The following is a 140802-nucleotide window of genomic DNA, read 5'->3' as shown; positions in this document are numbered from 1 at the left end:
AGGTGTAATTGTGTGTTTCATCATTGGGGATCCTCAAGTACCCCTATGTCTCCTTTCTCCCTGGTTTTATTATGATAGAATATAATAAATTAAATTGTAAATATCATAGTATTTTTTTTCCTTCCAAAATTGCCATGTTTAACAAGAACGTCCAAGCTTTTAATTTTTGTTTGAGTGGCGTTAATAAAAATCTAAATAGAGGGAAATTTATACGCTTTGGAAAGGGGGAAAAAGGTAAAATGGCGCTAAATGCAAAAATACAACAGTTCAATAGGTTCCTTTGCAAGGTTTTCCTGGGACTATACATTTTTTTATGTGAAAGTAAACAAGGATGACAACGTCCATAAAAGCGAAGCTCTGAAATGGAAGTACAAACGAACATTAACACTTGTAGATTGTCAGAACTGAATTAGCAGAATATTAATGCATCAGTACAAACATTATTGTAAGTAAATTTGTTGCAAAACTGCATAAATAGATGATACTATTTGATACTATGTTGAAAATGAACATACGGACATTCTGGTATTGATTATAGAGTTGCTACACTTTCTAACTTGTACCTAACTACTACAGGAATTATCATGCAAAGTTTGGAATCGATAGGAAAATTCTAACCTGTTTAAATTAACGAAAAGAGCTAACTCTGACGGACGGACGGACGTACGGACGGACCGACCCTAATTATAGAAAAGCTTCGCTTTTAAAAATTGCCAGATACGTAAAATCTTAATTAGGATTATTGGGTATTTCAGGGGTTTTGGGTGTCTGGCAAGGGGTACAATTTTACACACTTAAAAAGAAAAATGGGTGTACAACTCCCCCCTCCCCCAAGGACGTTCTTGATGTTTAGGTAAAATCAAATTATTTGTTGTTTTAAACAAATGTCAAATTTAATAAAAACTAAAGAAATACAGTGTTTCAAGTATAATTCTATTTGATTATAACAAGGATGATAACTTAAGTAAAAGCGAAGCCTTTTCATCTACTATTGTTAAAAAAATAATATTAAGATTCAAATGTATTGATGTACATCCCAAAATGAAAATAAACAAAATATTCCCTACATTAATTCAATTACATTTATTAAGAATCGTCTGTAGGACAATATTTGTAAGTGTACTAGAGTGGATTTATTATTACTTGGATCTTTATCATGTACTCTAATAAAGTGTAACTTGTAGCTGGATAAAATAACAATCCCTTCCCCTCCCATCCACCTCCCCTTGCCCATCCCCTACCCTTCTACTGCATGAACTAACTAACCAAGTAGTGATGTCTATGTTAGCAACCTAACTTGGCGCCAATTTTTCCCCTGTCCACGTAATTTTTATAACCGTTTGTACCAGACAAAAATTTATATTCAGACCTGATATCACAAATAAGATTATTCATTTAGTTGCATCTTAAAATTGTTTTTATCACAGCTCAATTTCAGGTTACCATAGTAAGAATTTGTACTGTAACAAGTTGAAATAAATAAGGAACCGGCTTTTGTTTCTTAAAAATCAGGGAGGGAGGGGACATTGGCTATGAAGTATACAGGTACCCAAAATACGCTCATTTATTCTTTGACAAAAAAACCTTGGGCTTTCTTTATTAAATCTCCATTTGTTGATACTGACAAACTTTTTTGTGCAATTAAACGAACAGCACGGGTAATTTTTAAGATCATAATTGTATTGTCTATCAATTTGATTTTTATCCCTTAAAATCTGTGATTATAATGCATTCTGTAGTCTGATTGGTAGTATTCAAGTAGTAATTTATTCTTATTAGTAGCGAAGCTACTCTATATTTAACTTGTGAGTTTCTCAACTGCTCTGCTGTTATTTTTTTAGAGAAGATACCTTTTACCAGAAAGATCCAGTATACAACTATCTTTGGCTGTTGGTCAGTCGGTCAAGCTACAAAAGTCAATTTTTGAAAGAGGTTTTGTAATTTTCTATCATATCCTTTTTTCTTTTTCTTTCTATGAGCACAGTGCAATTGTTCTATAACTCCCTTTGTCCGTTTGTAAATCTATGATTGTTTTAGTGCTTCTCTACTAATTGATGTTTTCATCCTTGTATAAATATCAAACACTGGACACCCAGAGAAAAGGGAATGATATTTTGACAAACAATTCTAATTGAAAATTTCCCTTCTTACCCATCCCTCTTCAGTTAAATAAAACAATTGAAAAGGTTTCGTGATTTCTTTGTAGAATTTATTGTTAGAAAAGCTACCCCTGTGCACACCTTTGTCTGGAAGTCTTTTATAATAATGGATGTGGAAAATATGTGGATATTATGACAGAGGAAAAAATGTTATCAATTTAAGTTGCAATATCCACCCGCCATTGTTGGTCGGACCGATTATTCAGTAGGAGGGGAGGGGATGGGATAAATGAGGGGCAGATCGTTTATTTTTAGCCCGCTACAGAGTTCACTTTATTGTAGAACATGAAAATCTGGAGTACGATCCAAGTAATAATAAATCCATTGTTTTTATTAATTGATTTGTTCTTGATTTTAGGCCTAAAACAGGTCAGTTGAATTTGAATTGCCGAAAGTGTACACAGTTTCCTCGGTGTTTCCTCATCATATTACAATATTTACTCAATATCTCAAATCAAAAATTGAAAAATTAAAATTTTGAATTTATAATGTATAAATCGTTTATACATTCAAATTTAGATTTTTTTGGAAGTTTGAAGTTTTTTAGCTAGAAGTTAATATTGAGATATGATGAGGAAACACCGAGGAAACTGTGTACACATTTGGCAATCTAAATTCAACTGACCCTAAAACATTTATAAGCCATTTCTTATTAATGATGTCATGCACCTAACATAACAGTATCAGGTACAATGGACTTACTTAACTAGGCATATAGAAATATCATGGATCTGAAGGGATAACACAATAGACAAACCAAAGAACCAAAAAGAGATCTTTTCCCAATGGGGCTCCCTAACCTTCACTTAAACTAACCTAACCTAAATTAAGAATAAAAAATTTGAGAAAATCTTTGCTACTAAAAAGTTAACATTTCAAACAATATTAAAAAGTAAAAAGAATTTCTACTTGTACAACAATTGTTTTAATAAAAAACTTTCCTTTTGATATTCTTAATGAGAAAACTTGAAAATTTGATCAAAGAAATATTCTAAAAGTCATCAAAGTAAAAAAAGAAATTACTTTTTTAAAAAAGCGAGGAAATAAAAAAAAGTTTTTTTCTAGCAAAGCCTCTTTATAATAGAGATGTGTCTGTATTTCAATTCGCATAACTGTCATGGTTATATCCTCTTATATAAAGTAGTAAGGTTTTTTGTCTGTAGCTTAAAATTTCTATAACTAATAAACCCATTGAGTCCTCCATTAAAGTGAAACTTCTTAATATGTTTTTAGATTGGAGTCTTTCGTTGGATTTAAGCTATTTTTCTCCCCTTCCTTATCCCTTCAAATACAGAGCCCTTAGATGCTAGGGGTGCGTCCGCTAGTCAATAATACAAAGTAGTACGATGTCTGTCTGTCTGTCTGTCCGTCCGTCTGAAGCTTAAGATCTCGGTAACCACTGAACCGATCGGATTCTACTCTTGAGGGTATAAGCTATTTTCTTGGGGGGTGGGACACCCCTAACCCCCCAAAAAACAAAAAAAAATCCCCCCCTTATTTTTTATTTTGCTCTGCTACAGGCTGCCGCAGGCTGCATTTTTTTTTTTTTTTTTTTTTTGTAACCTTTGTGGAAAGTTTCCTCACTTTTTTTACCATCTCTTGGGGCAAAGCCCCTAGAGGCTAGGGGCGAAGCCGCTAGTATTCTTTTATAAAAGTACCGACGAATCTGACTAACCGCAGGACCATTTCTCATATGTTTCTCCTTTAACAGTGAAGCTTCTCATAAGTCCTTGGAAGGTTTATAACTAATTTTGGGGAGGGTAACTCCACCATCCCGAATGCAATCGCCTTTGGATAAATACCCTTTTCCCTGTAATTAAAATATAAATACTAAAATGAAAAGTAAGGAAGGGGGGTTGGCTCCCCCAACCTCTAACATCCTCTAACATACTCTAAACGAAACTTGTAGCTGGCTAAATTATTGATCACCCCTATCCACTCCACTTACCCCATCCCCTCCCATCTTACTGGATCAACGAACTGACCAATAAATTATGTCCATGTTATCAACCTAAATTGACGACAATTTTTCCCCTGTCACAATATCCATGTATATTCTATATCCATTGTCAGCCAAGACCAATTTTGCAACGGCCAACCCAGGTTATACAAGTACCTAACTATACAGGAAATTATGTAAATATGCGAATAATATAATTTTTTTGGTATGCTTATGTTAAAAAACATATCTATCTATCTATTTATCTACTTTTGTTCTATTTACATAGTTGACATAAACCAATAAAATAACATATGAATTGAACAGAAATAAAAACTACAAGTTGCACGACTTGTTTTGATCCGTATCATAAACAGCTTTCCGCGGATATAATATCTACGATTATAAGATTAAAACCAGTTTTTTAGCCTCGAGGTGCCAAAGGCACAGGCCAAAAAACTTGTTTAAATCTTATGATTGTATGTTTTTTATTTTCGTAGAAGAATGGATATAATACGATGCTATGCATTTTTTTCTCAGTATGGCTGAGAACCGGTTCTAATCCACCAGATATTAATCGGTTTCGAAGTGATATTGGAATATTCCTAGCTCTCTCCTAACTCAATAATAAAGAAAACTAAATAACAAAACAATTATTTGTTAATATGTTCTATTATTTTGTGATGAAGCTACTCTATAATTCTTATTAAGTCTACTTGTCAATTATATCGTACGGGCGAGGCAGCTGCCAGGTAAAACAAAGCATAAGTAAGGTGAGCAAATCTCTTTCTTTCTTTAGTTTTTTTTTTCTAAGGGGTTTTATTTTGGTGTAGATTGTAGGGTTGGGCCGGATATCCGGCCAGATACCGGATAATGAAACTATCCGGATACCGGATAAACGGCTGATTTTTAATGCCGGATATCCGGTAATTTGCCTGATGTCGAAAATTGGCCAGATATCCGGCTGGAAACTGATTTCCGGCATTAGAAATCAGCCGGATATTCGGTATCCGGCCCAACCATAGTATATAGACTCACAGATATCCTGTCACTTTAATTTATAATAAAGTTGTCATCCTTGTCTTTTTATCTATTCTTAAGAAAAGATTATAAATATCTTTATTAATTATCTTTTTTTCATTAACATGAGTACTAAAGTAGTTATTTCAAGTGTTTCTTAAGAACTATCTTCTTCTTTTTTTAAAGCGAAGCTTTTCTATAATTAGGGTCGGTCCGTCCGTCCGTACGTCCGTCCATACGTCTGAGCTTTTCTCGTTAATTTAAGCATGTTAGAATTGTTATCTCGATTCCAAACTTTGCATGGTGATTCCTGTAGTAGTTAGAAATGATTTAGAAAGCGTAGCAACTCTATAATCATTACCAGAATGTCCTTACGTCCATTTAAACATGTTGATTTTTTACTTTTTTTAACTCCAAATTTTTATGTAATCTAATTATCCAATAATTATCAATTTTTGGTATACTGATTCCTGGGACAACAAAGTACAATATTATAAGCAAAGCAACTCTATAATCAAGTCCTAAAAATGTATGTATGTCCATAAACTTTATCCTGTATCAAGAAGTTTTTAAAAAAAATTTACTCACAATTTTGCTTTGACTCTCATTCATTTATATTCTGATTATTTAGTTCTGACACTATACAAGTGTTAATGTCCCTTTGTCCTACCGTTTTAGAGCTTCGCTTTTATGGATGTTGTCATCTTTTTTATATTTATTTTTGAAGCTTCTCTGTAATTCAATCTTTTTTTGGTGGTAAAGTAAAAGGTAAATCTTTTATTTATATTCAACCTTTATTTGCCCTTTAGAAATTTTCATAAATTTCATTGGTTTCGTCATCCAAGATAGATATACCTTTATACTTTTTTTTGGGTATTTTATTTTTAGTTCGTAAAGACTTGTAAATAAGACAAACAAGTTTATTTTTATTCTTACGGAGTTTTGCCTGCCAAGCAAGGGTTAAGGAAAGGTAGAATAATGTTATTTTGCAGTACTTATTTGTTAGAGAGAGAATGCAATGGGCTGTTTATTACACTAGTCCCCAAAGTTTTACAATAATGTTATCTTATTCGTTGGCTAAACATCTTTGGAGACTTTAAAAGGATTTTTATTAGCTGGTTCATAAAGTTGTGTGTCCAAACGTTTCAACCACTATTTGCAATCTACAGCAGAGGTAATTTTGTGTATTAACATTTGGGATGAACATCAATTTATCAGTTATTGTCCTATCCCTGTAGAATTAGATCCCTTACTTATTTAAAATGAAAGGATCCTGTAGATTGAAAGTTCACGCAAGTTTAAAAAGTTCCCCCCCCCCCCCCCCCATAGATATATATGGCGCGTAATTCAGAAAATATTTTCAAGAAAAGACAGTGATAGATGAGATATATGTGAATTTTAAAATGGGCTTTGAGTAATAGACCGACAGGTAAACGTACATTTTATTGTAGCTTTGCTCCAATATAGAATTCCTTAATTCCTGATCAAGAGTAGCAGATGCAAGTTATCTCCCCAGCAAAAGTTTTGGGCAAACAAAAATTTTGTATAAGAAAGTTTGTATTTGGCCAGTGGCTGTATCATTCTTATATTAATTCATTCATAGTGTTTAGGATAGTTGCAACAATGGATTTATTATTGCTAGGATATTTCACTGGATTCTCATACTCCAATAAAGGCAAACACATAATACACATAATATTCTACATTCATTGTTACAACAATATTCTATACCAGCGGCTACGCCCCTAGAGGCATCTAGTGGCGTTTTAGATGTTTTTATTTGTTAAAGTCTCTACGTTACTTCTTTATGTTACGATAATTCTCTTTATGTTACGTTGAAGTCTCCCATATATTTTAAATTTTTTTGATTTTTTTGTCATTTCTCTTGGGAGGGTGGTTGTACCCTCCCCAAACCTTCCCGGGACATATGAGAATCTACCCTCTTAAGGAGAACTCGATCAGTTCAGCGGTTAGCGAGATCCTTTGGTACAGACACACAGATACACAGACACACAAACAAACAGACAAACATCCTTTTACTTTAGTATAAGGATTCAAGTTATAATATACTTGTGGAATTAGCGTAAATGACAGCGTTGCTGCTTGTCGTTTGGGAGATGTCGGGAGTCTAGACTATACTACAGCGTCATACTAGGGACGTTAAAATGGTACCTGCTGTTGCTAAGTCCAGCACGTGACACCAATAGTCAGATTAAAGGAAGTGTTAAGTCTTTAAACAGGCGTAACTCATTCCCATGCACAGAAGAATATTATTTTTAAGAGCAATGCTTTACGGTCCTTGGAAGATCGCTTGAAAGTGGATTATAAAGTAGCTTTGCTAAAAAAAAGTAGTAAAAATGACAATAGTTACAAAGACATTAATTAAAAATGTAAACAAAACCATAAATTGACATTTTCCTAAAACATTTTCATCGTGCATCTATGGTTGAGACTATAACTCCATTCATAACAGCCATGGAAAGAATAAACAAACTTATAAGAGCCCGGTTCTAAAATCATTTATTACTATGACAGCACATCAATAGTCATGCATATTAGGACGAAGCCCATTTTGTTCCGAATTTGTATCACTTTTGAAAAGTGCGACTCCAGTTACGTCATATTTTTCTTTCCCGAAAAAGGGAAGGGGGAAAGAAAAAAAGGGAAGGGGGGAAGAAAAAAGAGATGAGAGAAAAGGTGGTTTTCCCCATCTCTTTTGAAGAGATTTTCTTCCCCCCTTCCTTTTTTCGGGTAAGAAAAATATGACGTAACTGGAGTCGCACTTTTCAAAAGTGATACAAATTCGGAACAAAATGGGCTTCGTCGCATATTAGTTACCAGAGACTGGTTCTAAAGACTATATTATCATTTATAACAGCCATGGAAAGAATAAACAAACTTGTAAGAGTCCGGTTTTAAAGTCCTAAATTGGTTTGACAGCACATTGTAATGCTTTAACAGTAGTAAGTTACTAGTTCTAAATTCCTATGGTCCTGAATCTAAAGAATCTGGTCCTAAAGTCCTAAATTAGTATGACAGCACATTATAATGCTTTAGCAGTAATAGAGTACAAGTTCTAAAATCCTAGAGTAGTACATCAACACTTTAGCAGCCTTTGTTGATAATATCATAATATTAAATAGTTTTGCTATCTAGTAACCGCCATTTTAGAGATCCTAACAGCCATTAAACTAATGATATACATATTCCATTTCAATTTCTTAAAAATAGTGATTAATACCCTGAATTCCAGCAAGTTTACAAAAGTTTTAAAAGTACAAGGGTAAATAACTAGTAAAATGGCACTTCTATACAAAATTAATTATGATTTTGGATCATTTAGATTACCCATCTGACACGATTTATCGTCAAATCCAAAAAGGAATATTCTCCTATCGGTGGAATCAGACATTATTTCTCTTGGAGTAATCTCTACTAGAAAAGCCTAAAAAAAAGTAAAGTATATGTACTGTTCAAAATCAGATCCCGAGTTTGCTCATTGTTCTCTACTCTTGGAGTTGAAAATAGTTTAGCACATGTTTAGATAAAGAGTATTTGTTTTCTTAAAACTTGTTATTCCTACTAGGTAAACAGGAAAATGTTTGTTGTGTAAGTCACATCAGCCGCTCTTAGCCGCTACAGGCGGCTTCTTTTTCTTATTTGTTAGCATAAACTAATATAATCTTAATTGTTATAGGATGACTATGCATAAGATAAGTTAACTGGTGCGTTCCCGTAAATTGCATATTGAGCACTAATTTGTCATAATATTTTTAAAGTAAATTTTAAATATATCACATGAATTTCCCTAGGCCTAACCAGGGGCGTCCAAGCTTTTTTTTTTTGGGGGGGGGGGTAATTTTTTTTTTTTTTTTTTTTTTTGGGGGGGGGGGTAATTCGTTTTTTTTTTGGGGGGGGGGGGGGGTGTAAAATGGCTCCCCCCAAAATTTTTTCTCCCAGGGGTAAAATTTGCTTTGGGGGGGGGGAGGGTAATTACCCCCCTTGAAATCTGTTGGCAAGGGTAAATTTTGTTTACCCCCCCCCCAAAATTTACCCCTGGGGTAAAATCTTTTTTTGGGGGGTAATTTAAATATTTAGTATTAAAAATGCGGAGGGGGGGGGGTAAATGAAAAAAAATTTGGGGGTGCCGTACACCCCCAAATTAGTTTTTTTTTTGGGGGGTAATCCCCGCTTTAGGGGGCCCTTGGAGTCTAAGGGCCTAACCCCTGCTTTAGGCCCTAACCATGGGGGGTCTCTATTCTATTTTAAAATAAAAACTTGGGGGGGTGTTGCAAACAGCCTAAAGTGCCTCCCAAAAATGATAGGCCAGTATACATTGTAATTGACCAATGGTAAAACTTATTTGTCATTTTATTGTATGACGTCATTTTTGGCGGCACTTTACGCTGTCTCGGAGGATGTTGTTTGTGTTGGACTAGGCAATTCAAGGAAATCCTCCATGTTGCTTAGATTTAGAATACCCCAGGTACATGATACTTCTGGTTTTAAGCCAGCGAAATACATTTAAACATGAAAGTACAAACTTGTATAAGATGTAAATAAAAACCAAGAAAGCTGTCAACTGCTAAATTTAGCGACTGACTATCCCTAATACATATGTACATGCCTTATGTGTTTGTATGATGTACAATAGTAGTTTAAGTCAGGTAGACAGGGATCATTGGACTGTAAATTACATTGGTACCCAAAGTTTTCTAAACATTTTATCTCATTTGGTGGCTTAAAAACTTTGAGTACTTACATTAAAATGTAATTGCTCGGCTCCGAACGAAAAATGTCTTAACTTTTCAATTTATCAGTTTATTTCACAGAAAGGGTAATATCATTTTTGATACATACATCAATTTTTCGTACATTGTCTTATCCCTTACAATTCCTGACTATAAGAATTCCTGATATTTTATTCTAAACAATATACTACAAGATTTATAGAGAGGACACAATCGAACTTTACTATTTTGGAAAACACTAGTGGTTGTGTCTTTAGCATCTGATCTAGATCTTTATTTGCAGGGTGAGAGATGGGGCAGTAAAATAGCCTAATACCATTTTTGGACTTGAGAAATAAAATATCCAAAACCACTCTCTGGATATGCTGTAAAGCTTCCTTGAAATAGAAAATTAATCGGTTCAGTAGTTAACGATTTTTAAAAAACAAAAAAAACTTTACTACTTTTTTAAAAATGGGGTTACATGTATATATTTTTTGTTTCTTAATTTTTCTGTATTAATTTTTTATTTTATCTTTGAGGGAATAAACCATGACTTATACTGCTGCGCTACTGATCACAGAGAGAGGGGACAATGGGCTTTTTAGTTCACTAGTCCCCAAAGTTTTGCAATAACGTTTTCTTATTTGTTGGCTAAAAACTTTTGGGACTTTTAATGATTTTAATTTGTTGGTTCATTAAGATGAGTGTCAAAACGTTTCAACAACTAATTGTAATCTTCATAATGGATTTTTTTGTTTATAATCATTGGGGATGTAGGAATGTACATTGTCTTATCCCTTTAGATCCCTGAGTTGTAATCAGTTATTTTTTTGTATCATTATTGGGGATGTACATCAACTTATCGGCCATTGTCTTATACCTTTAGATCCCTGGTTAATGATTGAAATTATTGTCCCTGTTATCTAACCAACATGATATATTTAAAAACTTAAAAAAAACAATGCACCATAAATCAATCTTCTGCTTGACACAACATCCTCACAGGAATCTTAAGGAATAAGACAATGACTACAGCTGTGATTTTTTCCCTTTAATTATAACACACTAAAATTGCTAAAATCGAAATATATCTTTTTGTCTTAGAAAATTGAAAATCGCTTCAAAACCATTCCATCTTTTAAATAAATCAAATAAGATGAAAATAAAGTATAAAATAATTTTTTCTCGTATTCATTCGAATCCGGTGGATAGGAACCGGTTCTCATCCATACGAAAAAACTATGTCTAGCATCGTATTATATCCAGCTTTCTACGAACATAAAAATGTACAATCATAAGATTAAAACCAGTTTTTTTAGCCCGTGCCTTCGGCAACTCGGGGCTAAAAAACTGGTTTTAATCTTATAATTGTATATTCTATATCCGCGGAAAGCCGTTTAAAATACGATGAAAGAAATAACTATTCTTTGTGTCAATTGTTATTTTAAGCTAGGTTAGGTTACAGGGTAATCCTATAGGGTTAATATACCGAAGTTAATGGTCAGAGTTGAAATAAAGAAATAAATAACACTATCCCTCATTTTCAGAAAAAAATGTAGGAAGCTAAGCTGTATACAACAGATCTACCTTGTATAAAAACAACAATGTTTAAATGTTTGGTTGAATAAGAGAAAGATCAAACAGTGTTTTCAATGAAAATTTCCATGTAAAAGAAATTTAATTTCAAACCATTCTATTAGAAAGCCTCAACTATGAGGATATCTAAATAAGTGTCAGAAATGATAATCTTTAAATAAAAGTAACTTGATACCTGTCTGTATGTCTGTTTATATGTCTGTGTATATGTCTGTATGTCCTTGTATCTGTCTGTATGTCTGTGTATATGGCTGTATGTCTGTGTATCTGTCTGTATGTCTGTATTTTTGTGTATATGTCTGTATGTCTGTGTATATGTCTGTATGTCTATGTATATGTCTGTATGTCTGTGTATATGTCTGTATGTCTATGTATATGTCTGTATGTATGTCTGAATGTCTGTATGTCTGTGTGGAGATGTCTGTATATCTGTCTGAATGTCTGTATTTTTGTGTATCTGTCTGTATATCTGTGTGTATGTCTGTATGTCTGTTTATATGTCTGTGTATATGGCTGTGTATATGTCTGTATGTCTGTGTATCTGTCTGTATGTCTGTGTATATGGCTGTATGTCTGTGTATATGGCTGTATGTCTATGTATATGTCTGTGTATATGGCTTTATGTCTGTGTATATGTCTGTATGTCTGTGTCTATATCTGTATGTCTGTGTCTTAGTATATTATGATATTTAGACAAATATTTTGATTTTTAAAATATCCTTTCATTCCTAAATGCCTGCTTGCAGTTGAATAAAATTTAAATTATATAATTCATTCTTGAATTACTAAGCTTAGCATTAGAATTTTTTTATACCTTTTATAAATTTAAAAAAATTTTATTTCTTTTAAAAGCTATTTCTATTAGTATATAATAAAGATTCTTTATTATCTATCTTTCCAAATATAATCTATATATTTATCAATCTATCTATCTATCTATCTATCTATCTATCTATCTATATGGGTAATAATGAACTCATCAAACTCAATAAACTCAGGGAGTAAGGGAGGGGACAATGGGCAATTAATTCAATCTAAGAGTTATCAAAGAAAGGCCATGAAATCCAGAACAATCCAGAAAATAGGGAGGAAAATGTAAAGTGATTATTAACTAAATTTTTAAACTGTAAACTAAGAAAAAAGTTCCAAGAAAAAAAGCAATCAATTGAAAATTACATTACCAGTATATCAGACTGAGGTAATCATTCTGTAATTAATTACTAAAAAAGTATCCCTGGAACTCTCCAGATGACAAGGAAAGGGAAAAGAAAGGTGGGGGCAAGGGATGTGAACAGGGGGAAAAGGGGAAGGCAGGCGTGTAGGATGGTATTCTAGCCCATAATAATAGATTTCCATAGCATCATGTAAATCGAAATCACAACTTGTTTTTTGAAGAATTATATTGAGGTATTATGGTGTGATTTTTATATTACAAGATTATTGGACCCGGCAACTGCTACTGGCTTGGCAAGATGACCCAATACGCCTGCCTGCCCCTTTTTATCCTGTTTATTTCCTTGTCCCCACTTTCGTTCTCCCTTTCCCTATCGTCTGCTTTAAAAAAGGGAGGTGGGAGAGAGGGGAGTGAAATAGAGTATGGGAAGGGGGCTGTGTATTCTTACCTTTTTTATTTTAACGAGTCGTGGCATTTCATGCGCAAGTACCCAAACTCAGCCAGAAACTGCTAAATTCTTGCACATTCCCTTTAAGCCAGTACCCAAAGTCTGAGACTCCTAAAAATTGAATATTCGATCCATTGTCCCCTCCCTTACTCCCTGCAATAAACTTATTCTGCTTCTCATCAGAATATTATTGTGTGTGTGTGTGTGTGTGTGTGTGTGTGTGTGGTGTAAATATATGTTTTTCAGTTGTTGGTTAAAAAACAAAAATAAAAAAAGATAACAATAAAAGCAGGAAAAGTACCCAAAAAGAAATCAAATTTAAAGCATTGTTATTTATCTAATAGCGTTATCATATTTAATATGCATATTGGTTGGTTTTGGCGAATCTTCAAAGGAAATTACAATGCCCATTTCGTGTAATACCTGAGAGAAAACAACAATTTCTTTTCAAGAAAAAAATTCAATTTAAAAAAGATTGTTTAAATAGTACTAGCGGATTCGCCCCTAGCATCTAGGGCTAGAAAATGGCAAAAAGTGGCCTAAAACCATCCCAAGACATAAATCCGGAAATAAAATAGCCTAAAACCACCATAGGACATATTTGAAGATTCCTTGGAAAGGAGAACTAAATCGGTGTGGCGGTTAATGAGATCCTTCGTTACAGAGAAAAAAGCTTATTACTAGGATAACATATAGAATTTAAAGAAAATATTTAAAATCAATTTATTAAAAGCGAAGCTTTTCTATAATTAAGGTCGGTCCGTACGTCCGTACGCCACAGTTAGCTCTTTCCGTTAATTTCAACAAGTTAGAATTGTCCTATCGATTTCAACCTTTGCATGGTGATTCCTGTAATAGTTAAGTACGATTTAGAAAGCGATTCCAGAATGTCCTTACGTACATTTTAAACATGTTGATTTTTAACTTTTTTTAACATCAAATTTGATATCCGATTTATCTGATTTTTAGAATAATGATTCCTAGGAAAAAAAAGTTCAATGTTACAAGCGAAGCATTTCTGATTGTTTAGTTCTGACACTCTACAAGAGTTTATGTTCGTTCGTCCTACCGTTTGAGAGCTTCGCTTTTATGGATGTTGACATCCTTGTTTTAATGAAAACCCTGTATATGAGTTTATAATTTTGTTTGTATGTTTGATTGTGTTATTGGGCAAATCACATATAACAACACGGAACAACTCACCACCTCCCCTTTATGAAACATATTTCAATTGCTTTCTTGAAGGTTTGGTTAGGTAAAGTGAAAAGCGAAAAGTGTGACGTCATAAAAATATATCTAAAAAGGAAGGGTGAGAGGAGAAGGAGGAAAGGAAACCCCTAGAAAAGAGATGGATATTGGACGTATTTTTATGACGTCACACATGACACATTGGCAAATTAAGGGCAAGAAATATTTCTAGCTTGAAACAAGATGTGAAAATATTACGAACAAGGAGATTCGTTCCACAAGCAGCCAAGAAAAATAATAATTATTTATCGCATCGTTTCATGGGTAGTTTTCCGCGGATATTAAAATGAAAAATTATAAGATTTTAATCTATGGTTCGCTTGTGATATAGGGGATACTATCTGTTTATTATTAGGTTGAAATTCAAACTTCAAAATCAAATCAACATACAATGTCAATATAAACTCAGAAATTCATTCAAATTTAGAATTATAAAAAATATGATTGGATGTTTTTCACTCTCATTTAGATTGCCTTTAAAATGATGACGTCATACAATACAAATGACCAATGATGGCCAATACACAAAATAAATCACCAATGCCAGGTCAGTATACATTTTAGTTGACCTATAGTAGGTCATTATGACGTTTTTTTTATAGGCAGTATAAAGAGCTTTTATTCATTTTAAAACACTTTATGCTGTTAGGTCAGATGCATATAAATTATTTTTTTTTCTAATTTAAATGATTTGTAAATTTCATATGTACAAAACCCTATAATCTGGCACAGAATATTATATACACGTTCTCTCATTAGCTGACATAAAAAACTGTTATCAAATCTTTATCAAAACTAATTCACCACCAAAATTGTATTCTACAGAATGGTATGTTGGTAAGCAATATTTCCAAAAATCTATGAATTTTAAAGGCTGCTTGCTGCCAAACGGCCTACAAATAATCTGGAATAGCCAAGATCCATGTATGCACAGGAAAAGCTTCATTGAAGAAAAAACGCGTAAAATAGGTCTTTTTCGCGCATTTCTCTGCACTGCGAGATAATTATGCATTATTGATTTATTGCTATTCCAGATTATTTGTAGGCCTTCTTATGCTGCTTAAAACAGTGTGCAGGCATGATCTGTACGTTCAGCCGTTTGGCAGCTAGCAGCTTTTAAAATTCATAGATTTTTGAAAATATTGCTTACCAGCAATATTTTACCGTGAACTGCAGTAGATCCAAATGTTTTACTTTTAGATGCTTAGAGGAAAATAGATAATATAAATTGATAGCAGTTTGAACTTAACAAAGCATTTAATATGAAATTTTATTTGTAAATAATTTAATTGTAGACATTTGACTGTTAATTATGAGAGTACCCAAAGTTTTTAAACACGTTAAACCAGGGGCGTCCAAATTTTTTTTTATTTTGGGGGATAAAATTTATATTTTTTTTTTTGGGGGGGGGGGGGGTAATTACCCCCACTGAAATCTGTTGGCAGTTGTAAATTTCTCCCTCCCTAAAAAAATTTACCCCCGGAGTAAAATTTATCCCCCCCTTGGACGTCCTTGCGTTAAACATTTGTTATCTTTGAGTACTTTTATTAATTCTTCATTGGTCAAACAAGACGGGTCAAGCTAAGAAGTGCCATTGGATTGGAAGGACTGGAAGGACTGAGAGAGCAGTGAATAAAATTTTCAACCAATATTTAATATTTAGAAGAAGTATTTTGTAAATGTTTCTTATTTTGTTGTCCATTGTATTATCCCTAAAGATCCAATAAGATAAAAAATATGATTTATTTACAGAAAAATTTTTCTAAATTTCCACGAATTATATATTTAGGGAAGCTTCCATGGAGGCCTAGATTGTTTTCGGAGTATATGAAAATCTCGGGCCCCTTAAACATTGTAAATCGATATACTTCTTATTTTCAGGGTAGCTTCTTACTAATTTAAAGCAGGTTTTATGCTATTTATTAAAGCCCAACCCGTCAATTTTGATACATCCACAGAAGGGCAACTATTAAAATAACATAAGGGAGGTAGGGGACATTTATCCCCAAAGTTTTATAATTATGTTTACCTATTCGTTGGCTCAACAACTTTAAGGACTATATTGAATTTTGATTGGTTGGATTATTATGTTGAGTGACCAAACGTTTCAACCACTTATATTAATCAACAAATGAGGTGGAGATCCATTTATCTATCATTGTCTTATCCCTTGAGATACCTGCTAAAAGACACAGTACACATTTAATTAATGGATAATTCAGAGTAATTTGCAAATTACTGCAATAATTAGTAGACCATACTTCATAGGACACTCATTAGCAACTCATATTCTGAATGTAGAAACGTCCTATTGTTTTAAACCCTGAAAAGATAAATCAAATATTTAGAATTTTTTTTTTACATAACAGAATTATTATATTTTTATGAAACGTTTATTTCCAAAACGACTATGCATATGTAGTAGACTAAGACTGTTGTGATTTTTTTTTTCAAGTTAAAATTTTTTTTTTAAGTTAATCTATAGTAGAGTCTCTTTAAGTTCTTGTATATCTTAATTCCTACATATGGACGAAGATATCATGAAAAACATAGATAGATAATTGCTCTAGATGTATATTATTTCTCTCGCACTATATTCTTAAACCTCAAGAGGGTTTACACTTAATTCTAGCCCCCCCCCTCAACCCCCCCCCCAGATTTCTCTTAATTCATATCCCCCCCCCCTTACGCAACCACAGAGCGACACCTCAGAATAATAAAGCGCTCATTTTCCTAATTACTGTGGAAAGAGATAAACAGAGAAAACCATCTATTCCCCCCCTCACCCCCCCCCACACCCTCACCCTCCCTGCCAACAACTTGCAAACCATAACTGTCTTATCCCCTTCCCTGTATTACATTATCACCTCCCCCCCCCCCAAATTTTATCTTTAATTGCAAAAAGGATAGAGTTTAACTTAAAGTCAAGAAAATAAAACATTATGATAACCCGTTTTACCCCATCCCTTATCCTCTACCCCACTTTTGCTTTCATTACAAAATTCTTCCATCCTAACTTAACAACGCTACTCAATAATTATAGCTCACCAAATTTACACATAAGGTGACGTTAACATGGGAAATACATATAATTAATTATGAAAATAATATATCCAAGTGCGTCTGTCGATAAAAAGAGAAAGACGCAATAAATCATTTAGCTCTTTATTTTTAATTTTTTAAGTTTAAAAATATTGTACTCGGCTATTCCTTGGCCGATTTAGGCTTTTAATCATATCCTGGCCGAGACAAATTTAGACCGTTGACTAATCAAAAATCGGTTCAGTTAGAGGGATACCCAACGTCTCAATTTATTGCTACCAAAAGTCTTATAACTACGTTGCAATTATATAAAAACCCGTAAATTGAGTTTAATCAAAGGAGTATACTACACATTTCAATCACGCCCCCATCCCGTGATACAGCGTGGCATTAATTTGTCATCGACCGCAAAAAGGGCAGTTTGTATATACGTATATTTTAGCAAAAAAATATATTAGCATTCGAGAAATATCTATTTCGAATGAAAGTAGGGTTATATTTAAAGATTTGATCTGCTTCTTAAATCAAATATCAATCTAATTATATAAAGCAGCAGCTTTTTTTTGTCTGTTGCGAAGGATCTCTATAACCGTTGAACTCATATGGTACTCCTTAATAGGTACTGGGATGGTTTTAGGCAATTTCATCCATATCTCTTTGAATATAGAGCCCCTAGACGCTTTGGGCGAAGCCGCTAGTTTTATTATATAAAGTAATAATGTTTTTGTCTTTAGATTAAAATTTCGATAACTAATTTACCGATTGAGTTCTCCCTTTTATGTAAACTTTACTACATGGGACCTGGGGTGAATTTAGGCAATATAATTTTCATATTTGATTCTTGTAATGGTTTTAGACTAGTGGCGAGTATTTTACAAAGTAGTAGTTACCATCGAACATATATGTACTTAATTGTGTTCTAATGTGCAAAATAAAAAATTGATAACTTAAAAATCATTTATATAAATATGAAGAAAAAAATACATAAACTAAAGAGACAGTGTCTTTTTAACTAAATATGTATTAATGGTTATTGTCGAAGAAAAAATGACATCTTACAATACAAATAACCAATGATAGGCTAGTATACATTTTACCATTGGTCAAATACAAAGTATACTGGCCTATCATTGGTCATTTTTATTGTATGACGTCCTTTTTTATTGATTACTATGCGCTGCTTCGTTTTAGTCCCAATTTTATGATTATATAAAATTTTATATGTGAACTATTACAAAAATCTAGCAACTTTGTAGGAACACCGCGAGAGTTGAAAAGCTCGGAATTGTGGACTGCTGACTGGCGGTAGGATGGTCTGTCTCTGGCGGGCGGAGGACATACACTTGTAGCCTGTAGGTACACCTTACACTCAGTGAAGCAACAGTCTGTATATCTTACATACATCTGGGAGAGAGAGGGAGAGAGAGAGAGAGAGAGAGAGAGAGAGAGAGATTTAAGATGAGAGAAAGAGAGGAAGTATGTGTAGGTTATCCTTGAAAATAGCAAAATTTTTATATATAATATCAACACAAGATTGCTATCATAATTTTATGTTATTGTGTTTTTTTTATACAATTAAGCCAGTTATTACCCTTTTTATTTAATGAAATATAGTCGATATTTTAATTTTAGAAATGGCACGTCGACAATCTGTGTCAGACATGATCACTTTTATTCATTGCCATTAAGTCGAATTAAACAATTGAAAATGTATGTGGTTCCCATAATAGAGTATTTTTTACAGGGCTCAAATAGAGATGACGGTAACTGAACAAAGTGTCTCAAAAATCAGCCATAACGTCATAAAAAATGAGGGAGATGAGAGGAGAAGTGGGAAAGAGCACCCCTAAATAGAGATAAATAATCACTCATTTCTATGACGTCACATGGCTGATGTTTGAGACACTTTGTCCTTGTTAAATAGTAGCTGCGATTGGCTAAACAATAAATATGTCTTTTAGCTGTATTTTGAAATAACTGTCAGAGGTATTTCGGAGAAAAGATAGAGAGAAAGTGGTTTGGGGGAGGGGTAGGAAGGGGGGGGGGTTGTTTGGAATTACTGTGGAGGTCATTCCCAGAGTGATAAGGTGTGAGTAAGTGAGTGAGTGAGTAAGATACACACAACCTCAGTTTTATTATACCAGTCTTAACCTAACCTAACCTTTAACATTTTTTTTAATAGTATCTTGATTTTGTGTAAAATTGTACTATTTGTTTAAAAGATGTCTAAATATAAGCTGATTTTGATAAATTCAATTAAAAATGTAGAATGCTTAGTAATAGAATTTAATTTAAAATTTGAAGAAAAAAACATTCTCATTTCTTGGCTTAAGATGTTAGGTATTGAAAACTTGTGATTGGTTGGTAAAAAATAACAGTATCCACTTATAATATACCGAAGGGATTATTATGTTTATCATTATTTCCAAATTATTCCTTGCAATTTGTTTTTTAAACTTTCCTTCTGTTGTGACTTTTTGCAAATTTGAAAAGCATATTTTGTATGTTCATCTTAAAAAGAAACAATTCTACTTTTAAAATTTTATGAATTATTGGTACAATGGAAAAGATATTATAAAAATATCATTTAACTTTTGATAGATGCTTTTAAGTAATTCAATTTTTAAAATCATTTGTGTCATTTTTAAGATTATTTAAATTTCTTGAAAAATGGCAATTTGTAAATTGTTGAATTTAATCATCAATAGAAATAGACATTATCTTTTAGATTTTGAACCTAAAAGAGTTCTAAAAAAGTAATCCTATTATATAAAGTAGTAAGCGTTTTTTGTCTGTCCCGAAGGATCTCGCTAACCGCTGAACCGATATTGTTCTCCTTTACAGTGAAGCTTCTTATAGGTCCTGGGAAGGTTTTAAACTATTTTCGAAAGGGTGTCTTCACCCCCCTCTCCCACAAATCTTTTTTTATAACTCTTTTGAAACTAAAATTTAAAATAGAATGAGGCCGACTTTTCCTTCTCCTACAAATGCAGTGCCCCTAGAGGCTTCTAGGGGGCGTAGCCGCTAGTTAATAAATATAAAGTAGCTTTAGTTATATTAAATTGGAAAATGGTAATACAAATTTTGATTTAATTTCTGTTTTGATTTATTATTTTTTTAACAGAGATATCAAAGGATATTGATTATTGTACATCCCCAATGATAATTTACATAATTATTCCTTCTTTTGATTAAAATTGGTTTAAAGTTAGGACATTGCCAGGTTGAGCTAACCAAGATATTAAAAAGTAGCCAACGAATAACGAATGAAAAATATTTTTCGAATCCGGTGGATAGAAACCGGTTCTCATCCATACGAAAAAAACTATGTCTAGCATCGTATTATATCTACGAATATAAAAATGGACAATCATAAAATTAATCTTATAATTGTACATTCTATGTCCGCGGAAAGCTGTTTATAATACGATGCGAGAAATAACTATTAAAACTTTGGTAGACATCTAAGAATCAGTTGAACATCCCCTAAACCCACTTTTCTTGATTTTAAAGATATCATATTGTTGTTAAGTATCCACATAGTATTATTTATTAGGGAGGTAGGGGACATTGGCTTGTTTATTACACTAGTCCCAAGATTTTTAAAATAATGTTTTCTTAACAACTTTAGAGACTTGAATTTTGATTGGTTGGTTCATTAAGTTGAGCGTTCAAACGTTTGAACATCTAGGTGTAATTTACAGAAGGCGAAATTTTGTGTATCATCTTTGGGGATGTACATCAACGTATCATTCATTGTCTTATCCATTTAGATCCTTGCTTATCTGTAACTGAAAGATAAAATATTACCTATGACAGAAAATACTCAGATATAAAAATATTTATGTAATTATACAATATTTCTTTTCTTCCCTTCTACATATTTCTGACAATTATTAGTAGCGAAGCTACTTTTTAACACAATGTCTGTCCATTAGTCCGTAACGCTGAATTTTTGTGTTAAGACTCATCTGACCTATTAACATTTGTGTAATAACTCATTCGTCCATTGAAGATATAAATATCTCCTTTCTATGCTGCTATTAAGTTTGGCATGGTACATTGATTTCAATTTTACATATTAGTCAACAACGAATCTTGTATCCGCTAGATAAGAACCGGTTCTCATCCACACTGAAAAATCATGTATTGAATCGTATTACAGACAATTTTTCACGAATTCTAAAATAAAAATCATAAGATTATTAACAGATCTGTTAGACCGGGCCTTTTGACCCTCGGGACTAATGAAATTGTAATTAATCTTATAATTTTACATTTTACGATCCGCGGAAAGTTGTCTATATTACGATGCACTAAATAACTATCAAAGTTTTATAAAATTCATCAAAATTCAGTTGAAGACTAGTAACTTTTTATTCCATTAACTTGAAAACTATTTTTTTTAAAATCATTCATAATTTTGACAAAATATTTAAAATTTATATTTTTATGCTGTAATAGTTAATGGCAAAATAGTTTATCTCCATAAAAAAAATTTCCTTCTATGATCTTATTATTTTAGTAATACAGAATTCTGTATTGTTATTTATATCAGAGAGGGAGGGGATTTTTGGGCTCTTTATTACACTAGTCCCCAAAGTTTTATGATAACATTTTCTTATTCGTTGTCTTAACATTGAGTGTCCACACGTTTTAACCACTAATTGTAATCTACAGAATGGGTAGTTTTGTGTTTAATCATCGGGGATGAACATCAATTTATCGACCATTGTCTTATCCCTGTAGATTCTTGTATTTATTTAACCTTGTAGTGTAATGTTATTTCATGCTTAGTAATCTTTTTCTACCAAAAATAAATCTGTAAGAAGTATTTAGATTTTTTTGTTACACAAAATATTTTATTTGCTACATATACTTTGATAAATACTAGGATCTACGTCCCCTAAAGGCCTCTAGGGACACTTTAGGGGTGGGGGATGGGTAAAGTTAAATAAAATTTGTTGGTGTTTTTTTTTTTTGGGGGGGGGGGGTGGTTAGTCGACCAACCCCATTCTTAATATTAGCATAAAAAAGAAAAAGACAAACAGACATCGTTCTACTTTGTATTATAGATATACCCAGAACTCTAAGCTTTATAAACATGTTCTCATATTCGTTGGCTAAAAACTTGATAATTGATAGGCACTAACGTTCCAACTATTGAACAATCTTTGTCTGAAAGTCCTATATGTGCATGGTGATGAGTTACGCCTGTTTAAGGCTAAGGCATTCCCTCTACTTTTACTATAAATGTCACATAATTAGGTACACGTTTTGATGACTTGTAATAAGATGTCGTTTTCCCGGTTGTACGCGGTCATGCGTCATGTAGGAAGGGTTACACAAATTTCAGATCTATATAGTGTAGGGAGTTAAATAATCTTGCAAGCATCACTTTTATCTTATACAGAGAAAAATAGTAAATCGAATAGCGAAGAATTATATATGAAATTTGGATCATCCTTTCAACATGGCGCATGACCGCGTACGGCGCAAGAAACAGTATTTTATTACTAGTCATCACACGTTTTAACATCTTTAGTAATGACGCGGTTGGTTTGGTCCAGTTATGGAACTGCTTATATAGACTTTATATACTTACTGGTTAAGGGGGGGGGGGGGGGGGGAATTGAAGGATCAAAATAAGTAATTCTTCCAAATAATATTTCCTAAAGATAAACTTGTTATTTTTCCTCGACCATGAACTTTGAAAAGTAAAACTAAAAGTTGAAAATATTGTCAAAATGTTCAAAATTTGCATTTTCTTGCCTTTTTTTTTTGAAAATAAGTTTTTATTTTTCTTTGCCTTACTTTAGGTAATTGACAAGATGAAAGGAATTTCTTCTTGTCAGAGCTGCATGGATAGGTCAATTGGGGGAATTAATGAACTTCCCCCAATTTAAAAAATATATACTGTGTTCAGCCAGGGATCTAAAATACCTTTTCTATTTGTTACAACTAGTGGTTGAAACGTGTGGACACTGAACCTTATTAACCAACCAATGAAAATTAGATAAAAGTCCCCAATGTTATTAAGTCAACGATTATGGAAACGTTATTATAAAACTTTGGGGACTAGTGCGATGGACAATTTATGAGAATTTTTTATCTCCCATTGTCCTATCTGTATATCCCTGTATGTTCTTTCCATCTTGAAGGATATTTCATAATTATATTAAATTTTTTTTTTGAAATTGCGAAGCATACTTTGAAGTGATTGTGTGGTTTTACGTCATAAATGAGATTTCAATTAACTCAATTAGTATTATCTAATGATATTCATTTATTATTTGTGGAAAATTATCTGTAATACGATGCTATACACATCTGATTTTAAGCCATACTGGAAAACTAAATTATGAAGCAAGATTTTAAAATAAACATGTTTCTTTTTTATGTTTTCTTAATTATGTTTCTCGTATTCATTCGAATCCGGTGGATAGGAACCGGTTCTCATTCATACGAAAAAACTATGTCTAGCTTCGTATTATATTCAGTTTTCTACGAATATAGAAATGTACAATCATAAGATTAAAACCAGTTTTTTTAGCCCGTGCCTTCGGCATCTCGGGGCTAAAAAACTGGTTTCAATCTTATAATTGTACATTCTATTTCCGCGGAAAGCCGTTTATAATATGATGAAAGAAATAACTATACTTTTATCTAAAAGAACATTTATGTATGTGTGTGTTTTAGCCCTTAAATGCAAGGGGCGGAGTCATTATTTTTTTTTACAGCAAGGCCAGTGGTCCAACACCCTTGGTTTGGAATGTACGTTGTTTTACCCTGGTAATTCCTTTAATTTTCAATTCGACATGTCCGTCCGTCCGTCCGTTTGGCCGTCTTTAATTCTTGTTGAGTATATAAATGAACAGACAAGCCAATTTAGGAAATTGTTTTGCTACGTTTTTGCTACTTCCATGATACAAGTAATAAGTACAGGAGGGAGATACATTCTCAATAATTTTTAAGCCTCGGTCCGTCTGTCCGTCCGTAACGGTTAGCTCTTTTCGTTAATTTAGACATGTTAGAATTGCCCTATATATTTCTAACTTTACATGATGTTGCATAACAGATAGATATGATTTAGGAAGCGTAGCAACTTATGTAATACTGATTCCTATTCTAACAAGGTACAATGTTTTAAGCAAAGTGCAAGTCCTAAAAATGTATGTATGTCCTTAAACAGTATCCTGTATTCAAGCAGTTTAGCAACAAATTGTTAGTTTGAGTTTGTCCTACCGTTTCAAAGCTCCGCTTTTATGGATGTTGTCATCCTTGTTTTAAAAAACATTCCATCCTAAATAAACTATTTCCTTAACCAAGTATTTTAATCATTAATACGACAAAATTTATTGCTTCTCTGTATTTAGATGATATATTCTATAAATTACAAATTCTGTAGATAAAAAATTATTGGTTGAAACCCATTAATCAAGATTTTGGTACTATTATTTACAGTCCAATGTCCCCTCCCTCCTTGTGTTCAATTTTTTATTTATGAGAAAACCTATCCCCCTCCTTGGAGATAGATGGTTGTAATGTTAGAGCTATGAAGTTGTGTCTAATCTAATTTGAAAGATACTTTTTACTTTCTCTCTCTCTCTCATATAGTTTCTTCTTATTTTCAATTTTACTTATCTAGAACTTTCAAAATATTTTGACATAGATTAATACAGTGGCGTCAAGAGGGGGGGAGGGGTGTATCCATCCTTCTGTCAAAATTAAATGAGGTATCCACAACCTACACCCCCATTGAAATGGGTCTATACCCCTCTGATAACACCCCTATTGCAGCCAAAGGGGGTGTCATGGAAAAAAAGTCACACACCCCTTAAACTTAAAATTTTCAAATTCAGCGAAACTTTTTTTTACTTCATCAAAGGGAAGTATTTCAATCACAATGACACTAAAAATACACCCATCTGAAGCTCACAACCACCTACACTACAAGATATAAGTTTTCCGGAATTTTAATTTAGGGAGTAGATTTGAAATCTGCATCAAATTTTAAGGATTTTTTATAAAATTCGTTTTTTGTAAAATTCTTTATCTAAAAGCGGAAATACATTTTAAGTTAATTAATTTTGACCAATATTATAGTTGGATTTTAAACTACCTGCGCTCTAATTGGTTGAATGATGTACGACATCCAATCAGAGCGCAGATTTTTTAAATCCACCAATCACAGATGCCAAAATTAATTAACTTAATTTGTATTTCCGCTTTTAGATAAAGAATTATACAGAAAACGAATTTTATAAAAAATCCTTAAAATTTGATTCAGATTTCAAATCTACTCCCTACATTACAATTCCGGAAAACTTATATCTCTTAACCTACACCCCCCATGATTTTAGATCAAGGGGGATGTCTATATTCTGTCCACACCACTGGTTTACGCCTGGTCTCTAACTTCAAAAGCCTTGAAAACCCTAAAGAAAATAACTAATCGCGACATTAGGCGGTTTATTACACTAGCCCCCTAAGTTTTAGAATAACGTTTTTCTTATTCATCGGCTCAACAACTTTGGATACTTTTAATGATTTTAATTTGTTGGTTCATTAAGCTGAGTGTCAAAACGTTTCAACCACTAACTGTAATCTTCAAAATGTTTTTTTTTGTGTTTATAATCATTGGGGTGTACATTGTCCTATCCTTTTAGATCTCTGATATGTAATTATTTAAAAAAAAACAAATATTTCTAATCTAGGTTAAAATTTTAAATAATTCCCTTTTATAATTAATTTGCATTTTGGTGTTTAAATGCAAAATGTTTACAACACAAAATATAAAGGTTTATATAATTTAAATTAAATCCGATTTAGCCTTTATAGTGAGACAGGTGAACTATTTCCCTTTGCTTTTATTCAAAATTAAAATATTTTTTTATCTAACAGATGATTTTTTTCCTACTAGTTTTCGACCCTTCAAACATACGGTTCTTTTAAAAACAGTATAAAAAATATAATATAATATTTAACATTTTTCTTTTAAGAGCAAGTTTCTTTGATTTCCAAACATTATGTAGACTGTTAAAAGCAACCCTAGCTTTATCAATCTAATTTGATAAAAGCTTTTGAGCTATCTTACTGCTGATAACACTCACCAAATAGGTGAATTTGTTGCTTTGTTTTCAATTGATCAGTATTTATTGTTATTAATTGGTGATTTCAGTTTTCTGGGCATTAACAAAGAATCCGATTTGACCTGCACATTGTAGGGGGACAAAGTGTTTCAAAAATCAGCCATGTGACGTCGTAAAAATGAGGGAGATGAGAGGAGAAGTGGGAATGAAAAACCCCTAAAAAAGAGATGGGTAATTCCTCATTTTTATGAAGTCACATGACTGATTTTTTAAGACACTTTGTTCCATACTGCATATTTAACTAGTCTAAACTTATCAGGCTCTTATCTTCGCTAATTAATTGCAAAGTTATTCAATGGTACCTTTTGTAACTACTAATAAAAAGAAAAATTTTCTTCAGTTAACCTATCATAAACTCCAAGTTTTGAAAATAATAGTTATTTATTGCATCGCATCGTATTAAAGACAGCTCTCCGCAGATGTTAAATAAAAAACAGTTTTGTTAGTTGACTGGTTTAAATAATTCTTTTTAATATTCGTTGAAAATTGTCTGTAATACGAAACTATACATGTTTTTCAGTATGGCTGAGAACCAGTTGTAATCCATCAGATATAATTTGGTTTAGAAGCCATACCGGAGAACAGATTTTGTTTGTTTGTCCGACTGAAAGTTATTTACAATGACAATTGGTAAATAGACAGGCAGACAGACCTAATCAAAATATTATGGCGTTTATTTTTGCACCAAATTGTATCAAAACAATTATAGGAAATTGTAGAAAAGTTGCAGTATCCTTTATTTTGAAAGTCATTCAAATCACCCCCCCCCCTCCCCTCCTAGAGGCCCAAGGGCAGCTCCATCCTAGCCGAGCGTTATGCCTTAGGTAGCTTTGATAAAGAAAGTATTTTCAAAACATTGATGATTCCTTATTAAAAATAACATGATGTCGTTTGTTTGTGTGTATCGAAGTAGCTAATGACATATTTGTTTCTCGTATTCATTCGAATCCGGTGGATAGGAACCGGTTCTCATCCATACGAAAAAACTATGTCTAGCATCGTATAATATCCAGCTTTTTACGAATATAAAAATGTACAATCATAAGGTTAAAACCAGTTTTTTTAGCCGATGCCTTCGGCACCTCGGGGCTAAAAAACTGGTTTTAATCTTATAATTGTACATTATATATCCGCGGAAAGCCGTTTATAATACGATGCGAGAAATAACTATTCTCGTTTATTTCTTATGGGTCCTAGGAAGGTTAATAACATTTTTATCGTAGGGTACCTGAGTCTACCCTCCCTTTCCAAAAATCGCTTTGAAGCAGCTAGTATTAAAAGCATATTAAGGAGTTATTCTATAAAATTAAAATATTAGTTAAGGAGGTTGAGTCAAAGATAAGTTATTGCGAAAAAGATTTTGCCAATAAAATTTGCAGGTCACACAGATTTCATTACAGGATAAATTATAGGTTGATTTCGAGTAATTGTTATGGCCATTAAAATAATACAGATTTGCAAGAAGTATGTAGTGGGACAAAATGGCTAAAAATCAGCCATGTGACATCATAAAAATGATGGATTATCCATATCTTTTTAAGGGACTTTCTTTCTCACTTCTCCTCTCATCTCCCTCATTTTTATGACGTCACATGGATAATTTTTGAGTCACTTTGTTCCACTACAGAAGTATTCTAAAACTGAATTTTGGAAATTTATGTAAAAAGTTTAAAAATGAAGGATTACAACATTAGAAAATTTATTTCCCTCCGATCCAAAAAGATTTATTGAAATACCTGTCTACCCTATCCTATTTTTTTTATACCAGCAGCTACGGCTTTAGAGGTCTCTAGGAGGACTTTAGGAAGGGATGGGGTAGGAGGGAAGTCGACCCTTCACTTTACACTTTAGGGAAAAACAAAAATAATTTTTTTGGGGGGTGAATATTTTTTTCCATGGGCTATTTCTCTTAGGTAGGTGATGGCATACTCGACCAAAATCATTATAAACCTTTAAAGAACATTTGAGACGCTTCGCTGTAAATAATATTGGTCCAGCATATAGCGATATCCTTCAGTACACACAAACAGACAAACTCTTAGAATTCCTGTTACCTTTATAAAATGATAGAAAAAAGTATTTATTAACAGCTAGAAATTATGGTTTCATACTATTATTTCAAAACAAATTATAATTTGTTTTTAGTTTGTAATAAATTATTTTCCTTTCATTAATATTTCTAAAGCTATATTTTTAATAATTCTGATTCGTTCTCAGGGAAAAAGCTCCGTACGTAGATTAGTAGAAATCAATAAAATATTTTCTCGTATTTGGTGGATAAGAACTGGTTCTCATCCATACGAAAAAACTATGTCTAACATCGTATTATATCCGGCTTTCCACGGATATAGAATGTACAATTGTAAGATTAAAACCAGTTTTTTAGCCCCGAGGTGCCGAATTCGCGGGCTAAAAAAACTGGTTTTAATCTTATGCTTGTACATTTTTATATTCGTAGAAAGCTGGATATAATACGATGCTAGACATAGTTTTTTCGTATGGATGAGAACCGGTTCCTATCCACCGGATTCGAATGAATACGAGAAAATATTTTAAATCTTAGATACATTATTTACCCTAAAACATTTAGATAGTTGAAGAAACTTTTCCCCCCAGTATGGCTGTGAAACCGATTAATATCCGCTGGATTAGAACCAGTTCTCAGCCATACTGAAAAATCCTGGTTAGCATCGTATTACCAGTGTTGAATACCAGTGTTACCAGTGTTACTATCTGCGGAAAGCTGTCTATAATACGATACGATAAATAGTTATTCTAAAAAAATGTTTTGTTCTTTGAAAAAGCAAATTTATCTTTATCTGAACCATGCATGAATATTGTATGTTTTGTCCTAATAACATTCTCTTTAGCTTCAAGAATAATTCTGAGCTACAAAAGGCAGAAACTAGTCTATTTCGTCTTCTTTGATCCCTGAACCACCAAACTAAATTATGAATGAGTTTGAGTAATTATGTTTTACATATATATATATCTATATATTACAGTGTCCCGTCCTAGAAAAATTTTGTTAAAAATTCGGCCCCCAACCAAAATATGGTTGATTTATGCAAAAAATGACCCATGCAAAATATTTTTTCTGTAATGCAAAAATTGCGACCGTACAAGCACTTTGAAACTTTAAGGTCCTCCTGATGGTGGCCAAAATTTAATGCATCATAACTATGGCTTCATAGTGCTCCCAGGAAAGGCCTTGAAGAATAGAATCAGGAACTTTTGTCCGTTTCAAAATATCTCATTTCTAGCCTGAATAATTTCCAAAAAATTCTGCAAATTGGACAATTCTCAATAAACTCTAAAAAATGGTGGTTATTTAATAATTTCTAAGGCTAGAAACAAGATATTTTGAAAACGGACAAAGTTTCCTGATTCTACTCCTCAATTCCTTTTCCTGGGAGGACTATGAAGCCATAGTTCTGATGCAATGAATTTTTGACCTCCATAAAGGGCCTCAAAATTTCAAATTTTTCTAATCCGGGACACTGTAATACACTCATAGAGTTTTGCTAATATACATTTACATGGTAGGTACTAATATAGGAATAGAAAGAGATAAGACAATGGCCGATGAATTAATGTACATCCCAAAATTATAATGCTCAAAATTATCCCTATTGTAGATTGCAAATAGTGGTTAAAACGTTTAGTAACTCAGCTTAATAAAACAGCGGATAAAAATTCTATAAAATTTCCCAAAGTTGATAAGCCAAAGATTAAGATACTTTATTATAAAACTTTGGGGACTAGTGTAATAAACAGCCTTATGTCCTCTCCTTCCCTGGTACTAATTACTTTTACCTCTTTTTACCTTCCATTATATGGGTAGTTTCAGTTTAAATATTTATAAACATTTGTTTGTCTAACATATTCAGTCCCAATGTGTAAGCAGTAACAATAGTCTGAAAATATTTAAGTTTGTATATCTATAATATACAAAGTAGCTTGATGTCTGTCCGTCCGTCCGTTTGTCCGTCTGTCCGTCCGTCTGAAGCCTAATTTCTTGGTATCTATTGAACCGATTGGATTCTACTGTTCAGGAAATATATCTACTAATCCTGTGTTGGTTTTAAGCTATTTTCTTGGGGGGTGGGACACCCTTAACCCTCCCAAAAAAAAAACAAAAAAATCCCTCAAATTTTTTTAGGTACTTCTTTGGGCAAAGCCACTAGTCTTCTATAAAGTACTGCAAGTAAAACTTTAGTTTTTTTGTTTGTTTGCATTTTTAATTTCTAAAATTAACAAAAGAAGATAAAATTTAGTAACTTCCTCCAAGATTAAAAAAAATATGTTGCTTTGCAGTTTGAAAGGGAAAGGTTTAAAAAAGTGTTTGTTGCTAATTATCATTCAATGGTTAGAACCCTTCATTCAGTTTTCTTCCTAGCCAAACAAATAAACCCTGAGATTATCTTCAAGAAATTAAATCAAAAGAATGCCAACATCCATAACAGAGAAGCTATAAAATTAGATGGTTAGAATTAACATAAACACAAAACAGCGTACAAAGCCTCCAAAAAATGACGTCATACATTACAAATTACCAATGATAGGCCAGTATAAATTGAAATTGACTAATGGTAAAATTTATATTGGCCTCTCATTAGTCACTTGTATTGTATGACGTCATTTTTTGGCGGCACTTTACGCTGTTTCCATAAACTCTTGTAGAGTGTCAGAACTTACCAAGAAGAATTTTGATTTCATTAAAGTCTAAACAAAATTGTTTACAAAACAAACAATAAACACTTGTAGAGTGTCAGAACTTGATAAGTAGAAAATTTATTTTATTAAAGTCTTAACAAACTGTTAACAAATTTTTTGTAAAACTGCATAATTACAAGATAGTTTTTAGGACTTATACTTTTTCGTTAGTTGTTATTGTTTTCTGGTAACGAAGATACAGTTACTTTGCTTTCTAAATTGCACCTTACTGTTATATGAATCAGTATGCAATATATAGGAAAATTCTAATATTCTTAAATAAACAATGATAACTAACCGTTACATACGGAAATACGCACGGACAGACTCTTATTCTGAAAAAGGTTCGCTTTAAACAAAAGAATGGATAAATAAGGCGCCAGCAAGTGAGAAGTTTATGTGATGCAGTTTTGAGATAAGTGCAGCAAATAATTGGCAAGTGTATTAAATATATAAACCTTGGTAAACAACTAAGTAGATACTCTTTACAGTTTCAATAATACAGGTTATATGCATAGAGGATCAGACTACTAAGTAGATACTCTTTACAGTTTCAATAATACAGGTTATGTGCATAGAGGATCAGACAACTAAGTAGATGCTCTTTACAGTTTCACTAATACAGGTTATGTGCATAGAGAATCAGACATAAAGTAAAAACTCTTTACAGTTTCATTAATACAGGTTATATGCATAGAGGATCAGACAACTAAGTAGATACTCTTTACAGTTTCATTAATACAGGTTATATGCATAGAGAATCAGACATAAAGTAAAAACTCTTTACAGTTTCATTAATACAGGTTATATGCATAGAGGATCAGACAACTAAGTTGATTCTCTTTACAGTTTCACTAATACAGGTTATATGCATAGAGGATCAGACAACTAAGTAGATACTTTTTACAGTTTCAATAATACAGGTTATATGCATAGAGGATCAAACAACTAAGTAGATACTCTTTACAGTTTCAATAATACAGGTTATATGCATAGAGGATCAGACAACTAAGTAGATACTCTTTACAGTTTCATTAATACAGGTTATATGTATAGAGGATCAGACAACTAAAAAGATACTCTTTACAGCTTCCATAATACAGGTTATATGCATAGAGGATCAAACAACTAAGTAGATACTCTTTACAGCTTCCATAATACAGGTTATATGCATAGAGGATCAGACAACTAAGTAGATACTCTTTACAGCTTCAATAATACAGGTTATATACATAGAGGATCAGACAACTACGTAGATACTCTTTACAGTTTCATTAATACAGGTTATATGCATAAAGGATCAGACAACTAAGTAGATACTCTTTACAGTTTCACTAATACAGGTTTTAGGCATAGAGGATCAAACAACTAAGTAGATACTCTTTACAATTTCACTAATACAGGTTATATGCATAGAGGATCAGACAACTAAGTAGATACTCTTTGCAGTTTCACTACTACAGGTTATATGCATAGAGGATCAGACAACTAAGTAGATACTCTTTACAGTTTCACTAATACAGGATATATGCATAGAGGATCAGACAACTAAGTAGATACTCTTTACAGTTTCACTAATACAGGTTTTAGGCATAGAGGATCAAACAACTAAGTAGATACTCTTTACAATTTCACTAATACAGGTTAGATGCATAGAGGATCAGACAACTAAGTAGATACTCTTTGCAGTTTCACTACTACAGGTTATATGCATAGAGGATCAGACAACTAAGTAGATACTCTTTACAGTTTCACTAATACAGGTTATATGCATAGAGGATAAGACAACTAAGTAGATACTCTTTACAGTTTCACTAATACAGGTTATATGCATAGAGGATCAGACAACTAAGTAGATACTCTTTACAGCTCAATAATACAGGTTATATGCATAGAGGATCAGACAACTAAGTAGATACTCTTTACAGTTTCACTAATACAGGTTATATGCATAGAGGATCAGACAACTAAGTAGATACTCTTTACAGTTTCACTAATACAGGTTATATGCATAGAGGATCAGACAACTAAGTAGATACTCTTTACAGCTCAATAATACAGGTTATATGCATAGAGGATCAGACAACTAAGTAGATACTCTTTACAGTTTCACTAATACAGGTTATATGCATAGAGGATCAGACAACTAAGTAGATACTCATTACAGATTCACTAAGGGGTATTCATAGAAAATTTAATGTTTTTTTTCAAAATGAGATTTTTCAAAAATTGAAATTAGGAGGTTGTTTAGGAGGTAAATCTTTTAATAAAAGCACAGCAGTAATAGATATAAGATGTCTTGAATCAACCAAATTTTGACTCTCTAATATCCCTTCTATCTTTATTGGAAAATATTGCATTTAGCTATAAATAAGTTTTCCTGAAGAAGTTCATTACTCTGCGGGCCTGTAACTATCAGATGACTTTACCCAGCAGGAGTCTACTTTACCTAACCATTAATATAATTGAGGAAACAAAATCTCTTTTGATGCAATATATTTAATTTGATATTCTTAATATTCATATTCTTCAGAGGAACTAAAAACTCTCAATGTACTTGTATTAGATTGAAATTTTGTTCTTCTGTTCATTCAAACTTTGGGCAATTTATAAAAATTATTATAACAGCACTAAAGCAGACATTTTTTTACTGGAATCAAATGTGTTATTATTGTATATTACAACATTGGAACCTCTTTTATTCTCTTATACATTGAGAATTTAAGTGGAACATGAATATTGAATGTAGGCTAATGTGTGGTTCACAAGATAGAGCACAGAATAATTTATAGAAAGGTTATACTGTAATATAGATAAGAGAGATATTATATTGAATGATACATTTTTGTGCTCGTTAAATAAGAAAAATTGGTGGCTACGCCCCTAGTGTCCGCTAAAGGACTCTTGACGGGGGGGGGGGGGGGGGGGGGAAGTCAACCTGCACCTTTCAAATGCAGTTTTGAAAAGAAAAAAATAATTAAAAAATGTTTGTGAGGGCGGGTCATTTTTTTTCTAGGGGCGATTTTTCTTAGCAGGGTTGTGGTACCCTCCCCCAAAATAGTTATAAACCTTTACAGGACGAGAAGCTAACCTGTAAAGGAGAACAATAACAGTTTAGTGGTTGGTGAGATCATTTGGTACACACATTTTTATAAGGATAATACACATGAAAGAGAAAAAATAAACGGAAATTTCAAGTTTACTACAGGATCAATAACATTTTTTGGTAAACAGATTACAGGAAAAATAAATTTAAAATTATTTTGTTTTATCTTTGCTACACTATAAAAATTATAAAAAATTTTTGTTAATAAATAGTTAAACAGGAGAAAGCTAATATAATCAAGATATGAGCATTACGTATTGAATTATCAATCTACAAGCTATTTTATGACATGTAAAAGAAAAATCCAATAAAAATTGTCATTTTATCTGCCAATATTCAGTAAATGTATGTGTTTTTAGACTTTAAAACAGTAGTAGAACCCCTAAATTCAATTCATAGCTTAAATTAACAAAGCCAAAATTAAACTTGATGAATTAATTGAGTCAAATACTATGGAAAATAAAATAAAATTTTGAAAATTTTTTATCTTTGAAATATTTGGCCATAACTCTAAATTTTCAAACTCTTTACTATAATCGAAATGTAAAAAAATAAATGGAAGGTTTTTTTGCAGTCTCCTCCCTCCCCTTGAAGTACCATGCTAAAAATATAGAAATGGCTTTGTTAATGTTGCATAAAACAGCTCAATATCTCAGAAAGAGAGAAGGGGACTATGGGCTTTTTATTATACCAGTCCCCAAAGTCTAATAATAACGTTTTCTTTTTTGTTGGTGTAACAACTTTGGGGACTTTTTAATTGTTACTTAGTTAAGTTGGGTGTTCAAAGGTTTTAATCACTAATTTTAATCTACATAAAGGGTAATTTTATGTATCTGAACAAGGGATGTACATCAATTTAACGGCAAATGTCTTATCCCTTTAGATCCCTATCCATTTCTACATCTTCTTTAACTTTATCCAGACTCAACTTGAATAATCTGACAAATGCCCATTTTATATGGAACCATTTTTATAAGTCAAGACCAAAATTTATTACACAAATTTGGTTCTACAACTGTCACATTCTCTAGAAACACAATACATTTTTGACTGAGGGAAAGCTTAAACAAGGCTGTTATGAGTTATTATCAAAGAACCGGCTTCTATAATCTTTTACTTTTTAGGGGAAAGAAGGAAATGATACATTTCAAATATTATTTTTACAATTTCATTTTAGTTTTGGCTAGGACATTTTATCTAGGGTAAATAAATTTAAAACTTTAATAAAAACTTTTAAAAATACAAAAAACTTAACCTTTATTAAGAAACCCAAACATGAAAAAATTGGATTTATCAATTGATGAGTATGTTTAATATTTATTCTCAGATGTTACAAAAGAAAGATGCGGATTTTTATGCAGATTTTGCTATTGAATAGGCAAATTGAAAAGCTTGAAATCTATTTTATTTTGTAATTAATGTAACGCAAGATTTGCAATTGAGAGTTCCCTTTCTAATTCTATATTATTTATTTTCTAATCTGCGGACAACTGTGCTTGTTCTTGTACTTTATATATTTTACGCATTTTTTTGTATTTTCCCTGTTTTCATTGCAGGGTAGTTAATATGCTTACTGGTCAGATAATTAATTAGGTTTAATTCATTAATTTCATGGACAGGCAGACATAATAAGGAAAACAAGGACGATTCTGGACATTTGGAGGGAATGTTCCATTGGGACTCGTCAATAAGCTTTCATACCACAATAAATGAACACATAAATGAGACAAAAATCTAAGTTAAGTAATTTTCAAATTTATTAAATCAATTTTAACTAGTAACCCTTTTTCAAGGGGGGGGGTGGATTTATGCCCCCTCCTTTCTTGCAAAGTATAAGTTAAATTGCAGAAAAGATTTTTTTTGGAATAACTATATATGATTCAAAGAAAAGACAGCAAGGATGGAATTGAAACATCAATATCATCTTAAATAAAAAGGTAAAAGTCAAATAGTTAGGGGTTACAAGTTGGAGATCTGATTTAAATTTTATGGAAAATAATAAACTAATGGTGAATATAAAGAAATGCCTTCTGTAAGTAAGGCATTTTCAAAAATATTACACCCTTCAAAACAAAACAAAAACACTTGTGTTTATTCAATCTTAATCTTATTATTGGTTAGACATGCCAGAGTTTTATAGTTCTAGAAAAAAAGAAGGGGGTGAAAAAGATTTATTCTCTAATCTCTTGATATTGGCTAGGGTGGTAGTTAATTGAAAATAATTAAGAAGGATAGGGCTAAGCTAGGAAGTATTTTAGGTTGATTTATCAAATTTACAGCTAAATTTTTCATTGTTAGACATATTTTCTTTTATATTAATTTTATAAAAATTTTTAAAATTTTTATAAAAATATTAAATCTTTTAAATTAATTACATTTCTATTCTTATCTGTTAATCTCCTAAGAGTGGATTTAAGTTTCACAAAATTAATATCTAAATTTTTCTTTGTTTACGATTACATAAAATTAAGACCTATAATATTTGTATTAGTAGTATTAAAACTCATCTATTATTAACCTTTACTTTTTAGTGCTAATATTTAGGTTTTTACCTCATATCTATTTTCAGTTTTAAAATTACTTAAATGTTTCTAACATTTAGAAAATATATTGCACAGCTATTCTAACTTCTTTCTTCAATAGATTATATCATTTGGATTTAACCTAATTATCCTTAAATAATAGAAAAAGGTTGTTCATTTCATAATTAATAATTGATTTATGTTATTTATTCTTTTTTTCAGACAAAATGACAATGATAAAGAAGACAAATGAATTAATTAATGAAAGAATCATTTGTTTACATTGATATAGCAATGTTAATCAACAAAATTATAATTAGTGATAATTGTTTTGTTTAAGCAGACTCTGTCAAGAATTAACAAGATCATGAGAGTGTCTGTCAGTCTGTCTGTAATCATCTTTATTCTTCTACCTGTCACAAAGTAAGATTTTTATAGTGCACAACTTTAATAAATAGCTTGCATAAATACATAAGATTTAAAATAGCATAGAAGAAATATAGCATAATTTTTTTTTGAAAATAAAATATTGTATTTTTTGGTTAGTTTTTCAAATTAAATTAATTTTCTTTTAGTTCTTTTAGTTTTAGTATAAAATCCAGGATTAAGGAACCAAGATTATATCAAGTAATTCTAAACTCCTTTCCAAAATTGCTTTCCTAATCACTTCCTTTTGGTTACAGTGAAGTCATTAAAAAGTTTTTTTTTATTTCAAGTTGATAAAATTGCTGAATTATTGACTTTGTAATATAATCTATTAATCAGCTTATGGGAAGACAAAAAAATGAAGTTTTTGTTGGGAATCTGATATATTGATTCCGAGATAGCTTTTACTGATAAACATGTAAAGTTGGTTCCATAAGTATCACAAGTGACAATACAACAACAATCTTATAATATTTGATGTATTTTTTCCCAAATGAAATATAGATTTTTGAAATTAAAAGCAAATCTAAATTTTGCCAATTTAAATTACGTTTATTTTGAATTAAATACAATTTCATATTTTGAAAACAATTAGAGTTTGATATTCTGTATAAGATGCAAACAAACAAAGTTGATAAATTTCATGTAGAAGATAGTGGAAGGATTAAAAGTATTATTTTTCTGTCTCAGGAGATTCTGAGTCCTAAAAGCTGAAGTAAATTCTTGGTTTAGAAATTGATCTTGGTATTCTTAAAGTTTTAAATTTGTAATTCTTAGAATACCACATAAGTGTGTGGTTTCTGTAAATTATTGTACACTTTGTACATATAGGTTCTCATATATTTTTAAAATTTTTAATAATCCATTTTAATCACTTAGTTTTCATACTTTTTATTAATCAAGGTGCTACACAAAATAATTACTCTTAGGTATTGTACCTACCTATCATAACCTCACACGAGTGAGGCTACTGTCCATGACACTTTTACTTCTGGTCCAACAACCTAGGATAAATAAAACCCAACAGACAACCAACCCTTTTAATTGCGCAACCTTTGTCTGGAAGTCATAACTTTGTATGGTAATAAGTTGCCCACTCTAGGACATCAGATCAAATAATTTCCAACAGACAGACAACACTTTGATTGTGCAACCCTTGTCTTGAAGTCCTATAACAAATACTAAACTTTAGCTTTTGATAAATGTAATTTTTCTAACCACTTATTAAGAAAGAACTGAAGATTTCTTGACCAGAGGAAAAATAAAAGAGCAGAAGAGAGAAGAAAATAAACTTAATTTATTTTTTTAATGGAAACATTTTTAAAATTTGTATTCTTTTGTGAAAAAAAAAATTAAAACAATTTTCCGATTTTTTTACATGCTATATTAAGTTTTAGTCAGATCCTTAACTTTCATTTAAAACAGCAAAATAGAATAGGTCAATGAGAATGAATTAATTTTCCTTTAACATCGAAGTACTATGTTCTGTCAATTCTATCTATAATACAAAGTAGCTTGATGTCTGTCCGTCTGACCGTCTGTCCGTCTGTCTGTCCCTTAAGATCTCGGTAACCACTGAACCGATCGAATTCTACTCTTCAGGGTATATACCTACTGGTCCTTTGGTGGTTTTAGGCTATTTTCTTGGGGAGTGGGACACCCCCAACCCCCCCAAAAACAAAAAAAAAAACCCCATTTTTTTTTTTTTTTTAACAGAAAGTAGTGGGGATACCTTAGTGGGGGTACCTAATTTTTTTTTAATTACCTCTTGGTGCAAAGCCCCTAGAGGCTAGGGGCGAATTATATTCCTTTAAAAATCTGCATCCATTTTTGAAGTATTGTTAAGTAACTTAAACATATGGGATATAAATTTTTTTTTCTTTCATTGATCTATCCCTGAATTACTGACATCTTGTGATGATGTGCTGTAAATGTTTACATTCAAATCCCCCCCCCCCCCCCCAAACTCCTGGTCTCCCGCTGTATTATACATCCAACTTGAAAGGCTTCATGCATAAAAATTATTCATAAGCTTCACATTTTCCTACGAAAATTTTCTCTATACACATAATGGTTCGACCCTTTCAGGCTATACTAAATAAAGTAGCCCTCCATAAATAAGCGCTGGAAAGTGTCATATGTGACGTCATCAAAATACGTCACACATGAACCACATACTAAAGACTTTCTAACTTAATACTTACTCCCACTCTTAGTAAGATAAGAATAAATGCATTGGCCAATGAAAAACCGCAAATCATTACTATGAAGAGTTATGGCTTCCAGATAAAGGTTGTACAATCAACGGTTGGTTGTCTGTTGGATGATCCTTAACCTGAAACCCTCGATGCTTGGACAAAAAAGGAGACATTGATTTCCATATTTATCATTGGTTGTTGGACACAATATCGTTAAATTATTACCATCTTTAGTATGACTCATTATGATTTTACACCCTAAATAAGTTAAAAATAGGTAAGGCTACATTTCTGACAGCTAAAAAAGGATAAAACGAAAAAATTGTCCTATGCAAGAAAATGTATTTCTGAAGAAAAAATGATGAAGATAGAATACTTACAGCACATATATAACATACCTTCACATTCGTATATATTCATTTTTATTACAGCATATTTTATTTGTAGCAAAGCTATTCTATAATAAATTTTGTTGTATGCTTGTTTTTTAAACATTATAGGTAATTAGTTTAGGTGCTTGATTCTAAATTTAAAAAAATTTATTTCAAAGTTTATTTTTATTTTAGCTAAATCTCAACAAAATTTTTTCCTATCTTGTTACAGACTTGTAAGCTCGAAAAGACTCCCTCAAGCCTCGAAACTGTCGCTTAGTGACAGGTAGATAGTCAACATGCATGTATTACAATAATTTTTTTTATTAGGGGGTGTTTGAAATGATAAGGTATGTTTTAGATATTCTAATCTACTGTTTTCTTTGGTATACCCAGGGAATGAGGGAACATGGCCATAGGACTGTAATTTGTACTAGTCCCAAAAGTTTTATTTTCTTATTTCACTGGATTGAAACAATTTTTTTATAAAGAGTACATACTAGCAGTGTTAAAAGTCGATAGCTTTATTTTAAATTATGTTTATTAATTTATTATTTTCATTGAAGGCTCGGCATATGCATTAAATTTAACCTCGTCTGTGTTGCAAAAAAATAAAATTTTGAAAAGATGGATTGTCTGTTTAGTTAAAGGTTTAGACGAACAGCTTGATTTTTAAAGTTATAATATGACGATTTCATTGAGGCTGACTGGCGGCTGCTGGGCCCTACTTTAATCATATTTCAATGACGTTTTCCTCATTTACCTATACAAAAATAAGATCATAAAAGAAAATAGTTGATTAGCTGCTTTATTATTCCAAACACTATCCTAATATCTATATATTAAAAAAAAACTTTATATACAGCAAAAGCAACATTAGATTTTATAAATAGAATAATAGTCTAAGTTTCGTGCTTTCAGTATTGTACAGTTTATATTATTATTTTAATTATCAGAGAATCTTCTCTATAATTAGAATATGTCTTGTGTAAGTTTTGTGCTTATTATGCATGAAAGAATCATCAGATTAGGATTAAACTCTGTAGATAATATTACTTTGAAGTTAGAGACCATTTAAGACTTTTTAGGTCTTTTGTATTATTGTTATTTTTTTTGTAGGTTCTATTTTCCATTTTTAAAAGCGAAGCTTTCCTACATTTTGATTTATCTGTCCGTCCGCAATTGACCTATTAATTTGTAACTTGGAATGATGATTTCTGTAACTTTTAGGTACACTTTAGAAAACCACTCTATAATCGTTACCTGAATGTCCGGACGTCTATTTAGACATAATATTTTTAAATTCTTTTAACAATAATTTTTTAAAAAAATATCTGTTTGATTTTAAAATTTAAGTGGGGCAAAAGTTTTTTAAAGAATTCACCTCAGTTTTGTTTGTAATACTGATTCCTAAGACAACAAATTATAAAGCCATAAGCGAAACATCTCTATATTCAAGTCCCAAAAAATGTATTTAAGCAGTTTTTCAACAAATTTTGTTTTGACTTTTATTCATTTATATTCTAAATATTCAGCTCTGACACACTACAAGTGTTAATATTCGCTTGTCCTACCGTTTCAGAGCGTCGCTTTTATGGATGTTGTCATCCTTGTTTTTCTATTATTAGGATGTAAATGACATATTAATAAATAATTTCAGTGAAGACTTTGAGATCAGCTTAGATAAATAGAGTGGACAATATACCTTTATCTATAAATCTAAATCTTGACTTAACTATCAATATTTTTTACTACTTATAACTTTGGATCTACTGCAGTTCACGGTAAAATATTGCTGGTAACGAATATTTCCAAAAATCTATGAATTTTAAAGGCTGCCAAACGGCAGAACGTACAGATCATGCCCGCACACTGTTTTAAGCAGCATAAGAAGGCCTACAAATAATCTGGATTAGCCATAAATCAGTAATGCCTAATTATCTCGCAGTGCAGAGAAATGCGCGAAAAAGGCATATTTTACACGTTTTTAGTCCAAAAGTTTGGATACTTCAAGTTTGTACCAACTAAACAAGATTGAATATAAGATTTAAAAAAAACTTTGGGGTGCCATTTACTTTATATTCCAACCTATATAATTGTGTAGATTGGGGGTGTAGATTCTTTATCTCAAGTCGTCTCTTTATAACTTTTATGTATTTTTAATTTAAAAGGAGCATAATTGTTTTTTCTCATATTCATTCGAATCCGGTGGATAGAAACCGGTTCTCATCCATACGAAAAAACTATGTCTAGCATCGTATTATATCCATCTTTCTATGAATATAAATATGTACAATTATAAGATTAAAACCAGTTTTTTAGCCCCGAGGTGCCGCGGAAAGCTGTTTATAATACAATGCGAGAAATAACTATTCTCAACTCAAATCCCTTTTTAAATAAATTTTTTTGCAGAAACTACTTGGTATTATCTGTATACTATTATTTGTATTATACTTGGCCCAAAATAATGAAATTTTTCCAATAAATTCGTTTGAGGTCCGTTAGCGATTATAGCATTTTTCAACAAATCTTTATAATTGTAAATAGCCCGCGTTATTTACCAATGACATGTCAAGGTCCTCACTGTATTTATGTTTCTGCAAATCTAGCAGTTATTAAGGCTAAATCATTAATTAATGAGGGAGCAGCTACTCTGTAGTAATCTTTTTTAGATATCCTTGAATAGATCTGTCACGCCTAGACGGTAAATCAGACACAATATTCTGTTCAAGTTAAAAAAGGAATTTCTAGTAGAGGAAGATTTTTGTATATATTTGAGGAACATATGATTTTTTGGATGTTTTATGCTCCCTGAAAAATTAAATAAAGATTATTATCTATCAATTACGGGGAGACTAATTGATGCAGAGGGATAAAGTAACTAAAAAATCAGCCATGTAACGTGATAAAAATAAAGGATTATCCATCTCTTTTTTAGGTTGTTTTTCCACTTCTCCTCGAATCTTCCTCATTTTTGTGACGTCACATGGCTGATTTTTAAGTCACTTTGTCCCTCTATCTTATTGACAAAACGTTTTTTGTTTTGAAGTCAATTACCCTTACATTATTATTATTTTTTTTAAATTGGCGGGGGGTTTAGTGCTCGATATGCACTTTAAAAGAGTATCAACCTTATAACATTTTTTTTATGAAGGAAATATTTTGGACTTTTTGATTATTGTTTGCAATGCATAATTTATATTCTCTCCCATTATATACATAAAAATATATAATTATATGTATAATCCCATTAGCCAGAATATTACATCTAATTAAGTTGGAAATAACACACTTATGTTCGTTCAGCTAGTATGAGGCAAATATTATCTAAATATAAAGTACAACAAGGATGACAACATCCATTAAAGCGAAGCTCTGAAACTGTAGTATAAACGGACATTAACACTTGTTCAGCAACGTTAGCATACTCAACTTAATTAATCAGCCAATCAAAATTCAATAAAAGTCCCCAAAATTGTTGTTAGGAAAACGTTGTCATAAAACTTTAGGCATTTTTGTCTAATTTATTTTCATTTAAAATTTACTTCAATATATTTATAGCATGCTTTTTCTTCGTCTGGTGCTTACATATCGTTTTGTAATGTGCTTCTCATTATTCAAAGCTATCAAACGATTTACTTTGTACAGATGTTTAAGAGCGTTATTCCTTCTGGATTTTCTTGTAGTCAAATGACTTTAACTTTTAACAAGCTGTTTTTTCATGCTGACACGACTGATAAAAACTTTTTTTGACTAATGGAAAAGATTTCAAACTAAACTCCTAATATAACAAGAAATATTTTAACAAGAATGACATTTGTTTAGAGGAGGGAATCCAGACGCCAAGCGGTTGTATGATGACCTTCTCTCCAACTATAACAAGCTGGTTAGACCCGTCTCAAATATTACAGAAGCTGTTACAGTTCACCTGAAGCTCAAGCTGTCACAGCTGATTGCTGTGGTAAGTATATAGATAGATAAAAAGCTTAATAGACAGTCTCAAACATTACTGAAGCTGTCACATTTAACCTGAAGCTCGAGCTGTCACAGCTGATTGCTGTGGTAGGTATACAGATAGATAAAAAGCTAAATAGACAGTCTCAAACATTACTAAAGCTGTAACAGTTCCCCTGAAGCTAATACTGTCACAGCTAATTGCTGTGGTAAGTAAATAGATAGATAACAAGCTAGATTGACCTGTAATATAGACCTTTATCATAAGATAAGTTGCCACAGTTCATCTGAAGCTCAAGCTGTTACAGCTGATTGCTTTAGTCAGTGGATATGGATTTATGGGTTGATAGATAGTAAGCTTTATGGATTGATTTATGTATAATGTAGCTCAGATATGTGTACTAATTATTATACTAATAAATGAACTGAATAAAACTGAAAAGCATGAAATTCGGCCTGTATGAAAACAATGTGTGAATACACATTACTGCATACTTCCTATTTAAATTTGCCATTTAGGAAGAAAATTTTCAAATAAGATAACCATATCAATAATATTTGACTATATTTAAAAATGTATAATATTTATATAATTGATTTATAATTGTTATTTTTTTATGTATCTAAACTAACCATTTGACTACTTTTATGTTTTAGAACCTGAAAAGTCAGATAATGACAACAAACCTGTGGGTGGAACAATTCTGGAGTGATTACAAGCTTCAGTGGGACCCGAATGAATATGGTGGGGTTACCATGCTTCATGTTCCCAGTGATCATATCTGGAGACCAGATATTGTACTCTATAACAAGTAAGTTTCACAGAATGGTGTAGAACTAATTTATTTATGATATATGATGAATCAATTTATCAATCCATTTATTTATCAATTCATCATTCAATTTCATAATCAATTTCACAATAATTTTAGCAATCAACTTATAAACCATTTTCTTAATACATTCAACAATCTATCAATCAATTAATAAATCATTATATTAATTGATTTATCAATTAATTTATCAATCAATAAAATTTTAACAATTTTGAATAATTAACTTTAGACTTCACTTAATAATTGATTGTTGATAATAAACGATTGATATTTAATTTGAAAAGGACAAATTGATTACCAAATTTTCTTCAAAGACAAAAAAAAATATTTAGAATGGAATCATAGTTTTAAAAATGAATATATTTTTAAAAATCTTTGTCCAATATCTAAATTAATTTTCTGTAGAATTTAATCAGTTTAGATCAAAAATGCAAATTTATAGAAATTTTGTATTTTACATCTCAAAATTTAAGTATTAATTTAAAATTTAATCAAATGGATCAAAATAGATTTAAATTTTACAGAAATTTAATCTGAATTATCAAACATGTACAATCAAAATAAGTAGTAGCGCTGCTTCTGTTAATATTTCCTTATAAGGCATTTAGTGAAGTAATCCAAGACTATTTCACAAATAATTATACTTACAAATTTATTTTTGCATCCAGAAGAAAACGGCAAAACAAAAATCCAATTCTTGTATAAGGTTATTGGATAGGTGACGCTTGAACCACCTTGAACATATTCTGCAAGTGAATTGAAGTGTAATGCGCTCAATCACTCAATATTGAATAACTCTTTTATTGCAAGACCTTTGTCTAGAAGTCCTAACTGTGCATGGTAATGAGTTTTGCCTTTTTTTGGGGTCCAAGGCATTCCCCCTAATCTAACTATTTAATCTACAAAATATTTTTTTTCAGTGCTGATGGTAATTTTGAAGTAACTTTAGCAACAAAAGCAACTCTACACTCAACAGGTTTAGGTAAGGATTTTATTTTCAGTATGCCTCCAATCCGATCAATATCCACTGAATTAGAACCGGTTCTCAGCCTTACTGAAAAAATCATGTATAGCATTATTACAGGCAATTTCTCACGAATATTAAAGAAAAATCCTAAAATTAATTTTAGTTTTTTTTTATCTTTTTTTATCTTATTCTTTTTTCATTTTTATATCTGCGTAAAGCTGTCTATAATACTATGCAATTAATGGATATTCCAATGATTTTCCATGGCTGGTTACTCTTTTAAAAGTAGGATGTCTTTTGCTGTAGACAATTTTTGCTAGGAAAAAGTTAGAACCATCACTAAATAGGAGTAAAAATCTCGCATGAACAGAGTATCACTTAAACCGCATTGGTATTGCTTTTGAAAAACATCATTAGGGGTTTTCCCATAAAGAGCCTAGTCGAACACAGAAACCCTTTCTTTCCTATTTTTTAAATGAATGAAAAGTATGTGGGAGTGGCGAAGTAGATTTTTTTATTCTTTTCATATGTTCGTTCAACCCCTGCAGAGGCCCTAACCCTTTGGGGCTCCCGTGTACTCAATGTAACCTGACCTAACCTAACAATAAGAGACACAAACAAACGAAAAACTAACCCATCCTCCTCTTTTTTAAAATTTATTTTTAAATAAGGGAAAGGGAGTTTCTATGCTCGTTGGGCATCTTCCGGGAAACTTACTATTAACTGAAAATTTTCCTTTTTTCCACCAATTTATATTTAGTTAATAGTTAAACTCTTAGTAGATATTATTTTATTTTTTGTATGAGACTAAACATCATAATGTAAACTCTAAATTGTCGATAGATAGCAGCAATTTAGAGTATTGTATGTGCTATCTCCTAAGCTAGGGGGTACTTGGCAGCACCAAATAAACATTATTATTATAAACTTTAGTATAAATTTACAATCTTGAAAAAAATTTCAGCTCAGTGTGATTGGACCAAATTTAAATTTTTCTCTCATATGTTAACTAAAGTTTTAACGATAAAAGTGTCAATCATTCCTAAACTTTTCAACTTTTCTATCCAGTTTATTGAAAAACAAGGATGCCAACATCCATAAAAGCTCTAAAACTCTAGGACAAACGAACATTAACATAACTAAGTGTCATAACTTAATAATCGGAAAACTAATTTATAAACAAAATTGTGTACACATATTTTTTCAATTAAACAAATAAAGGATACCGTTTAAGGATATTCTTAAATTTTAGGGACTTGATTATAGAGATGCTTCGGCCTCTTTGGACTAACTAAATTGGTTTTAATTTTTCATTTTAATATCAACGGAAAGCTGTCTAAAATACGATGCGATAAATAACTATTACACATTTTCAGTTGAATGGAAGCCACCAGCTATTTACCACTCCTCCTGTGAAATGGACGTGGAATATTTTCCATTTGACGAACAGACCTGTGTTATGAAGTTTGGCAGCTGGACTTATGACGGGTTCCAGGTATAAAATTAGATAGATAGATATATGGTTAGATAGATAGGTATATGGTTAGATAGATAGATATATGGTTAGATAGATAGATATATGGTTAGATAGATAGATATATGGTTAGATAGATAGATATATGGTTAGATAGATAGATATATGGTTAGATAGATATATATATGGTTAGATAGATATATTAGATACATATATAGTATATTTCACGATTAAAAGTATGTTATGAAAAGAAATATAAATAAATCTTTTCCAAGAATAATCTCAGCCTATCAAAGTTAGTGAATTCTAAGTTTTACATTTTTAGCTGTTAAAATTTTTATAGCACTTAAGCTCTTAGAAAAACAAGGATGACAACATTAATAAAATCGGAGCTGTGAAATGGAAGGACAATCGAACATTAACACTTGTAGAGTGTTAGAACTGAATAAATTGAATATTAATTCACATGTACGTCTAAACAAAATTGTAAGTAAATTTGTTGCAAAACTGATTAAATACATGTTACTGTTTAAGGACATACTGACGGTTTTAGGTCTGGATTATAGAGATGCTTCGCTTGTAACACTATACCTTGTTGTAATAGGAATCAGTATTAAAAAATTCAGATGAAATTTTAACATACAAAAATTTGTTGTAAAAAAAGTAAAAAAAGTCGTACCTAACTGTTATAGGAATTAGTATGTAAAGTTTGAAATCGATAGGACAATTCTAGCCTGTTTAAATGAACGAAAAATGCAAATGTGTAATGGACGGACGGACGTACGGACAGACTCTAATTATAGAAAAGCTTCGCTTTTTAAAAAGTTATTCTGTAAAAAAAAGTTGAGTTGAACTCTATTTATGTTAGGAGCTGAGGTAATAAAAAGTAGGAAGGGTTGGGGTTGCTTTCCCAAGGGATCTTAAGGTACAGACAGGGAACGATGAATTGATGAACACAACCCGACTATGATAAACAAAATTACTCCTTTTAAAGATTAAATTGGAAAAGCTTTGACACTCTTGGTTTTTAAAACCCAATTTACGAATGTGAATTTATGAGTTTTAAAACTTATATCCCAATGTATCCTCCCTCCGTGCATCTACCAGATCTTAGTCTGTTTACGGAATTTAGGAAAAAGACATTCTTTTTTAAAAACGAAGCTTTTCTATAATTAGGGTTTGTCCGAATGTCCGTCCGTCCGTGACGGATAGCTTTTTTAGGTTAATCTAGGCATGTTAGAATGGTCCTATCGATTTTAAATTTTGCATGGTAATCCCTGATATAGTTAGGTACAATTTAGAAAGCGTAGCAACTCTATAATCGTTACCAAAATGTCCGTACGTCCATTTTCAACATGTTTATTTTCACTTTTTTAACAACAAATTTTTATATGATCTAATTATCCGAATGATCTGGTTTTTTGGTATACTGATTCCTGGGACAACAAAGTACAATATTATTAGCGAAGCAAATCTATAATCAAGTTCTAAAAATGTAAATTTATCCTAAAACAGTATCCTGCATCTAGCAATTTTTCAACAAATTTACTTACAATTTTGCTTTGACTGTTATACATTTATTTTCCGATTATTCAGTTCTAACACTCTACTAGTGTTAATGCCCTTTTGTCCTACTGTTTCAGAGCGTCGCTTTTATTGATGATGTCATCCTTGTTTTTACTAATTTTACCAAAGATTATATTTCAATATTGTGAATGTTTGAGATAGGAAAAGAAATTTCCAATTGATTTAACATATTCACAAAATTTTCCTCAGAGATTATAAACTTTTTTCGAAGGAAGCCGGATAAATGGATAAAAAAAAATGCTGTCAAAAAAAGATAAAAATGCAAACTGATTTTAATGAACGTGTGGAAATTCTAGTAACGATAACAGAGTTGCTACGCTTTTTAATTCGTACCTAACAGTTATATAACTCATCATACAAAATCATACTTTTCTAACATGCCTAAATTAACGAAAAAAGCCTACCGTTACGGACTTACCTACGTACGGACGGACCAACCCTAACTATAGAAAAGCTTTAAAGAAAGATTTGATTAAAAAATATATGTTTCTTTATTCTTGTCCCATTGTACATAAAAGCAAAGCTCTGAAACAGTAGGACAAACGAACATTAACACTTGTAGAGTGTTAGAACTGAATTATAAGAATATTAAGTTATAAAAGTCAAAACAAAATTGTAAGTAAATTTGTTGTAAAATTGAAATAATTTAAATTGTGTACTCAGTTACTAATTTATTTACCCGTGCTCCCTTTTTTCAAGTTTAATCTTTGAGTAAAAAGTATAAAATTGTGTTGAAAATTAGTTGGTAAATCCTCTTTTTTTCAGCCTGCCAAGCTTTTAAAGTATATCAAACTATGTGTGTATACACTTTTAATTATACAAACACCAGATTACTTTTTAGTAAGGCGAAGCTCTTGTATAATTTTAGTATGTTTGTACGTTCGTCCGTGACGAAGCCCAATCTGTCCCACTGTAAGGAAGACGATTCCCTTTTCTCCCATCTCTTTTAAAGAGATTTTCTTCCCCCCTTCCCTTTTTCTTTTCCCTTTATATGACATCATATAGGAATCGTCTTCCTCACAGTGGGACAGATTGGGCTTCGTCCCGTCCGTCCGTAACGTGTTATCGTTAATTTAGGCATTTTAGAATTGTACTATTAATTTAAAACTTTGCATGATGATTTTTTATAACAATTATGTATGATTTAGAAACTTTATAATCGCTACAAGAAAGTCCATACGTCCTTTCAAAACACTTTGAATTTTATTTCCTTTTCATCTGATTTTTGAAATAACGTTTATTAGGACAAGTTACAGTATTATAATCGAACCAACTCTATAATCAGATCATAAAATGAAAGTACATATATCCTTAAACATTATCTTGTATTTAACCAATTTTGCAACAAATTCACGTACAATTTTATTAAATTAAATAAAAAATTTTTTGACACTCTACAAGTGTTGGTGTTCATTTGTCCTACAGTCTTCCTTTGGAGCTTCGCTTTTATGGATGTTTTTATCCTTGTTAAAAATTTATATGGCAAGGGTCTTTTTCCCCATTAGGGGGTGTTTCTCTAGACTCCAGAAGTTTAACAGTAAAGTAAGACTATTTCGGTTAAGCAATTATCGAGATTCTTAGCTACAGACAAACATCCTATAAATGCTATATGAGGATTAAATTATAAAAAACCTTCGCCATTCTTGGACGTAATCGTTCCTGTTCAAAAATAAATCTCTGCTATTGCTTCTCTTAATATTTTCAACTCTTTTTTTGACGAGAAAAGTTTCCAGATTTTCATGGATAATAAACTTTTGTAAATAAGAAGTACAAAACTTGAAAATTGTTCTTATAACTACCAGGTATAACAAGGATGACAACATTCATACAAGCAAAGTACTGAAATGGGAGGACATTAACACTTGTATAGTGTCAGAACTGAATAATAATGATATAAATGTATAAGAGTTGAAGCAAATTGTGAGTAAATTTGTTGAAAAACTGATTAATACAGGATTATGTTTATGGACATACTTACATTTTTAGGACCGACCCTAATTATAGAAAAGCTTTGCTTTTAAAAGTTTGTGCCTTTTAATATTTTAAATTTAATCTTTATACTTTTAACTTTAAGTTTTTATGTTTCAACCCACGACAATAGCGTAAGACGTAGCGCATCCCCTCATTATTGGAGAGGTTATTGGTTCGAATCTCAGCCCAAACCGCGTCATAACTAAAGATGTACAAGTTGTAACCGCGTAATAACTAAAGATGTGTTACAATGTCAGATGCGTGAAATATACAGTAAGATAAGGAGGGTTGCATTGGCCCAAAACATGTGCAGAGGGTCATGGTAAATTATTCTAATTATGTACTTTCTGCTCTGGTAAAAATGAGAAAATACTAATAATCTAATGTAATAAATAACCATATTAACAAGGATGACCATGTCTTTAAATATCCAGCTAGCAACGCAGCAATCATATAATCCTTATCTGTCTGTCTCTGTGAGTGTATGTGTAAAGCAAAAGATCTTGCTAACCGGTGAACTTATATGTTGGTTTTTCTTTACAGAGAAGCATCTTAAAGCCCCAGGAAAGGTTTTGGGGGAGGGTACCAGACCACCACCCTATCAAGAAACATAATACATACAAAAAATGAATTCACTCCCCCCCCCCCATTTTTTTATAATTACATAAAATTCTATAGCAGGTTAAGCAGATAAAGCTGTGCCATAATGCCTAGGGAAAATGCCCTGGTCAAAAAAAGACATAACTCATATTCATGCACAGTTAGACAAAGGTCATTTGATTAAAGTGTTGTTTGTTTGCAATAGTTAGGATGACAATATGATGTTTGAATCCAAAGATAGGGTTCTAAAGGGATGAGAAAATGGCCGATAAATTTATGTACATCTTTAATACCGATACACAAAATTACCCTTCTGTAGCGTAGAATCAGCATGTTACGTCATAAAAACGAGGGATTATCCATCTCTTTTTCAGGGGTTTCCTTCCCACTCCCCTTTCATCATCCCTCATTTTTATGACGTCATTGAGGGACTTTCTTCGTTTTTTTTATACCTTAGTTATAGAGGATCTGCGCTGCTTAAATTACTCAGAAGAACTTATTACTTTTTTCTTTCGCTCCAGACACAGTGCATGGTAATCTATCAAGTCAGACATATACACAAATTAAGGCTATAATAGTTTCCAGGACAAACGCTGGAGTGGACAAACGTCGGAGTGACAAACGTCGGAGTGGACAAATGTGAGTACGCTATTAGGTCAATTAAGTATTTCTATACAGGTTAGGTTAGGTTAAGATATCAATATACAAATAAGCCTTTCTGCGCATGGTTAGAAATTAAAAAATAAAAGATAGTTTAAAATAGGTTAGGTTAGGTTAAGTGTCCACTCCGACGTTTGTCACTTCTCACCCTATATCAATATTATATATGTACATATAAAAATCATTAACAGAGATAAATATTTTTTGAACAAAATGCCTGCCTTGCCTTCTAGAAATCGAATATCTTTATAATAAAGTAATAGGATGACTGTCTGTACCGTAGGATCTCGCCGAAACTATATGGTTCTAGTTTATATTGTAGCTTCTCATAGGTCCTGGGAAGGTTTATAACTATTATTACCGCCACCCTCCCAAGAGAAATAACCAATCCAATCTACTGGCAAAACAAATATTTTTGGTATACAGCTGATCTTAACATAGATTGAAAAGAAAACATTTTAGATGCCCCTAGAGGCTTGATTATTATTAAGAATATACATATCTTAACCTGTAAAGATATGAATATACACATATGTTATGGATCACTTAATCATTTATGAATATAATATATATACAAGTATGAATACAACTTTGCTCGGCAGTGGTTTCCTAATTTATTGGCAGCAAAAAGTGAAAGAAAGGGAACAAATTGACAAAAATGCTTTCAAAACAATTCAAGAAAAAGTTTTTTCAGATGTTTTTTTCTATAAGTGCTTTTTCCTTGAAAGGTGTACATAAGGATATAATGAAGAACCATTTAATTTTAGTAGCGAAGCTACTCTATAATTTTAATTGTTTGTCAGTCCGTATGTATGTACATATATGTCTCTCCGTCTGAAACGTTATGGGTTATACATGTTTTTTCTTATTTCTAAATAGCTGCGAGTGCTGAGCCCTGGCATGAAATCAAATAATTAACTTATCAATCCATAGGTATACACTCCTAGGAATATAAAAAGTAATTTATGTAATATACATAATAGCTATATCCTACTATATAAAGCAGTAAGTTTGTTTATGTTTGTAGCTTAAGATTTCGCTAACTACTGAACCAATTGAGTTTTCCATTTTATGAATGGTTTAAGGCTATTTAATATTTACAGACTAGTTTGTCATATTACTAACTACTGTAAAGGACTGACGGACGGACAGACAGTTATTGTTAGAAAGCTTCTCTACTAAAATTTGCATATTTCCTCCCTAATTATGCACTATATGTAAAGAGTATTAAAACAAATATGTTAGCTTGACCTTGCTTATTGGCTAATTCCTCAGGAAAAAGAGTACAAAACATGGAATATCATCCTATAAAATAATTGTGTTTTTTTATTATAAACAAACTTGTGTTTGTCTTTCCGTCCTTCTGTCGGCAAGACTGTTTTTTATTGGTTCTCTCACTTTATGAATTAACTAGCGGCTACGCCCCTAGAGGCCTCTAGGGGGCACTTGAGGAGGAGAGAGTCGAATTTAATAACCCAATTTCTTATTTTAGATTTTAAAAGAAAAATTGAAATTTTTTTTATTTTTTTTTGGGGGGGGGGGTGCTTCCCCTCATTTTTAATTTTAGTAAAAAAAACTTTAAAATTTTTATTTCAGGGGAGGATTTTTCATTTTTTGGGGGGGTTGGGTGAGTCCCACCCCCCAAGAAAATAGTTATAAACCTTCACAGGACCTATGAGAAGCTACCCTGTTAAGGAGAACCCGATCGGTTCAGCGGTTAGCGAGATCCTTCGGTACAGACACACAGACAGACAAACACACAGACAAACAGACATCCTGTTACTTTAGTATAAGGATAATTTTTTTTCTTTCCTTCTCATTTCTTCTTTCCTTTTCTTTTCTTCTTTTCCTTCCCTTTTCTTCTTTTCCCTTTTCTTTTAATCCTTTTTAACCTACCTTTCTATCTCATCCCTTTTTTTCTTTTCCCTTTTATTCTCTTCCCTTTTTCTTCTATTTTCTTCTCTTCTCTTCCCTTTTCTTCTCTTCACTTTTCTTCTGTTTCCTTTTCTTATCTTCCCTTTTCTTCTCTTTATTTTTCTTCTCTTCCCTTTTCTTCTGTTCCATTTTCTTCTCTTCATTTTTCTTCCCATTTCTTCTTTTTCATTTTCTTTCTTCTCTTCACTTTACTCCCTTTTCCTCTTCTTTCCTTCTCCTTTCTTCACTTCCCTTTTCTTCCCTTCTCTTCCCTTTCCTTCACTTCATTTTTCTTCTCTTTCCTTTTCCCTTTTTCTCTTCTCTTCCCTTTTCTTCCCTTTCCTTCTCATCCCTTCTCTCAATTTCTTTGTTATCTCTCCTTTCTCTCTTTCTTTCTCTCCCACACTCTTGTATTTCCATAAATTTACTTATCATTGCAGAAAGCAGTGCAACTATTGGACGTTATCGCCCTAGTTAAGAAAAGGCTGAAGTATTAGGCCTTTTCATTTTTAAGGAAGCTTTTATCAGCTATCTTCTAGAAGTATATCGACCTATATATTTGAGAAAATTATATTTTAAAAAATAAAGTCAGTAGGCCCATAACATATGGATAAATTCCTGTGCTATTTGTAAACTTTTGTTATTAGAACCTTTGTTCCTATATGTGTATGGTGTGAGTAAGTAATACAACAAGAAATGGCTGAAATAATAGGCCTTTTCATTTTTAAGGAAGCTTTTAATGGCTATCATCTAGAAGTATTCGACCTATATATTTAAGAAAATTGTATTTTTTCTAAAATAAAGCTGTTAGACCCATAGCAAGTGGATGAATTCCTGTGCTATTTGTAAACTTTTGTTATTAGAACCTTTGTTCCTATATGTGTATTGTGTGAGTAAGTAATACAACAAGAATGTTAATATGATACACATCTATTTATCATTATCTGTAAACAAACCTTTGCATTGCTAGGGAACTGTTTTCAAAAATTAAATTTAATATTCTAAGGTTGAAGATTAAACATACAAAAGACGGTAAAATACTAGAAACAGTAGGAACAGCCTTAGCTTTTATACAGGCGTAAATGATTACAATTATAAATATATATGAAAAGCAAAAAAGTTGGCAAAGGAAGGGTAGATTTTTCTTTTTTCTTCTATGGGGGAGAGGGGGGTATAATTAAACTTTGATGATGGGCTTTAATTTTACACGGGTAGATACCCCTTAATTTTCTTATGAGGGGGGGTGGATGATATATTTTTAGGGAGTTAAAACCCCCTTCCTGAAACTTTTAGTGGCGCATTTAGGAGTGTAGTATTTTATATATTTTCCAATTTGTTAGGGGTTCACTACCACTTTAACCCCCACTCCATTGTACACTCATAAAACTATGACATAAAAAGAACTTTTTTGAAAATTAATCCTTATCCAAGCCTGATTATTCTTTCTTGCAATTTGGCAGGAAGGAATGGATAAATACCTAATCGTCCTATCATTTATTGGATACTCAATATATTCATAATAATAATCATGTATGTTATGCATAAATAACTATATATCATTATTTAATAAAAAGGAAAATTATTAGCTTATTACATGTCTATATTATTGACTATACATTTAGTCACAGTTCCATGGAAGTAGAGTTTAAATCATAGAAATTACCTATTTTAATCTCAAGTTACAAATGTTCTAAGAAAGCTAAGATAATTGGTGTTAATTTTATGATTTTTATTTTATTATTTGTGAAAAATTGTCTATGTTATATGATTTTTCCGTTTGGGTGAGAATCAGTTCTAATCCAGCAGATATTAATCGGTTTCGAAGCTATAATTGAAAAGATTTCTACAAATTGAGCTTACTCAATTGAAGATGAAAATAACAAGCAATCTGTTTTGCTGTTTTAATATCTTAACTAAAGTTAGAATTTGATAATTTTTTTGTTTAGGTTGACTTACGTCACAAACAAGAGAATGATACATCAGATGTTGGGATAGATAGATATCATGGCATTGATCTCACAGAGTTCTACATGTCTGTAGAATGGGATATTCTTGAGGTACGTTGTGTTATTTTTTATTTAGTACCTACTGTATAATTTAAAACTAGAATTTAGATATTTAATTGAAAATATGTTATTGATTTTACTGTTTTAGATTATATCTTTTAAAATTCAATGTTTATCAATAAGTTGTCAGGTTAAGATGTTTTTAATATTGTTTTATAACAAACATATTTAAAGAAGTACCTACTGGCTTATCCTTATAAAAAAGTGTGTACAAAAAAGTCTCACTAACACAGTGTACCTTCTCATAGGTCATGGAAAGGTTATAACTACTTTGGTGGAGGGTACCACTAAGCTCCCAAGAGAAATCACCTTTAGGAAAAATGCCTCCCACCAAAAAATTAATTCCCCTTCCCCCTGACCCCAAGTACCCTTAAAGGCCTCAAGGGGCATAGGGGCTAAGATGATAATTAAGAAATGATGAAGAATTAACATCAATGCACAAGAAATTCTAAGTTTTATGGCAAGTTCCATGATATATATATTGAATAGGTTACTGACTCATTGGATAATTGGTAAACATAATTTTAGGTACCTGCAATCAGAAATGTAAAGTATTACACCTGCTGTGATGAACCATATCTGGACATAACATTCAACATAACAATGAGAAGAAAGGAAAACAACCACTCAACTTCTTCAAGCATTTATAAACACCTTTTTGATCCAGAATTAATTAGATACTTAAGCAAAAAATGATATGAAAAATGGTTTGCAATCTTAAATCAATTTTAAATTTATTTATTTTGTGTAACCCTTTTTTATCTCTTTTTTTTATTCTCACCTCTAATCTGTTTTTATCCTTTCTTCACCTATCCCTCTTACTTCTCTACATATTACATATGAAAACCTAGATGTAGTTCTTAATTAATGACTAAATATACAACTAATTCAAGAAATATTTCAATACTCTAAGTTTAACAGTGTAAAAACAAAGTTTTTTTTTAAATTTTAATTTTCCCCTGAAGAACCTCACTCATTCCCCTACCTGTCCTGCCCAATTTTCAAGACCTTACATTCAACTTTTCTGATTTATGAATTATTCATGTAGTAAGCATGTTAATGTAGGCCAGCTTCATTTCAAATTTCATTGCCTCTGATCTTGTGTAAATATATTTAAACATGCATAAATATGTTGAGTGAGGGTTTGAATGTTTTGTTAGACTCTGTTCTACACTGTGAATTTGATTATCCCCTGTATGGGAATATCTTTCCTCACAATTCTTGTCTTTTATCTTCCTTCTGATAGTGGAGAAAAGGTAGGCGGCTTTTTATGGGTTATGCTAGCTAGCAAGCTTTTTTTTATGTTCTAGAATATTGTAAATGGGTTCAATAATTTTTTTTCATAGGCCATGGCTTACCTATGAAATTTTAAAAAGTGTTAACCATTATGATAATTATTTTCTTTAAATGAATACCCTTTAGAATTAGATTGAATGTATATAATTAGAAAGTAGTTAGAATGTGTAAAGCTTAGTGAATGTTGCAAAATTCATATTTGAATTCATTAGAAATCAATATTCATTAATATTTAATCATATTTTTAATACCTTTTTTTGCAAATGAAAAATTCCTACACTAAACTATAAAATTTGTATAACTTGATATATTTTTATTTTATTTTTAAAATTCCTTAAATTTTGTGATGTTATCATAAAATACAAATATAGAACCACAAGACAATAAACTAGTGATATCTAGAATTCTAAATGTTTAAGTTGTCAAATATTGTCAGAGATATTAGAGATGGACACTGTCTCAAGGGACAATTTTCATCTTCCTTTCAAAATAAGTTTAAGGAATTTTCTTGACAATTATTATATCTTGTACTTAAAGCAAAAAACACAAACCAGTTAATTTTTTGACTGTTTCACAAAAAAATCAAAACTTTTTTAGAAATTATGCATGATGTTACTTTTATTTTAAAAATTGCTTTGTCCATATGCTTACATACTTGACAATAACTGTACATAAATATGTTGAGTGAGGGTTGAATATTTTGTTAGACTCTGTTCTACACTGTGAATTTGATTATCCCATGTATGGGAATATCTTTCCTCACAGTACTTGTATTTTATCTACCCTCGGATAGCGGACAAAAGGTAAGAAAATTAGGGTTGGGCCGGATATCCGGCCGGATACCGGATATTGAAACTATCCGGCCGGATATCTGGACACACCGGATATCCGGATTCCGGATATTGAAACTATCCAGCCGGATATCCGGCCACACCGGATATCCGGATACCGGATATTGAAACTATCTGGCCGGATATCCGGCCACACCGGATATCCGGCCCAACCCTAAAGAAAATACAATTAGCTTTAGATTTTACATATTTAAACCATTACCATAGAATTAGACAACATACAACATCCTCATTTATATTACCATGTTTTCTGTCAAGATAAAAAATATTTATTTTCTAGCATCAACAAAATTAATTCAAAAAGCCTCATTTTTTTATAGATTTTTTTTTAAAAGGGACGTCCAAGTAAAATATATGTATTTACCTCACAAACAAATTTTGAAAACCCTGTTTTTTGCCCCCCCCCCCCCCCCCCTCCTTCAAATAATAACTTAAATGTTCTTGGTTTCTGAGTGTGTAGTAAAAACCAAAAATAAAAAGCTCAATTCTTCTAATTTAAACCATTATTAATTTATTTTCTTAACTTTTCCTACATATTATTAAACCTAACAAAGTCAATTCCTAAACACATTTTTTTGTTGTGATTTTTATATCTATTTGCTGCGGTTTTAAGGGCAGAAATCCTTATATTAAAGTAACAGGATGTTTGTCTGTCTGTGTGTACCGAAGGATCTCGCTAACCGCTAAACCGATCGGGTTCTCCTTAACAGGGTAGATTCTCATATGTCCTGGGAAGGTTTTTAACTATTTTGGGGGAGGGTACTACCACCCTCCCAAAAGAAATGACAAAAAAATTGAAAATTTTCTTAAAATCTGGGAGACTTCAACGTCAAATAAGGTGGTATCGTACATAAAAAATTAACTTTAACAAACAAAAACATTTAAAGTGCCACTAGAGGCCTCTAGGGGCATAGCCGCTAGTAATAAATAAACAATTACGATAACCTCAAATAGAAGCGAAGCTGTTTCTTACAGATAACCATTAAGAGTACTATAGAAATATGAAAGGGAAAGCAGAAATTTGTTTAAAAGTTGTAAAAAAAATTTTATAAGCAGACAGAAGGACAAAGATTTATATAGTAGAATCGCAACTGAAAACATTTAATTGATGGTTTAATTAATTATAAAGTTATTAAAGCAAAATACAAATACATTTTGTTTGAGCTCAACATTTACTAATTAGATTATTCAAGTAAGGTGGAATAGTTATTTATCGCATCGTATTATAGATGGCTTTCCGAGGAAATTAAAATTAAAAAATATGAGATAAATCCCTTCCCTTTTTTTTAATAAACGAACTGACCAATACATTAAAGGGTAAATAACAACCTAAATTGACGACAATTTTCCCCTGTCTTATAATATCCACATATATTCTACATCCATTGTTATATATTGGATTTTATTTTGTGTTGGACACTTTCTCCCATGAGACAATTCATCTCTCATATTGTAAACTTTAAATGGCTGGCTTGTCCATATAATTTTTGAAATTTTTTTTACAGAAACTTTATAAAGTACTAATTCTAGTTGCTTAAAATGCATAACGAGCACAAAACCCAATTTCAAAAAAAAATAGTTTATTTTTAACCCCTGCGGCGTGGCGTAACCCTGCGAGGCAATCCAATATATCCTAACTATAATGAGTTATAAAGTGTAAAACAAACACACATTGTAACATTGTAACTACTACCACTTTGCCCTAAAATCTCACTATCATAATTATCACCAAGTATTTTTGATTTATTGTAATAAATTATTGTTTTTACCTGAAATCAAATAATCATTCAAATATGAAATATATAATTTGCTAATAGCTTTGCAAAACTTATATAGAAAATAAACTTCAATATTTGGAGATTTTCTTTTATTGTTTGTTGGTAGCGGTATAACCCCCCCCCCCCCCCATCTAGCAACAAATATTTATAATTTAAACTTTAATTATTCTCCCCCCCCCCCCATTAATAAAATCCTTTTTTTTTTGGGGGGGGGGGAGGTTGTTAAGGCAGTTCCTTGCTTAATTAAAAAATGTGAGAAAGGATGTTAAATACAAATTGCAATTAAATGATTAAAAATATCTTCTCCTTAAAACCCACTTGAACACATAAGAAAATGCACTGTTTAGGAAAATCATATTAGTCCAGCGTTTTATTTATATCTTTTACAGTTAGGGAGTTGAATCCATTTTTATGGAAGCAGAAATATAATCTATGATTATAGTTTGGACCCTCTAAAACTGTAATCTACCTTTCCACTTTCCTCTCTCTTGGTGAAGATATCTTCAACGCCGATACGATTTTTGAAATGTAAGATTCCACTTTCCCCTCTCTTGGTGAAGATATCTTCAACGCCGATACGATTTTTGAAATTTAAGATTCCACTTTTGCCTCTCTTGGTGAAGATATCTTTAACAAGAGAGACAAAAGTGGAATCTTATATTTCAAAAATCGTATCGGCGTTGAAGATATCTTCACCAAGAGAGGGGAAAGTGGAAGCGTAGATTACAGTTTTAGAGGGTCCAAACCATAATCATAGATTATATTTCTGCTTCTATAAAAATGGATTCAACTCCCTAACTGTTTTAGTAAAGAAAGATAGAAAGGCCTTTCAAATAAGAATAACTGGTTTATTCAGGAAGGAAATTGGGCTGTTTATTAAACCAGTCCCCAAAGTTTCTTGTTAACATTTTCTTATTCATTGGCTTAAAAACTTTTAGGACTTTCATGAATTTTGATTTTGGTTGGTTCATTAAGTTAAGTGTCTTAACGATTCAACCACTAATTGTAATCTACAAAAGGGGTAATATTGTGTATCAACATTGGGGATGTACTTTAATTTATAGGCCATTGTCTTATACTTTTGATACCTTGGTTTATTATAATGCCCGATTGTAAAATTTGAAGTTTATTCCCAAAATTGCCAGAACCAGCAGTTTCAACACAAATTTAGATGCGCAATAATTCTATGCTGTGCAATCATTTCCTCATTAGAATTACATCCGAGTAGTGTTTCCAAATTGCTAGGGTGGGGGGGGGGGTCGTCTATTGGACTGTAAATTACACTGGTATTCAAAATGTTTTTTAACATGATTTCTTATTCGTTCGCTCAAAATATTTGGTTACATTTTTGGATTATAATTGGTTGGTTTAAGACCTTTTATTTTAATCTACGGGGCAGTTTTGTTTATTTTAATTGGGGTTGGCAATCAATTTATCGTCCTTTGTCTTATCACCTGATATTCCGGTAAAAAAGCTCCAATCCCATAAAGTAGTAAGGTTTTTTCTTTGTTTATTTTGTTAAGATCTAACTAAAAAACGTTCGAGTTCTCCATTATATGGAAGTTGCACATAGGCACTTCGATAATTTAGACTGTTTTATAGTTGTTTAATTGTTTTTTTTTAGCCTTTTTTCTGCATCAAATGCACCCTAGATGCTAGTAGGAAATAAATTATAGAAGCTGTTTCATACTTTGAAGAGTAGCTTTAGCTATTTTAATGCTATGTGCAGCATTTAATGCACACCAACCAATTTTATATATGCTATGAATTATTAATAACTTCAAACTATTTGCCGATTCTGAAAGAATTGGCGGGCGTACAAAACAGCCACTATTCAAAAAATTGGGTTGCAATAATCTAAAAAATAGGAATTAAAATTATTTAGTATTGTATTAACTGATTCTATCTGTAATAAAAAACAGCTTTTAACCCGTAGTTTTAGAGTTTAATAGTAATAATAGAAAAGACAATAATAATTTAAGAATTAGAAAATTGTATAATAACAAAAACAAAATTTTAAGTGTAGCTAAAATTATAAGATTGTTACCTACCTAACTGTTATAAGAATCATCATGCAAAGTTTGAAATCGATAGAACAATTCTGACATGTCTAAATGAATGAAAAATCTAACTGTTATGGACGTACTTACGGACCGACCCTAAAAATAAAAAAGCATTGAATTTACAACAAAAAACTCGTTAATTAAGAAAAAGAAAAGAAAGTTTGAGGAATACAGAAATAATATTTGAAAATATAGGAAATTGTTTTTAGAATTTCGGATATTGTTTTATATTTTCTGGGCTATTTATTGCTATATCCTTTTACAAATTATTTTAAATTTACATATTGCAATAAAGTTAGTTTTATGAAAAATAATTTTCATGTATTTTATAACTTCAGTAAATTCATAAATTTTGATTTAAAATGAACTTTATGAGGTTATTTTTGATTTTTTTTCCCAAAGACAATTCAGAGAAGTTCTTTATAGTGCCTATAAAAAGGAGATAAATTAAACAAATTTTGGCTGAAGTATCTCGAATATTTTTTAAATTATCCCCTTTTTATATAGACAATATAAAGAGCTTCCGTTACAGAAGGAAAAACGAACAAACCTAATTATTTTTCTCGTATTCATTCGAATCCGGTGGATAGGAACCGGTTCTCATCCATACGAAAAAAACTATGTCTAGCATCGTATTATATCCAGTTTTCTACGAATATAGAAATGTACAATACGATGAAAGAAATAACTATTATCAACCTACGACAAGAAAGTGGTGTCAATAATCCTCTTGAAATATAAATTAGGAACTCTTGTCCTCATTTTTTTGCATCCAAAATTGTATGCATGCTATTGCCTCATAAAAAGTATTTATAAACAAGGAGGGAGGGAACACTTGGCTGTTTATTGTACACAGATTTATAATAACATTTTCTTATTCGTTGGCTCAAAAACTTTGGGGACTTTTATTAAATATCTATAGGTTGACTTATTAAGTTAGTTATCCAAACGTTTCAACCACTTATTGTAATCTACAGAGGGGATAAAATCATTGGGGGTGTCTTTGCGAATCTGCCATTGTCTTACCCCTGATTCTTTGATAATTTTCAAAAGCGAAGCTTTTCTATAATTAGGGTCGGTCCATCCGTCTGTACGTCCGTAACGGATAGATTTTTCCTTAATTTAGGCATGTTAGAATTGTCCTATCGATTTCAAATTTTGCATGGTGATTCCTTTAATAGCTTTAGAAAGCGTAGTAACTCTATAATCATCACCAAAATGTCCGTACGTCCATTTTAAACATGTTGATTTTTTTACTTTTTTAACAACAAATTTTTATGTGATCTAATCATCCGATTGATCTGATTTTTGATATATTGATTCCTGGGAGAACAAAGTATAATGTTATAAGCGAAGCAACTCTATAATCAAGTCCTAGAAATGTAAGTATGTCCATAAACATTATCCCGAATCAAGCAGTTTTTCAACAAATTTACTTACAATTTTGCTTTGACTCTTATACAATTATATTATGATTATTCAGTTCTGACACTATACAAGTGTTAATGTCCGTTTGTCCTACCGTTTCAGTGCTTGGTTTTTATGGATGTTGTCATTCTTGTTTTTTATTGTTTCAGGTCTCCCTCTCCATCTCCATATTGTTGTCACTGACTGTGTTCTTCTTGCTGCTAGCTGAAATTATTCCCCCCACCTCTCTGGTTGTTCCACTGCTGGGAAAATTTGTACTCTTCACCATGATCTTAGATACATTTAGGTAAGCATTAGGGTTGGGCCGGATATTGAAAATAGTCTGATACCCGGCAAATTACCGGATATCCGGCCGGATTACCGGACATCCGGCATTATAAATTAGGCAGATAACCGGATATCCGGCATTAAAAATTAGCCAGTTATCCGGTATCCGGATAGTTTCATTATCCTGTATCCGGTCGGATATTGAAAATGGCTGGATATACGGCCCAACCCCAGTAAGCATAATCTACTTGATAAAATTCAGGAAGGAATATTTTATCGAGAGAAAATATATTTTGCCTATGACTTTAAAAATAATATTACTTTTTATGTCATAAGCGGATGATTTATTTTAACCCCCATTCAATTGCTTGGATTTACTTATCCTTGTTAAATGTATAAGTATAGATGCATAACCCAGACAACTATCTGGATCAAGTGCTGGGGAAATTTTTCGTCTGCTAGCAATCTGCTATCTGCTCTTTTGAAGCGACTTGGCTGTGCCAATTTTAGAAGAAGTCGGCACAGGGTCCACGGGGTGGGGACATATAGTTATTTAATCCCTGTCCCCCTATCATTTTAATCTAATGTTTTTATTTTCAGTATATGTGTTACAGTAGTTGTATTAAATGTTCATTTTCGAACCCCTCAAACACACACCATGGCACCTTGGTTCAGAAGGTAACACACATTCTGCTAATTAAGATCTCTGAAAAGGCTTAATATAAGAATAGTTATTTCGTATCGTATTATAAACAGCTTTTCGTGGATATAAAATGTACAATTATATGATTAAAACCAGTTTTTTTTAGCCCCGAGATGCTTTTGATATTTTTATATTCGTAGAAAACTTGATATAATACGATGCTAAACATGATTTTTTCGTATGGATGAGAACCGGTTCTAATCCACCGGATATTAATCGGTTTCGATTAAATACGAGATTTGTTATTTGTTCCTTCCTATGTTTTATGCATAGTTTTGGTAGCTGTCTATAGTGACCTAGCAAAATGGGGATAGATGTTACCGCGTTTGGCTTACGTGTTCTATTGACATCATAGTAGAGGAAAAGACAAAAGTAAGAAACCTAGTAAGAGATGGTGTATAGGGTAATTTATGACGTCAATAGAATAGGCACGTCAAAAGTGGTGACATCCATCCCTATTTTGCTAGGGCACTATAGACAGCTTCATTGTTTTGAAAAGAAATAAAAATAAAACAAAAATAAACTTTCTATTAATTATATATTTTTTCAGGGTGTTTATTCACATATTGCCGCGCCTGCTAAACATCAAGAGACCAAGATATGAAATGGATAGACATAGGTATGAATTTTATGGATTTTGCCATCCTTGTTTTTGTTATATTTTTTCTTATTCTATACTCATGATTCGCCCCTTTTTTCAGAAGTGGTGACCCTACCCTCGTAGATGGCCAGTAATCTTAAGCTTCGTTCTACTTTTTACTTTGCCCCCCTAGCGTTTAGGGTTTCTGTTTAGCCTGTAAATAGCCTAAGACCATTCACAATTTTTTTTTATATAGAAAAAATAATCTAAACCTAATAGAACTTATAGTTGTAATTATTTAAGTCATTTTTGTACGACTTTAATCTTTTTTTGAGTTAAAAACTTTCGAGAAAAAAGAACAATTTGGTTATTTTGTCTTTTTTAGAATGGACAATGATAGTTCCGAGAAGTTCCTAGTACAAACATGCAATGGATTAGAGGTAATTTTAATTTAAATTTTATACTGATTCCTATTACAACAAGGTACAATGTTATAAACGAAGCATCTCTATAATCAAATCCTAAAAATATAAGTATGTCCTTAAACACTATAATGTATTTAATAATTTCTGCAACAAATTTACTTACAATTTTGTTTGGACTTATGCATAAATATTCTGCTTATTCAGTACTGACACTCTACAAGTGTTAATGTTAGTTTGTCCTTCTATTTGAGAGCTCCACTTTTATGGATGTTGTCATCCTCTTTTCTTTAATTTTAAGTAGGTTTGTAAAATTGTTGACTTACCACTTTTCGGAATACTTTTGTAGTTTTGGATGCATTCGCTCTTGTTCAAGAATATGTATATCTCTATTATACCAAAGAATACATCAAGTAGAACAAACGAACATTAACACTTGTGGAGTGTTATGTAAATTGTTTCAAAAATAGTTAAATACTTAATTCGGGCTACTTACATTTTAGACCTTGATTGTTGAGATACCTCGCGTATAACATTGTGCCTTATTGTATTAAGAATCAAAATAATATCATAATAATATAAAATAAAAGTTATCAAAAAGTTTTAAAAATCAACATGTTTTAAATGTATCTACGAATTTTCTGGAAATGATTATAGAGTTGCTACGCTTTTTAAATTGCTAACAGTTACAAAAATTATAATGCTAAATTTTAAATTCTTCAGAGCTAGATCTTTAAATCATTTCAATGGTGCGCTAAATCACCCCGCGCAGAATTTCAGCCAATCACAGCGGCGCATTTTACGAAATGGGACGCTGTGATCAAAAAAACTTTTCAGGACCTATGGGATCTACTCTGTAAAGGAGTACCATATCGGTTAAGCGGTTAGTGAGATACTTATTACACAGACAGACACAGATCCCGTTAATTTTATATAAAGATTAAGACTATAAACAAGCAAGATAATATAAGCATTATAAAACACACTAAACTTGTATCAATTATCTTTTCATTATAACTACTTTGATCATTTAATTGAGTATATGTATATTAATGATAAGTGATTCATTCATGAAAAAAAATGGTTTTATAATTGTGTGTTCAAGTAGAATATGTCTGTTCATAATAAGCGCAGAAATAATTTTTTTTTTATGAATATTAAACAATGAAAGGAAAAAATTAATAATAGCAAAAAAAATGAATTAAAAACAATGATGACAACATCCAACAAGTAGCAAAGCACAAAAATTCATAAATGAGTAAAAATAGGAGGGAAAATTTTAAAATATCCAAAAACCTACTAAAAGGCAAGTAGTTTAAGTATTCTATCTTGTAGCAGCCGAAAACACACTTCCCCCTTAGCGTCACGGACGGACGGACAGACATATCGAATTATAGAGTAGCTTTGCTACTAAAAATATCCTTGATAATGTTAGTTGGACGTACAGTACAATCCCTTGTCATATAGAAGCAGTGTTACTAAAAAATCAAATTTAAATTTATATTGAAAATTTTCTTAAATTAATTTACAGAAACTAGCTTGCAAGGTTTTATATATCAACACAATAGCTTATAAAAAAATACGGTTTATTTATTAAATTCTGCTTATAATAAATAAAAAGGGTCTCTGTCTGTCTATGTGTGTGTACCGAAGGATCTCGCTAACCAATGAACCTAAATGGTTCTCATTAGGTCCTGGGAAGGTTTATAATTATTTTAGGGATGATACCACCACCCTCCCAAGAGAAATCGTCACTAGAAAAAATTACCCTTCCAAAAAACTTTTTAAAAATATTTTTTTAAATTTTTTTCAACCTACCAACTCATCCTTAGAGGCCTCTAGGAGCATAGCCGCTAGTGTTAAATAAAACTTTACATATTTTATGGATTTTATAGTTGAGATCTTCTTAATACTACTTGATATAAGGGAATGAACCTGATAACAAAAGTTAAATTAATTTCTTTCATTTGTTGGTTTAAAAACTATGAATACTTTTTTAAAATAAATCTTCAAAATAGGTAATTTTGTGAAACATCATTGAGGATGTGTCTTTTTATCGTTTATTGTCCTATACCTTAAGATTCCTATACATTGTAAACTTAGTTGAAATTTCTTTGTACTAATACTTAGTTTTTGGGTTCATATCTTTTACAGTTAGGTACGTGATTGAACCATAGTGAATTAGGAAAGCTAATAAACTACTACCGTAAATATATTTTAGTATTGTAAAATACTTTTAAATACAATTGTTTCTCTTTCACAAAGGCTCTATTTTCTTATAAAAGCGAGAAGTTTGTAAACATTTTACTCATCCCACTAAATCGTTACAATTTTCATGAGAAATACGCATTTTATAAGGCATACAAAACGCTCTAATTTTCGTTCTATTTAACGTAATTTTGTAATTTTTTTTGCTGGTTATTTCATTTTACATATACTTTTATCATTTTATCAAAAAAAAATTTATCTTTTTTCATCATTTTTTGGAGAAATTAATGTTTAAACTAGAGGTATCTTTAAACGCAAAATTGACGCACTTAGAATTAATAATGCGTATTGAGTACAAAGGGGGGATAATTTCAAGACATGCATGTTCCAAAGATATCTTTTTTTCCATAAAATTTTAATGTTTAGTCCACCGGAGATTACCCTGAAAATCATATATCAATTTAGGAAGATAATTTTTGTAGAATAGTTACTGAATTTACAACTTTATGTACTCTAAAAGTATAGTTAAGATCAAAGGCGTGCAAAAGGTTGGTATAGGGGTTGTTTACACCACCCTTGTAAAATAAAGGGGGATGGATACACCTCCCTAGGTGTCCACCCATGTCCACCCTCTTGACAAGAGCCTACACCCTCAGATACACCCCTCTATAAATTCCAAGGGGTATAAAGGAAATAAATTTACACCCCTTAAAATAAAGTGGGGTTGGGGGTGTTTAAGGAGGGTGTATTTAAGCAAGTCACTGATTCAGATAATTCTATGCTATCTATTTTTAGGTAAATTAATAACCAGACTTTACTAAAAAATCTTGCAATATTCTGTACAACTGTACTGTACAACTTTTAATTAGTAAATTGAGACATGAGGAAACTCTCATACATATGTAGGGGGGTGGGGGAGTTAATGCAACCATCCCATAATCAATTAATCAAAATTTTGTTATGAAAATTGGCATGTGTAATCCTTGGTAGGTCTTTTTTTCAAAATTTAACAAAAAGATAAACTTAAGGGGGGAGGGGGGGTTAAGGCAACCATCATGTAATCAATGCACAAATGGCACCTAGAATTCGAATTTCATTACAAAACTTGGCATGAGTAATCCTTGGTAGATCTTTTTTCCCAAAATGGAACAAAAATTTGGAAAAGTTTGCTCAGCTGTTTAGCCATTTTTGTGCTATTTTCAGGGCAAATCCAGCAATAATTACGTAGGAATCATCCATTATGGATAGGTTTTAAGGGGTGTTGAGCTGAAAAATACTACCAAAAATAGTGGCAGCTGGGTAATGGCTTATAACGATATAAAAAATTGAATATTTCCATGGAATTAAACTTTTCTTAATTAACATTATAACACTATTGTCATGGACAAGGACATATTACTAAAAACACTTTTTTAATTTCTAGATTTCGCTGTCATAACAGCTGAAAACTGCCAAAAATGGCTGAGAACAGCTGTCAACAGCCAAAAGTATATATTGTAGATTAAATCATCCCACCATGAAAAAATTTTGAAAAAATTTTTGCCCCCAGTAAAAATGTGGTTGATTTAAGCAAAAAAATGACCCATGCTACATATTTTTTTCTGTGATGCAATAATTGTGACCTCACGAGCACTTCAAAGTTTTTGAAATCTACAATTTTAAAGATTTTTACAAAATTTCAATTCTAGTATGTCAATATAAACCTGAAATTTACCAAAAAAATGGAGCAGTCTCAATAATAACATATGAAGGTGTAGCAAGAAATCTGCAAAGTCAAATTCCATCTTTGCAGTTTTTCTTACCTAACTTAAAAAAAAATTTTAATTTTGTTTTTCTTTTAGATGCAGTAACTACTGGACCAGGTAGTTTAAAAATTTTAGCTCAATATATATCAATTTTGCCCACCTTCCAGCACCAAACCCCCCTTTATTGATAAGAAGACCATAAATTTTCTTTTATTAATTTTTAAAATACCACAAAAAAAATTCATTTGGCAGCTTGCTAATGGCCGCAGCTCAGCTGGGAGCGGCCAAGAGTAGAATGAGTAGATAGGGCGTGTGACATGTCTCTAGGTAGGTTTTTAACAGTCTGTGTAACAGCCCCAGCTGCCAAATGGATAGACCCCCACTATTTATAGTAGTATTTTTGAGCTCAGTACCAATAAAAACCTACCCCGAGACATGTCACAAGCCCTATATACTCTTCATACTCTTAGCCACTCCCAGCCATTTTCAGCCAGTTCTAGCAGCTGGTACAAGAAATTTTAAAAATGGATATTTAAAGCAAAAATATGTTTCAAAAAGTTGATTCCTATGCAATTAATGATAGTTTTGCCCTGAATATAGCCCAAAAATGGCTAAATGACTGAGCCGCCAGCTGTTAGCCGTCACTTTTGCAACTTTTTGTTCCATTTTGGGAAAATAGAAGTACCAAGGATTACTCATGCCAAGTTTTGTAACAAAATTCGAATTCTAAGTGCAATTTGTGCATTGATTACGAGATGGTTGCATTAAGCCCCCCCCCCCCCCTCAAACTTTAGTTAATTCCTTTAATGATCTTGATAGATATATGTTTATTACTTTTTAATATATTTTACAATAGTTTTTAAAGTTAATGTTGGGAGGGAGATATATCCCAATCCTCTTTTTATAAAAAAAATTTTAAATGTAATAAATTTCTTATGTAAAGTAGGTTTTGTAAAATCTTAATAAAATCACCCTTTATTTTAGTTAAAGGGGGCTGTTAAAAGTCATAAGTGGGGTGTCAAAAAATTTAGTTGTTAATAATTTAATGGAATATAACCTGATATTATAAATTTGAAACATATTTTTGATGTACAAAGAGAATAAAAAAATATGTATTACACTTTTCTTCATAGAAGAAATTGAATCATTTTTATTTGTTTTTTTTTCAACACAAGGTTATTTGTGTATCTCTTGGTACAAGATACCACCAGATTATTAGTTAAAGGGAGTGTGAACGTAAAACTTTCTCATCTGATTATCAAATCTTGACATTTTCTAAGCACATTTCACTACACTGATCAACCAAAAACGTCCTATTGACAAAAATATCCAGGAATAATTCCTTGATTTTATGGTATTTTGGGAGGGAAAAAGGAAAAAACAGGGAAAATCTGAACGTTTTTGTTTCTTATAATGTTTGTAGGGATATTTAACTTGTCATATATAGTTGAAACAATTTACTTACTGTTAAGGATTTATTTTATGATAAAAAATTGCCAATTAGTTTTTTTTATAACATAGTAATTAGGTAATACAGACCTATTTTAAATTTGTATTATTGACAAAAAAATACCTCACTGTCTACAAAGGGTTGAATCTCATAGGTTATTTAAAATAAAAATATCCTATTTTATTGTGTTGGACAATAAATAACCCACTTTGGAGAATTAGTTTACACTTTTATCAAACTGTTTATAAAGAAATATTGCGTCTTTATTATTTACAAATTTGTAATTAAAGGTGGGCAAGAGATGGGCCATTTAAAGTTAATTGGATACTAATAAAAAAACCTGTTTCCAGCTTTGTTATTGTATTTGGTTTTCAATAAAAAATATTGCTTATTTTATCAATTTCTAAGTAACTATACATTGGTTTAAAGCAGGGATTATGTTAAAAGTCAGCTTAACCGTTAGGAAAAGTCAAGAACTATGTGAAAAGTTTAATTTTAGCTATAATGGGAGAAAAAAGCAATTTAATGCACATTTTATATAATACGGAAAATTTCTTCCTTTCCCTTTACCTTATAAAAATCGTCGAAAAAAGCCGTTTTTTAAGCAAACAAAAGCGCGTTTTGCTCTATCTGTGAGATATTATGAATGAGATAATGTTAAGATTTGATATTAAGATGAGAAAAATTTACATTCACAGTCCCTTTAAATCTAATTTTTTATAAATTAAGTGAATAAGTCTGTTAGACCAAGGGTAGAAACTCAGAAGTTAGACAGACAGATGGGCAAGAAGAATTATCAAAGTTTTACTAAAATAGACAATTAATTAGATAAAATCCAATAGAGAACCTGTGAATGATCAGACAGACAGAGGGACAGACAGACAGACAGACAGAGGGACAGGTAAATAGTAACAGAGAGTCTTTGAGGCATTAACAAATTACAATTAGGCTATGCTAGATGATTCATTGAAATCCAAAAGAGAGGCAGTTAGATAGATAGATAGACAAGTGGTGGGACAGACAGATAAAAGGACAGACAGACAGAGGGACAGACAGACAAATGGGTATTGCCTAAAACAGTTTGGCTGCTATATGAATCATTAAAACCCACCGTAGGAAAGAAATTTACATTAGTTTCTTATTTCGATACTCAATGCCCCCCCCCTCCCCCACTCAAAGGGGTTTATTATTTCTTAATATCAATAAGTGACTTCTCAGCTTAATAAAATTGAATGTACTTTTTATTTCATCAATTTATCTTAAATAGAATGAAAGTTATAATCATTTTATTGTCTACAAGATATATCCTTTGAGTAAAAATCAACATAATTGTCAGTAAAAACGTCATATTTATGCATATTTACACAGTAAATAAATTTTAAAATTGTATTTTACTGTAATGAATAACTTAAGGGGGTTGTATGAAATATCAAAAACCTAAAAAAACCTAATTTGGTTAAATTAGTCCAAGTAATGATTGATTTAGTACAGTACGTATGAATAAGTTGTCAATTTCCTACCAGAGTCCTTGTGCTTTGTATTTTAAATCACCTAATCAACATGTACTAATAAAACCTTCGAGCGTGGCTCAGCACAGTTTCGAATATTGGCCTGACAACGAGTAATAACTAAAGACGGTAAAATGCTTCCTACAGCTGCTATGTCAGGTGCGCGACATAAATAGTTAGATTAGGGGGAATGCATTGGCGCTTAATCAGGCACAACTTAAACACATGCACAGTTAGGACTTCTAAGGTTGTGCAATCAAAGGGTAGGTTGCATAGACGTCCAAGGGGGGGGGGTAATGGGGCGATCACCCCCCCCCATTTAAAATTTACCCCTACACTGGCAGTGCCATAGGCAACCCCAATCATTTAGAAAGGGGGTATTTACCCCCCCCCAAACAATTTTGGGGAGTAAATACCCCCTCCAAAATAAGAATCTCTAATAAAAAATTTTTTTGTGCGCTTTGCGCGCATTTTTAATACTAAATATTTAATAAAATTTAAATTACTCCCCCCAAAAATTTTACCCCTGGGGTAAATTTTGAGGGGGGGGAAACTAAATTTACCTCCCCCCCCCAACAGACTTAAGAGGGCTAATAACCCCCCCAAATCAAATTTTACCCCTGGGGTAAAAATTTTGGGGGGGGGGTAAAAAAAAAAAATTTTACCCCATCCCCCCCTTAGAATTTCCCCCCCCCCCCAAAAAAAAAAACCTTGGACGTCTATGGTTGGTTGTCTGTTATCTGTTGGATGTTACTTAACCTAATATCGTTGGGTTTTAAAGTATTGTAGTCCATTACAAGCGGATGGTGCTCTGGATTCTCTAGATGATCTCTTAAAAATCGAAGGAGAATCTCGCCCTTACGAGGAAAGAATAGAATAGAATAGAATAGAATTTATTAACTAATGCAATACATTTCAATTGTTAAATATACATATAAAATCATATTTTAAAAATTGCATAGCAAGGAGTAATTAAGCCTTGGAGTAGGCCATAAATTTACCCCTTTAATTGATTTCATTTATTATTTTATTTATAGCGAGAATTACAAAAACTATTTATTATATAAAGATATTTACACAAATTTAATAGATCAATAAATAAGTGGGTTGACTAAATAACTATTTACAGTTACAGAAGTTGGTACAGATTTTATTTCTTACAGGAAAAGCATTTTCTTTTGTTGCAATGAAATGATTTATAATTTTAAAAATAATCTTTTTTAATCATGGACAATGATTTCTTTACAGAGTCTGAAAGCCTTATTTCATTTCTCAAGTTATTCCAAAGTTTTGGAAATGACACTGCTGGAAAATATTCAAGATGTTTTGTTTTAGGTATACTTATCAGTAACTTTTTGATCTCTGAGAAGAAAGAACTTTAAACATGTTATCAAAGCTTTCTGGGAGTTTCTTATGAAAAAATTTACTTATAAAATTTAAAATGTTTAAATTTACCAAATCATCAAATTTAAAGATTTTAGATGGTCCAAACAAAATTTCAGTGTGTGCATTATAATTAGTACCTACAATAATCCTTATTGCCCTTTTTTGTTGTTTTCTTATTTGATATTTTAATGTTAAGCTCTACTAATACACAATAATCCATACGTGTATCCTGTAATATTTTATGAGGTTCTATCAATTTTACAGCCCATTAACTGTGTACTATAAAATTACATTGTAATATTTGTAAGGTGTGAAAAAAGGTGATAAAAATATGTTTTGTCGCCTCTTAGGATAGGAATACTTTTTATAAAAAATATATATTTAAATTCGTAAAAGCTCAATTAATTAAAAATAACAGGATGTTTATGTTTCTGTGTGTGTGTCTGCAGTGAAGAATCTCGAAAATCGCAAAACCAATATTTTTCTTCTTTACAGTGAAAAATGACCTCCCCAAAAATTGTGTTAAAGTTTTTACTGCTGCTATGTTAGATGTCAAATATTAATAGATAAAGAAGGGGAGGGGGATGCCTTTTGATAAAAAAAGGCACAACTTATTACATTAGAGTAAAACACTAAGACCGGGAGAAAGGGTTAAATAACTGTATCTCACCATCGCAACCGTCTTGTGCAACCTTCCTATTGGGTCATTGAAAATGGTTTCGCTTATATTAACACAGCCATGTAGCATAAAATAATTTAGAAGCAGACGTAAGTGGTCTTTGAAAATGAGGGGAGGTAGTTGTCTGTATATACATCTATACTATAGATCTGTTCTTATTACCCTGCACAGTTTATTAGTTTGAGTAGGGGGAATGCCTTGGGCAAAAACAGGCGTAACTCGTTACGATACACATTTAGGACTTCTAGACAAAGTTGGTGCAATCAAAGAGTTGATTTTCTGTTGGGTGTTGCTTAACCTACTACCCACCCCAGGGTAATTTGGACAGAAAAGGAGAGATAGGAACCTCTTGGTTAGCCTAGGTTGTTGTCGCCCGAACAAGTTAATTGACGAGGTACATGCACACATAAACTCAGCTACATTGTCTTGAAGAATATCCTTACCTATCCTAAATGAGATTAAAAATATGAGCTCTAAAAATAATCTAATAGAATCTGTAATTAAATGTCAATTATTTTTGGAAAAACAAGATAAATGAATATTTTTAGTAGCAAAGCATTGTCATAATTTTTTGCCAAAAGAAGGTACATTTAAAACATGATGAATTTTCGACTTTTTACCACAATGGTTATTTATCATTTTCGTCTGATTATTGAATTGATGATTCTTAGAACGATTAGGCAATCTAGGTTAAGCAAAGTGTCTCTTTAATTAAGTCTGAAAATGTAAGAAAATCCGTTAAAGACTTTTTAATATCATATTGAATGCACAGTGAGGGGGAGAAAGTCGTTAAAAAATCAGACACGTGTTGTCTTAAAAATTTGTGAGATGAGAGGAGAAGTGGGAAAGAAAACCCATAAAAAAGAGATGAATAATCACTCATTTTTATGACGTCACGTGGCTAATTTTTGAGTGACTTTCTCCCCCTACATGCATAGAAACTTTATACCAAAGTTTGTTAAATTTGTTTCGCTTATTTGCCAAGGATCTAAAGAAATAAGACAATGACCGATAAATTGATGTATATCCCCAATGATGATACACAAAGTTACCCCTGTTGTATATTACAATAAGGCATAGAAAAGTTTTTACAGTCAATATAATGAACCAACCACTCAAAATTCTATAAAGGTCCTCTAAAAGTTATTAGGCCAACGAACATGAAAACTTTATGATAAAACTTTGGGGACTAGTGTAAAAAGTAGCCTATTGCCCCCTCCCTCCTTATCCCTAGCTAGCTGCGTTATTTATCATTCGATTATCCTTGTTTATATGTTTTTTATATGATATTGTTATTTTTTAAGGTGAAAGAATCACATTATTCTCTAAAACCAGATCACCACAGATACAATACTTATTCATCTTATTCTGAGAGGTAAGAAATATTATTCTTTATATATTAATAATAAATACAGGGTGTCACAAATAAATGTATAAAATAATATAAACTATAACACCACAGATACAATACTTATTCTTCTTATTCTGAGAGGTAGAAGATATTATTTTCTATATATTAATAATAAATACAGGGTGTCACAAACAAATTGGATATAGGCTATAAAAACATAAAATCTACACCAGTTTTATGGGCCCTGATTAATTTGTTGAAAATTGTCAACCCAACACCTCAATACACTACATAATTTTTCACCATCGCCTAGAACCGGTTCTAATCCAGCGGATATCAATCGGTTTCGAAGCAGTTATTTATCGCATCGTATTATTGAAAGCTTTCAGCGGTGGTTGAATGAAAAAATATATAATTGATACATTTTTGTTGGCCTGTATTATCCGTGGAAAATTTTCTCTAAAACAATACGGCACATGATATTAATCTTGAGGAAAAATAAGCATACTGAAATGGATATATTATTTATTGGATCTTACATCAGATTTCCATGTTTTTAATAAAGTAAAATACACAGCGGACTAAAAAAACGATTCCCCTCCCTTCCTACTGAAGGAACGAACTGACTAATAAATTATTTCCACATAAGCAATTTAAATTGACGACAATTTCCCCCCTGTCATAATATCCACTTATATTCTAGATCCATTAAAACTGTACAAAGATAATCATATTATTTATTCATCTTTATATTGTAAAGTACAGAGGTTATACAGTTAGGGAGTTGAATCCATTTTTATAAAAGCAGAAATATAATCTATGATTATGGTTTGGACCCTCTAAAACTGCAATCTACCCTTCCACTTTCCCCTCTCTTGGTGAAGATATCTTCAACGCCGATACGATTTTTGAAATATAAGATTCCACTTTTGTCTCTCTTGTTGAAGATATCTTCACCAAGAGAGGCAAAAGTGGAATCTTAAATTTCAAAAATCGTATCGGCGTTGAAGATATCTTCACCAAGAGAGGGGAAAGTGGAATCTTACATTTCAAAAATCGTATCGGCGTTGAAGATATCTTCACCAAGAGAAGGGAAAGTAGAATCTTACATTTCAAAAATCGTATCGGCGTTGAAGATATCTTCACCAAGAGAGGGGAAAGTGGAAAGGTAGATTACAGTTTTAGAGGGTCAAAACCATAATCATAGATTATATTTCTGCTTCTATAAAAATGGATTCAACTCCCTAACTGTTATATTTCTATTATCATCACATAATAATAAATAGATATTAAATTTCCTTAAGGAGGGAGGGGACATTGGACTGTAAATTACACTGGTTCCCAACTTTTATAACCGTAGAATCTTATTAATTGGCTCAAACACTTTGGGTATTTAAGAATTTAAATTGGTTGCGTAGTTTCTAGTAGTGTCGAAACTTTTCAATTTATGATTTTAATTTTGTTTATCATCATTTGTGATGAACATAATTTTTCGTTCATTGTCGTATCCCGTAAGATACCTGTATTTCCAATATTTATGAAAATTGCATACGCTGGTGACACCTCTATTTATTTATTAATTATAACAACAATTTTGTTAATATATTACGGTGTAATAGAATTAATACATTTTGTATTATTTTTAGATTAATGCATTTTAGATTTAGTAAGATTGTTCGTATTTTATGTACATTCTTGGTGCTTTTCGTAACCCCTGGGGGGTCCCAAACCCTACCCTATACCCAATATAACCTAACCTAATTTGAAACACAAACACCACCATCCTTTATTTCAAAATAAAAAAGGGGTGATTCTATGCTCTTTAGGTATTTCAAGGGAAACTGCCACAGTTTTTTAACAGTTAGGGAGTTGAATCCATTTTTATAGAAGCAGAAATATAATCTATGATTATGGTTTGGACCCTCTAAAACTGTAATCTACCCTTCCACTTTCCCCTCTCTTGGTGAAGATATCTTCAACGCCGATACGATTTTTGAAATATAAGATTCCACTTTTGTCTCTCTTGTTGAAGATATCTTCACCAAGAGAGGCAAAAGTGGAATCTTAAATTTCAAAAATCGTATCGGCGTTGAAGATATCTTCACCAAGAGAGGGGAAAGTGGAATCTTACATTTCAAAAATCGTATCGGCGTTGATGATATCTTCACCAAGAGAAGGGAAAGTAGAATCTTACATTTCAAAAATCGTATCGGCGTTGAAGATATCTTCACCAAGAGAGGGGAAAGTGGAAAGGTAGATTACAGTTTTAGAGAGTCCTAACCATAATCATATATTATATTTCTGCTTCTATAAAAATGGATTCAACTCCCTAACTGTTTAATACACAAAAATATAGCATAAAGCTTGCCAAAACATAAACAAATAATTAATCGGCATTTTTTTTATGTAGATAGTTTTATTTTGAATTCTAGTAGTTATGTCACCTAAAAGGGGGCTTGGTTGCCCACATCTTTTAATGCAGGCTTTCATTTTGGAGGGGGGTCCATAATACCGTGATTCTGACAAACAATTCTAAGTACAAATTTCCCCCCTTCCCGTATTTTTACCCCCCCCCTCTCTTATTACCCACATCCCTTTAGTTACATAACAAAGTTTGCGCCAGCAAAATATTTAATTTTGGGCAATTTCAAATGAAATTAATCGGCTGAATAGCAGCCCCTGTTATGATACATTCATATTAACGGTCTGTCAGAGTGAAAGTTCCTTCTAATGCAAGTTACAGAAAAGATACTGAAATAGATATACTTCTAGATCAAAATGTAAATATTCTAAAGGGATAAGACAATGGCCTATGAGTTTATGTACATCCCCAATGATGATACACAAAATTAGTGGTTGTAACTTTTGATCACTCAACTAAATGAACCAAATAATCAAATTCTATAAAAGACCCCAAGTTTGTCAAGCCAACGAAGAAGAAAACGTTGTTATTAGCCTTGGGGACTAGTGTAATAGGGTAATGTTAATGTTAATGTCGTGTGGGTGAGTTGCACCTGGACTGAACAGTCAACTTGTCAACTCAAGGCCAGACTCTTGGTCCTTCACCTCATACCCGTGGTACAGTACATCACAGACAACCAACCCTTTGATTGCACGATCTTTGTCTGGAGATCCTAACTGTGCATGGTAATGAGTTGCGCCTGTTTGGGGCCAAGGCATTCCCCCTACTCTAACTCTTTGATGTCCTGTGCCGAACAGAGCAGGTAGGTGCCATTTTTAACGTCTTTGGTATGACGCGGATTCGAGTTGCATTCTTCCCATCAATTTCCTTGGCACTTTAATTAGGACTTGTGGGTAATTTACACTTCAACCTTATGGGTGGAGAGTTAAGGTTTCGTGATTTTTCGGTCACGGTATTATTGCGACAATTAATGCAACCCAAGCATGAACATGACGCTGTATCAGCAATGACTGAAGCCACATCAAATCCTAGGGACTTTTCAATGCAACCTAGGATCCAAGCATGACTCCAAGTCGTTGAACTAACAAACGCCACTAATACACTAGTGAGCTACTACACAATGCTAGTCCACAAGGACTTTTCAATCAATCTATGACCTTACAGCGTTTTCGATCACTAGTGCACCATGCCAAGGACCACCCATGCATACCTGATTTAGGGCTAAGGCTTCCCCCCTACTCTTACTCCAAATCTCTAACGCCTGAAAGAGCAGCAGTAGGTACTAATTTTTACATCTTTAGTATTGATGCGGTCTGGGGACTCGAACCCGACACCTCCCCAACAGATAAGCGGACGTTAAACCACTAAGCCATATCTGCGGGTTAGTGTAATAGGGTAACCACGGGATTGAACCCACACGGGATTGAACCCAACGGGATTGAACCCACGGAATTGAACCCACACGGGATTGAACCCAACGGGATTGAACCCAACGGGATTGAACCCAACGGGATTGAACCCACACGGGATTGAACCCACGGGATTGAACCCATGGAATTGAACCCGCACGGGATTGAACCAAATGGAATTGAACCCACAAAGGTGTAGGTTTCCCCCAATTTTTTTTTCTTCAATTTTTTGGGGGGTTTAAGTCTCCTCTTCCAATTTTTTTTTTTCTTAAATTTTTGGGTGGTGTAAGTCTTCCCCCAAATTATTTATTTTTTCTTTTCTAATTTTTTGGGGGTTGTAAGTCTCCCCCTCCATTTTTTTGTTCAATTTTTTGGCGGGTTTAAGTCTCTGCACCCAATTTTTTTTTTTTTGGGGGGGGGTGTAAGTCTCCCCCTCCAATTTTTTCATTTTTTAAAAATTTTTTGAGGGGTTTAAACTCCCCTCCCAAATTATTTTTTTCTTGATTTTTTGGGGGTTGAGAAAAAAAAATTGGGTGGGGGAGGCTCTCAACCCCCAAAAATTAAAAAAAAAAATTGGAAGAGGAGACTTAAACCCCCAAAAAAATTGAAGAAAAAAAATTGGGGGAAACCTACACCTTTGTGGGTTCAATCCCGTGCGGGTTCAATTCCGTGGGTTCAATCCCGTGGGTTCAATCCCGTGTGGGTTCAATCCCGTTGGGTTCAATCCCATTGGGTTCAATCCCGTGTGGGTTCAATTCCGTGGGTTCAATCCCGTTGGGTTCAATCCCTTTTGGGTTCAATCCCGATGGAACCGTGTAATAGACATCCTAATTTACTCTCCCTCCCTGAAATATTAGTCTATTGTTGTCGTGTCCATATTTTTAGATTAATCTATTATTGATACAAATTGCGTTATTACTTGTACTTACATAGTACAAATAAATTTGCTTTATATATGGATTTATTATTATTTGATCTGACACTAAATTATAATGTACTCTAATAAAGTGAACCTTGTAGCTGGCTAAAATACGTTCTTCCCTCTTCATCCCCTTTTACCCCATTCTCTTCCCTTCTACTGTATGAACGAACTGACCAACTTGCAATATCCTTGTGAGCAACCTTCATTGACGACAAGTTTTAAAAGTACCAACAAAAACTGATTCTGAAAATGGGATAAATATTTTTTTAAAAGCTTTTTTATTTTAAATACTATTAGCTGGACAAAATTGGGCCTCGTAACTTATAATGATCTCAAAATATTAAAAATAATTTTACCTGAGAGGGAGGGTTCATGGGACTGTTTATCACACTAGTCCCCAAAGTTTTATAATAACTTTTTAGTCGTTGGCCTAACAACCTAAAGGACATTTATTGAATTTTGATTGGTTGAGTTTTTATAATTTCCAACCACTAATGTAATCTACAGAAAGGGTAACTTTGTGTATTATTATAGGGAATATACATCAATTTATCGGCCATTGCCTTATCCCTTTTGATCCTTTTAATTTTACAGAATATACCTTACTTGAATATTAATAACGCAACATTGCTGGTAGCTAAATCTAATTAATTATTACTACATCTATTACTCTATGTACTTTTGTACTGTGAAGATAATTAAAGTCCCTTCTTAGATTATGACGTAATATGATAGAATAACCAATGAGAGGCCAGCATAAAAATTACCATTGGTATATTACAGTGTATGCTGGCGTCTCATAGGCTATTCTATCGTATGACGTCATAATCTGTGGAGGGACTTTAAATCATCTTCGCTAAAATCCGGTGTAAAGATTGATCGACTAAAATTTAATTTTAAATGTACATTCAAAAGATTTTTCAAATTTTTTGTTTTACTTTTAAGAATTAAGTTTTTTTCTTGGGAAATTGTCTTTGATCCAATTACTTAAATTATAGAATGAAGGGGATAAAATAATCAAAGAGATTGGATCAGTATTCCAGCATTTCTTCAAGACAAAAACATTCATTTCGATAAAAGACTAAAAGACATAAGACCTAAAGTACTAATACCTAATGACACAAAAGCTAAAGACCTAAAAGTCAAAAGACTAAAAGACATTTTTGTGTTAGTGTGTTACCTAAAGTTAGGTTAGGGTATAATGGGCACAGGGTAGCCCTGCAGAGTTAGGTAACCGAAAGTATAGGCCATGCAGGGGTTGGCATAAGTTTTATTCCAACGCCCTAAATATCCATTTTTAATCGAATATATGTCTAATAAATCTTATTATTATTATTCCCCATCCATGAATTGTATGAGATGAAATGTAAAGTCACGTCTCTTCAGCGGTTTCCTTAGTCCCTTGATCTGTATTTTATTACAATAGCAGGACCTCAGTAATTCAAAGTAGTAAGGGTTTCTCTAGAATTTCAGGTCCTAATACGTTGTACTTTTGAGGTAAGCTTTATAAATTTATTCTGGTTATAGACATTTTTTATTTAACCTTAAAATTAAAATAATAGTACATGGTAGATATAGGTTTCTTTAGGTAATAATAATTTTTAGATATTAAGCTTTTTCCAGTTTCAGCCAGTTCAATTTGAATTCAGCATGTAACTCATTACCGCTTAATATAACATTTTTGATATCCATATTTTCAAAGATATACCTGCGCTTTGTTATAGAACCATATAATTTGACTTTAAACCCCTACCCAGTGTTTTAAATTAAAATTCTACTCTTTTCTTGCTCGCGGGAAATAATAGTACACACATAACTATAATTTATCTGAAAACAGCAAAATAAACAGTTGCTTAATAAGATGCTGGACCAATTTACTATTGACAATTTTAAGGGTAGCTATTTTTTTTATTTAAAGTGTAAGTATGTATATTTGATAAGGAGCCCAGTAAGATTTCTAAAAGCTAAATTATAATATCAAAAGCAGTAAGGTTTTTTGTTTGTTTGTAGCTTAAGTTTTCGATTACAAGTAAACCGATAAAGTTTTCTTTTTTGAGAATGTTTGCTAATTACATTTAGATTGAGGTTTTGGGCGACTTTATTACCTTCTCTACCCAAATCTAATAAAATGTCCCTTTCCCTAGATGCTAGAGGAGCAGGCAAATGTTTTACAATGCAAAAGCGTGAAAACATATGAAATAAATTTCCAAACATAACATACTGTGTTGATATTATTATAATTTACATATTTTAAAGCGGGTCTTATCTACAGTTACAACTCTATGTAAAACACTCAAAGTGGTGGGGAATGACTAAAACCTAAACCCATTCTTAGACTTAAATCTAAAAGTAAAATATCCTAAAACCATCCTAAGCCTTACATATAGCTCAAATTAAGAAAGCCTAAGACAATCCTAGCTTTCCAAAACGGAGAAACCTAAGCTACAGAAAAAAACCTTACTACTTTATGCAATATAATAATCAATTATTATGTAAAGTTAAAGTTTAAAGTTTCATTAAAATGTGTAGATACTAGTTTTTAAAAGCGAAGCTTTTCTATAATTAGGGTCGGTCCGTCCGTACGTCCGTCCGAGATAGATAGCTTTTATTCGTTAATTTAGGCATGTTAGAATTGTCCTATCGATTTCAAACTTTGCATGATTATTTCTATAGTAGTTGGGTACGATTTAGAAAGCATAGCAACTCTATAATCATTACCAGAATGTCCGTACGTCCATTTTAAACATGTTGATTTTTCTACTTTTTTAACAACAAATTTTCAAGTGTTTTAATTATCCGTTTGATCTGATTTTTGGTATATTGATTCCTGGGACAACAAAGAAGAATATTATAAGCGAAGCAACTCTATAATCAAGTCTTAAAATGTAAGTATGTCCATAAACATTATCCTGTTTTTGAGCAGCTTTTCAACAAATTTAACTACAATTTTGATTCAACATTTATACATTTATGTTCCGATTTTTCAGTTCAGATACTATACAAGTGTTAATGTCCGTTTGTCCTACCGTTTCAGTGCTTCGCTTTTATGGATGTTGTCATCCTTGTTTATATAAAAAGTGTTATAAAAGCTTTGAAGTTAATTTTGATAAATGAATACAAAGTATTAAAAAAGAGACAATAAAATAATTATAAATTATTCATGTCAGTTCATACAGGGCTAAATTATCATAATAAATAATTATAATTCTGCTTACGTCATCAGTTTTCATTATTAATTTACATATTTTCATTAATTCTTAATACAGAATATATTAGGGTTAATCAAAATAATTCTGTATATTTTAATGTATTTTTAGTTTTATTCACCTTAATTTTGTATCAATTAATATATGAATACACTCAAGGGCTTTGTTTAAGTCTAAGTAACAATAATTACATAGTTTTTTAGTAGCGAAGCTACTTTTTATATTAATTTGTAAGTAAGTCCGTATATCAATCTATCCCTCTACCTATCTAACCCTCTATCTATGTATCCAGGTATAGTTATGGTCATCAGCGGCACTGCCAGCAACAGGTGTCTCCTATCTATCTCTCTATATATGTATCCAGGTATAGTTCTGGTCACCAGCAGCACAACCACCAACAGGTGTCTCCGCTGTATATCTATCTTAATATCTATCTATTCCACTATCTATCTATATATGTATCCAGGTATAGTTCGGTCACCAGCAGCAAGGCGACCAACAGGTGTCTCCTATCTATCTCTCACTCTATCTATCTATATATGTATCCAGGTATAGTTCTGGTCACCAGCAGCACAGCCATCAGCAGGTGTCACCGCTGCCCATCAATGGAGGCTGTAAAATCCACGGCCACAACAATTCCTCACATCATCAACATCATCAGCAACCGCCACCGCAGCCACAACACTCCCAGCACAACTTTATACCAGAGGCGGATATTTCTATGTTAAAAGAGGTAAGACATTCATTGGTCAATTACTTTGTGTACTGGCCTATCATTGGTCATTTGTATCGTATGACGTTATAATTTATTGGACACTTGTTTCGTGTCTGACCCCTACGGGATTCTAAACTTGAACCCAATTTAACCTAACAAAACAAACAAACACACAAAAAAAACTATCTCGTCATATTTTCAATTTATTTGTAAGTAAAGTGAAGTGGGGTTTTTATGCTTAACTAGAGATCATGCGGGAAACCGACGAAAAAATTTAAATGGCATCCAAAGGAAAACTATTATTCCTCAAAAATCCAGTTTCTTTTTTATCAACATTCCAATTTTGAGTTTACTTCTAACTATTGTAAATTTTGAGGCTTAAAAGCCTAGTAATATGCAATTTTGTGTGTGTATGTGTGTGTGTGTGTGTGTGTTTGTGTGTGTATGTGTGTGTGTAAGTGTGTGAGAGTTAGAGTGTAGTTGACGGAATGTAAGCAAAATATGCAAAGTGCTTTGCTAAGTAATATATGGACCTGTTGATTTTAAATCTAGAAATATCTGTTTAAGGGATGACACACAATTACACTACACAAAGATTTTGAGCCATCGAATGAGAGAATATGAACCGGGTCTCAGCCATACAAAAAAATTGATAAGACAATTTTCCACGAATAATAAAACAATAATCATAAAATTAATATCATTTTTAATACCAGGTTTAAATCTTAAAATTTTTAATTTTAATTTTCGCAGAAAGCTGTCTATAATATAATGAAATAAAGAAATATTATTAGTTATAAAGTTAAGGTGGAAAATAAAAATATATTCAAATCTTTTGTAGCATGAACGACAGACCGACGGATCATGACAGTTGTATACTGAATGCTTTTTGACAAGGGCTATCTTCACAAAAAAAATAACAGTCTATCTTATAAGACAGTTGAAAAAATCACTTTAACACGTAGCGTTACTGACAGACGAACAGACAGACTAAGTATATTATAGAGTATTTTCGCTATTAGAACTGGTTTGTTTGTTTGTTGTTAGATATATAGTTTTGTTTACCACTAAGGCAAAATCTCAAATTTCCTTATCCCGGCCAATGTTTATTTTACGGTGTTTCTACAGTTCTACAAAACTTTTTAAAACGATAGAACGGTTTGAATTAATTTTTAATACCAAAGCTACTCTATAAAGATTAGTGTCTGTCTGTCTGTAACGTTAGTTTTGCCCAATTTTAGTCCTTTAACATATAATTATTTGAAAATAAAAGGCGCAAATAAAAACAGTTGAAGTAACTTTTATTGTCTTGAGTTGAGAATTTTGGTCCAACCCAAGGACGAGCAGATGCACTCAGGGATCTAAAGGGATAAGACAATGGCTTAAAAATTAATGTGTATCTAAAATGATGCTACATGAAATTATCCCTTCTGTAGATTACAATTAATGGTAAAAAAGCTTGGACACTGAACTTAATGAACCACCTAATCAAAAGTCAATTAAAGTCCCGAAAGCTGGTAAGCCAACGAACAAAAAAAGCGTTAGTTTTTAACTTTGGGGACTAGTTAAATAAACAGCCCATTTTACCCTTCCTGTTACAGTCGCTTGTTGTTTTATAGGATATCCTCTTGTTGTGTTGCCTGGTTCAGATGAAAAGTAAACTTTCTTCGCAAATAATTTTATGCTTTGAGATTCTAGTTTTAAATACTTTTAGCTGCTTCGCCCCTTAAGTCTCTATTGGAGGGCAAAGGATGTAAGGAAGATAGCCTAAAACTAATCATAGACATTTAGAAAGCTTATCTGAAAAAAGTACAGTCAATTCGGAACATCAGTTTCCGAGATCTTTAGCTTGAAACAAGTATATTTGGCTTCCCATAAAAGCTTACCTCAATCAGACCTGCCAAATTCGAAATGTTTTGCTTCGGGCAAAAGACCTTACATCTTGTTAACACAGCTATGATATCATTTCTTTTCTGGACACCTATATATTTCTTTCCTTTCTTAATGCTGGATATAAAAAATACATACTTTAATTAAGACCAGCTACTACAATCCTCTATATGTTCTTAAAATGTTTTCGTTTAAAAAATCCTAGTTGAGAAGTAATTTGACCTTGTTAAGATCAGCTGCATTTCTTCATGTTTTTTTACTCCACTGGGGCTGCCTAATTGGGCATTTTAAATATTTTTGGTTGGTTCAGGAAATTTCTCTTGGGATCGTGGTTGTACATTGTGAAGGAGAACCGTATCGGTTCATTGATAAGCAAGATCCTTTAGAACAGACAGACAGACTTACTTCAAAGTAAAAATTTATGTTTTACCGTCGGAGGTAAAATTTTCTAAATGTAAATTCCCAATAATCTTTGCAAATGTGTAAATTTATTGAAAAGTTTAGTCACAAAGTTTTCTCTAATTCAAAGAGATAGGAGAACCTTATTTAAAGGACACTATGTTACATATTTTTTATATCATTTTTTCAAAGGAATTGATATTTAATTTATATAAAATAGTTTAAAATCATGGAGTATATCTTTCAAGAGTTGGATTATAAATATGTTGAACTTGTATAAAAATAGTTTAAAATCATGGAGTATATCTTCAAAGAGTAGGATTATCAAGATTATAAATTTGTATAAAATAGTTTAAAATCATGGAGTATATCTTTAAAGAGTAGGATTATGAAGGTTATAAATTTGTATAAAATAGTTTGAAATTATAGAGTTTATTTTAAAAGAGTAGTATTATCAAGATTTTAAATTTGTATAAAATAGTTTAAAATCATGGAGTATATCTTTAAAGAGTAGGATTATCAAGATGTTAAATTTGTATATAAATAGTTTAAAATCATGGAGTATATCTTTAAAGAGTAGGATTATCAAGATGTTAAATTTGTATAAAATAGTTTGGCAACTTGTTTGCACAAATGCATTTTATAGGTGTGATTTTAAAATTGCAGATTATTGAATTTGCAAATGAATTATACAAATAAAAGAAAAGTTGATTGAATAATATTAAAAAATTAATTACTAGAAAAATTTAAGTTTGACCAAACATTTTGAAATAGAGTCTTTATGGATAGAAATATAATTTAAAGCAATAAAAATTAAATCTATGAGTAAATTAAAGGCAGGTTAAAATGGGGCAGATTTAAAAAAAATTTAAACTTAACATACAAAAAAATTATATGGTGCTAAAAATGGTAATAAAACCCTATCTTTTTAGTATAGAAATAAAATGCTGCTCTTAAAAATTGGCTGTTTTAACAAAATTAGTGGTTTTCCAAAAATGCTCTCATCCCCTGTGGGGTTTGTTTATAGTTTATGTAATTGGGGCCTATCCATGCAGCCCACAAACACAGTGGATAAAAATTCATAAATTTGGAAGTAATAGGAGATCTATTTTTCCAAGAAGGGAAGAGACATTGAACTGTAAATTATACTGGTCCACGAAGATTTATGATATGCACTTTCATTTGTTGGCTTAAAATGTAATAATTTTAATCTACAATAAGGTTAATATTTTTCTACATCTTCCTATTATTTAAATTGTAATCTTATTATAAAAAGTAGTAAGGTTTTATGTTTGTCCGTTAACCTTGCTAACCACTAAACCGAATGATGCAGGCTCATAACGGTTCAGGGATAATTTTAGTCTATATTTGGCAATCTTTGCAATCACTAAAAGTAATCAAAAAATGATTAAATAGCATTTCAAAATTTTATCATAATTTTAGAAATACTATTTAATTCCAGCATTTTATCATTGTTGTACTGATCAACGTTTACTAAAGTTAATATGACTGTTGCATTTCTTTCCTTGTCATCAATTTTTTAAAACTAAATCTCATTTGAATATATGAATTACTAGCGGCTGTGCCACAAGCTTCAAGAGGCTTAGTATTTGAAGGAATATGAAAAGAGAGAAAAATAGCATAAAAACGTCCCAAGGCTTAAATCTAAGAATTAAATAGCCAAAGACCATCCCGGGAGCTATGTAAAGCTTCACTTAAATGGAAAAATCAATCAGACCAATAGTTATTGAAAACTAAAGTTTCAGACAAAAAAAACTTACTACTTATATATAATAGGATCAAGACATCAAGTGGTAGGCCTGTATGTCCTGAATTACTGGAGGCCCTGGATGTCTAGCTAACTATTATCTATCTATCTAGGAGGAAAGAGAGAAGACATCAAGTGGTAGGCCTGTATGTCCTGAATTACTGAAGGCCCTGGATGTCTAGCTAACTATTATCTATCTATCTAGGAGGAAAGAGAGAAGACATCAAGTGGTAGGCCTGTATGTCCTGAATTACTGAAGGCCCTGGATGGAATACTATTCATTGCTCAACAAAAGAAACGATCAGAGGAATCAATAAAGGTAAATATAGGGAGAGATACACAGGCATTGAGGTATAGTAAGTTGATGTTAAAATCATATGTTTACCAAAAACATTTTTTAAGCCGCTAGATGGGGTTAGTTATGTTTTTTTTGGTTTTGGCTGTTTACCAAAAATATCTTAGAGGCGATTTTTTATGTTTTTGGATTTCTTTAAACCTTCCAAGTTGCTACACTGTAAAGGAGAACCATATCGGTTCAGCGGTTAGCGAGATCCTTCGGTACAAACATACATACAGACAACAAATAGACAAATGTCCTGTTAATTTATTAAAAGGATTATCACGTGGGGGGGGGGGGGGCTTAGTGGTCGATTTTAGATAACAAATAACTTTCTACCTTCTGAAATGTTTAAAAACGAAAATAAGTTTCATCTTTACAGGACAACTCTATCATACAGAAAGTATGAAATGTATTATTAATTCTGTTATATCAAGAAGCAAAGTTTTTTTGTTTGTCGGTTAAGATCTCAATAAACACTGAACCGAGAAAATCTAGAAAATTATAGGTTTTCTGCTATGGTTTTAGTCTATTTTTCTTCATTCCATCTTTTAATACAAGGCTCCTAAAAACTACGAGTGAAGCCACTAGGAAATCTATATAAGTTTAAATCTGTAATAATAGCTCTTGGTTTGTCAAATTTCCTCTCCCTATTTCCCAATAGATTCTAATAAAGATAAATATTCAGAGAATAAAAGCTGACACAATGGATTTAATATTACTTGGATCTTACACCAGATTTTTATCTAATAAAGTGAAGCACGCAGCGAGGCAAAATAACGATTACCCCCGTCCATCATCTTTACCCCAATCCCTCCCCTGCTAGGATGAACGAACTGACCAATAAATGAGCTCCACGATAGTAAGCCTAATTGATGACAATTTTCCTCTGTCATAATATCCATGTATATTCTATATATCCATTGTTGAAACACTTCAGGACTTAGTGAGAAAGGAGAACTTTTAAAATATAACCAGTTGTATGATACTTAGTTATGTAATATTGGATTACTAGCGGCAGCGCCCATAGAATCTAAGGTCCCTTTATTAGAAGGAGAAGGGAATAGCCTGAAACCATTCCGTGACCTATGCAAAGCTCTAAAAAAAGAATTGGTTCAGTAGTTAACGAGATCTTAACGAAAAACAAAAACAAAAACCTAACAAATTTATAAATAAAACTAGCGGCTACGCCCCTAGAGGCCTCTAGTGGCACTTAAATGTTTTTTTTTATATTTAAAATATGTCTATGTTGCGTTTGACGTTTATGTTTCGTTGGAATCTCTTTGTTAAATCGAGAACGTAATTTTTTTTTGATTTTTTGTGATTTCTTTTAAGAGGGTGGCGGTACCCTCCCCCAAAATAGTTATAAACCTTCCCGGGACCTATGAGAATCTACCCTGTTAAGGAGAACCCGATCGGTTCAGCGGTTAGCGAGATCCTTCGTTACAAACATACAGACAAACAGAAAAACATCCTGTTACTTTATTATAAGGATATAATGTCAGACTATTGACATTTAAAATGAATTAGCCTAAAACCATCCCGGGACCTAAATGATGCTTTTCCTTTTATGGATGGAGATCTCAATCAGTTAAATGTTTGTCGAGAACTTAACAGACAAACCCATTCCATTAGTACTAAGTTGTTAAATCCAGGGATAGTTAAATCTAAAAAAGATGACAACATCATTAAATAGCGAGGCTAATAATACATTATCCACTGAAATTATATGAACATCCAAACAGAGAGACGTACAGAGTCAAGTAAGTTATTGGTTACAGGCGGTTTTGCCCCTAGAGGCCTGTAGCGGAACGTAATATATTTTCTTTTAAATCTATGTAAGATTCAGCTGTGTACCAAAAAAGTCAAAACGGCTGCTAGATGGCGTTTGTTATATTTTTTGTCTTTTTTTTTGGCGATTTCTCTTGGGAGTGTGGTGGTACCCTCCTCAAAATAGCTATAAACCTGACCATTTTGTAAAAGATCGGTTAAGTGGTCAGCAAGATCCTACGGTACACACAAACATACAGACAGACAGACAGCGATCCTGTTACTTTATTTTAAGGATATGAATCTTTACATGAAATTGAAACCTCTATCATAGTGGTCTTAGACATACGGATATTTTAAAATTATATGAGAGATTTGTAAATTGTTTTGGTATGAAGATTTAAATAACATAGGGAAGAAAGATCAAAAAGATTTAATTTTCAAAAGAAAGGGAGAGAGGAAGCGAAAAGGAAAAAGAGAAAAAAGGGAGAGAAGAGAGAGAGACGAGAGAGAGAGAGGAAGACAGAGAAAGAGAGAATAAAGAATAAAAAGAGAGAGAGAGAGAGAGAGAGAGAGAGAGAGAGAGAGAGAGAGTGAGAGAGGGGGAGAGAGAAAGAGAGAGTGAGAGAAGAAAAGAAGAGAAAGTGATAAAGAGAGGTTAAATGTAAGAAACGTAATATATGAAAATTGAGTCATTTTTATAGAGAATATGTTTCATTGGCCTATCATTGGTCATTTGTATTGTATAACGTCACTTTTTAGTCACTCTATAGAGCTTTTGGTGGAAAAGTTTGGACACTTCTAGTTTGTTCAATGTAATTAACTTTTAATAAAAGTCCCCAAAGTTTTTAGGGCAATCAATGAGAGAACATATTGAAAAAACTTTGGGGACTAGTCATAAGGAAAAAGGATAAGAGCATGAATACCCTTTCCCCTTTTCATGGTAAAATACTACTTCCCCATCCCTAAATTTTTGAAGAAAATTTAGCAGACGAAATGATAAAACATCAACTGGCTTTTTGTATGTCAATCATAAATAATAATGTGAATAAAATGAAAAGCGATATTTAACAAACAGCCGGTAGATGCAAGAATCAGCTGAATTTTATTTACAATAAAAGTTCCCCACTTTTTAGAAATTGAAGGGTTAATCTTTTATGAAAAAATTTTTTTTAATAAAAATTAGATTATATGTAATTTTTAATTAAAACATTACATGTTTATATTTTATAACAAAATTTTATTTTTTATTCAAATATTATATTCTAATTATTAAAACTTTACATATTAATTTTGCATTCCTCCCATTTGAAATAGCAATAAAATTTAGTGCGGCAACAGCGCTGATCAGGCCCCTAGGCCCACTGCCTATTTTCGTCTTCTAGTTGCTTCGATTCCTCTCTTTTATTTTTTTCTCTATGGGACTAGTATAGTATAATATCCCCCTTTATTTTGTATATGACAGTCTATTCCGACACCTTTACTAGACGCGAGGTTTTATAAATTCCTTGTGATTGTATTCGACACCAAATAATCTTATTTGTGTGTGTGTGTGTCTGTGTGTGTGTGTGTGTGTAGGAGGGTGTATTTGTTTGTGTGTGTGTGTGTTTGTATGGGGTGTGTATTTGATTTTGTGTGTGTGAGATACATATAATATAAAAGAAATATTTCAGCAAAAGATTTGAGTCGTAGTATTTATTTGACACAATATTATTACAAAATATATGAAAAGGTCCAGTGAATTTTTGTTGTTTTATTAATCCAGCCGTTTATGAGATCTTTCGGGATAAACAAACATAAATAACAGGAATCTTAAGTAATATGACAATGGTCGATAAATTTATCTACATCACCAATAATGATACACAAAATTACCCTTTTATAGATAACAATTAGGGGATGCAACGTATGGACGCTCAAATTAATGAAACAACCTACCTAAATTCAATTAAAGTTCCCAAAGTAGTTAAGCAAAAAAAAAGAAACGTTATTACAAAACTTTGGGGACAAATGTAAGCAACTTTACAAAGTGTCTCAAAAATCAGCCATGGGATGTCATAAAAATAAGGGAGATGAGAGGAAAGAAAACCCCTTAAAAAGAGATGGATAATCCCTTATTTTTATGACGTCATATGGCTGATTTTTGAGACACTTTGTAAAGTTAACTAATGTAATAAACAGCCCAATGTCCCTTTCTGCAAATATATAGTTTGAATTATTAATTATCAAATGCTTTGTTGAGTTCAAACTGACTCAAATTAAGTCTTTATCTACAAGTCGAACAGAGCTGGATCTTTAAATCATTTTAGTGGTGAGCCAGATCAGGGTGAGCCAACTTTCCACCAATTAGAGCACAGAATTTTATGAAATGCCACGCTGTAATGGGCTGAAATTCGGCTCACCCAGATGTGGCTAACCACTAAAATGATTTAAAGATCCAGCTCAGAATACATAAGTTCGGGAGTAATTTCGGATTTTTCGAGAATTTCAAAACCTATTTATAAGAATATAAATTTTAGCTTTCTAGGATATTTTTAAAATAAACTAAAACCTCAGTTTTACTAGATTGTGTCATCCTTTTTTTACTTAACTATCTTCCAGGGGGTGTCCCATATTCCGAAGGGTTTAAAATCCCCCCCCCCCCCTTATCCCGTATCTGTTATAAGGAAACTATAAGACACACTTAAAAGCTTAGTTGTTTTTTTAAATTCAGGAATACTACCTAGTATTTAAAAACTGCGACAACTGCAAAAATAAACGCGAAAAATAAAATTAAATTAATGCTTGATTGAAATTTGTTGTAAAATATTAATTTACATGATTAAACCTTGGTTAGGGATAGGAAAACCAAAAAAAAAATATTTCATGAATTTTGGATTTTTTTTCATTTATTTTCTATCACAAAAATACGCTTGATAATGAAGACTTTTTACTTTGAAATACTAAGAAGTATTTTAAAGTAGTATAGTAGTTAAGCAGTAGTTACTAATTGAAATGTTATGGTTAAGATAGATTTATAACTGTTGAAATTGTATTTTTTTGTAGTTAAAGTTTAAACAATTTTGTTGAATTATTTATTGTTGAATTACCCTATCCCCTTCTTGGTGAAATGCATTAGTGTCTGAGTAGGATTTTGTGGCCAGATAAACTAAAGTGGATTTAAATACCTTTTACATTTTAAATGGGGCTTATCTTAATCCCACCCCTCCATCGAAAAAATCCATTTGAAATAGACAATAGTTTAATAATTATATTAAAGTATCAGGTCATTTATCATTAAATTCTGATAACTATAAGTTGGATAAAATAGCTTTCAAAAAAGTTCTAATAAAAAAACACACTGTATTATATAAAATAATTTGTTTTTTTTTGTCTGAAGCTAGATATCTCGGAAATGTTGATCCGAATATATTGCAAAGAAGCTTAATACATGTATTGGTGGTTTTAGGCTTTTTAACCTGACTATTACAGGTTAGGAGGCTAAGTAACTATTTTTTAAAAATGTTATCTTTATTCTTTTTTAGGTAATTGAAGACTGGAAGTACGTAGCGATGGTTATGGACAGATTATTTTTGTGGATATTCACAGTAGCGGTGCTAGTGGGTACTGCTGGTATCATATTACAGGTATTTTTATAGATATTCACAGTAGCGGTGCTAGTGGGTACTGCTGGTATCATATTACAGGTATTTTTATAGATATTCACAGTAGCGGTGCTCGTGGGTACTGCTGGTATCATATTACAGGTATTTTTTATAGATATTCACAGTAGCGGTGCTAGTGGGTACTGTTGGTATCATATTACAGGTATTTTTATAGATATTCACAGTAGCGGTGCTAGTGGGTACTTCTGGTATCATATTACAGGTATTTTTATAGATACTCACAGTAGTTGTGTTGGTTGGTACTGCTGGTATCATATTACAGGTATTTCTATAGATACTCACAGTAGCTGTGCTAGTGGGTACTTCTGGTATCATATTACAGGTATTTTTATAGATACTCACAGTAGTTGTGCTAGTGGGTACTACTGGTATCATATTACATGTATTTTTATAGATACTCACAGTAGTTGTGCTAGTGGGTACTACTGGTATCATATTACATGTATTTTAATAGATACTCACAGTAGTTGTGCTAGTGGGTACTACTGGTATCATATTACAGGTATTTTTATAGATACTCACAGTAGTTGTGCTAGTGGGTACTACTGGTATCATATTACATGTATTTTAATAGATACTCACAGTAGTTGTGCTAGTGGGTACTGCTGGTATCATATTACAGGTATTTTACCTTTTAAAACACCTAGCCTTCTCAACAGTTAGCGAGATCCTCCGGTACAGGCAGACCAAGATCCTGTTACTTTTATATAAGGATACAAAATCTATTTAATTTCTTCCTTCTTCATGTGTATATATTAAAGCATGCCATAAATAATAAAATCGGCGATTTTTTGCAAGCAACAAGTTGCTTTGCAAAATGCATTGCTTCTCACACACACAAACATACACACACACACATCATTGCATTAAGCCCTTATTCAACATGTTAAAAGAACTTTACTGGCTACTAAGATTTTGTACATTTTAATTTGGAAAACTACTTTAAATTATAATGGGATTAAGAATAAAAAATAAGGATGGCAACATCCCTAAAACTGAAGCTTAAGAATCAAGATGAACATTGACAAAAATATTGTAGTTAAAAAGTTAAAAGTCATTTTAGAGATGCTTCGCCTTTTTCATGTTGCCCATCTTCAACTTTTATACTAATTTTGATAACAGTCAAATCAATCAATGAAAAAATTTAAATCCGAACCGTTCCTTCTTGAGAGAAAATGCGGGAAAATGTAGTATGGCCATATTTACTACAATATTGTATTACTTAATTGACATACATTATTCAGAAATTATTAAAGATTTTATAAAAAAATTTTTTTTTTTTGATGTTGGTAACCAATAATCTATTAGAAACCATCAGGCTATTCTAACATGCCTAAAACAACGATCATATGTAATCATTACAAATGGATGTACCAACAATAATTATAGAAAAGCATCCCTTATAAAAAATGTACAATAAAATCCAAGTGTTGAACATCAGATTATAACACGTTTCATGATAAAGTCCCAACAGAGTTGTTAATATAAAATAGCAGATGCAAAAATATGTAATAAATGTATTTTATTTTAGGGAAAAAAAGTATTGCTTTTTAACCTACTAACCATTAACAGAAGTTGATAATCAATATCTAGTTTTCATCATTGATGTAGAGTATTTTGTATAAGAAAACAAAACATGTAAAATTATGCCTTAAAACCGGTTTTTACTAAGTAACTTTTTTAAAGAGTAATGGATAATGACCAATTTTAAGGGCGTGAATACATTTATAAAATTTAAACTGTGTGGCTTGTGTTAATAGTAGAATATAGTTTCAAATTTTGATGGAGTTACAATCGACAATAGGGGGGGGCTAGTGCTGGTCGCGGCTTATTACTAAAACAAGGATGACAACATCCATAAAAAAGCAAAGCGTAACAAATTAGAAAGTTATGCAAACGAACAATAAATGAGTAACGTCATTAAACATAAATTCCAAGTTTGAACAAAAATCTACCACCAAATTACTTAAATACAGGATGCATAATACTACGCTGTCTAAATTGTACCCAACTGTTACAGGAATCAACATGTCGGACGTACCGACCCTTATAGTGAAAAGCTTTGCTTTAAAAAAGTACAACACGACTGTTTCGCCATTCTATTTACATTATTATTGTAGTTTTAACCTATACAGGGTTAACAACATCCATAAGTAGCGAAGTTTTGGAACATAAAAGTAAGAAAAACAGCCGTACATATCGAATAAAAGCCGAGAAAAACAAGCCCCCCCCCCCCCCCCGTAGCTGTCAGAGGAATATTTTGAATTATAGAGTAGCTTCCTAACTAAAATGTTAGACAATATTTTGAATATTAGAAAAATTATTTTTGGTTGTTTTGAAGTAGTATCGCCGCAGGGAATCTAATTTAAATGATTCTTAACTTCATTTCCTAAAAGGAAGCAGGCCAAATATTTCTTTAATATACTATCATTTCTATCTATCTATCTATCTATCTATCTATCTATCTATCTATCTATCTATCTATCTATCTATCTATCTATCTATCTATCTATCTATCTATCTATCTATCTATCTATCTATCTATCTATCTATCTATCTATCTATCTATCTATCTATCTATCTATCTATCTATCTATCTATCTATCTATCTATCTATCTATCTATCTATCTATCTATCTATCTATCTATCTATCTATCTATCTATCTATCTATCTATCTATCTATCTATCTATCTATCTATCTATCTATCTATCTATCTATCTATCTATCTATCTATCTATCTATCTATCTATCAATCTATCTATCTATCTATCTATCTATCTATCTATCTATCTATCTATCTATCTATCTATCTATCTATCTATCTATCTATCTATCTATCTATCTATCTAGGCCCCAACCCTGTATGATGATAGAAGTCCAATAGATTCTCAGCTGTCCCAAATTCCTCGACCCATGGCGGGCAGAAATCTAGGTAGTATTATATAAAAGCTTCAATACTCTTTAAATATCTGATTAAAATCCTCAGGATTAGAACCGGTTTTCAGAGATACTGAAAAATCGTGTTTTGCATAGTATTACAGACAATTTTCCATAATTAATGAAATGAAAATCATAGATCTGGTTTTGATTGAATTTTTCAATTTAGTTAGGGAAAACTGTTACACCTCATTTATTTTTAAATAAATTTAGATAAAGGGACGTTTGGATGGCAATGATAAAATAGGAAGGAATTAACTGATAAATTTTGTAAATTTGCGAAGGTTCAAAGCAAAGCTCAACTAATTATATAGCAGCTTTTAAAGTAAAAATTTCTTATATATCAAAATGGTTTGATTACAAAATTTTGATTAGAAATTAAAAATTTATTAAATATATTCATAATTTTTTAAAAATAGACTTCAAATATCTTTTGATAAATAAGATAGTTCCTTCATTTTTGTTTATTGAATGAGTTTTTTGGTATGGCTTCGAAACCGATTATCCTCTGGATTAGAACCAGTTCTCAGCCATACTGTAAAATCATGTATAGCATTGTATTACAGACAATTTTTCCCCGAATATTAATATATAAAAATAATACCAGTCTTGTTAGACCCGAGGAGTCGTAGGATTTTATTTTTCATTTAAATATCCGTGGAAAGCTGTTTCAATACAATGCGATAAATAACTATTATCATGAGATTCGATAGACTTACGGACATTTCATACGTATATAAAAACAAGGATGACAACATCCATAAAAGCGAAGCTCTCAAACGATATGACAGACGAACATTTACTTTTGTTGAGTGTCAGAACTGAATATACAAAATATGAAAATATAAGGTTTGACAAAATTATACGTAAATTTGTTGCAAAACTTCTTAAATACAGAATTCTGTTTAATGACATACTGACATTTTAATACTTGATTATAGAGATGCTTCGCTCATAATATTGAAGGAATCAGTAATCAAAAAATCAGATCAATCGGATGTTTTTATCACATAAAAAATTGTTATTAAAAAAGTAAAAAAAAAACATGTTTAAAATGGACGTATGGACATTCTGGTAATGATTATAGAGTTGCTATGCTTTCTAAATCGTACCTAACTACTACAGGAATCACCATGCAAAGTTTGAAATCGGACGGACGGACGGACCGACCCTAATTATAGAAAAGCTTCGCTTTTAAAAATCATTCAAAGCGAGTGACAATCAATCTTATTTTATTTTTACACAATGAAAAACAAACTTAGGAAAAAATTCATTTATTATCAATATTCAGTCAGGGATCTAAAGGGATAAGACAATGGACGATAAATTGATGTACATAACCAATGATGATAGACGAAATTACCCCTTCTGTAGATTACAATTAGTGATTGAAACGTTTGGATACTTAAGTTAATAAACCAACCAACCAAAATTCTCAAAAGTCCCCAAAGTTCTTAAGTCAACGAATAAGAAAACTTTATTTTAAAACTTTGGGGACTAGTGTAAAAAACCGCCTATTGTCCCCTCCCTTCCTGATATTCAGTGCAGTGTAAAAAAAAACATTCATACCCTTCAATACAATTTTTTCCCCTTGGAGAAAGAAATTTGCAATTGAGACTATAGTTTAAAGAAATTATTTTTTTAAAATTATTCTTGATTTCAGTTGTTTTTGGCATGGAGGAAGAGGACATTGATATGTTTATTACACTAGTCCCCAAAGTTTTATAATAATATTTTCTTATTTGTTAATTTAACAACCTTGGGGACTTTCATTAAATTTTGATTGGTTAGTCGAGTGTCCAAACTTTTCATCTATTAATTGTGATCAACAGAAGGGGTAATTTTTGTGTCATCATTGTGGATGTACATCAATTTAACGGTCATTGTCTTATCCCTTTAGATCACTGTGTTTTTGGGGCTGCTTTTGTAGTAAAAAAGACAAGTTTATAGCATATACAGGGTGAGTCAGAAAAAACTGAGTTTTTCGATTTTCAGAAACAACCAGTAGGAATACAGAAAAAATAATTATATGTCCTTGTTCTCTGTACAAAAGCACATCAAACTTGGAAAAGGTGTTTTTCATTATCTCTAAAAATGCGGCCTCTATGATAGTTGTATGGTGTCAAAAAATGCCTTGTGTGAAAAATGTTGATCAAGAAAAATTAAAATAACTCATCTTTTTTGTAAAAAAAAATCTTAAAATTTCAATATTTATTTAGAAAAAGGTCTAAAAAAAGTACTTTAATGAGTTTTAAAGGTGAAATTCTTTTTGGCTCCTCACAAAAGCATTTTTAGAATACTGCAATTTGTCATTTTTTCATATTTCTTGATTGTGGTGCATGTGGTTTAAAAGAATCTTCTATAATAATGTAGCTTATAGTAAAAAGAAAAAAAAACCCTTTTTATTTGACAAAAAAATCTCTTAAGATAAAAAAGTTATCAAGGTTTGAATTTTTAAAATAAAAATGCCTTTTAGAACCCTACCCTATTTAAATGAAGTTATTATGATGGATTATAACAGTATAAGTATAATTTGTCAAAAGGGGCGGAGATTTTGGAGATGAAATCCAGTCTTGCACCAAATATAGAGGAAATTCAGGGGGAGGGGGGAGGAATTTAGGTAACAAGATGAAATATTTCCGGTCATGAGCTGGTTTTCCGGTCATGGGGTATTAAATCTTAACAATAGATTACAACAAAACATTTGATTTATAATGTGATAATTTGATTTAAATAAATTGTATTTTTAAGATGTTAAATATTTACAATCTGTTGAATAAAAATTTTAATAACCAAAAAATATGTTTGTTTATCTTTTTAGAATGGTAGACATTTTTTATTATAAATAAATCTACCTAAAAAGTACAAAATAATGGCCGATAAAGTCATCACACACACTTTTTGAAATCTTTATGCTCTAAAAAGCGCCGTTGTTTTCAGATATATTCAAAAACACCTTTCCTAAGTTTAATGTATATTTTTATAGAGAACAAGAACCTATAATTGTTTTTTTCCATATTCCTACTGGTTGTATCAGAAAATCGGAAAACTCAGTTTTTTATGACTCACCCTGTATATAATATATATATATTAACTTCTATTTAATTTGTGTTTGATGTTTCTAAATACTTAAAATTGCAGACAACCAAGCTTTTTAACCCTTTTCTGAAGGTCCCTCCAAGAATTTTCCGCGGTTAAAAAGTCAAGACATTCCACTTTGTTTTTGTTTTTATAAATTTATATCACTCCACCAAGAAGTTTATTTGAAGTTTTAGTAATTTTTTAACTAATACAAATTATATTTTGTATTCATAATTATAGTACATGAGTTTCAAACCGATTGATATCCGCCATACTGAAAAATAATGTATAGCATCGTATTAAAGACAATTATCAGAAATATTTCAAAAAAAGTCTTAAGATTAAAATCAGTTTTATTTGCCTTATGGGCTAACAAAAACGGTTCAAATCTGAAAATTCTTCATTTTAATATGTACGGAAAACTGTCTTTAATACGATGAATTACTTAAAAACTTTTATAGATTTTTTTCACTCTATATACGTATCAGTTTTTCATGTTTACTTTACAATGAAAAATGTTGTAATATATTCTTCTTTTCAGGGGAGTACAGTGACTAATGATATCAGAGGACTATATACACACACATACACACACAACAAATCAATATTTTTCAACAACCAAGGCTACATATGCAAGGGGTCTTCAAGGTTACGTAAATGCAGTTATTAAAGAACATATTTGCGAAACAGCATATCGTGTCAAAAAAATGACGTCATACAGACCAATGATAGGCCAGTATACATTGTAATTGATCAATGGTAAATTGTATACTAGCTTATCATTGGTAATTTGCATTATATGACGTCATTTTTTATTGGACACTATACACTGTTTCCATATTTTTGCAAAAATCAAATAATTTTTTTTATGGTGTAACCTTAATTTCTTAACCTCGAATTAAATAATATAAATTAGTAATGGAATTAAAGATTGTAAATACTAAATCTATTCTATGTATAAATATCTATTTTTAGTAAAATAATACAAATTTAAGCAATACTCATTATAGGGACAATAATTTAGTAAATATAGACAAATATTAATTATCTATAATACAAAGTAGCTTGATGTCTAACTGTCTGTTTGTCTGTCCGTCCGTCTGTCCCTTAAGATCTCGGTAACCATTGAACTGATCGGATTCTACTCTGCAGAGAATATACCTACTGGTCCTGTGGTGGTTTTAGGCCTTTTTCCTGGGGGGTAGGACACCCAAACCCCCCAAAAAAAATCCCCCCCTTAATTTTTTCTTTTTTTTCTTGCGTAGGTACCTATTTTTCCCAAATTTTTTTTCTTATGGGGAAGTTAGTTCACATAAAACTACTGGCGGGCTGCACCAGTAGTACTTAATTTTTTTTAATACCTCTTGGGGTAAAGCCCCTAGAAGCTAGGGGCGAAGCCGCTAGTCTATAATACAAAGTAGAACGATGTCTGTCTGTCCGTCTGTCCGTCTGTCCGTCTGTCTGTCTGTCCCTTAAGATCTCAGTAACCACTGAACCGATCGGATTCTACTCTTCAGGGTATCTACCTATTGGTCCTGTGGTGGTTTTAAGCTATTTTCTTGGGGGGTGGGACACCCCAAACCCCCCCAAAAACCAAAAAATCCCCCCCCCATTTTTTTTTTTTATTTTTTTTTGTTGAAGGAGATTTCCATGGTCCTTTACAATTTTCGCCATAATTTTTTTTTATCACCTCTTGGGGCAAAGCCCCTAGAGGCTAGGAGCGAAGCCGCTAGTGTATATATAAAGTAGTATAGTTTTTTGATCTGTAGCCTATAATTTCGATAACTACCCAACCGATTGAGTTCTCCTTACAGGGTTGACTTACACAGAACCTGGAATGGTCTTAGTCCATTTTATTTTAAAATCAAAGTCTTGGGATGGTTTTAAGCTATTTTTATAGTTCCTTTCTGTCGTTCTAAGTCTCTAGATGCTAGGGGCGTAGCCGCTAGTTACTTAGAAAAAGTGTTTTCGCTCAATTAAAAAATTCTTTTCTACACCCTTATAATTGTTTAATCAAATCCTAATCTGCTGTGCTGTAATAGTTATAGTATTAAAGACAGCTTTCCGCGGATATTAAATCCAAAATTAAGGATCAAAACCGAATTTGTTAGTCCCGAGGGGCCGTAGGCCCGGGCTAACAAAACTAGTATTACTTATTTTAATATTCGTAGAAATTTGTCTATAACACGATACGATACATGATTTATCAGTATGGCTAAGAACCGGTTATAATCCTGTGGATATTAATCGGTTTTAAAGCCATACTGGAAAACGTATTATAAAATTACTTGTCCCTTATAAAAAAAATGTTATAAAAAGTACAATAGTGTTTCTAAATTAATTTTTGGTTGTAATATTAATTTTTTAAAGTGGGTAAAATCTTTCATTTTGCCATTGAACACCTAAACCATATATTTTAGTTTAAAGAAAATAAACATATGATGCAATTGTCTTATCCCTTTAGATCCCTGAATTATTATAAAAATTTAAGGGCCTGGGGGTTGAGTGGGATAGGGAGTTCCAATGGCAAAATAATTGATTGTTCCAAACCGTGTGATCTTATTATAATTAATAAATATATATACATTATACATTTTTTTACGTTTTGAACAGTAAAAAACACTTACAGGTTTTTTATCAAATAACCTTTTTTCAATCTTTTCCCTAAAAATAGAAAATAAAATATTGCTAAATGTCTTTCATAATATAAACAAGGTTGATTATTTTAATAGATAGCGCAGCTAACTTATATGATACTAGCGACTACGCCCCTAGAGGCCTCTAGGGGTACTTGAGGAGGGAGGAGCTGAATTCTGTAACCCAACTAAGATTTTAAAATAACTTTTTTTTGGTTGGGGGGAATTTCTAGGGACGATTTCTCTTGGGAGGGTGGTGGTACCCTCCCCTAAATTAGTTATAAACCTTCAATTAACCTATGAAAAGCAACCCTGTAAAGGAGAAATATACCGATTCAGTGGTTAGTGAGATCCTTTGGTACAGACAAACATCCTGTTACTTTATTCTAAGGATATATCCTATTATATAAATTAGTAAGGTTTTTTTTTCTCTGTAGCTTAAGATATACCATAACTTAACCGATTGAATACTCCAATTTAGAAAAGCTTCAAAAAGTTCCCGGGATGGTTTTAGGCTTTATTTTATATTCTGTTATTGGTATGGGTTAAGGCTATTTTTCTACCCAACCTTCCCATTTGAATACGGAGCCCATATATGATATATAGACTAGAGGCGCAGCAACTTGTTTATAGATAAAAGAAAAGTAAACTCTTATTAAGGAAGCCCATACAAAATCTTGTTTTATATTCAGTAAATGTGTTGTTTAAAGCCATGGATCTAAAGGTATAAGACAATGTCCGATAAATTGATGTACATCCCAAATAATGATACACAGAAGTAACCATTCTGTAGATTACAATTAGTGGTTGAAATGTTTGAATACCAACCATCAAAGTTATATTAAAGTCCCAAAAGTTATTATACCAGCAAATAAGAAAATGTTATTAAAAAACTTTGTGGACCAGTAAAATAAAAAGCCTAATGTCCTCTCCCTCCTGGGTTTGAAGCACAATAGAGAAGCTACACTTACAGAAATATGAAGATAAAAAAACATATATTCATAGAATCTTCAAAGAAAATTTTCCCCCAATAAAAATAAAATTTAGTTTAACCTTATTTCTATAAATAAATAAATTGAAATAGAATATAATTTTATATTATGCAGAGAGGTATAGAGGTACAAATATAAAAGGAATGTCGAATCCGAAGAAAAATATTTTGCAAAATTTCTCAATGAAAGTTATTTTTTGCACCGTATTATAGACAGCTTTCCGCGGAATTTAAAATGAAAAACAGTTTTGGTAGCCCTAAAAGGCCCAAGGCCTCAGCCAACAAAACTGATGTTATTATTTTTTAATTTTGATTTTTGTGGAAAATTATTTGTAATACGATGTTATACATGATTTTTCATTAAGGCTGGGAACAGGTTCTAATCCAGCGAATACTAATCGGTTTCGAAGTTATACTGGAAAAGCAATTTCAAATTTTTCTTCATATGCATTTTCTCTTAAAGTATCATTTAAACTAAATCTGTAGATAAATGTTGAGGCAGCTTTGTAAGCCCCCCTGACCCCACATGAAAAAAAATAAATATCTTTTTTCTCGATTATGCCTACAGAATCGATATATTAATACTTGGATGTTGCACCAGATTTTCATAAGGTGATGCTTGCAGCTGATTAAAACAACAATACCCCCCATCAACAACCTTTACCCCATCCTATCCCTTCCAGAATGAACGAACTAACCAATATATGAGGCCACCACCAAACTAAATTTCCTTCTTTCATTATATCCACGTATATCCTATTTCAATTCCTATAATCCTGATAAAAAAAATTCAGCTTATTGAACAAGAAAAGGTTTTTAAACTGTTTGAAGTTAGATCTGCCTGGGATGGTGGGGATATTGGACTGTAATGATAATGATGTCCAATGTATTAAATAAGTTCCCTCATTCGTTGGATTGAAAACGGCTTTTTAAAATATTTTTTTTAATTGGGCAGTGTCCAAAGTTTTGCACCAAAAATTATTAAAAGAAATAACGACCTAACTAATTATCTATCTAATATATATTTTATCGTGTTTTTTTACCAGTTTTATTCAAAATCACCAACATTATACAATATTTATTATTTTATATTATATGTTTGTCTTAAAATAAACAAGAAATAAAAAGATCATGGATAATTTTCTGTTTATTTTTAAACCTAAGTTTTTGTATAATTAGGGTTGGCCCATTCATACGTCCGTCCGTCCGTACGTCTGGAACGGATAGCTTTTTCGTTAATTTAGGCATATTAGAATTGTCCTATCGAATCTATAATCGTTACCATACGTCCAGTTTAAACATGTTGATTTTTAACTTTTTTATCATTAAATTGTTTTATTAAAATTATCCGATTGATCTGATTTTTGGAATACTGATTCTTAGGACAACAAAGTACAATGTTATAAACGATCTCTATAATTAAGTCCTAAAACGTAAGTATGTCCTGTATTTATTCTGTATTTAAGCACTTTCTCAACAACTTTACTTTTTATTCGACAATTATACATTTAAATGTTCTGATTTTTCAGTTCTGACAATCTACAACTATTAATATTCGTTTGTCCTACCGTTTCAGTGCTTCGCTTTTATGGATTTTGTCATCCTTGTTAATTTGGAAGCTACTTTACCAGTAAACTGCATGAACTGGTGTGTCTGTCGGTAATTCAATTAAGGCGGTTATTACATTATAATATGTAGCTATACAAGGTAATGTCGAAGATATATATAGGGCCTACCATTGGTCAATTAATATGTATACTTTCCTGCCATTGGAAATTTTTACTAGTACCTTCGCCCCTAGCCTCTAGGGTTTTGCCCCAAGAGGTAATGAACTGGGTTTTATTAATTAAGAAAAAAGAAACAAAAATTAGCCACCAAAAAAAGTAGGCACCTAGGAAAAATTGGACGCAATTTCTTTTTTTGTCGAAGATATATATAGGGCCTATCATTGGTCAATTAATATGTATACTGGCCTGCCATTGGTATTTTTTTACTAGTGACTTCGTCCCTGACCTCTAGGTAAAAAAAAGTAGGCACCTAGAAGAAAAAATTAGACGCAATTTTTTTTTACGGGGGGGGGGAGTATCTTACCACCCAAGATATTAGCCTAAAACCACCACTGGACCAGTAGGTATATTCCCTGAAGAGTAGAATCCGATCAGTTCAGTGGTTACCGAGTGACAGACGAACGACGGACGGATGGACAGACGGATAGACATAAGCTACTTTGTATTATAGATATTTACGTAAGGGCATATTTTTTCATTTCGTTTGCTTTATGAGTCAGCTTTAAATTGTCGCAAAGCTTTTCCTGGGTAAATTATTTTGTATAAAAATATCTTCCCTCGTATAATGTTTAAGAATATGTTAAAATATATGAATAGTTGAATTTCTAAGGATAAAGTTAACTTTTTAAAATCATTTTGTAGAATTTTTTCGTCGCCCGTATTTTGTTAATAACAAAAAATAATAAATTTGACAAAAATGGGGTCAGCTGTACCTTCTAGATATATTATGCAGGGAGTAAAGGAGGGTAAAATGGGCAATTAATTCAATTTAAGAGTTTTTGATGAAAGGCCATGAAATCCAGATTTATCCAGAAAATTTGAGGAAAATTGTAAAGTGTATGTTCTTTAAATTTAGAAAACTGTAAAATAAAAAAAAAGTTCTGAGAAAAAAAAGCATTTATTTAAAAATTAGATTACCAGTACATCAGACTGATGTAACCATTCTGTAATTAATTACTTGAAAAACCATCCCTGGAACTTGTTTACCCCACATTCCTTAATTTTAAATGCCACTATATACAAGAACTAAATTTAAGGGTTCTTAGTAGGGTTAGGCCGGATATCCGGTGAGGCCGGATATCCGTCCGGATACCGGATTTTGAAACTATCCAGCCGGATATCTGGCAATATAATATTTTATATTTTACAACAAATATTTCAGCTTTTTTTCTTATAAATGGCTGTAATTTTCTTATTATTGAAGCTATAAGAACAATTTTTTTGAATATGTTTATCTGTATGTAAATTTTATATTAGAAATCTCAAAACATAAATTTTGTTGGCAGGAAAACAGCAACGGATTTTATGAAATTGTAATATATCATGAAGACATATAAAAAGCCTAAATTTAAAATTTGAGGTGTCTAAGTCAAAAATTTACTTTTTACCTGTATGACCTTGCTAGGTTTGCTGGCATCCTGTGCCCGCCAGAAAGGAGGTATTCAAAAAATTCCAACTCTCAGTTATGTGTCATACCCATATTTCGAAAGTCATTTAGTTATAGCCCTCTACCTTTTATACAGAGAAAATGCCCGGGGGGGGGGGGGGCATGCGTTCAATGACACCTCCCCGCCCATCCTCCAACAGGGGTTAATATTACAGATTGAGGGTAGTAATAGTTTATTAGATTAATTGCTTAGAAGAAAGCTAATTCAATAGTTACATAAATTTTAAGTTTTAACCTGAATCCTTATAATAAAGTAACAGGATGTCTATAAGTTTGTCTGTCTGTCTGTACTGAAGGATCTCGCTAACCGCTGAACCAATCGGGTTCTCCTTTACAGGGTAACTTCTCATAGGCCCTGGGAAGGTTTATAACTATTTTGGGTGAGGGTACCACCACTCTCCCAAGAAAAATTGTCCCTAGAAAAAAATACCCAGCCCCCCCCCAAAAAAAAAAATATTTTTATTTAATTTTTCAACTAAATATAAAAATAAGTCAGCCCCCCCAAAATTCAACTCCCCTCCGCCCTCAAGTGCCCCTAGAGGCCTCTAAGGGCGTAGCCGCCAGTTTTATTATATAAATATTATATATGATATTTTTTGGAGATAAAAAATTGTTAAAACCAGCCATCTGCTATAAATTAAGTTCATTGATACTTGTCTGCTATTCTCAAAACTAATTCAGCGAGTTAGCGGCAATGATGCACTATTACCCAAAGTCAGGCAAAGCCTGCTAAATTCTTGCACATTCCCTTTAAGCCAGTACCCATCGTCTGTGACTCCTAAAAATGGAATATTCGATCGATTGTCCTCTCCCTTACTCCCTGTATATTATGTATATTCTAACCAGAATAAAATGCATGCAGTTTAAATTATTATCATCTTTTATTTGATTATCCTGCGACAAACATCAAATTCGTAACAATTTAAATTGTAAACTGTATCAGATTAAATTCAAACCAAACAAAACAATTTTAAGGTAGGGGACAATAGGCTGATTATTACACTAGTCCCCAAAGTCTTATAATACCGTTTTCTTATTCGTTTGCCTAACAGCATTGGGAACTTTGAATTTTGACTGGTTGGTTCATTGAGTTGAGTTTCCAAACGTTACAACCACTAATTATAATCTACAGAAGTGGTGAATTTGTTTATTGTTTTGGAGATTTACATCAATTTAACGGCCATTGTCTTATCCCTTTATATCCCTGTTCAAAATTGTGATTCGTCAACAGAAGCGTAAATATAAGTGGCTGTACATAACAGTGTATTCAACCTCCTTCATTAGCAAAAACTTTTGCGTGCCCGCTTTCCGTCGGGGACATGTCGGTTTAGAATCTTGATGAAACCACGTCATACAAGAAATGTTAAAAATGCTGCTCTGTGACACTATCATTTAATTATGGGAAATCCTTGAACCGTCAACAGATGGACCTCATTACAATACAAATTAAGGACTTTCTGACAAAGGTTGCTATCCTCAGATGCTAGAGCAAAACACGTTCAAACTAAATGAACGGTGCTCGAAGGTCATTGAACAGTCGCTTGATGTCAAAGTGGTCAAAGAATATACGTGGATGATATAACAGGAGAAAAATTGTCGTCAATTTAGGTTGCAATTTTCCCCCGTTTTTATTTGTGGTGCCAGGAAAGAGGATTGGGTTAAGGGAGGGAATGGGGAAGATCAGTATTTTAGCCAGCCACAGAATTCACTTTATCATAGAACATGAAAAACTGGCGTAAGATCCTTGTTATAATACATCTATAGACCCTGTACATATAGTTTCTTAATCAATCTATGTAATTGATTAATAAATCTCTGAACATCATAATGAATAAATAATATTCAATCAGCTCTTATATTATTAGATTCTCTGGCTACATCCATAAATAGCGAAGATAATATTACAGCTTTACCAAAACTGACAATCTTCAAGTAGGGGGATAAAGTCACTCAAAATCAGCCACGTGACGTCATTAAAATGAGGGATTATCCATCTCTATTTTAGGGGTTTTCCTTCCCACTTCTCCTCTCATCTCCCTCATTTTTATGGCGTCAAATGGCTGATTTTTGAGAGACTTTCTCCCCCTACCTTTTCTTATTCTGTATTTGAAAAAAAAAACATTTATACCTGGCCTAATACAACGGCTAATCGGTAAAGCAAAGAAACAACAATCGCAGCTGCAGCTGCCAAAAGTTATCAATCAAAAGGTTAAAGATGATAAAAGATCCCAAGAAAATTTAAGGAGATATTGTTTTTATTTTGGGGTGGGGGGTAATTCAAGGAGATATTTTTTTATTTTGGGTTGGGGGGTAATACAATTGCGGTAATTGTAAAATAAAAAGATGTTCCAGATATTTTCTATGTAAAAAAACTGTATATACATATCCACAAACCCCCCTCCCTTCCTCCCAAAAAATAGATGTCCCTGCTATTTTCTATCTGTGCAATCCCATATTATTAATGAAGAAAGTTAGTATAATATGTCTCTAGGAAGCAGACAAATACATCAGGGCTCGGCAGCTGCGCATATGCCTTCATAAAAACCGAAAGTGTATAAAAAAACTTGTTTTGGACAAAAATGGATTGTCTGTTTAGGAACAGGTTTCGACATCCAGCTAATTTTTAAAGTTATAATATGACAATTTCACTGAGGCTTGCTCGCGGCTGGCGCACGGCTGCCGCGCCCTGAAAAAATAGATACACACAATAAATAAATAGGTTACCCATGATTACAACTTATACTCCAATAGAGGTGCTACGATTAGAGGGTAAATTGTACATTTTTGCAATTATGCAAATAGGGACAGACGGACAGACAGACAGGCGGACGGACAGATGGACAGACGGACATCAATTTCTCGTGATTTATGGAATAATGATTCCTAGGACCATTTGATAAAATTTTACAAAAAAATGGATGTTGTCATCCTTGTTATTTTATCCCTCTATATGTAATACTTTATTATAACCTACTGTGAGACTTTATTAATAATTCAGAACATTATCTTGTTTTCTGCTTCAGAAACAACAAATTGCTTTTTTTTTCTTATTTACACAGACTTCTTACAAAGGTTAGATAAACAAGGATGACAACATCCATAAAAGAGAAGCTATGAAACGATAGAACATTCCATCATTAACACTTGTAGAGTGTCAGAACAGAATAAGCAGAATATTATTGAAGTTTTTTTTTATGTTTTAGAATAAAAATATCAATTTCTTCCATCCCCTAAGGACATAATTATCATAACATGAGAGCATATACAAATTCTTGCTGTCCTGTGATCTTATTATGATCTTATATATAAAGTATCAGGATGTCTGAGTGTTTGTGTGTGTAGCTTAATATCTTGCTAATCGCTGCTAATATGATTCTCCTTAACAGTGAAGGTTTATAACTAATTTGAGGGAGAGTACTACCTCCAAAATAATTGGTTTACTTTTTCTAAAGAATAAAATTTAAAGTAGAGAATCAAATTCACAACTCCCCCCCCCCCCCCCCTACAGGCCTCTAGGGACGTATCCGCTAGTAAATGATGTTGTATCAAATTTCAAAATTGTCCAAGAAAAGAAACTTTGAATAAATAAGTATTACAATTACAAAAGAGAAAGAAATTTTGGGTACAGTCCATTTCGTGGCAATGCTCCTTAAGAGGCGTTTCTTAATTTTTCTAACAGTTGTTTTTCTCCTATTTCTAGCCACTGCGGTGAGCTCTAACCCTGTGGGGCCTGTTATAGATCACTAAGTTATCCTAAATTAATAAATAACCATAATAAACTTTTAACGAAAAAATACTTTTTTAATTGTGTACAGCATTTCAGCCTTCCTTAGGTCTATTCTTTTAAATTATTCCCTGTAAAATTTTGTGAAGATTTATTCCCTACTGTTCTACTATGAAAAATTATTTATCATCGCATATCAAATTTATTTCAGGATCTAACTATATCCAGTTGTACTTAGAACCATTTGTGTTGACATACTATGGTCAGTGTCGACCATATGTATTCATAAATGGCCATGGTAGACATTATATCAACATTTGAAAGTGCAATAGTTCGTGTCACATTAATTATAATAAAAATTTGTCTTCCAATTTGATCTGGTGCAGTTCATGGTAGAATGATGCTGGTAACGAAACTTTTCTGGTTTCCAGGATTATTGGAAGTTTGTTAGATCTAGGAGCACAAAACATTAATATTAAAAACCTCCAACAATGCTTGTTGTCTACAACTTATAAACAATCCTGGCTACTTTAAGCCTAAAAATATTTCCCTTTTTTATTTTTTTATCTTGCCTTTTAAAAACCAATCACTTTAGAGGCAGGAAGAGAAGTCGCTAGTGAAAAAGATAAAACTACATGAACTAAATATTTATCTAATATTATGAATTTCAGGTAAACTTAAAACATAAAAAGATTTAAAGAAATGATGAATATGTAAAAATTATAAATACTAGAATATTTTAGAGTAAATAGAACCTTTTCGTTATAATATCAGTGTACTTTATGATTGGAAGATGTATCATTAATATAACACCCTAGGTAGCTACAATGATAAATGTATAATATAAACTTGAAAGACAACCATAAAGCTTCCCTGTAAAGCAGAACACATTTTTTAAAAATTGGTGGAGAGGTCAATTTTTCTTTTCTGGTGGGATTTGAGAGTATCTTACCCTCAAAGAAAATATCTTAAAACCACTAAATGGTCATTCCCTGAAAAGAGGAGCTCAATCGTTTCAGCGATTACCAAGATCTTAAGTTTCAGACGGACATACAGACATCGCTCTTATTGTTATTTTCCACCCTTAAGAAAATAGCTTTAAACCACTAAAGGGCCAGTATTTATATTCCTTGAAAAGTAAAGCTCAATCGGTTCAGTGATTGCAAGATCTTAAACTTCAGACAGACAGACAGACATCGTTGTTCTTTGTATTATAGATATTCTAAAAAGAGTATATCTAGTGACTTAACATGGTGACAGAAATTTAAATAGAATTTCCAATGAAGTGCGGCTTCCTATATTTACATCAGAGCTGAAAGAACATTTAATTGGGCCGAAAAATCAACAAAAAATTATACTTAGAAAACTATTTGTCTTAAATCGTTTACTATGTAAACTAAACTTGAATATTTAAAACAATCTTATTTTTTTGTAAGAAGGTGGTAGAAAAATAGCCCAAAACCAGCGTAAGGCTTAAATGTTTAAAAAGAATAGCTTAAAACCAGCCCTACAAACCATAAAACTAGGCCACTCTTGTCTGTAATACAACCCCTTTAGTTTTGTTTAAGGGATTAGTCAAAATTTTTGAGTGCACTTCGCGCACACCACTGGCAAAACCCTGTGCACGCCACTGATTGAATCATTTTCATAGAACCTTATTTTTAAAAGCGAAGCTTTTCTATAATTAGGGTACATCTGTCCGTCCGTCCGTACGTTCGTCACAGACGGATAGCTTTTTTAGTTAATCTATGCATGTAAGAATTGTCCTATCAATTTTAAACTTTGCATGGTAATTCCTTTAGTAGTTAGGTACGATTTAGAAAGCGTAGCAACTCTACAAGAATGTCCGTACGTTCATTTTAAACATGTTGATTTTTTTACTTTTTTAACAGCAAACTTTTATGTGATCTAATCATCCGATTGATCTGATTTTTAGCATGTTGATTCCTGGGACAATAAAGTATAATGTTATAAGCAAAGCAACTCTATCAAGTCCAAAAATGTAAGTATGTCCATAAACATTATGCTGTATCGAGCAGTCTTTCAACAAATTTACTTACAATTTTGCTTCGACTCTTATACATTTATATTCTTATTATTCAGTTCTGACACTATGTAAGTGTTAATGTCCGATTGTCCTACTGTTTCGGTGCTTCGCTTTTATAGATGTTGTCATCCTTGTTAAAACTACAAATAGGTATTTTTTGGTCTTTTTGCATATTACTTTCTCTTTAAATTATCTTTTTTCTCCCTATTTCTAAATTTTATCTCTCACTTTTTTGTCTCTCACCATACCTATCTGTAGCGTAGTTATTATTGAAGAAAAAAGCTTTTTTTTTCTTTTGGCGAAAAAGTCATTACTAAGATAGCTAGAAGCTAGAAGCTAGAAGCAGCTTACAGTGCCTAAAAAATGACGTCATACAAAAAATGACCAATGATAGGCTTGTATATCTATAATACAAAAAAGCTTGATGTCTGTCCGTCCATCCGTCCGTCCGTCTGTCTGTCCGTCCGTCTGAAGCTTAAGATCTCAGTAACAACTGAACCGATTAGATTCTACTCTTCAGGGTATATACCTATCGGTCCTGTGGTGGTTTTAAGCTATTTTCTTGGGGGGTGGGACACCCCCAACCCACCCAAAAATGAAAATTTACCCCCCCTCAAAAAAAAAAATTCTTGATAACACATTAGACTATGAGCAGCACCAGTAGTAATTTTCTTGAGAACACATTAGACTATTTTTTTACAAATTTTGCGAATTCGTTATTTAAACGAGAAAATATTTTCCTGCTGGGTAGGTGCGAAAATTTGCAATCCGTTCTGCTGGGTAAGTAATAGAAGATGTAATTATACCTCTTGGGGCAAAGCCCCTAGAGGCTAGGGGCGAAGCCACTACTGTTTTACAATTGATCAATTACAATGTATATTGGCATATTATAGGTCATTTTTTTTGTATGACTTTATTTTTTATTAGTTACTCTAAGCTGCTTCTTTAAGCAGCTAAATTGAAATTGATTTGAATATATTTAAAATTTGTATTTTTAAAAGCGAAGCTTTTCTATAATTAGGGTCGGTCCGTCCGTACGTCCGTACGTCCGTAACGGATAGCTTTTTTCGTTAATTTAGGCATGTTAGAATTGTCCTATCGATTTCAAATTTTGCATGGTGATTCCTTTAATAGTTAGGTACGATTTAGAAAGCGTAGCAACTCTATAATCATCACCAAAATGTCCGTACGTCCATTTTAAACATGTTGATTTTTTTACTTTTTTTAACAACAAATTTTTATGTGATCTGATCATCCGATTGATCTGATTTTTGGTGTATTGATTCCTGGGACAACAAAATATAATGTAATAAGCGAAGCAACTCTATAATCAAGTCCTAAAAATGTAAGTATGTCCATAAACATTATCCTGTATCAAGCAGTTTTTCCACAAATTTACTTACAATTTTGCGTTGACTCTTATACATTTATATTCTGATTATTCAGTTCTGACACTATACAAGTATTAATGTCCGTTTGTCTTACCGTTTCTGTGCTTCGCTTTTATGGATGTTGTCATCCTTGTTTATATATTGATAAATGCTTTATTCTATCTACAATACAAAGTAGCTTGATGTCTCTCCGTCCGTCCGTCCGTCTGTCCGTCCGTCCGTCCGTCTGTCCGTCCGTCCGTCCGTCTGAAGCTTAAGATCTTGGTAACCACTGAACCGATCGTATCTACTCTTCAGGGAATATACCTACTGGTCCTGTGGTGGTTTTAGGCAACCCCCCCCCAAAAAGCAACCCCCCCCCCACCACTTTTTTTTTGTAGGAGATATCCTTGGACCTTTTTTTGTAGGATATATCCTTGGTCCTTTTTTTTGTAGGAGATATCCTTATTTTAGATATTTTTTTTTTTTTACGAATTTTACCTTAACTTTTTAAAAGCGAAGCTTTTCTATAATTAGGGTCGTTCCGTCCGTACGTCCGTCCGTCCGTCCGTAACGGATAGCTTTTTTCGTTAATTTAGACATGTTAGAATTGTCCTATCGATTTCAAATTTTGCATGGTGATTCCTTTAGTAGTTAGGTACGATTTAGAAAGCGTAGCAACTCTATAATCACTACCAAAATGTCCGTGTGTCCATTTTAAATATGTTGATTTTTTTACTTTTTTAAGTAGCTTTTTTTCGTTTATTTAGGCATGTTAGAATTGTCCTATCGATTTCAAATTTTGCATGGTGATTCCTGTAACAGTTAGGTACGATTTAGAAAGCGTAGCAACTCTATAATCATTACCAGAATGTCCGTACGTCCATTTTACACATGTTGATTTTTTTTACATTTTAACAACAAATTTGTATGTGACCTAGTTATCCGATTGGTCTGATTTTTGGTATACTGATTCCTGGGACAACAAAGTACAACATTATAAGCGAAGCAACTCTATAATCAAGTCCTAAAAATGTAAGTATGTCCATAATCATTATCCTGTATCAAGCAGTTTTTCAACAAATTTACTTACAATTTCGCATTCAGTTATTCAGTTCTGACATTCTACAAGTGTTAATGTCCGTTTGTCCTACCCTTTCAGAGCTTCGCTTTTATGGATGTTTTCATCCTTGTTTTATTATCTCTTGGGGCAAAGCTTCTAGAGGCTACAGGTGAAACCGCTAGTTATATAGAAATTAGTAAGCTTTTTTGTCTGTAGCGAAGGATCTTGCTAACCGCAGAACCGATATGGTTCTCCTTTACAGTGAATCTTTTTATAGGTACAGGGAAGGTTTTTAATTATTTTGGGGGAGGGCATTTCCACTCTCTCAATAACCCCCCCCCAAAAAAAAAAATATTTTTTTTTACTTTTTCTTTTTAAAATTCAAATTGAAAATGGGGGAGGGGGAGATTCGACTTAAGTGCCACTAGAGGCAAATCTCAGTCGTTGACTCATAAACTTTGGGTACTTAATCTTATCAAATTATCTTCCATTGTCTTATCCCTTAAATTCCCTGCATCCCTCCCCTCCCCACATCTATTTTTCCACAACTAAATTTACATGAAATCAAATTTAAAAATCAAATAAAGTTTTCACCCCCTCCCTCAACGTAGCTCAGAGTCTTAATAAATCTGACTTTAAAACAATATTTTTTCCTAAGAAATTTTTCGTTGATAACATAACTTTAAGAAATTCGTTAGCAAAGCTTTTGATTAATTCCCATTATTTGATGAAATATTTTTAAGAAGTATCATTAAAATATTTGAATTTTAACATTAAAGTGAAAACATTTTACCCATACTGTCAGGTTAGGTTATAATGGGCACAGGGTATAGCCCCGAAAATATAGGCTTCACAATGTAAGGACTCCCACAGGACCCCTGCTATTATTCCAAAATTTAAGGGGGCTGGGGTTTCATTGTTAAATGTGAACTTGGAGGGAATTCACCGAAGAAATCTTGAATGCTTTCAAGGGCGGTGTAATTTTCATGAAAATATTTTATGTATTCCATATGAGTTTAGGCCAACTTGAAAGGAATAGGAAAAGCACAGTTTTTTTTCAAATATAAATCACTAGCGGTTACGCCCCTAGAGGCCAGTTAGTTAAGGTTGGAGGGGGAAGGGTGGAATAAATTATTGTATAAAAATAAATTTTTTCTAGTTTCAAAAAGAAAGAGTGTTTTTATTTAAAGCGAAGCTTTTCTAAAATAAGGGTCGGTCCGTCCTTCCGTTTCTTTTTAAAAGCGAAGCTTTTCTATAATAAGAGTTGGTCCGTTCGTCCGTACGTAACGGATAGCTCTTTTCGTTAATTTAGGCATGTTAGAATTGTCCTATCGATTTCAAACTTTGCATGCTGATTCCTATAGGATTTAGGTACGAGTTAGAAAGCAAAGCAACTCTATAATCGTTACCAGAAAGTCTGTACGTCTATTTTAAACATGTTGATTTTTAACTGTTTTAACATAAATTATAAAATAAATTATCCAATTGCTCTGATTTTTGGGATACTGATTCCTAGGACAACAAAGTACATTGTTATAGGCGAATAGGCGAATAATCTCTATAATCAAGTCCTAAAAATGTAAGTATGTCCATAAACAATATCCTGTATTTAAACAGTTTTTCAGTTCTGACACTATACAAGCGTTAATGTTCGTTTGTCCTAACGTTTCATAGCTTTGCTTTTATGGATGTTGTCATCCTTGTTTTCTAGGGTCGATATATTTTGGGAGGTTATAAACTTTTCCAGGACCTAAGAGAAGTTATATTGTAAGGGCGACCATATATGTTCAGTTGTTAGCGAGATCCATCGGTGCAGACAGACACATACATACTCTTAACACCAGGGAGTAAGGGAGGGGACAATGGGCAATTAATTCAAATTAGGAGTTTTCACTGAAAAGCAATGAAAACCAGATTTATCCAAAAAATTTGACCAAAATTGTAAAGGGATCATAGTAATATATAATTAAGAACAAAATTAGTTCTAAGAAAAAAATCATTTACTTGAAAATTTAATTACCAGTACATCACAATGTAGTAAACATTCTGTAATTAATCACTAGAAAAATCACCCTTAGAACTTCGTCAACCCTTCTCATACATTTTAAACTGCTAACTAAATTCAAGGGGTTCAAGATCGTTTAATACATAAATATCACAGTAGAGTTTCTATACATGAAATGAAATTTTCTTGGGAAAAATATTTGTTAAAACCAGTCATCAATGGACAGATTTTTCTGTCTGCTATATTCAAAACTAACTCAGCTAGTTAACGGGGCATTGATGCCCTAGTACCCAAAGTCAGTCTGAAACTGCTGAATTCTTGCACATTCCCTTTAAGCCAGTACCCAAAGTCTGAGACTCTTAAAAATTGAATATTCGGGTCCTGTAACTTTTATATCATTGCTGCGTATATTATTGCGTTATCAGAAACCACTTATAGATAGCTAAAAACAAGGATAAAAATGTCCAAAAGATATTACAAAATAAGTGAAAACAAACAAAGTAAGAGTATGATTGTCTGTTCGTCTGTGTGTTTGTATGAAATGGTCTTGCAAACTGCTAGAACGATATGGCTCTCCTTTTTAGTTTCTTATATGTCCCATAATGGTTTTAGTTACCGCCCCCCCTAAGCTTAAAATTTCTATAAATCTAAAAGTGAGATCAATTCCCCCCCCCCTCACTCATCCTCCTTGAAAAAAGAAACGTTCTCATTGCCAGCAATGAAAAACCTTTTACGAAGGGAGGGAATATTGGGCTGTTTGTTACACTAGTCCCCAAAGTTTTATAGTAACGTTTTCTTATTCTTTTGCTTATTAACTTTGGAGACTTTTATTGAATTGGTAACTTTTATTAAATTAGTTCCAAACGTTTCAGCCACCAATTATAATCTACAAAAGGAGTAATTTTGTGTATCATCATTGTGGATGTACAAAAATTTTTCACCCATTGTCTTATCCCTTTAGATCCCTGTTTACGTTGCAGTTATAGAGTAACTGCACTACAACAACAAAAACATTCCCCATACTAAGTTATTATAATAATGTAATATAAGATGAATAAGCAAACACAAATGTCTTATTTTTTTGGTGATAATAACTTATTTAATAACTTATATGCTGGGGACTTTTATAATATTTTATTAATATCAATATAATAGTTTGCTTCTTCTGTCAGGGAGATAGGTATAGGACAACAGTAGATAAATTAAACTTTATCTGATTATAGTAAACAAAATATTTCCTGTGCTATATATAAAATAATTGAGTAATTTGAATAAAATTTTGTTGTAATTGTGTACACATATAACCTTTAAAGTACCAAAGGAAGAAATAGTTATTTATCGGATCTTATTATAAACACTCAAGATGCCGAAGGCATAACCTAAAAAAAACTTGTTTTAATCTTATGATTGTAAATTTTTGTATTTTTAGAAAACTGGATAGACTACGATGCTATACATAATTTTTTAGTGTGGCTGAGAACCAGTTCTAATCTACTGGATATTAATCGGATTCGAAGCGATACTAGAATAGTGAAACTATTTATCAAAAGTATATTTTTTAAAGTAATATTCTCTCCTTAGCATTTAAGGCTCTCTCTTTAAATAAGGTAGAAAATAACCTTAAACATGCCGAAAACATAAAATATTCTTAAACCATTCCGGCAATTATAGAGGGTGCAATACCATCCCAAACACATAAAAAAAATATAAACCCCCCCCCCCCCACCCACCCCATGACCTATAAGAAGCAACAATGTAAAGGAGATCCATATCGGTTAATAAGAGGTTAGTGAGATCCTTCCCTATACACTGACTAACAGACAGATACATAGACAAGCTATTACTTGTATGGTATGGGCAAATTGTGTGTCTATCTTGTTAATATGTAATTAATTATGTGTGTCTTAATGGATATAGTATATGTGGATAAATTGATAGGGGAAATTTTGTCGTCAATTTAGTTTGCTACAGTGTTCCTCATTTACTGCTCAGTTTGTGCATCCAGTAGGAGGAGAAGGAATGGGGGTAAATGGGTTGTACGGGATTTGTTTTTTTTTAGCCAGCTGTGGGTTTTACTATATTAGAGTACATGAAAATCTGGAGCAACATCCAATTATTGATTTGTGTGTCTGTTATATATACTATAAACAAAATAAAAAAGATTTTCAGTATGGTTTCGAAACCGACATATATCCGCTAGATTATAACCGGTTCTCGGGCATACTCAAAAATCATGTATAGCTCCGTATTACAGATAATATTCCACGATTATTGAAATAAAAATATAGGGCCCGGGCTAACAAAAATAATAGTAATATTTAAAATTACTACATCCGTTTTTTATTCTTAAACTTTTAAAAGTTTTTTGATTTTTTAATTGTTATTCTGAATATATTTCTTTTCCAATAATGGATATATTATTATTTGGATCTTACACCAGATTTTCATGTTCTTAAATTAAATGAAACACACAGCGGGCTACAATAACTATTTACCCCTCCATCCGACTGGATGAACGAACTAACCAATAATATATGTCCATGTTAGCAAGCTAGATAGACGAGAATTATGCCCCTGTTATAATATCCACGTATATTATACTCCATTGTACCTATAGTTGACCCCCATCCGCCTCCCCCCTTCCCTATTTCCTATCTTCCCTTAATCTGTATCAAAGTATATACATTTAATAGATTGAGATGTATAGAATAATCATAATCATAATAATGTAAATGATATTAGCTATTGATTTGAAGTTTGAAAAAAAATCATTTAAAAACTCATTGCTTATTGCTCAGAATGGTGAATTTAAATCTACTCACCTCTCCAAAGAACTACAGCTCGAGTACTTGGAGTATTTTGCTCTACCAGGAGAGTGCATATTTTATTACAAATTATGATTTCTTTCTTCAAAAGAACAAACCGTCTTAAGTACTTCAAATCTTGTAGATAGACCCCAAAATAAAACTAAAAAAAGACAGCACTTTCATGACTTTTTATTTGATGGGTCTGTATTTTATGCCCAAATTTGAAAGGATTGAGTTCTAAACCTGGTTGAGGTGTCTATAGAAATGTCTCTACTTGCAACATTAAAAATTCTAAACATTATTTACTTAGGACGGTCAAAGTTGTGAGCGTTTGGTTTATATTAGAACAAGGATGACAACATCCATAAGTAGCGAAGCTAAAAAATCATGGATATATATCCGGGAAAAAAACATTAAACTAAATAAATCACAAAACCTTGTAAGATTTATAACATGAAAATCTAGGAATCGATCTAGCGCCTCAATCAATGATCAAATATTAATGACACTTTGTGGGGATATGTAAATTGTTAATCTTTTTTATCCCTAAAGATATCAGCCGTCTATTTCGAATAGGAGTAAAGCAAATCATGAAAACTTAAAAATATAGGAATCGAACTAGCACCCCAACCAATAAGCAATTCTCATTAAAACTTAGTATAAGTATGCAACATATCAAAGTGTTTAATCCCTGGAAATTTCAGCCGTCTATCTTGAATAGGATTTGATAAAATCATGAAAACGTAAAAATGTAGGAATCGATCTAGCACCCCAATTAATTGGCGAATCTTAATGAAACTTAGTATAAATATGAAGAATATTAACATATATATTCTCTAAGAATTTTCGCTTTCATCTTTAATAGGAGCCAAGAAAATCACGTTTTCCCACTTTGTGATTCTCTAAATATACTCTATATTATGTCTCTTTCTAGATGTACTGAATTTTAGTTTCCGAAAGTGTGCGTAGCTTCCGTGTCCTATCTCAATATTTGCTACTAGCTAAAAAAAGCTTCAAACTTTAAAAAATCAAAATTTGAAAAATTAAAATTTTTGAATGTATAATGTATAAATCGTTTATACATTAAATCGCTTTTCCATTTGACCGGGGTCGCTGAAAATAGGGTCTGCAATAATTAAGTTACCTGCTGTACACTTTAGGAAACTAGGGCTCGAATAGGAAATCCATTTTCAGCTGATCTCTTTCTACCTCTGATTAATATTATTTTCTGTAATAAATTGTCTCCAGTCATTTATCTACATTTATTTTATACGATATTGTAAATAATATACAATATATGCATTCTTTACAGATAATAGTTTATTAAATAACTAGCGGATACGCACCTAGAATCCTCTAGGGGCATTTGATGAGGGGGGGTGGAGGGAGTTGAATCCGATAACTCATTTTTTTAATAGATTTTAAAAGAAATTTTTTTTTAAATTTGGGAGGATTTTTTTCAAGGGGTAATTTTTCTTGAGAGCGTTGTGGTACCTGTAAGGGAAACCCATACCGGTTCAGCGTTTAGCGAGTTCCTTCGGTACAGAAAAACATACAAAAAACATCTTGTTATTTTAATATAGAGTTTATTTATTAAATCACCTACAGATCCTATACGCTAGGCATAATTCATAAAAAAAGCAAAGCTAAACAATTAAGACAAACGAAAATTAACTCTTAACATTTTAAATGGAAAAAATGATAAAATTTTCTACCTACTTACTTTTTAAATTTCTAATGGACTCACGATTTTGAAAATTGGTCTGATTTAATTTTTTAAACAAATCTTAGCCCAACTCACGTCATAAAAAGTTGTCAGATATGTAACATAATAATCACGAGGGGGAGGGGGGGGGGGGGGAGATGCCTTATCCTATTAAAGGCGCAACTTATTACCATGTAAATTTAGGACTTCCAGACTGAAGTCGTTCGATAATTGTATTTGTTTGCAACTTGGCAACTACTATAAAAGAAGGGGGACAAAATAAGCCATGTGACGGCATAAAAATGAGGGATTATCCATCTCTTTTTAAGGGGTTTTCTTTCTTACTTATAGTCTCATATCCCTCATTTTTATGACGTCACATGGCTGATTTTTAAGCCATTTTGTCCCGCTAGCTATAAAAGTCAGGCGCTCGGTTTTTAATAACTGTCCCAAGAGGTTTTAAAAAATACACCATTTAAAAAAAGTTTTTTTTTTTAAATGGAAACTAAAGAATGTTTTTTTCATTCTGAGAAACAATTTAGAAAATATTTTCTCGTATTCATTCGAATCCGGTGGATAGGAACCGGTTCTCATCCATACGAAAAAACTATGTCTAGCATCGTATTATATTCAGCTTTCTACGAATATAAAAATGCACAATCATAAGATTAAAACCAGGTTTTTTTTAGCCCTCGCCTTCAGCACCTCGGGGCTAAAAAAAATGGTTTTATTCTTATAATTGTACATTCTAAATCCACGGAAAGCTGTTTATAATACGATGCGAGAAATAACTATAAATAATTTAACCAGAAGTACATCATGCATTTCGTTTTTCACTTGAGATATTTAAATTTAGCATCGAATTTTGGATAGAGAAAAAAATATTAACTAATTTATGTAAAAACACACTAGGTTAAAAATAGTTTTAAACCTTCCCAGGACCAATGAGAGGTTACACTGTAAACGAGAACCATATCGGTTCAGCTGTTGGCGAAATCCTTTGGTACACACAGAAAGAGATCCTGTTACTTTATTACAAACAAGCATCGGATACGCCCCTAGAGGCATCTTGGGGCCCTTGAATTCGGGGGGAGGGGGGGAGTCAAACCCCCTCTTTCAATTACAGTTTTAAAAAAAAATTGGGGGTGTTTTATTTTCTAGGGGTGATTTCTCTTGGGATGGTGGTGGTACCCTCCTTTAAAATAGTTATAAACCTTACCTGGACCTAGTAGAAGCTACCATGTAACGGAGCACCATATAGGTCCAGTGGTTATCAAGGTCCCTTGGTACACACACACAAAGACATACAATAACCTGTTACTTTATTTTAAGGATTGTATTATAGATATATCCCTTTATTTTACCCTTGACTATTACAGTCATTTGTCTGGTAGCGAATCATAAAATTACCTGTACTACAGAGATAATTTTTTTGTGTTTATTGCATGAGCTACATTTATCTAAACATATATCTACCCTTCACAGTCGGATCATTAATGTTAATTTTGCATCTGTATGTTCAATATAGTTTCTACAATGTATACAGGGTGTCTAAAATAATGTTTTATTTAATAATACTGTTTCTACATTATATACAGGATGTTTAAAATAATGTTTAATTTAGTTTCAACCATTTATACAAGGTGTCCCAAAAAATGTTTGATATATTCTACACCATGTATGCAGAGTGTCCCAAATAAAGATTGATAAAGTTTCTGTCATTTATACGGGGTGTAACAAATAATAATTAATATAGTTTCTCCCATGTATACAGGGTGTCTTAAATAATTGATTAATAAAAGTATTACCATGTATACAGGGTGTCCCAAATAATGATTAATATTGTTTGTACAATGTATACAGGATGTTCAAACTAATGTTTAATTCAGTTTTAAGAAGTTTACAGGGTGTCCCAAATAATGTTTTATATATATGTATTCTATACCGTGTATGCAGAGTGTACCAAATAATGGTTAATTAAGAGTTTACCATTTATGCAGGGTGTCCCAAATAAAGATTAAAAAAATTTGTACCGTGAATACATGATGTCCCATATAATGTTTATTATAGTTTCTAGTGTATACAGGGTGTCCCAAATAAAAATTAATATAGTTTCTATCATGTTTACAAGGTGTCTCAAGTAATGTTCAACATGTCCATTTTTATAAGTCTAAATGTTTTTTTTCTGAATCCTTACACCTGTTTCTGTATAAGCAATGTACAGATATCTACAGGGATAAAACAATAGCCGATAAATTGATGTACATCACAAATAATAATACACAAAATTACCCTTCTGTAGATTTTAATTAGTGGTTAAACATTTTGACTCAATCAAAATTTAATAACAACACTCAAAGTTATGATATCAACGAATAAGAAAATGGTATCATAAAACTTTGGGGACTAGTGTAATAACTAGCCCAATGTCCTCTCCCTCCTTGATATGCATATGTGTACATAGGATAACACAGCATACTTAGTTAAAAAGATAAATTATCTTATTCTGTATTTGTGTGTACTTTTATTATTCAGTTTACTATTATTTATTGTACAGCATTTATACACTTTGTAGTTTGTACAACATATCTATAGTATAGAGTGTATATACAGACACTAACTCCCTTCCTTTCTCAAAGGCCTCTTTCGTCTGCTTCTAAATTATTTTCTGCTACTTGTCCGTGTTAATACAAGAGGCACTATTGGTTGATTTTCAATGACCCAATAGAAAGGTTGCACAAGGTGGTTGCGAAGGGGAGATACAGTTATTTAACCCTTTCATCCTCTAGTGTTTTACTCTAATGTTTGTACGACTGTTTTTTAAGGTGGACAATTTAAAGGATGTATTAATAAACAATTTGATTGCTTTCTTGTTTTGAAGCTAAAATTATATTCGTTGACAGTAACAAATAGAATTCATGTTTTCTATCATCCTATTATTTAAAGAATTAGAAATCATTGTCTGAAGCTTAAGATCTCAATACATACTGAAATGATTGGGTTCTCCTTTTTTAGGTAAGATTCATATAGATAATGTGATGGTTTTAGGTTATTTCATTGTCAGATTTAAGTAAAAAATTATTTTCATAAGATGAACATAAATGTATTTTTTTATGCATTTACAAAATTGGGTAAAAAAATCTGGAAGATCATGAAAATCGACAAGAAGTTTTTCACTACATTTTTAAAAAATGGCATAAATCCGCCGAAAATCAATATTTATCACAAAAATCCTTTTCAAGCTGTCTACTTACAGCCATTATTAGGTCCAAGGAAAGATAAAAGTCGATTTCTATTTTTGGATGTCCCGATTTTTGTCAAAAGATCCCACTGTGAACCCTTTAACTAGACACATTCTTTGCCAATGGAAGAAAATGATCTTTTTATAAAGTAGTAAAGGTTTTTCATTAAATACTGAAACGATCAAGCAATATTATTTAGGGTAAGCTTGACATAGGTCCTTGGATAGTTTTATGCTTTTTCTTTCCATCGCGATGGAAAGGTGCATCGTTTACCCTTTGAATAAAAAAGCCCCTAGATGCTAGGGGCGCAGCCGTTAGTAATCCTTATAATAAAGTAACATAATGATTTTCTGTCTGTCTGTTTGTACCGAAGGTTAGCAAGATCCTTTGGTACAGACGAACAGACATCCTGTTTCTTTATTATAAGGATAGTATCCCCGTGTTTTGCTGGTATTTTGTTTAAAAGTCCGCTTCCAAGGGCTTTAAGAGGTATACATTTATGATTGTAGATATTCTTAGACATCTTTTTTGTTTAGATCAGGATTAAGGTACAGCCGACAAGCAAAATGAATCTAAAACAATATTTGGGGGGCAGATAAAAAGGTCGTCAATTTTACTATGCATTTCCCCCCAACAACAGCTGAATATAACGTAAAGGTTTCTTGATTAATATCGTTGTTGGTATAAACTGGGAATGTGCTTCAAAAAATATATTTATTTTCTTTAAGCTGTATCAACATATATAATATTAATAAATTTCACAATTAAATTAAATTCCATTCAAATATTGTTCACCAATTCCTTTGAATAGGCTCAATAAAATCTTCTCCTCTGTTAATACCATAATGAATCATATCATCCTATTTCATTATAGAATTCTTTCATATTGTTCTCTGTTTTAATTAATGATAGTTAAATGAAATTAAAGGAATGTACATCTACAGAAAATTATACATATAAGATTAAAAATCTAACAATATTTAACGATTATCATTAGTTTTTAACCTTGCGGGGCTACCCACTACCTAATATAACCTAAACTAACCTAACCTGAAGTAATACACAAAAAAGCAAAAATCAACCTCGCCCTTTTTTTCAATTTATTAGGCAATTGAGGGAAACCGACGTATGAGCCAAATTTAAAGGGACAAACCCTTTTAAAATTATCCTAAAAGTTGAGGTTTCCTTACACATTACATTATAGCCCAGTTCACAAAAGACAAAGGTCGACCTCTGAAAATTTTAGGTCGACCTAAACAAGCTGTAGGTTGACCGGTTTTATAAAAGTATTTGTGGGTTGTACTTGTTTAGGTTGACCTACAGAAAAAATCGGTCGACATTTAAAAGTTATTTGTGAACTGGGCATACATCTTAGTTAAAGTCTAAGAAAACCCCTCTATCTAGGCCAGTTCAGAAAGTTTGATTGATCCATAAATACATCTTAACTCTTATCCTTAATGATCTTGATTAAAATTTTGTTTTATGATCAATGCTATGATGATATGAAAGAATTCTTTAATACCTTTGCATAGGCCCAAGCCATCATTTCACTGAAAAATTTAGATATTAATGCTTTTACATTACAAACTAGAATGACAACATTCATAAAAACAAAGCTCTGATACAAATGAACAAACGAAAATTGACACTTGTAGAATGTCAGAACTGAATAAGCATGATACAAATGTATATTGTAAATTTGTTGCAAAGCTGCTTTAATACAGATAACTGTTTAAGGGCATACTTACATTTTTAGGACTTAATTATATAGGTTCTTCGCTTACAATATTACATCTTGTTGTAATAGGACTCAGTATATCAAAAATGAGATCAATAAGATGATTGTAACTCATAATTCTTTTTTTTTTAAAGTTAAAATCAACATGTTTTAAATGGACGTACGGACATCCTGGTAATGATCGTAGATTTGCTACGCTTTCCAAATCTACAGGAATCATAATGCTAAGTTTAAAATCGAAAGGACAATTCTAACATGCCTAAATTAACGATACAGACTGACGTACGGGCGGACCAACCCTAATAATAGAAAAGCTTTGCTTTTGATAATTTCATTTTGATATTTTCCTCATGATATCCAGGATATGGCCGTATGTTGCTCTGTTTTAGAAAAAGAATAACATCACAGACAAACAAAATGTGTTTTCTCATTTTATTAATGTGAAGTAATTTAAAGTAACATACAATTTTACTCAAGTTATAACGATTTTCCCCCCTATATTTGATATTTTAAAAGAAAATTTAGAACGAAATGTACAATAAATAATATTTCAAAATATTTCCTTGATTATCAAGAACTATACCTCTATTACCTCCAACTATTATAATTCCCTGTATTCCAATATTTCCTTTTTTATCAAGAACTATACCTTCATTACCTACAACAATTATAGTTCCAGTGTATACCAATATTTTCTTGAAAATCAAGAATTATAGCCCTCCATTACCTCCAACAATTAAAGTTTCATTGTATACCAATATTTCCTTGATAATCAAGAACTATAGCACCTCCATTACCTCCAACTATTATAGTTCTATTGTAACCAATATTTACTTGATAATTAAGAATTATAGCACCTCCATTACCTTCAACTATTATACTTCCATTGTATATATTCCTTGATAACCAAGAAATATAGCACCTATATAACCTCCAACTATTATAGTTCTATAGTAATCAATATTTACTTGATAATCAAAAATTATAGCACCATCATTACCTCCAACTATTATAGTACCACTGTTTACGAATATTTCCTTGATAATCAAGAACTATAGCACATCCATAACCTCCAACTATTTCTGTAGTTCTACTGTATACCAATATTTCCTTGATAATCAAGATATATAACACCTCCATTACCTCCAATTATAATAGCTACACTGCACTGTATACCAATATTTCCTTGTTTATCAAGAACTATACCTACATTACCTACAGCAATTATAGTTCCACTGTATACCAATATTTTCTTGATAATCAAGAATTATAGTCCCTCCATTACCTCCAACCATTAAAGTTTCATTGTATACCAATATTTCCTTAATAATCAAGAACTATAGCAACTCCTTTACTTCTAACTATTATAGTTCTATTGTAACCAATATTTACTTAATAATCAAGAATTATAGCACCTCCATTACCTCCAACTATTATACTTCCACTGTATATATTCCTTGATAATCAAGAAATATAGCACCTATATTACCTCCAACTATTATAGTTCCACTTTATACCATTATTTCCTTGATAATCAAGAACTATAGCACCTCCATTACCTCCAACTATTATAGTTCTACTGTATACCAATATTTCCTTGATAAATAAGAACTATAACACCTCCATTACCTAGGCTCCATCTATAATATTTCTACAATGAGACCTCCATTATTACCTGTTCCATTGTATACCAATATTCCCTTGATAGTCCAGAACAATTGCACCTCCATTCCCTCCAACCCTATGCTTCATGTATTCAAGTGCTTCATCTGCAGACAACTAAAATATAGAGTCACAGCTTTAAGTTTAAATAAGGATAATTATGATAATAAATATTAAAGAATTTGATAGTAGCTTAGACAAACAGGAAGTTGGTAGATTTAAGAAAATATAGAAGAATTAGAAAACTGTAAATATTGATGCAAAATAATCATTAAAATAACTTAAGTAGCAAAGAATAATAAAAAGTAAATTAAAGAGCAAACGTTCTTTAGTCTAAAAAAAGAGGGAGAGAAAAAAGATGGAGATAAGAATAGTATATAGAAAAATAATAAAAAATCAAAACTGTCAAAAAAAAAACATTTTTATAAACCGAAAGCTTTTTGGAAAGGGATATATTTACCAAAAAAATAAAATCAGCATTCTAACTTAAAACGCAGCCAAAAAAATACTGATGGACCGACAAACAGAAATATAGAGTAACTTCGTTTGTTTTTTACTTTAGATGAAGTTAGTCTAGGTCAAATTGGGTACATTATAGCCCTGCTGGATTTAATGCTACGCAGGTACAGGCCCCGCTGTTTTAGGGGGTCCCGCAAGGGTTGTGCATTGAGGATAATCTTCCCCTTCATTTATATTTCTTATAATGGGTGGAGAGGTGGGTCAGTGCTCGCTATATACTTTGCGGAAAGCACCAAATATCTCTGCCAATCAAAGTTGCTTCTTTATTTGAAAATGTTTTCTTGACTTTCAACAAATTATGCCTTAAAGATATAATTTTGAGAAAATGATAGATTAAAATTAAAATGTGTTCTTGGGTATTTGGCAGGGATCTAAAGGGATAAGACAATGGTCAATAAATTGATGTACATCTCCAATGATAAAACACAAAATAAGCACTTCTGTTGATTACAATTAATTAAAGTGAATGAAATGTTTGGACACTCACCAAGAAAAGTCCACCAAATTGTTGATCCGAGAATAATAAATGTAGTTATAAAACTTTGGGGACCAGTGTGATAAATAGCCCAATAATGTCCCCTCCCACATTTGTATTTGTTGTATACAACTGACCTGTCCCTGTGCATGAAATGGCAGCACTTTCATTGTCAGCAAACACACCATGACCAACTAGAGGACTATCACCAACTCTTCCTAACAAATATTTAAAAGGTTTTTTTACATATTAGATTTTTTCTAATTCAATAAATGATTGAGAATGAAATAAAATAATTTATCTGAATATTCTTAAAATGTTTAAACTAAGAAATAAAGTAGGTATAGCCAACAAGAGAAATAAATCTATAATAATATTTGGGGGGCAGATAAAAAAGTCGTCAATTCTATTATGTATTGCCCCCCAGCGACAGCTAAAAATCATGTGTAGGTGTCGTGATTTAGAAAATAATAATTTCGTTATTGGTATACGCTGGTTTAATCTTATAAATTGTACCTGGTAGCTTGCCAGTAATACCCCCAGTACTTGTACCTAAAAAAAACGTAAGAATATAAGATACTCAGGGGTCTGCCCCTCAAAGTGCCTTGTCGAGCACAGATAATTCCCTTAATTCCCCCCCCCCCCCTTCTATTTTGAAATGATAAGGAGGTGAGAGTTTTTCGTTTGTTTGTTTATTGCTTTAGAATGTTTCTATATCGTAAAGAAATATTTTTAACAAAAACAAAAAAATAAATTTACGGACGGATGGACCGTTCCTTATTATAGATAAGCTTTGCTGTTAAAAAAAAACAAAAGTGGAGGGGGGGTCTAACATCGTAGAAAGATGCTACATATACATGCTCGTCGTCGGGGATGTGATAGGTTCGAATCTCGGTTTAACACCTTGTCATAACTAAAAACATTAAAGCTGATTTCTACTGCTTTTGTGTCAGGTGCGCGATTTTAATAGCCCGGAAGTTAGAGTATCAAGGACAGCATTCTCGCCGATTTAAGGTAATTGATAGGTACATATAAACTAAATTAAGTAGTTTTTAATCTCTCATTTTTCTTTATACATACCTACAAGGTGTTTCAAGAGAAATGTTATTTTTAAAAACTTAATTATACAAAGAAAAAAAAACAATTATACAAAGAAAATATATACAAAATGTTTTTTTTATATTTGGTAAACCTGTTATGGAACATTTATATTTCAAATATCTAAAAATGATTATTTCAACAAATTATGCCTTAAAAACTGTTTTTTCCAAAGGCCTTATTTCAGAAGATTTATGGATTTAAATGTTGTGCAAAAAATGTGCACGTTTTTTAAATTCAAATTGCGCGGCTGGTGTTAACAGTAGAAAAATAATATGCATACCTTCATAATCGTCATAAGTCCTAGTTTTTTTAAATACATAAGAACCAATCAAGTCTGCATTTTTTGCACAACCTTTAAATCCATAAATCTTCTTAAATAGGGCCTTGGAAAACCGGTTTTTAGAGGCATAAATTGATGAAAAAATCATTTTTAAATATTTAAAAATTAAATGTCCCAAAACAGGTTTTCCAAATATGTAAAGCATTTTATAATTGTTTTTTTTTATGCATAATTAAGTTTTTAATAATAACATTTCTCTTGAAACACCCTGTATATTGGGCAAACCTAAATACTTTGCAAAAATATGCAATTCTGTACTTTCCAAGTAAAAATTTTATATTGTATTTGAGTCACGTACATAAACTACTCTTCTTATTTCAATAAGTGTCGGTCTCATCAACTTAGACACACTTTACTCAATTATGTCAATTAAAGTAAAAAAAAATCTGCACATAAATATTTTTTGCATTCTTCAGAGTTTAACATATTCTTTTGGGATTAATTTTTACTGGCTTTTAGAATTTATAATTGTTATAATTCGTATTTTACCCATTTAATAGTAATTTGGCTGCTACAAAGCCTTTAAGTACTTTCATTCTGACAACAACAAAAATGGTTTTTAACCTTTCAAAAATTGGATTAAAATTTAACTATAAAATTCCAATTTTCTTCATCTATAACACAAAGTAGAACGATGTCTGTCTGTCCGTCTGTCCGTCTGACCGTCTGTCCGTCTGTCTGTCCGTCCGTCCCTTAAGATCTTGGTAACCACTGAACCGATCGGATTCTACTCTTCAGGGTATCTACCTATTGGTCCTGTGGTGGTTTTAAGCTATTTTCTTGGGGGGTGGGACAACCCCAACCCCCCCAAAAACAAAAAAAAAACCCCCCATTTTTTTTTGTTGATGATATACAGTTTGAAGAAGATGAGGATCCAAATTTTTTTTTTATGTATAATTGATATACAGTTTGAAGAAGATGAGGATCCAAATTTTTTTTTTTTTTGATGTATAATTATAATATGATGAAGATGAAGATCCACCACATGTACTACCTTATTTTTTTAATTACCTCTTGGGGCAAAGCCCCTAGAGGCTAGGGGCGAAGCCGCTAGTACTAATATATAGTAAAGTGAATTTGATGATAAGCTTTTAGTAAACTTAATTTATATTTATCGTTCGGATTAAGCAACTGAAATTATTTATTGTGCATAAATGATAATCTATAATACAAAGTAGAACGATGTCTGTCTGTCCGTCCGTCCGTCTGTCTTTCCCTTAAGATATTAGTAACCACTAAACGGATCGGATTCTACTCTTCAGGGAATATACCTACTGGTCCTGTGGTGGTTTTAGGCTATTTTATCTATAATCTTGAAATGGTAGTTTGAATAGATATATTACCCTAGAAGGTCAATCATACACAATAAACCGGCCAACTTAAAAAGAAATTTTTAAAACACGAAGATTTTTACTTGTATTAAGTCTCACATACATTTCCATACGAGCTGCTGAATTTTATATGTATAATTTTCTCAAACTAAGCTTTATCCTATGAAATCTGACTAGTTTAAGATGATTTATTTTTTGGAGCAATTATAAAATTATGTGTACACTTTCTAACCAATTAAATGGTCGTATTGTTCCTATAATGTGTGTTAAATATATAAATTCGATATATACTGTAAACTGCGCGGAAATTTTCTATGTAACTTAATTCAAAGGTTGCACAACGAGCTAATCAGTTAGATGGACGTTTAGATACACATTAGTTTAAGTTTAGCTTCGCTGCAAAAAATAAAATTCTGTTTAGTAACAATTATTCCATAAAACTAGAGTATGTCCGTCTGTTTGTCCAGCTGTATGTAATTACCTCACAAAGTTTTGTGGTTATTAAAGTGTTCTAATATATATTTTTTAACTCTATTAACATAATCTTTTAAAAATAATAGTTCACCTTACTTCCTATCAACGCTATTGTTAGCTTTTAAAGCTGTGCTACTTATAAATACCATTGTCCTTGTTTTCAAATGATCATACCTGCGGCTAGATTACCATTACCATCAAAGACAACGGCCCCCACAGTGCCATGACCTCCGGCATGACCAACATGTTCCCAACACATCAAGGACTCAGGATCTAACACGTATCAAGGGCGTTACCAATGGATATAAAATATATACATGGCTATATTGACAAGGGAAAATTTGACGTCAATTTAGGTTGATAATATGGACCTCATTCATTATACAAGTTCTTTCATCCATCCACCAGGGGGATTGGTGATATGGTAACTGGGGTGGACAGGGGGATACCAATATTTTAGCCAGCTGTGATTGTCACTTCATTAAAGTACATGAAAATCTGGCGCAACCTCCAAGAAATAATAAATTGATTGTGATACCAAACAAAGCACCCTGGTAAGCCAAACCTGGCTTCTTTATATACAAGAATTTGTAATCAATTTGTCCATTATTTATCAATCTCAACAATTAGTGGGAATAATCCTTATAGTAAAGTAACAGGATGTGTGTTTGTCTGTGTGTGTGTCTGTCTGTACCGAAGGATCTCGATAACCGCGAGCTGGTTCTCCTTAACAGGGTAGCTTCTCATAGGTCCCGGAACGGTTTATAACTATTTGGGGGGAGGATACCACCACCCTCCCAAGAGAAATAAAATTTTTTTTAAAAAATTTAATATTTAAAAGACTTGAATGCAACACAAAGATGTATCGTAGAGACTTGAACAAAAAAAACATTTAAAGTGCCACTAGAGGCCTCTAGGAGCATACCCACTAGTAATCCTAGTATAAAGTAGTAAGGGTTTTTTGTTTGAAGCTTCAGATCTCAATAACCAATTGGGTTCTCTATTTCAGGTAAGCTTCACATAGGTCATGTGATGGTTTTAGACATGGTTTTATTTTCAAATTAAAGATTTTGGGGTGGTTTTAATCAACTTTTAGTCCCTCGATTCTATTGGCGCAGCCCCTAGTCAAGCATGAAACAGTTTAAATTATCTTTATTAAAATAATATTCAAAAAAATTATTTAAATTAACATACCTAAATGTGTAATATTGTGTTCCCTAGAAAAGAAAAAGAGAAAATCAAAAATGCATTAAAAATTGTGAAAAAAGCCGTATGAAATGATTTTATAATAAACAAAACAAACAAAATTTATCAATTACAGTATGAAAAGAATAATATAAGAATAGTTATTAATCATATCGTATTATACGAAGCTATACAATATTTTTTTAGTATGGCTGAAAACCTGTTCTAATCCACCTGATATTTATCGAATTCGAAGGCATACTAGTAATAAACATTTGATTTAAACTAGGGCTCGGCACCCGCGCTTAAGCCGCGTGTATGCCTCAGTGAAATCTTCATTGTAAAACTTTAAAATTTAGTTGGATGAATAAACCTGTTCCTAAACAGACATTCAATCTTTTAAAATTTCATTTTTACACACAAGAGTGTTTAAAATTGAGGCTTATTTGCGGCTGATGCGCTGCTGCCGAGCCCAATCTTACTTGAGATATTCCTCCAGGAGTTCTCTACTTCTGTCAGTTATGAGCCAATCATCATCTGCCAATTCGATTCCCCTTCTGCAAATAAATATTTATAACCATTTAGTTAGAAATCTTTATCATTCCGAAAAGTATTTCAATTAAAAAATACTCAAAATTAGCATTCAATCTCTTGTAGAAGTGAACAATTCCAATAGAAATCAAAAGTGGTGCAAAAGTGGTACAGATTGAGCTTCGTCGTTTTGAGTCATAAAAATATATATATTTAAGTTACCAATTTTAAGAACTCTTCTTTATGAATAAAATTGATGTCAGTATAAAAGAACAAACTAATATATATTTTATAACTGCTTTATAAATTTTGTATTCGTAGGAGTAAGGAAAGTAGGAAAAGAGCTTATAGCCAAAATTATATTTGAGAATTAAATAAACTAAAACCATCCAGGGACCTATTAGAAGCCTCCATAAAATGGAGAACTCAACGGTTCAGTAGTTATCTTTATTCTAAGCTACATACCAAAAAAATGTACTATTTTATATAATGATTAGCGTCCTAGCTTCTAGAGGATCAAGTTTCAAAGGCCCAGTCCCCAAACCCATCCCAGAACCTTTGTAAGACTTCCCTAAAAAGGTTAACTTAATTAGTTCAGTAGTTATCAAAATCTTAAGCTCCAGACAAAAAAATTACTTCTATTTAAATAGGATATTATTTAAGTAAAAAAAAACTATTTTGCATCACAAATAAATCTGTTTTTACCTTGTAGTAAAATTGTAAGAACCTTCAGCAACTAGTAGAACATGGCTAGTGTTATCCATAACTAGTCTTGCTGCTTCTATAGGATGTTTAATACCAGTTATACTAGCTACTCCTCCTATAGTAATATTGAATATATTTATATATAATCATGAATAAAGGTATACATAACTACTCTTGCTGATTCTATAGGATGTTTAATACCAGTTATACTAGCTACTCCTCCTGTAGTAATATTGTATATATTTAAATATAATCATGATTAGTGGTATCCATAACTAGTCTTGCTGCTTCTATAGGCTGTTTAATACCAGTTGTACTAGCTACTCCTCCTATAGTAATATTGAATATATTTATATATTATTATGACTAGTGGTATCCATAACTAATCTTGCTGCTTCTATAGGCTGTTTAATACCAGTTGGACTAGCTACTCCTCCTATAGTAATATTGAATATATTTATATATTATCATGACTAGTGGTATCCATAACTAATCTTGCTGCTTCTATAGGATGTTTAATACCAGTTATACTAGCTACTCCTCCTATAGTAATATTAAATATATTTATATATAATCATGACTAGTGGTATCCATAACTAATCTTGCTGCTTCTATAGGATGTTTAATACCAGTTGTACTAGCTACTCCTCCAATAGTAATATTGTATATATTTATATATAATCATGACTAGTGGTATCCATAACTAGTCTTGCTGCTTCTATAGGATGTTTAATACCAGTTAAACTAGCTACTCCTCCTGTAGTAATATTAAATATATTTATGGTAGAAGAATTATATCCCATTAAATAAAGTAGTAAGCATTTTTAGTCTATAGTAAAATATCTTGATAAACTAAAAAGATCTAGAAAAGGTATATAACTAATTTTGGGTGATGGTATCTCTAGCCCCCCCAACCCTGAAAGAAATCGACCCTAGAAAAAAAGAGGCAAAAAATTTTTTTTAATTTTTAGTTTTAAAAACTGAAATTAGTATGAGAGGGCGGTGTGTGAACTTTCCTCCTCGGCTAGTCAAAGATATAAGAACTGGTCAAGTTAAGAATTGAAGGAGGCCAAAAAAGTAAATAGTAAAAATAAACCTGCATCCATTGTGACTCCATCCATAACAGCTGCATCCATTTCAACCTTGCCCAGAATATTTAGTTTAGATCCACGACCAGCGTTAAATGCTATGCAAAAGTCAAGCTTTATCAAAATTAGATTCACAAAAACCTTGGTTGGGCTCAGTAATTTTATCATAAATTCACTTGTCATAACTACACTTGTCATAAATATATTTGTCATAATTATATTTGCCATAATTACATTTGTCATAATTACATTTGTCATAAATGTACACTTGTCATAAAAACATTTGTCATAAAGGTACATTTTCATAAAAGGTATACTTGTCCTAAAAACATTTGTCATAAAAACATTTTTCATAAAGGTATGTTTGTCATAAAGTTACATTTGTCATAAAGGTACATTTGTCATAAAGGTACATTTGTCATAAAGGTTCGTTTGTCATAAAGGTACATTTGTCATAAAGGTACGTTTGTCATAAAATACATTTGTTATTAAGGTACGTTTGTCATAAATTACATTTGTCATAAAACCATTTGTCACAAAGGTATATTTGTCATAAACTTTGTACAAGACTTTGGGTACCAGTAATTTATGACAAACGTACCTTTATGACAAATTTCATTTATGACAAATGTACTTTTATGACAAACGTACCTCCTAGAATGTTACAGACTGATGAATTGACAAAAAAATAAAGTGATCTAAAAATCAAGCTTGATTTCCTGGGTCGTCTTCCATTACTTTGACAGCAGCAATCACAGCATTCATTGCATCACCAGTACTTTAAATAATATCATTTATAATATTTATACCTTATACCCAGGGAGGGCTGTTTTTTACACAAGTCCAAAAAGTTTTATATCAACGTTTTCTTATTTGTAGCTTTACAACTTTTGGGACTGATTGGTTTGTTCATTAAGTTGAGTGTACAAAGGTTTCAACCAGTAATCTACATAAGGAATGAATTTGTGTATTATCATGGGGAATGTACATTAATTTATGTCATTGTCTAATTCCTTTACATCCTTACCGTTTACCCCTTCTGTAGATTTAAAGTATTGGTCAAAATGTTTGGGCTCTAATAGTTTGTAATCACACAATTTTTTATAAAAAGTTTTTAGTCAACGTATGAGACAACGTGGTTATAAAACTTTGGGTAGCTGTATAATGCAAAGTACAATTTAGACTAAAATATTATATATCAACTACTTACATAGTAGGAAAGATTCAAATTTCAAAATAAAAAAATAAGCTATTCTATCTTAAAAATAATCTCACCTTTTCAGAGCAGTCCATCCTGCTCTTACAGCTGTTTTCATGCCTAACAAGAATAGTTATTTATCGCATCGCATTATAGACAGCTTTCCGCGAATAGTAAAATGAAAAATGATATGCTTAAAACCATTTATTTTTAGCTCCGTGGGGCAGAATTTGCTTAAATATCAATACTGTAATACATAGTAATAGGATATGCTTTCAAAATTATAATCATTTTTTTTTGTGCATTTGATTTATAAATAAAATGCATAAGATATTTGATTTAACAGGGAGCTTAAGAGATGAGACAATGGATGATAAATTGTTGTAAATCCCAAAGATGATGATTTTTCCGTAGATTAATTTTTAATCAAAACGTTTGTACTAACAAATGAGCCAAGAACATGTTTATAAAACTTTGGGTACCAGTTATAATTTACAGCCCAATTAAAATTTTTGAAATGAGAGATATATTTTAATAACAAATGAGCTACATTTTCAACCAAATACTTCTTTTGTGTTCATCTCTCTCTTTGTAAAGAATAAAAGTTGAGAATCCCCATTGAAGCTAGTAGACTCTCAATAACCCTCTCTGGTGCTTTACCTTATAATGCATAACGACCACAGAATCCCCCATTTATCTTTTTAGCTAATTGAGGGAGGAGGGGGGGGGGGGGTAGGAAGATGGAAGTTTTTTTTATCTTTGTGCCTATCCCCTGCGTGGGGCCTAATCATGTGTGGAATTTACCTGCAGTGCCGTAACCCTGCTGAGCTACTATGTGCCTAATATAACCTAACCTAGCCTAAGGTTACAATTAACAATTTTTAACGGAAATTTTCCACATCATTTGTTTGCTGGCTGTATATGTATGTCTATTGTCCAGTAAACAGATCTTTAGTATAGATGTATATACAGACAACTACCTCCCTACCTCTTTCGTCTGCTTTTAAATTATCTTCTGCTACTTGGCTGTGTTAATATAAGCGACACCATTGGTTGATTTTCAATGACCCAATAGAAGGGTTGCACAAGGTGGTTGCAATGAGGAGATTCATTTATTTAACCTTTTCTCCCTCTAGTGTTTTACTCTTATGTCCAGTATGATCTCGGAAACCACAGGTAAGATTATTATACACCAAAACAAAAAATATAGATAATTTGAGGGATCGGTAAAGGTGATTCAATAGCAATATAAGTGATACTACTGAATAAAATACATGTAAAATATTTTCAAATTGAATTTATACAATAAAATTCAGCCTGAATAGATTTTAAATATTCAATATATAATTAAATTTTAAAATTTTAGTTTTTTATATCCTGTACATTTTTAAAAAATTCATACATTAAGAATTAAGTCCAAAGCTTATAGATAGCAGAATATATTTGCAGTATGGCTTCGAAACCAATTAAAATCCGCTGGATTAAAACCAGTTCTCAGCCATTCTGGAAAAACAATTCTGGAATAACATTGTATTACATACGATTTCCACGAAAATAAAATAAAGATTAATACCAGATTTGTCGGCCCCTCAGAGCTAACAAAACTGGTTTTAATCTTATAATTTTTCATTTTTTATCCGCGGAAAGATGTCTACAATAAATAACTATTAGGGTATATCAAAATTGGAAGGGTATTAAAATATAAAATTAAATTTTTACTATTACAACAGTAAACAAAGAAGACAACATCCATACAAGCGATGCCTAACAAATCAGACAAATTCGAGAGGCTGAACCTTTAATATTAAAGAAATAAAATAAAAATAATAAAAATTTAAATCTAAAAGTTTTTGATACCGACATACTTTTTTTATTATGTATATGGTGTTTAAACGTCCTAGGAATCTCCACTTCAAATGTCAAGATGATAGGAAATAACGTAAATTCTTATGTCAAAATATCTAGCTCATCCAGATGTGTTTGGTACAGATTATAGAGGTGCTACACTTTTAAGTAGTTTGTGAAATCATCATGCAAAAGTCAAAGTCGATAGGACGAGTCTAACATGACCTAATGAACGACATATAATTATTATAGAAAAGCTTCACTTTTCCACAACTACCAAATGAAAATGTTTACCTTGGTATTTAGACTCTTGTTGGTCAAGTGGGATGGAACCTTGAAATATTTAAAAACTTTAAATTCTATCAGGGCCCGACAACTTTATGTAGTCGCGCTGCTCAAAGAAGCCGCTTTTAACTGCAGCTACCATTACTTAGACATAGACAAGCCGCTTTTCGGAAGTTGCATTCAGTTTGGAGGAAAAATCAGCCATTTTTGCTTTAAATATTGAATATTGAAAAAAATTAACTTTTTTCAGGACTCGGCAGCCAGATTCAGCCGTGCGAATTATAGAGACCAACACTTAGCCGCAGCCGTAAAATTTTAATTAGGTCGTGCAAGGCGAAAAGAAAATAAATTTTAAAAAAGCTATCACACAAAGTACCCTGTTGAATTATAGTGTCCAATAAAAATTACAATACTATACAATACAAATTACCAATGACAGGCCAGTAAATTGTATACTGGTCTATCATTGGTCATTTGTATTGCATTACATCATTTTTTATTGGACACTATACGCTGTTTTTTCTAAACTGGTTAAGAATAGCAATAAAAAAAATATTCCCTCGCCTTATTTATTTTATTTTTTCACAAAATGGGGTAACCCACCAGTGCTCAACAGCCACTTTGTGTGTAAGCAACCTAAATAAAAACTGTCATACCTGCCCCTCCATGAATGAGGACAACAGGAGATGGTAAGATATCAGCCTAAATATTCAACTGTTAAAAACCAGGAATTAAAAGGGATAAGACAATGGACAATAAATTGGTGTTCTTCCTAAATTTTGATAGATAAAATAAGTACTTAATTGGTAGATTGAATTTTTTCATGGAGAGTGCTAGTTGAAACCAACCTAGTTAGAATTAATTTTATTTATAAAACTTTGGGTACCAACTATCAATATAATGTCTAATGCCCTCTCCATCCCTGATAAAACAGGAAGCTAGTAAAAGTGGCGTCACAGATTATAACGTCAAAAAAATTAACCAATGAGAGGCCACTTTAAATTTTACCATTGGTCAATCACAGTGTATACTGGCCTCTCATTGGTTAATTTTTGTTGTTGTCATAATCTGTGACGCCACTTTTACTAGCTTCATAAAACAGACATACACCGTAGTGTATTTTATAATATTTCTCGTATTCATTCGAATCCGGTGGATAAGAACCGGTTCTCATCCATACGAAATACGAAAATAACTATTACAGTTGATTTACAAAATATTTTATTTTACATTTTTCTATAATTGCTACTAGCTGCTATGCACCTGGCGTCGGGGAACTCTGTGTTGGCAGAAAATAGCATAAAACCATCAAAGGACCTAAATAAAGCTTCCCAATGATTCGGTGGTTAACGAGATCTTAACCGTCAAAAAAACAAAAACTTG

At 32.0% G+C, this 140802-nt stretch overlaps 4 protein-coding genes across 4 annotated transcripts in view; 1 reads left to right on the top strand and 3 right to left on the bottom strand.

The window, feature by feature from the left end:
- Nucleotides 1–37081: 37081 nt before the first annotated feature.
- LOC145325828 (acetylcholine receptor subunit alpha-like) lies at nucleotides 37082–101200 on the top strand. Its single transcript, XM_080168796.1, has 18 exons — nucleotides 37082–37278; nucleotides 43676–43811; nucleotides 44462–44616; nucleotides 45561–45622; nucleotides 46984–47102; nucleotides 55760–55870; nucleotides 56408–56494; nucleotides 57040–57135; nucleotides 63445–63581; nucleotides 64163–64240; nucleotides 64816–64884; nucleotides 65231–65285; nucleotides 75548–75618; nucleotides 84103–84286; nucleotides 88531–88644; nucleotides 93957–94058; nucleotides 96951–97032; nucleotides 100660–101200. Exons 1-18 carry the CDS (start codon nucleotides 37223–37225, stop codon nucleotides 100674–100676), a joined length of 1731 nt encoding a protein of 576 aa, XP_080024922.1. The 5' UTR covers nucleotides 37082–37222; the 3' UTR covers nucleotides 100677–101200.
- Nucleotides 101201–125647: 24447 nt separating this feature from the next.
- LOC145325827 (putative isoaspartyl peptidase/L-asparaginase GA20639) lies at nucleotides 125648–128480 on the bottom strand. The gene is made up of 3 exons (XM_080168795.1): nucleotides 128356–128480; nucleotides 126465–126492; nucleotides 125648–125802 (listed from the first exon to the last, which is right to left on the bottom strand). Exons 1-3 carry the CDS (start codon nucleotides 128430–128432, stop codon nucleotides 125734–125736), a joined length of 174 nt encoding a protein of 57 aa, XP_080024921.1. The 5' UTR covers nucleotides 128433–128480; the 3' UTR covers nucleotides 125648–125733.
- Nucleotides 128481–129378: 898 nt separating this feature from the next.
- LOC145325826 (isoaspartyl peptidase/L-asparaginase-like) lies at nucleotides 129379–136870 on the bottom strand. The gene is made up of 8 exons (XM_080168794.1): nucleotides 136813–136870; nucleotides 136100–136191; nucleotides 135004–135118; nucleotides 134250–134324; nucleotides 133777–133799; nucleotides 132757–132855; nucleotides 129853–129888; nucleotides 129379–129554 (listed from the first exon to the last, which is right to left on the bottom strand). Exons 1-8 carry the CDS (start codon nucleotides 136854–136856, stop codon nucleotides 129394–129396), a joined length of 645 nt encoding a protein of 214 aa, XP_080024920.1. The 5' UTR covers nucleotides 136857–136870; the 3' UTR covers nucleotides 129379–129393.
- Nucleotides 136871–137239: 369 nt separating this feature from the next.
- The window catches only part of LOC145325356 (putative isoaspartyl peptidase/L-asparaginase GA20639), a 4089-nt gene continuing 526 nt past the window's right edge, over nucleotides 137240–140802 (bottom strand). Inside the window, exons 2-4 of the mRNA XM_080168357.1 lie at nucleotides 140076–140121; nucleotides 139429–139467; nucleotides 137240–137409 (exon numbers count right to left, since the gene is read on the bottom strand). Of these exons, the coding sequence (XP_080024483.1) occupies nucleotides 137363–137409; nucleotides 139429–139467; nucleotides 140076–140121 (132 nt within the window). The 3' untranslated portion in view covers nucleotides 137240–137362. The remainder of the gene's footprint in view (nucleotides 137410–139428; nucleotides 139468–140075; nucleotides 140122–140802) is intronic.

This window comes from Acartia tonsa, chromosome 8 (assembly GCF_053477335.1).
Source record: "Acartia tonsa isolate MP-2025a chromosome 8, ASM5347733v1, whole genome shotgun sequence".
Taxonomy (NCBI): Eukaryota; Metazoa; Arthropoda; class Copepoda; order Calanoida; family Acartiidae; genus Acartia; species Acartia tonsa.
The sequence above is the reverse complement of the archived record's forward strand: the minus strand, read 5'-3'. Positions and strand labels throughout refer to the sequence as shown.

Coding starts and splice junctions, on each gene's coding strand:
- LOC145325826 (XM_080168794.1), bottom strand. CDS start 136,856: ATGAATGCTGTGATTGCTGCTGTCAAAGTAATGGAAGACGACCC. Junction 136,192..136,812: donor AAAGTAATGGAAGACGACCC/AGGAAATCAAGC, acceptor TGACTTTTGCAT/AGCATTTAACGCTGGTCGTG. Junction 134,325..135,003: donor TCTTACAATTTTACTACAAG/GTAAAAACAGAT, acceptor ATTTATTTGCAG/AAGGGGAATCGAATTGGCAG.
- LOC145325827 (XM_080168795.1), bottom strand. CDS start 128,432: ATGAAGCATAGGGTTGGAGGGAATGGAGGTGCAATTGTTCTGGACTAT. Junction 126,493..128,355: donor ATTGGTATACAATGGAACAG/GTAATAATGGAG, acceptor TAAATTTTTCAG/TGAAATGATGGCTTGGGCCT. Junction 125,803..126,464: donor TGGCTTGGGCCTATGCAAAG/GTATTAAAGAAT, acceptor ATAATGAAATAG/GATGATATGATTCATTATGG.
- LOC145325828 (XM_080168796.1), top strand. CDS start 37,223: ATGAGAGTGTCTGTCAGTCTGTCTGTAATCATCTTTATTCTTCTACCT. Junction 44,617..45,560: donor GATATTGTACTCTATAACAA/GTAAGTTTCACA, acceptor ATTTTTTTTCAG/TGCTGATGGTAATTTTGAAG. Junction 65,286..75,547: donor AAACATGCAATGGATTAGAG/GTAATTTTAATT, acceptor TTATTTTTTAAG/GTGAAAGAATCACATTATTC.